Consider the following 122,407-nt stretch of genomic DNA (forward strand, 5'->3'; position numbering starts at 1 on the left):
TGGAGAGTTTACCAATATCTTTAATCTCTCACTTCAGCAGACTGAGGAACCTACCTGCTTCAAGCAGGCTTAAATTATACCAGTGCTGAAGAAGAACATCGTACCCTGCCTTAATGACCATATTCCAGAAGTACTTGCATCCACTGTGATAAAGTATTTTGAGAGGTTGATGATAAAACACATCAACTGAGAAGCAAATTGAATCTGCTCCAATTTGCCTACTGGCACAGCAGGTCCACAGCAGATGCTGTTTCATTGACTCTTCACTCAACCTTGGAACATCTGGACAGCAAAGATGGATACAAAAGGATGCTCTTTATTGACTACAGCTCAGCATTCAATACTATCATCCCCTTAAAGCTAATCAATATGCTTCAAGACCTTGGCATCAACACCCTGTGCAATTGGATTCTCAAATTCCTCACTTGCAGACCCCAGTCAGTTCAGATAGGCAACAATATCTCCTCAGTTTTCATCAGCACAAGTGCACCAGAGGGCTGTGCGATTAGTCCACTGCTCTACTCACTTTATAGTTATGACTGTGAGCCTAAGCACATCTCCAATGCCATATTTGTTGATAACACCACTGTTGTTGGCCAAAACAAAGATGATGATGAATCAGCACATAAGGAGAGAGATTGAAAATCTAGCTGAGTGGTGCCACAACAACATCTCACTCAATTTTACCAAGACCAAGCTGCTGATTATTGACTTTAGAAGGAATGAAGTTGGACTGCCAATCCTCATCAGGGGATTAGAGGTAGAGAGGATCAGCAACTTTAAATTCCTTGGTATTATCATTTCTGAGGATCTGTCCTGGGCCCAGCACGCAAGTGCCATTATGATGAAAGCACTGCAGCACCTCTACTTTCTTAGAAATTTGAGAAGATTCTGCATGACATCTAATTCTTTGACAAACTTCTTGAGATGGGTGGTGGAGAGAATATTGACTGGTTGCATCACAGCCTGGTATGGAAATACCAATGCCCTTGAATAGAAAATCCTACAAATAGTGGATACAGCTCAGACCGTCATGGGTAAAGCCCTCTGCACTATTGACATGGAGTATTCTCACAGGAAAGCAGCATCCATCATCAAGCACCCCACAACCCAAGGACATGCTCTCTTTTCACTGCTGTCATCAGGAAAAGGTACAGAACCCACACAACCAGGTTCGGGAACAGTATTTGCCACTCAGCCATCAGGCTCTTGAATCAAAGGTGATAACTTCACTCAACTTCACTTGCCCCATCACTGAACTGTTCCCACAACCTAAGGACTAACTTTCAAGGACTCTTCATCTCACATTCTTGATACTTACTGCTTATTTTATAATTGTTACTATTATTTATTTTTGTTCTTTAGTATTTGCACAGTTTGGAGTTTTTGTACATTTTTTGTCCATCTTGTTAGGTACAGTCTTTCACTGATTCTCTTATCATTGTCATAGAGAAGTACAGCACAAAAATAGGACCTTCAGCCCATCTAGTCCATGCTGGAACCATTTAAACTGCCTACTCCCATCGACCTGCACCAGGACCATAGCCTTCCATACCACTACTATCCATGTACCTATCCAAACTTCTCTTAAACTTTGAAATCAAGCTTGCTTGCACTACTTGTGCTGGCAGCACATTCCACACTCTCATGACCCTCTGAGTGATGAAGTTTCCCCTTGTGTTCCCCTTAAACTTCTCACTATTCACACTTAACCCATGATCTTTGGTTGTATTCCCACCCAACTTCAGTGTAAAGAGCCTGCCTGCATTTACTACTTATAATTTTGTATCCTGCTATCCAATCTGTTACATTCTGAAGAATACAGTCCAAACCTATTCAATCTTTTCTTACAGCACAGGTCCTTCAGACCCAACAACATCCTTGTAAATTTGCTCTGCACTCTTTCAATCTTGTTTACATTTTTCCTGTAGGAGGGTGACCAAAAGTGCACACATACTGCAAAGTAGGCTTCACCAACATCTTATACAACTTTAACACTCCATCTCCTGTACTCAATACATCGATTTGTGGAGACCTATGTGCCAAAAGCTTTTGTTTGTTTATGACCCTATCGACCTGTGATGCCACTTTCAACAAATTACGAACCTGTATTCACAGATCCCTTTGTTCTACCACACTCCTCACTGCTCTACCATTCACTTTATAAGACCTACCCTGGTTGGTCCTACCAAAATGCAAAACCTTGCACTTGTCTGTATTAAATTCCATCTGCCATTTTCAACCCATTTTTCCAGCTGATTCAGATCCCTCTGCACGACATGACAGCCTTCCTCATTATCCACTACACCCCCAATCTTGGTGTCATCCGCAAATTTGCTGATCCAGTTAACCACATCATCATCTAGATTATTGATATAGACGACAAATAACAATGGACTGAGCATCGACCCCTGCAGCACTTCACTAGTCACAGGCCTCTATTCAGAGAGGCAACCCTCTACTACCACTCCCCCGCCCCCCAGAGCCAATGTCTAATCCAATTTACCACCTCATCAAGCTACTGACCTTTTGTGACCAGCCCCCCATGCAGGACCTTGTCAAATGCCTTACTAAAGTCCATGTAGACAACATCCAATGCCTTGCCCTTTGTCTACTTTCCTGGTAACTTCCTCAAACAACTCTAAGATTGGTTAGACATGACCCACCATGCAGAAAGCCATGCTGACTATCCTCACAGTCCTTGTCTATCCAAATACTTATATATCCAGTTCTTAGAATACCTTCTAATAGCTTTCCCACAAATGATATCAGGCTCACCAGCCTCTAATTTCCTGCTTTTTGTTCAGAGCCTTTTTTTAAAAAAAACATTTGAATAATGTTGACTATTCTCCAGTCTCCCTATACCTCCTGTTGCTAAGAATGATTTAAATATCTCTACTAGGGCCCTGGTAGTTTCTGCACTTGACTCCCACAGGGTCCGAGGGAAGACCTTGTCAGGACCTAGAGATTTATCAGGGTAGCAAACACCTCCTCCTCTGTAAACTGAACAGGGTCCATGAAGTTGATGCTGCTTTACCTCACTTCTAGATTCTGTGTCCATCTCCAGAGAAAATACAGATGTAACGAATTCACAAAAAATCTCCCTCCATACATGGATTACCTTTATGGTCTTCCTGAGGACCATTTTTGTCCTTGCAATCCTTTTGACCTTAACATATCTGTAGAATTCCTTAGGATTCTCCTTCACCTTGTCTGCTGGAGCAACTTCATGCCTTCTTTTAGCCCTCCTGATTTCTTTCTTCAGTATTCACTGGCATTTCTTATATTCCATAAGCACCTCATTTGTTCCTGCTTGCCTATAGCTGATATGCACCTCCCTTTTTCTCTTAACCAGGGCCTTAGTATCTCTTGAAATGCAAGGTTCCCCATAAGTTATCTTTACCTTTTATTTTGACAGGCACATACAAGTTTCATACTCTCAAAATTTTGCTTATGAAGGCCTCCCATTTACCAAGTACACTTTTGCTAGAAAACAGCCTGTTCCAAACAACACTTGCCAGATCATTTCAGATACCATTGCGTTTCTTTGATTTTCCTGTATATAGCTACAAGCAAACAAATTTGAGCTGCATATGATGAGATATGTATTTTGATAATAAATTTATTTTGATCTTTACTTTGAACTTTGACTGAATGGCTTTTTTAATTTTGTAAATAATTCAGAATTAGATATTGGAAAATTGTAGTAGGCAGCCATTGATCCCAGGGGATCATGGGTTTGCGCCTCTAGTTGACCATGTCTTCTCCATGGCACAAACCTGGGTGGGAAGATTTGAAGAACTGGCTGTTGCCCATGTAGTGGGTTCCCCCTCCCCATGTCACTGATGTAGTCCAAGGGAAGGGCAAGCACCAATACAGCTTGGCACCAGTGTCATCGCAGAGGTTGCCAGAGTGAAGTTATAAACAATACCAAACTGTTTTAGAGACCCCAGCTCCAGATTTTTCCCCCCTCAGGGTTTACTCCTGAAGCCTTTCCCATGGGTGGGTATGGCCACAAGGCAGCGCAGGTTTGAAATCAGAGCTTTCCTCCTCTTAGGCAGGCTGCCATCCAAGGCTGACGACCCTCACCTGCCCAAAACAACTGGTTTTGAGGTACCAGCGGTCTGCCTTTGCCCTTTCTCTTGTCGGTAGAAACAGTTCCGCCGGGCCTAGTAGCTAAGCCACATGTGAAGGCCAAGAGTTGGACTTGGTTTTCAGAGGCCATTAGAATCGCATGCCATTTGGAGCACTTTATAGGTAGCAGGAGCTTACCCTGACTACCACCCACGGCTATGACAACCTTAGGAACGCCCCCCAAACACCCTTTCATTCCTGGAATCATTCTCATGAACCACCTCTGAACCCTTTCCAATGTCAGGCCATCCTTTCTTAAAGAAGGGATCCAAAACTGCTCACAATACTCCAAGTGAGACCTCACCAGTGCCTTAAAGTCTCAGCATTACACTCTTGCTTTTATTTTCTAGTCACCTCAAAATGAGTGCTAACATTGTATTTGCCTTCTTCACCACTGACACAACCTGCAATTTAACCTTTAGGGAATTCTGCATGTGGACTCCCAATTCCCTTTCTCCTCAGATTTTTAAATTTTCTGACCATTTATAAAACACTCTATGCTTTTATTCCTTCTACCAAAGTAGATGATCATACACTTCCCAATACTGTAAACCATCTGCCATTTCCTTAGACAGATTAGGAGACTGGACAAGTCCTTCTGCAGCCTCCCTGCTTCACCAATATTACCTGGCCCTCAACTTATATTCATATTGTCTGCAAACTGGGCCACAAAGCCATCAACTCCATCATTCAAATCATTGACATACAACATTAAAACCAGTCCCCTATAGAACACCATTAGTCACTGCCAGCCAATCAGAAAAGCTCCTTTTATTCCCACCCATTGCCTCCCATCAATCAACCAATCTTCTATCCATGCTAGAATCTTTCTTGCAATACCACGGGCTCCATGCTTGTTAATCAGCCTCATGTGTGGTACCTTGTCAAAGGCTTTCCAAAAATCCAAGTACACAGCATCTAGTGATTCTCCTTTGTTTTGTCTGATTGTTATTTCCTCAAAAAAAAAAATCTTAGATTTGTCAGGAAAGATTTTCCCCTCAAGGAAACAATGCTGACTTTGGCCTATTTTATCATGTGCCTCCAAGTACATTGAAACCACAGCCTTAACAATCAACTCCAATATTTTCCTGACCACCAAGATCAGATTTACTGGCCTATAATTTCCTTTCTTCTGCCTTCCTCCCTTCTTGAGTGGAGAGACATTTGCAATTTTCTAGTCCTCTGGAACCATTCCAGAATCTAATGATTCTAGAAAGACCATTACTAATGCTTCCACAATCTCTTCAGCTACCTCTTTCAGAACTCTGGGGTGCAGTCCATCTGCTCCAGATGCTTATCTACCTTCAGACTCTTCAGTTTCCCAAGCACCTGTCCCTAGTAATAGCAACGGCACTCACTTCTGCCCCTTGACACTCTCGAACTTTTGGCATACTGTTAAAGTCTTTCATAGTGAAGACTGATGCAAAATACTCGTTCAATTCATCCCCCACTTCCTTTTCCCCCATTACTCCCTCCCCAATGTCATTTTCCATGAGTCCAATATCTACTCTCATCTCTCTTTTACTCCATGTTTCTGAAAATACTTTTGATATCCTCTTAATATTGTTGGTTAGCTTACCTTCATATTTAATCCTCTCTCCTTCAGGCTTTTAAAAACCAACAGAAGGCAACTAAAAAAGCTTCCCAATTCTCTAACATCCAACTAATATTTGCACTATTATATGCCTGCTCTTTTGTTTTTAAGTTGGTTTTGACTTCCCTTGTCAGCCACAGTTCCATTATCATGCCTTTGGAATACTTCTTCTTAGGGATGAATCTATCTGCAACTTCTGAAATGTTCCCAAAACTCCAGCCATCGCTACTGTGCCATCATGCCTGCTAGTGTCCCCTTGCAATCAACTCTTCTCATTTCATCTCGTCATTTAACCCAGACATCTACAGTATATGTACATTACTGCAGAATACTAACTTGTAGAAATATACAGTAAGAATATAAACCAATCTTTTTCAAACCCCAACCTTTCACCCCAGTTTTTTGACATTTAGTGAAATGCAAAGGAGATTTACTAATATCTTACAAACGTACAAATAATAGAAAACCAAAACTGATATAATCAACTAAGATGAAAGTTTTCTTTAGGGTAGCACATTGGCCCAGTTGTTTGTACTACTGCTTCTGAACTATAAATAATAAATTACTTATGTATGCTGCACACTACTCTTGTTATTCACATTTCAAGATCTGGACATCACTGGGAAGTCTAACATTTACAAATACTGACTACTTCATTAGATACTTCCTGTACCTAATAAAGTGACCACTGAGTGTATGTTTGTAGCCCATTCACTTCAATGTTTCACATGTAATGCATTCAGAGATGCTCTTCTGCACACCACTGTTGTAACATGTGGTTATTTGAGTTCTGTCTTCTTTCTGTCAGCTTGAACCAGTCTGGTGATTCTCCTCTGACCTCTCTCAATAACAAGGCATTTTTGTTGACTGGTGAGACCTGGTTAGGGCAGTTTTAAAAGTTACCAGGAGAATCCAGTAGTTTTTGCAGTCAATATTATCACACTGAATCATTTCCCCCAAATTTCACATTAACCAAATTTAAATTCTGCACTGAGCATTATGGATTTGAACCCAGAATTCTAAATTGTTGGATCCAAGCTTCTACATAAAGTATCTGATAATTTACCTGCAGCACCATCGACATAACTGATGTATCTTGCGTAAAATTCTATGCAATAAAACCCATTGTCAGCTTACTCTTAAATGCCTTGTGACTGAAATAATCTTGACAGGAGTTCATAATGTTCTCTTCTTCTATAGCATCTTACGTTGTTAAATCAAGGGATTTGAATGTTATCAGTTCAAAACAATTTGATCTTATAAGTATGCCGTCCATTGCTATTTGCTATGCCACTTCTGTGCTGAAAGTTCGGCCCCACAATTCATTCTGACATTCTGTGCTACCAACATTCCTCAGATCAAATTTACTGAGAGACTGCTCCTCATCAGAGTTTCCTGTTACAATCCATCATTATTTATAAAATCATGTATATAAATGCTCATTGCCACCTGATATACCTACAGCCTTGTAGTCTTTACATACATTTCTCAAGATCATAGAAACTTAGAAAAACTACGGCACAATACAGGCCCTTCAGCCCACAATGCTGTGCCGAACATATACTTACTTTAGAAATTACCTAGGGTTACCCATAGCCCTCTATTTTTCTAAGCTCCATGTACCTATCCAGGAGTCTCTTAAAAGACCCTATCATATCTGCTCCACCACCATCAATGGCAGCCCATTCCATGCACTCACCACTCCCTGCGTAAAAAGCTTACCCCTGACATCGGCCCTGTACCTACTTCAAAGCACCTTTAAACCTGTGTCCTCTTGTGGCAACCATTTCAGCCCTGGGAAAAAGCCTCTGACTACAACACAATCAATGCCTCTCAGCATCTTATACACCTATCAGGTCACCTCTCATCCTCCGACACTCCAAAGAGAAAAGGCCAGGTTCACTCAACCTATTCTCGCAAGGCATGCTCCCCAATCTGGGCAACATTCTTGAAAATCTCCTCTGCACCCTTTCTATAGTCTCCACATCCTTCCTGTAGTGAGATGACCAGAACTGAGCACAGTACTCCAAGTGGGGTCTGACCAGAGTCTGGATTAGCTGTAACATTACCTCTCAGCTCTTAAACTCAATCCCCAAGATGATGAAGGCCAATGCATCATAAGCCTTCATAACCACAGAGTCAACCTGTGCAGCAGCTTTGAGTGTCCTGTGGACTCGGACCCCAAGATCCCTCTGATCCTCCACACTGCCAAGTGTCTTACTATTAATACTATATTCTGCCATCATATTTCATCTACCAAAATGAACCACTTCACACTTATCTGAGTTGAGCTCCATCTGACACTTCTCAGCCCAGTTTTGCATCCTATGGATATCCCACTGTGAGCTCCGACAGCCCTCCACACTATCCACAACAACCCCAACCTTTGTGTTATCAGCGAATTTACTAACCCATCCCACCACTTCCACATCCAGGTCATTTAAAAAAATGATGAAGGGCAGGGGTACCAGAACAGATCCCTGAGGCACACCACTGGTCACCGACCTCCATGCAGAATATGAACCAGCTACAACCACTCTTTACCTTCTGTGGGCAAGCCAATCCTGGATCCACAAAGCGAGGTCCCCTTGGATCCTATGCCTCCTTACTTTCTCAATAAGCCTTGTATGAGGTACCTTATCAAATATCTTGCTGAAACCCATATACACTACATCTACTGCTCTACCTTCAATGTGTTTAGTCACATTCTCAAAAAAATTCAATCAGGCTTGTAAGGCATGACCGGCCTTTGATAAAGCCATGCTGATTATTCCTAATCATATTATGCCTCTCCAAATGTTCATAAATCCTGCCTCTTGGGATCTTTTCCATCAACTTACCAACCACTGAAGTAAGACTCACTGGTCTATGATTTCCTGGGCTATCTCTACTCCCTTTCTTGAATAAGGGAACAACATCTGCAACCCTCCAATCCTCCGGAACCTCTCCCGTCCCCATTGATGATGCAAAGATCATCGGCAGAGGCTCAGTAATCTCCTCCCTTGCTTCCCACAGTAGCCTGGGGTACATCTCATCAGGTCCCAGAGACTTATCCAACTTTATGCTTGCCAAAGCTCCAGCACATCCTCTTTCTTAATGTCTATATGCTCAATCTTTTCACTCTGCTGTAAATCATCACTACAATTGCCAAGCTCCATTTCCATAGTGAATACTGAAGCAAAGTATTCATTAGGTACCTCTACTATCTCCTCCAGTTCCATACACACTTTTCCACTGTCCCACTTGATTAATCCTATTCTCTCATATCTTATCCTCCTGCTCTTCATATACTTGTAGAATGCTTTGGGATTTTCCATAATCCTGCTCACCAAGGCCTTCTCATGGCCCCTTCTAACCATCCTAATTTTATTCTTAAGCTCCTTCCTGCTAATCTTATAATCTTCTAGATCTATCATTACCTAGGTTTTTTTTTGAACCATTCGTAAGCTTTTCTTTCCTTCTTGACTAGATTTTCAACAGCCTTTGTACACCACAGTTCCTGTACCCTACCATCCCTTCCTGTCTCATTGCAGAACACCACGTAAATATCCCCTGAACATTTGCCACATTTTTGCCATACTTTCCTGAGAACATCTGTTCCCAATTTATGCTTCCAAGTTCCTGCCTGATAGCTTCATATTTCCCCTTACTCCAATTAAATGCTTTCCTAACTTGTCTGTTCCTATCCCTCTCCAATGCTATGGTAAAGGAGGTAGAATTGTGATCACCATCTCCAAAATGCTCTCCCACTGAGAGACCCGACACCTGACCACGTTCATTTCCCCAATACCAGATCAACTACAGTCTCTCTTATGGGCTTATCTACATATTGTCAGGAAACCTTCCTGAACACACCTAACTCCACCCCATCTAAACCTCTTGCTCTAGGGAGATGCCAATCAATATTTGGGAAATTAAAATCTCCCACCACGACAACCCTGTTATTACAGCTTTCCAGAATCCATCTCCCTATCTGCTCCTCGATGTCCCTGTTACTATTGGGTGATCTATATTTTAAAAAAAAACATCCAGTAGAGTTATTGACCCTTTCCTGTTCCTGACTTCCATCCACAGAAACTCAGAAGACAATCCCTCCATGTCTTCCTTCTTTTCTGCAGCTGTGACACTATCTCTGGTCAGCAGTGCCATACTCCCACCTCTTTTGCTTCCCTCCCCGTCCTTTCTGAAACATCTAAAGCCTTGCAGTTGAAGTAGCCATTTCTGCCCCTGAGCCATCCAAGTCTCCACAACATCATAGCTCCAAATACTGATTTATGCTCCAAGTTCATTCGCTTTGTTCATAATACTCCTTGGATTAAAACAGACACATTTCAAACCATCAGTCTGAGCACATCCCTTCTCTATCACCTGCCTATCCTCCCTCTCGCACTATCCTTCCTTCGTCTCTCCAGTTCAGTTCCCACCCCTCCAGCAATTCTAGTTTAAACTCTCCCCAATAGCCTTAGCAAACCTCCCTACCAAGATATTGGTGCCCCTCCGATTCAAGTGCAACCAGTCCTTTTTGTACAGGTCACTCTTGCCCCAGAAGTGGTCCCAATGATCCAGAAATCTGAATCCCTGCCCCCTGCTCCAATCCCTCAGCCATGCATTTATCTTCCACCTCACTCTATTCCTATACTCACTGTTGTGTGGCACAGGCAGTAATCCTGAGATTACTACCTTTGAGGTCCTGCTTCTCAATTTCCTTCCTAACTCCCTGTAGTCTGATTTCAGGACACCCTCCCTTTTCCTACCCATGTCGTTGGTACCAATATGTATCACAACCTCTGGCTGTTCACCTTCCCACTTCAGGATATCGTGGACACGATCAGAAACATCCCAGACCCTGGCACCTGTTTCTTTCCATCCACGTTTCTTTCCTGCATCCACAGAATCACTTGTCTGACCCCCTAACTATAGAGTCCCCTATTACTGCTGCCTTCTTCCTTTCCCTACCCTCCAGCATACTTTATAATAATGCATTTATTATAATGCATGAATAAATAAAATGCAAAGATTTTACTATATGGTCAGCAGCTCTCTGGTGTTTAGCGAAAGCCTCAACAGACCACTCATTTTATTTCAAAGGAAACAGCATGTTGAACAAGCATCAGAGCAGCAAGGAAGCACCAAATGGGAATTGCATATGGGAATAATGAATACAAAAGCAAGGAGCAGATGATAAATCTGTAAAATATATTAAAAATTGTGGTTTTTGGCATCCTTAATAGAAAGAATATTACAGCCATAGAAACCATGCAGTATACAATGCCTTGAGAAAGTATTCATCCCCTTTGTAATTACTACATTAACTTTCCTCAGCTTCAATACTGTATATTACCTCACCAACCCACCCATTTTGTTGATATAGAAAATTGAAGAATCACCTGAATAAATAGGCCTTCTCCAAGGTCCAATGGTATGGTAGATTTTCAATAGATCAAACCAAAATGAAGACAAAAGAGCAATTCAAGGCAAGTTAGAGCAATGATAATAGAGACGCACACATCTAGGGAAGGGCACAAGACCATGGCAAAGGCACTGAACATACCCATGTCATGAAAAAGTGGGTAAAATATGAAATAGCAGCCACACTGCCTAGATCAGGCCACTCATTTAAACTTAGTCATCGGAGAAGAATGGCGCTCATAAGAGAGGCAACTGTGACACTAACAGTCACTGAGTGAGCTGCAGAAGTCAGAGACTGTAAATGAAGTGCGTGGCTCCACAATTTCTAACGCCTTCCACAAAAAGGATTATGGAAGAGTAGAAAGGAAGAAACCTAGGCTAAAAAAAATCCTTGCCCATGAAGACTTTGCAAAGTGTCACTAGAAGACACTGTAAAGCTGTAAAAGATTATGGTCAGATGAGACTAAAATGGAACTGCACATCAGCCAGGTAACAATATCGCTACTATAAAGTATGCTGGAGGATCATGCTGTGGGGATGCTTTTCATGAGCAGGGACTGGAAATCTGGTCTGGATTTATGAAAAGATAGAAGCTGCTAAATACAGAGAGATCCTAGATAAAAACTAAAGAGCCTCTACCAGAAAGCTTAAACTGGGAAGGAAGTTCTTCTGTCAGAAGGACAACAACCCAAAGCACACTGCCAGAGCAACCATGAGTGGCTTTAAATAAAAAAAAAATTCCTTGAGTGGCCCAGTCTGAGTCCTGACCTTAACCTGATCAAGCACCTCAGGTGTGAACTCAAGGTTGCTGTCCACTGCCTCTCCCCAACTAACCTGACACAGCTTTAGCAATTTTGCAAGAGGAATGGGTAGATCTTGCTCCATCACACTGTGCAAAGCTAATAGATACTTATCCAAGAAGACAACTGGCTGTAATAGCTGCAAGAGGTAGTTCAACTAAGCACTGAGTGGGGGATGAATACTTTTGACATTTCAGTTTTTGAATTTAGTTTTTCATGCTTTACAATTTTTCATTTTTTTCAGTTCTACTGTGAAAAAGGAGCATGTGATTTAAAAATAAAAATTCTCAGATAAATTGATCAAAATCGCTGGTTGTAATACTCATTTATGTGAAAAAAGGTTTGGGGGCTGAATAATTTTACAAGGCACTCTAATTCCACTAAAATATTACAAAAGATAAAAAACATATTGAATCACTAAAAGAGGAAAGTTTACGTGGAAAATCTAATGCAGATATTCAAAGTTTTGAAGCAACAGCTTAACTGGTTAAGTGCAGATTTCACAATTAATATTTTAAAAACCAACAACTGGAAAGATAAGAACATTTTTCATACATAATGTTGTTAGTTTTCAGGATTCATTATCAGAAACAATTACTTAGGTCAAGTTACCCAATACAGGGTACCACAAACACATTAAAAGAGAATTATTTTTTTAAGAAAGTGGGCACACAGTAAAAAGTGAGTTGAATGCAGTTAATTCCAACGCGCATGAGGATTCTTTAGAAATTGTTTTCAAGCAATTATCTCAGCTTGCAAAAATACATCCATCACAAAAACATAACAAAATTAGTTTCCAATACTCTGAAATTTGAAACCTATACATGTCAAATTTCGAAGCAAGAAAACTGCTGATGCTGAAAATCAAAACAAAGTGTCTGAAATAGTCAGACAGAATCTGTAGAGAAAGAAACAGTCACCTATAACCCTTCAAAAGGGTTCAGTCGACAGGAGAGATAAAGAGCACAGAGGATATATTTGTATTATAGTGAAAGCCAAGGATGTCTAGGCAACAATCGTATTTGATGCTGTCATTTCCAATTACCAATCTTTCCCATTTATGTTGGAGGGGGCCATCTCTGACATAACATCAGCATTTAAATTTTCTCTCCACATATACTGGCTGATCCATTGGATATTTCCAGTACTCTTTTGTTCGATGTTTCCAGCAATTGTTGTGCTCTATATCTGACAATTCAAATCTGTTTTTTTTTAAATATTTCTTTACTCTTTTTAACTGCTTGCATTGAAAGTAAAATTAATTGGACAGCCTTGCTCTCCACATTATGAAAGCAGTTTCCTCTGTTCCATTCATTCCTCCTGTTCTCTGCAACTTAAATAATATTCTCACTTCTCCAGGTCTGATGATTATTGACATGAAATATTGATCTTGTTTTTGTCTCCACAGGTGTTATTTATGTGTTTTGTTTATTTTCTGTTTTACTTCATCATACAATTTTGTGCCTTATAGCTTAAGTTATAAAATTCTGTTACATCCAGAATTAAAGAATTATTACAACACAGAATGAGGGCACTCAGCACATTAAATCTACAAAATCATTTTAAGACTAATTTAGTCAGTCCTATTCTAAGGCTCTAAAAATTGTTCTTGCATGATGCACTAGAATAAAATACATATTTTTAGAATGAGCTGGATACAGTGGGGTTGTTGCCAGGTAGAATTACATGAAAGGTATTAAAAATCAATATCTAAAAATACTACATCAGAATTATTTGAACCAGTTATATAAATATTATGGAGAAAAGATTTAGTCAGAGGTTATATACTCATGTTAAGTCAATCATCTCCTGATTTCCTAAAGCCTTTTTAACCTTTTAGAAGGTAAATGAGGTGTTATGCTGAGTGAACACACCTTCAACAAAATAAGATAAACATTGTCCAGAAGAAAGTAGTCACCAGATTGGTACCTTTCATCACCCTGAAAATTCATTTCCTCTATTACCAGTAACCTCTGGCTATATCAAGCCTAAAAACGTTAACTTGTTGATATTTATTCAAAGGAACCTCTCAGATCCTCAATATGCACTACAGAGAAATAGGACACAGGACACGAAAACCCACAAGTATCCCTCCAAGTGAAATCCCAGGCTGATTTAGAAACATTTGACCTTTCCCCTCACTGGAGTCAATCATATTCCTGGAAATCCCTGCCTAATTGCCCTGCAGAAGAAACATACACTGAATGACATACTTTACTTCAATATGGCAGCTCAGCAGAATGGGCTTACAGTGTAATGCAGAACTGCAAGGGTGCCCATATCTTATTTGGAGGAATAAAAAGAGCAGTGGCATAATCCCTTAACCTTAATTTACTTGTAAAGTAGACAGATAAGTAATAATTCTGAGTCCAGCTGCGCAGGTTGATAGGTTTGTTAAGAAGGCATACAGTGCATTGGCCTTCATCAACCATGGGACTGAGTTCAAGAGCCATGAGGTAATGTTACAGTGATACAAGAACTTGGTCAGACCCCACTTGGAGTACTGTGCTCAGTTCTGGTCACCTCACTACAGGAAGGATGTGGATACTATAGAAAGAATGTAGAGGAGATTCACAAGAATGTTGCCTGTTTTGGGGGGGCATACCTTATGAGAATAGGTTGAGTGAACTTGGCCTTTTCTCCTTACAGCAACAGTGGATGAGAGGTGAATTAATAGAGGTGTACAAGATGATAAGGGATATTGATCATGTTGATAGCCAGAGGCTTTCCCCGCCAGGACTGAAATGGCTAACACAAGGGGGCATAGTTTTAAAGTGCTTGGAAATAGGTACCAAGGGGATGTCAAGGGTAAGTTTCTCACACAGAGTGGTGGTGGTAGAGGTGGATACAATAGGGTCTTTTAAGAGCCTCTTAGATAGGTACATGGAGCTTAGAAAAATAGAGGGCAGTGCAGTAGGGAAATTCTGGGCAGTTTCAAGAGTAGGTTACATGGTCAGCACAACATTGTTGGCCAAAGAACCTGTAATATGCTGTAGATTTCTATGTTCTGTGTAAGACATATCACTTGGGGCAGGGCTGGGAAGTCCAGGAAATCTAGAGCTCAAGGCAGGTCTGAAAAAACACAAAGTGGACCTGGAGCTCAAAACATAACATATAACTTGGAAACATAACATGTAAGCACAGCATACAACTTGGAACCATAGCATTTGACTTGGAGGCATAGCAAGATCATATGGTTCAGAAACACTGCATTTCACTTGGAAGCATAGCATGATCACATAGCTCTGAAACATTGCATATGACTCAAACTGCATATAACTCAGAGAAAAAATGCATAACATGGGAGACCTTACAAATCCTGTTGACCCAGAGAACCTCAGAAAAAAAATCTTGAGCATAGACTGGAGAAGCTCAGAACCTCCACTGGGTCCACATGAGTGGGGTCATTCTATCACAGTGCACTCTTGGAGGATTGGACCCAGGTGCAGAGGAACAGAAAGATCCCCAGGAAAAGACAGAAACAAGAGCTCAAACATCAGAATCAGAACCTCAGATGAGTGACTGAGCAACACCACAAGCATTCATCATCTCAGATACAATAACCCCACTCAGGCTCCAACTGAGCATCCTCTTTAAATAATAATAGACTGCAGGAAACATGTGTCAGTTACAGTTAGCTTGACAAGATTAAACTGAAAACACAAGGGTTTAACAACTCTAGTTAAGATAACAATTAGTAAATACAGGTGCACCAAAACTCAAGAAGCTCATGACAAGGTCACTGAATTTAATACAAAAGTAGGGAGAAGGGAAGTTATACTTCAATTACAGTAGCCATTGGTGAGACTATATCTGGAGTATAGTACTGCTCTTCTTATTTAAAGGAGGAATGGTGATGCATTAGAAAGTTAATTGAAAGTTTACTAAGCTAATTCCTAGAATAGATCAGTAGTCTTATATGGAAAAATGAGACAAATTATTTTTAAGTTTGCTGGAGTTTAGATAAGGAAAAGGAAAGGAGGTTTGACAGGCTGATGAAAAAAGAATGTGTCTGGAATTATGCATCACTATTTAAAAATAAGTGGTTGTCGTAACACAACAAAGGTGAGGTAAAATAATTTCTCTCAGAAGTCTTTGGATCTCTCTTCCACAAAAATCCTTGGATCTCTCTTCCACAAAAATCTTTGGAAGCAGAGCCTATGAATATTTTTAGAGACAGAGATTATGGTTATTTGATATACAAGGGAGTAAGAGGTACCAATGGGAGTCAATGATGTAGAGTTGAGCTTACAATCAGTAGCCATGATCTTATTAAAGAGTGGAGCAAGCTTAAGAGGTCAATTTACCTAGCTTTGCTCCTCCTTTGAATGACAGAATTAATATTTAAAATTGAGGATATAAAAATTCAGTTATATAAAATCAGAATCAGTTTTATTATCACCGGCATATGACATGAAATTCGTTAACTTAGCAGCAGCAGTTCAATGCAATAGATAATCTAGCAGAGAGAGAAAAAATAATAATAAAATAAAATATAATAAATAAATAAACAAGCAAATCAATTACATATATTGAATTGATTTAAAAGAATGTGCAAAAACTGAAATACTGTATATTAAAAAAGAGAGGTAGTGTCCAATGCTTCAATGTCCATTTAGAAATCAGATGGCAGAGGGGAAGAGGCTGTCCCTGAATCACTGAGTGTGTGCCTTCAGGCTTCTGTATCTCCTACCTGATGGTAACAGTGAGAAAGGGGCATGCCCCGGATGCTGCCTTTCTGAGACACTGCTCCCTAAAGTTGTCCTGGCTACTTTGTAGACTAGTGCCCAAGATGGAGCAGAATAGATTTACAACCTTCTGCAGCTTCTTTCGGTCCTGTGCAGTAGCCCCTCCATACCAGACAGTGATGCAGCCTGTCAGAATGCTCTCCACAGTACACTCACCACAAGAAGTTCTTGAGTGTATTTGTTGACATGCCAAATCTCTTCAAACTCCTAATAAAGTATAGCCACTGTCTTGCCTTTTTTATAACTACATTGATATGTTGGGACCAGGTTAGATCCTCAGAGATCTTGACACCCAGGAACTTGAAGCTGCTCACTCTCTCCACTTCTTATCCCTCTATGAGGATTGGTATGTGCTCCTTCATCTTACCTTTCCAGAAGTCCACAATCAGCTCTTTCGTCTTACTGACATTGAGTGCCAGGTTGTTGCTGTGGCACCATTCCACTAGTTGGCATATCTCACTCCTGTAAGCCCTCTCATCACCACCTGAGATTCTACCAACAATGGTTGTATCATCAACAAATTTATAGATGGTATTTGAGCTATGCCTAGCCACACGATCATGTGTATACAGAGAGCAGAGCAGTGAGCTAAGCAGACACCCCTGAGGTGCGCCAGTGTAGATCGTCAACAAGGAGGAGATGTTATCACCAATCTGCACAGACTGGGGTCTTCCAGTTAGGAATTCGAGGATCCAATTGCAGAGGGAGGTACGGAGGCCCAGATTCTGCAACTTCTCAATCAGGATTGTGGGAATGATGGTATTAGATGCTGAGCTACAGTCAATGAACAGCATCCTGATGTAGGTGATTGTGTTGTCTAAAGCCGTGTGGAGAACCATTGAGATTGCGTCTGCCATTGACCTATTCTGGCAGTAGGCAAATTGCAATGGGTCCGGGTCCTTGCTAAGGCAGGAGTTCAGTCTAGTCATAACCAACCCCTCAAAGAATTTCATCACTGTTGATGTGAGCGCTACCGGGCAATAGTCATTAAGGCAGCCCACATTATTGTTCTTAGGCACTGGTAAGATTGTTGCCTTTTTGAAGCAAGTGGGAACTTCTGCCCGTAGCAGTGAGAGGTTGAAAATGTCCTTGAATACTCCCGTTAGTTGATAGGCACAGATTTTCAAAGCCTTACCAGGTACTCCATCGAGACCTTCTGCCTTGCGAGGGTTCACTCTCTTTAAAGACAGCCTAACATCGGCCTCTGAGACAGAGATCTCAGGATCCTCAGGTGCAGCAGGGATCTTCACAGCTGTAGTTGTGTTCTCCCTTTCAAAGCATGCATAGAAGGCGTTTTAATTTCAATTAGAATTAATCGGGTTTAGTTTAGCTTTAGAAACAAAACCAAAGGACGGTTGCACAAATTTATTTTGTATTCTTTTCTGTTTAGATGATTATTAGGTTATCTGATCAACCTGCCTAAAATGAGGAAGGGACTTGGTAAGTTTAATTCTCAAGATACAATTTGCTCTTGTACATAAAGGATGTAATGAGCCCAATATTGAAAGCAAGGAAAGTCCACCGAGAGTTAAGTCAGAAATTACATTTGCTAAAATAAAGGTTTGGACAAATCTGGAACTCTTTCTCAAAAACATTCTTTGAAACAAAGCAAATTTAAACTTCAAACTGGGATTGATACTTCTTATAGATTGGGGTTTCAGCTATTATAGAATAAAGAAGGATAAATGGTGTCGATGTATAGATCAGCAAAGATCAATCTGAATAGTGAAACTGGCTCAAAAGCAAGATGACCAATAGCTGTTTCTATCAGGCCAGCTTTGCTTTACAGGCTATTTGCTGTGCCATGTTACAGCAAAAGAATAACACAATATTTTACATTAAGTTAATCTTGTGCTAAATCACATAACAGAAAATCTCAATCCACCCGCCACTTTCTTTCTCCCAGTTACTTTGGCAGGCATAAACAAAAAGATTGGATGATAACATGAATTTAACCATAGAAATACAAAAATATCATAATAATCCAATAATCAAATAATTCAATGGTTTCATTCTTGTTATTAGCCAAGAAGATGAAAAAAGAAATACCATGAACTATACTATCATGCTTTACCACAGTTTATTAATTCTTGGTTATTTTTCAATTATTCAAAATCAGTTTTGAAAAATTTATTAGTAAGCAATAGTCTTCAATGGGTAATCTAAAATTAAGCTCAATGTTCCAGTTTTATATATAGAGAAACACAGAATAATAGCAAAATCTGTAGAATTTACATCTTACCACATAACAGGTCTTTGGAATTTAAAGCACATTTTTCAAGAAAAGCACATTAAAAATAACCCAAGAATAACTGAAAAATTACTTTAATACCTCAATAAAAATAACACAATTCAAAATGTTCTCAGGGAACAGGGTTTTTAGCTCTAGGCAATTGGATAATGGCTAAAGAAAGTATATAGGTTGTCACTTCAGATTAGAGACCTGTGCCTCTGTGTTTCACTTAATGAAAGACTTGTCTGGTAATATCAGGTACAAAACGAAGTTAATAAAAATATAGAATAAGGCATGTGCACATTATATATAATATACTCTGTATATATTCTGAATAAAGCACAAATAGTAATACAGAACAAAAAAAAACATGGCTCAGTTACCACCGTTGTTATTTATTTATTTAGAGACCTGGCATAGAGTAGTGTCTTCTGGCCCTTCAAACTGCACCACCTCACAACCCCAGACAACCCTGATATAATCACCTATATTTTATATTTTAATCATATTCCTGAAGGACTCCTGTACAAAGCAAACCTCTAGGGTATGCAATAATTCCAGTGTAAGAAGCCTGACCATTTGTGCTTTATTTTACATCAAGACAAATTAGCAGTAAAATAAAACTGAAGCACAGCACTCATTTTCCTTTTTCAGTTTTGGATTCTTCATTAAACAAAATTGAAAGTTTTTGTATTCCTTCCTTGCTTTTAATGGCTTCAGTCTTAATGAGTCACCATTAAATTGACTAGTTCCACAATTTCATTGTGAATGCTTTCATAGATTGACAATACTCATTCAAATTGCTCAATAAAATAGTGCAGATCTCATTCTTCACATACCTTAGCTCCTTTTGGAGCCTTGGTAGCATCCATATGACCCCAGTAATGGATTTTAAAGCAATCATTTGAGCTCTATTCAACATGTAAAAATTACAAAAAGTTCTTCTTAGTCAATTTGTTTTCCCCACCCTTCCAATATTTTGAATTTTTGCAGATGACATTATTTTTCCAATAAAAATAAATGATTTCAAAATGCTGCTCTGAACAAAACACCATAAACTGTTTATGACTAACTGTCATGTTCTTAATTAAAACAATAAATCCAGAACACAATATTTGTACAGCTTCTCATTTGATCTTTGCCACTTGCTATCCTCTACGTAAGTTGCTATGTTACCACTGAAAACGAACAGGCACTCAGCAAAATAAGGGCTTCAGTAGCACTCTCAGATTTTAAAGCTTTTGGAATAGCACTTTAAAAATTACAAAAATATGGCACTATCTTTTTTGGTCATGATTAATTCAGTTTAAATGTTAACATTTGTGAAATAATGTTGATCTAAACAACTGCCTCAGTTATATTTCAATTAAAGAATTTAACACAGATTAATTCGCCTCTGCCAATGGAACATAATTGATAAAATGTCACCTAGAATGAATTGACAACTTATAGCCACAGCATAATTATATGTGATACAAACACATTTATCCAAATGACTGCTATGGGGCTATTCTACAACATGCTAGCTGATAAACAAAGCATTTAAAGGCATTTGTTTGATTTTTTTTTAACTATTAGGAAGAAAATAGGCATAATTCCTGGCCATAAGCATTACATCAAACTAAATTAAATGAGATTATTTTACACTTTGGATATATATTGCCATTTTTTGTTAAGTGCAACAATTGCCATATATTATCTTTTGTACTGGAGTTCACTAGATAGTAATATGTAACATGGACAAACCATATCTGTCCAGAAATTCAACTAGATAAAACTGCTATTTCAGTGTTATGCAGTGAAAATTACTTTATGCCCACCACCTGTCCCTCAACTCACTCTCCACAGTAAAATGAATTAGTGACTTCTGGTCATTCTCATCACTCCAGAAATTTCACAGCTAAAGAGTTGTCTTTGTGCCTATGCTCTGCACTGGAAACGCATGGGATGACAACACTTCACGTGCATTTTTCTATGATAGCCCAACATCATGCAGTCCTGGGACAACATTGCCTTCCTAGCACAGCCTAAACTTGACAAAGATCATAGAACAGTCAGCACAGGAACAGGTCCTCAGCCACTTCTACCTGAATGTGGTCCATACCGCTCGCTCCTTTCTCTGTACAGATATGTGCTTATCTAAGAACTTTTTAAATGCCTCTATCTTATCTGCCTCCACCACCACACATGGTAGCACATTCCAGGCACTCCTCATCATCTCTCCTTAAATGCAGACCCTTTATTATTAGATATTACAACTCTAGGAAACAGAAACTAGTTGTCTACGCTATCTAAGCCTTTCATTATTTTATAAACTTCTAAAAGGTTTCTCCTCAGTATCTGTCACTCCAGAGAAAGCAACCCCAGTTTACTGAACCTCTCCTAATAGCATATTCCCTTTCATTTAGGCAGCATCCTAGTAAACCTCTTTTGAACACTTCTTCACAGCCTCCAAGTCCTTCATATATAATGTGTCACAGCAGTGTAGTGGTTAGCACAATGCTTTACAGTACCAGCAACCTGGGTTCAATTCCTGCTGCTGCCTGTAAGGAGTTTGTACATTCTCCCTGTGACAGTATGGGTTTCCTCCGGGTGCTCCAGTTTCCTCCCACAGTCCAAAGATGTACCTCTTGGTCATTGTAAATTGTCCCGTGATTAGGCTAGGATTAAATCGGGGGACTGCTGGGCAGTGTGGCTCACAGGGCCGGAAGGACCTACTCCACACTGTATCTCAATAAATAAATAACTGACTGCAATACTCTAGATACAGCATAACCAGAGTTCTACAAAGCTGCAACATACCTTGCTGACTCTTGAATTCAGTGCCTTGACAAATAAAGGCAAGCATACCACATCCCTTTTCTACCACCCTAGCAATTTGTGTGGCCACTTTCAGGGAGATATGGACTTGGATCCCAAGATCCTTCCATATATCAATGCTTTTAAAGGTCTTGCCATTAACTGTGGACTTTCCCTGTACATTTGTCCTCCAAAAGTTCAATACCTCACACTTTCCTGATCTAAACTGTACTTTGTGCTCCCATTCTGCACTGCACCAATCCTCGTGCAAGTGCTGATTCTGAAGCTGGCTACCCAATGTCCACAGCCCCTGACCCTCTAACTGCCAACACTGACATGCCAGAAAGCACAGTTTTAGTTCCAAGAACACGTATCCGCTTTGGATACAGTTGGGGGCGGGTGACCTGATAGGGAAAGCCACAGCAACTATGTCTCTGGCAATGTCTGGCTCTGTTCCTCAGAAGAGATCTGGGGTAGAGGGGAGAAGAAGACAGTGATAGTGATAAGGGATTCAATAGTTTGGGGAGCTAACAGAAGATTCTATGGACCGGAAAGGAACTCAGATGATTTATTGCTTCGCAGGTGCCAGAGTCAGGAATGTTTCAGATCAGGTCCACAGCATTCTTAAGTGGGATGGTGAGCAGCCAGACAGCGTGGTACACGTTGGTACCAACAGCATAGGTAGGAAAAGGGAAGAGGTCCTTAAGATTGAATATAGGGACTTAGACAGGAAGCTAAAATGCAAGACCTCCAAGGTAATAATCTCTGGACTGCTCCCTGTGCCATGCGCCAGTGAGGGTAAGAATAGGATGGGCATTGTGAACAGTTTTGGGCTCCTCATGTAAGAAAAGATGTGCTGGCATTGGAGAGGTTTCAGAGGAGGTTCACGAGGATGATTCCAGGAATGAAAGGGTTATCATACGAGGAACCTTTGACGGCGCTGGGTCTGTATTTGCTGGAATTCAGAAGGATGAGGGGGAAATCTCATTGAAACCTTTTGAATGTTGAAAGGCCTAGACAGAGTAGATGTGGAAAGGATGTTTCCCCTGGTGGGGGAGTCTAAGACAAGAGGGGCATTCATTTAAAACAGTAAAGCAGAGAAATTTCTTTAGCCAGAGGGTGGTGAATTGGTGGAATTTATTACCAAAGGCAGCTATGGGGGCAGGTCGTTGGGCATATTTAAGGTAGAGCTTGATCGGTTCTCGATTGGACACGGCATCAAAGGTTATGGGGAGAAGGCCTGGGAGTGGGGCAGAGGAGGGGAGAAAAGGATCAGCCATGATTGAATGGTGGAGCAGACTCGATGGGCAAAGGGACTTGGGAGTCCTTGTGCAAGATACCCTAAAGGTTAACCTCCAGGTCGAGTCAGTTGTGAAGAAGGCGAATGCAATGTTGGCATTCATTTCTAGAAGTGTAGAATATAAGAGCAGAGATGTGATGTTGAGGTACTATAAGGAACTTGTGAGACCACACTTGGAGAATATTGTGTGCAGTTTTGGGCTCCTTATTTTAGAAAGGATATACTGACATTGGAGAGGGTTCAGAGAAGATTCACAAGAATGATTCCAGGAATGAAAGGGTTACCGTATGAGGAACGTCTGACAGCTATTGGGCTGTATTCCCCGGAGTTCGGAAGAATGAGGAGGGATCTTATAGAAACATACCGAATGTTAAAAGGCCTGGACAGATTTGATATGGCAAAGTTATTTCCCATAGTAGGGGATTCTAGGACAAGAGGGCGTGACTTCAGGATTGAAGGACGTCCATTTAGAACAGAGATGAGGAGAAATTACTTTGGTCAGAGGGTGGTAAATCTGTGGAATTTGTTACCACAAGCAGCTATGGAGGCCAAGTCATCGGGTGTATTTAAAGCAGAGATAGATAGGTTCTTGATTAGCCAGGGCATCGAAAGGTATGGGTTGGAGGCAGGGGAGTGGGGATGACTGGAAGAATTAGATCAGCCCATGACTGAATAGGGGAGCAGACTCAATGGGCCAAATGGCCTACTTCTGCTCCTATATCTTATGGTCTTATGGTCTAACATGTCGACATTAAGAAAGAGGATGTGCTGAGACTTTTGAAAAAATGTTAGGATAGATAAGTCACTGGGGCCAGGAACAAAATTCTTCCTCGTATCATCTCTAAATTACTTATTCCTTACCTTAAAACAGGGGCCAATGGACCAATACCATTAAGTAAGGGGACCATGACCCCAGGTTGGGAACCCCTGCTTTAACCCTATGGTCATAAATGCCTCTATTAAGAGGAAAGTTTTCTTACTATCTACTCTACCTATGCCCCTCATAATTTTGTATCTATCAGGTTCACTTCTCAGCAACTTCCATTCAAAGCAAAACAAAGATAGGCTATCAATTCACTCCTCTTAACTGTGATGCACCATCCCTGGCCATAGCCTAATAAAGCTCATCTTGTCTCCTCTCCTATTGAATTTTATTTTTCCTAGAGCGTGGTGACCAGAAATGCACATAATTTTCCAGCTGTAGCCTTATTGATGTTTTGTATAGTCACATCAAAGCTCCCTGCTCTTATACTCTTTGACCAAGCCAATGAAAGCAAGTATACCACATGCCTTCTTAACTACTTACATGACAGCACTTAATGTTGTTGCTGAACAGCTCCAATGACCTAGGTTTAATCCAGTCACACGGAACTGTCAACGTGAAGCTTGCACGTTCTCCCTGATACCTACATGGGTTTCCTTTGGATTTTCCCACTTCCTCAGACATCCCAATGACAAGTGATTATTTATTTCATGACTGTAAATTACCCCCTGTATAGACATGTGGCGGGATAATTGGGAGGAATTGACGGGCATATGTGAGAGAATATATCACAGGGAAATAAATGGGGGGACAGAACTGATGGAAGTGCTTTGACAACTGGCATAGACTCGTTAGCTTCCCTTTGCATTAAAAGAAAATATCTAAATTCACATTATCTATCTGTATGGCAACTTTCAGGGACCTTTAAACTTGTATACCATGATCTATCTGGTCCTCAACACTCCACAGGGCACTACCATCATTAACTCTTTCAAAGTGCATCACTTCATATTAATCAGGATTAAATTCCATTTGCTATTGCTCTACGTATTTTAACAATTCATCAATATTGCCTAAAGCCTAAGACTATCCTTTTCACTATTAACAGCACAACTATTTTCAAGTCATCTGTGAACTTAATAATTGTGGTACACCACACTGGTCACAGACTTCCACTCATATGACCCAGCACCATCACACTCTGCTTCATATTTCTAAGCCAATTTTGAATCCAATTAGACATCTTTCCCTAAATCCTATTGCCTCTGACCTTTTAATTTCTCTTTGCTATACCAATCTAGCCCACTTTTTGGTGTGCCCTAGTAATTCTAGGTAATTCCATATTCAGTAAAACTATTGGCTTCTTTTCAATTGATGAACCGACACTACCATCTTCCATTTGGTTGATAATTTAAGATATTCATGTGATGTTGCTCAAGTCATTTGTATACATTGACATAAAATGTTTCTCCTAGATATAAAGGCATTTGACAGGATGAGATTCAGCAGGATAGAGAGATAAGTCCATGATATGTGAAGTTATTTGACATATTCCACCCATGCTAAGATTTCATCTTCAATAAACTGAAAGTGTTAATTATAAGAAATATGCATCTTTCCATCTTTCTAACTCTACTGACAGCTCCAGAAAATTCTTCAACTCATTTCATCTTGTATTACTGGCATTAGTCTCAAGAATCAACATTTTCCCATATCTCAGCTGAACATCAGAAAATGGACAGTAAAAGCTTAACAGATAAAGCGTGATCCAGATGCTTTCCACTGCCAATATTAAATTCTGTATTTGAAAATTTTAGTGAGCTATTAAATCATTTCAGTGTTGAAAATTTAAAAGGTAAGAAATGGTCAATTGACCATGTTAAGTAGTAGCTTGGTGTAAAAATATATATATATTTTCTTTCCACCATACTCTGTGGTTTGGAGATGAACTACTTCTTTTAAATAAATTATATTAAAATGAATGGTACTTCATATTTTAATGCTTTGATCATAAAATAGCCAAATTAAGGTACAATTTATTTCAAAAATTATTATTATAACTATGCCCCTTTCTAAGTTACGAGTTCGAATCCGGCCGGCTCCCTTGCACGCTCTCCATCCGTGCCTGGGTTGAGTGTCGAGCTAGCAACTCGGTCTCGTTAAAAAAAAACCTGGAGGGGGTGGGCTCCGCCAGGTTTCAGATGCCCAAGACGATGAGCAATCACCAAAAAGATCAGTGCAAAAAGCTTATGACGGTGCCCCAGCAACTCCACCACACACACACACACACACACACACACACACACACACACACACACACACACACACACACACACACACACACACACACACACACACACACACACACACACACACACTCTCTCTCTCTCTCTCTCTCTCTCCACCCGCCTCCCCCCCCCCCCACTTACTAAGCTCCAGATTTACTTGAATTGCTGAACAAGTACTAGTAACTTGACCTACCCCATTTCATTTTGGAAAGCAATCCTTCCATTTATTTTCTTCAAGTACCGGTATTTATATCACTTTAACTTCAGGGCCTCATTTCCATGATTCTTATTCATTTGCCTTGCTGAAAATGTAGATGGCTTTGTATTCAATATTTACAAAAGCCCAGACCCCATTTGTTTATGTTATACCTGTACCATGTATCTATCTGCATACTGTATTGGAAGTGTTAATTGAACTTTTTCGATGAAATAGTTAATGTTTCTTTTATTCATCGATAGGTGCACTGAAAGTATCACGTGTAGCATTCTCATTCTGAACTGAAATTGTTCCATTGAATAACTGCAAGATCTTCAATTCTATTTGCATTTCCTCAGTACATGAAGCTGACTATGCCTAAATGCAACAATTTTAGATAATATTCAGGCATGGATTGATGAAGTAACAAGACAGATGGACTAAGACCTCTTTCCAATTCGAAACAAGGTGATGACAAATAACCAGAGCCAACAGGTCCTTTCGTGCAATTCCGAAACCACACAGATCATGATATAAGAATGAAAATAAACACATACAAAGTAGGGAGTACTCCCAGTTTCTGGGAATAATTTGTGAAGTACAGGATCAGCTCTCCTCAAAGAAGAAGAAGCATTCTAACGGGAGGCTGAGGCAACCGTGGCTGACAAGGGAAGTCAAAGACAGCATAAAAGTCAAAGAAAATGCAATCAATATAGCAAAAATTAGTGGGAAGCTTTTAATAAGTAAAAGAGAGGTAAAAGTGAATATCAGAGTCAAGGAGCAGAAACGAGTGTAGTTGCTATTACTAAGGAAAGCTGATAGCTGTAAGTTTGAAAGTAGATATGTCACTTGGACCAGATGGATTAAACTCCAGCATTCTGAAAGAATAGCTGAAGAGATTGTGCAGGCATTAATAGTGATCTTACAAGAATCACTTGATTCTAGAATGGTTCAAAAAGACCAGAAATTTGCAAATATCACTCCAGTCTTTAAGAAGGGAGGGAGGCAAAAGCCAGGAAATAAAAGTCCACTTAGCCTGGCTTCAGTAGTTGGCAAGATGTTTGAGTCCGTTATTAAGGATGAGATTTCGGGGTACTTAAAGGCACATGATTAAACAGCATGGTCTCCTCAAGGGGAAATCTTGCCTGACAAATATGTTGGAATTCTGTAAGGAGATAATAGTCAAGATGGACAAAAGAGAGTCAGTGGATGTTGTTTACTTGGATTTTCAGAAGGCCTTTGACAAGGTGTAACACGAGGCTAACAGGATAAGAACCCATGGTATTACAGGAAAAATACTAGTATGGACAGAAGATTGACAGGAGGCAAAACTTGGGAAAAAGGGGACCTTTTCTAGTTAGCTCTCGGTGACCAGTAGTACTCCGCAGGAGTCGATGTTAAGACCGCTTCTTTTCATGTTATATGTCAATGATCAAGATAACGGAATTAATGGCTTTGTGGCCAGTTTTTCAGACGATACAAAGATAGGTGGAGAGGCAGACACTGTGGAGGAAGTGGGGAGTCTAAAAAAGATTTGAACATTTTAGGAGAATGGCAAAGAAGTGGCTGATAGAAACAGTGTAGGGAAGAGTAGGTCAGCACTTTGGTAAATAGAATAAAGGTGAAGACTATTCTCTAAACAGAGCAAATTCAGAGCAATAGACACAAAATGCTGGAGGAACCAAGGAGGTCAGACAGCATCTATAGAAATGAATAAACAGTTGACATTTTGGGTCGAAACCCTTCATCGGGACTGGAAAGGAAGGGGGAATACACCAGAATAAAAAGGTGGGGAGAGGGAAAGAAGCACAAGCTAGAAGATGATAGATGAAGCTAGGTGGGTTGGAAATGCAAAGGGCTGGAGACGATGGAATGTGATAGGAGAGGAGAGTGGACCATGGGAGAAAAGGAAGAAGAAGGAGATAAGCAAGTGAAGAGAAGAAGTAAGAGGTCAGAGAGGGAAATAAAAGAAGAGAGAATGGGGTTGGGAAAAGAAAATAAGAAAATATACTGGAAGGAGAAATCAATATTTATGCCTTCATATTGAAGGCTACCTAGAAGGAATATAAGGTGTTGCTCCTACCCCTTCATAATGGCAAAAGAGGAACCCATGGACTGACATGTTGGAACGGGAATGGGGATAGGAACAAAATGATTGACCACCAGAAAATTCCACTTTTGGCAGATGAAGTGGAAGTGCTCAATAAAGTGACAAAGTAAATTCAGAAATCAGACGTTCAAAAGGACTTGGGAGTCCTTGTGCAGGATTCCCTAAAGGTTAACTTGCAGGTTTCATCAATATAAGGAAGGCAAATGCAATGTTAGCATTCATTTTGAGAGGACTAGAATATAAAAGCAAGGATGTAATGTGGAGGCTTTATATTTAGAGTATCGTGAGCAGTTTTGGGCCCCCTTATCTAAGAAAGAATGTGCTGGCATTGGAGAGTTCCAGAGGAGTTTTAAGGAGGTTCTGGGAATGAAAGGGTTAACCTAGGAGGAACATTTGATGGCTCTGGCTCTGAATTCGCTGACGTTTAAAAGATTGAGGGGGATCTCATTGAAATCTATCGAACCTTTAAAGGCCTAGACACAGTGAACATGAAAAGGATGTTACCAATAGTGGAAGGTCTAGGGTCAGACGGTACAGCCTCAGAACATAAGGATATCCCTTTAGAACAGAGATGAAGAAGAATTTCTTTAGGTGGGTATGAGTTGAACAACCAAAGATGAGGTTATATGGTTTGTACTTACCCAATTTCTAACATATTTATTCACTTCCAAAACATCAAGTGAAGTGGAAAGTTTGGCATTTTGAGTAAACTACCAGCTTTGTGTAAAGTTATAAATTCTGTAATTAGTAAGGGTAGTACTGACAATTCATCCTTTGACATCATATATAATGACTAATAATCAAATCTCTTTGTTGCATCTTCAATATTTCCAGTCTTGTTTTCATACGATAAAAAACAAATTCTTTAAACCCATTTTTGCCCAAAATGCTCTTTCTCTTTTTTACCTGCAAATATCAGTTTCTGACCTAAAGGGGTGAAAATATCAAACTTTGGCCTAGTAAAGGTAATAGGATGCTTAAATACTCTAAATTTAAAATCCCATTTTGTGTTTCCATTACATTATTGCATAATGTGATAATAATAGAACATATGTCTACTGGAGGCCTCTGGCATTCGATCTGTCATAACCAAACCCTAAATACAATTTACCCTGCTGTCACAATCCCTCAATTTTGCTGAGTTTGCAGAATTAACAAACCGGGAACAGGATCACCACAAGGAAGGAAGAGGACAAAGCTTCCCCATGGAATTGTTATTTGAACTAATGATCTGCAGGGTTGGGGGGAAGGGTGTGTGGTCAGCTGAATACTTGCAGGAGGAGAGAATCTATAGCGCATTTGCAAAGAAAAAAATTCATAAACAATCTATTTAAAATCATTATAATCCCTCAACAGTACCAGTGAGCAAAAGGGCTGATGCTCAGAAAATCCCAAGAGGCACTATGCAAACTTGCCTCCCTTTAAATGGTGAATTAACTAAACCCTAGGGAACTCTTGCTTTGGAGACACAATGCAAATCCCTGTATGGTTCAAAATCAACCCATAATAATATTCTAATTAAGTAATTGACTGTACTAATTACCAAGACAACCACCCCAATAGTCATATGCCTTCCTGTAAGCAGATTACTCAAAAACTGCTGGGGAAGGTAACAGCTTAAGGGCAGCTTACTATTATTTTTCAAACTTCTCTGGCTTTTACTCCTCACCTGTCCCAAAATCATGTGCTCCTGGGGTTGAAATTATTGTTATTGTTTCCATGTATTTTACATAAAAAGCAAATGATTCCCTTGTCTTTAAACAGAATGTGTTCATCATACACCCCATTTAAATCTGTATCATTTAGTTACATTGTCTCTCTTCATTTATTCTACCAATATAAATAAATTCACATGATAAATGTCCACAAATAGTCCACAATCCATCTAAAAGTTAACAAAATTGTTTTGAAAATAATCAAAACCTTTCTCAGATTGGAAGTTTCATCTATAGCTTTATTACAATGTCAAAACAGCTAATTTACAGATCAGCTAATTATTTTTAATTTTCTCGAATGCAGTGACAGTATGACCATAGTCCTGCCTTTCAGAAATTTACCCCCTTCTTCAAACTGAGGACACTATACATTATGATATGTAGCAGTACTGCCATGCTAAACAATGTAGATTCGGAACTGATCAAGTATTTTAAAACTGGGCATCTCTAAGTGCTCTAGGCCATTGGCAACAACAAAATTGTATTCTAACATAATCTGTAAATTCACAGCACAACTCTTGCTCCAACAAAACCACAAGGCGAGTCCATCAATTCTGCTCCAACAGGAAGTATAGAATACACACCAGGAGAAGCACCTTAAAAAGGAATGCTAACTTTGTGAAACTACAATGTTCAAAGTAAATTTATTAACAAAGTACATATTATATGTCATCATATTATATATCACTGATTCATTTTCTTGCAGGCATACTCAACAAATCCAAGAACCATAATAGAATCAGTGAAAGACTGCACCCAACAGGGCAGACAAATAACCAATGTACAAATGACAAAAAAGTATGCAGATACAAAAGAGAAATAAATAAATAAACAAACAAACAATAAATATCAAGAACGTGAGATGAATAATCCTTGAAAGTGAGTCCATAGTTTATGGAAAGAGTTCAGTAATGGGGTGAGTGAAGTTATCCCTACTGGTTCAAGAGCCCGATGGTTAAGGGATAATAACTGTTCCTGAACCTGGTGGTGTGAGTACTGAGGCTCCTGTACCACCTTCCTGATGGCAACAGCAAGAAGACAGCATGACCTGGGTGGTGGGGGCCCCTGATGATGAATGTTGCTTTCCTGCCTCAGCACTATAAATGGAGAAATATATATATATATCATCATTTACTAACCTGAAATTCATGCTATATTTTCATGCTATAGGCAGAGGATATAGGCAAAGATAAGTGATCTCACAATTGCTTGTGGTGTAGGTTTACACAGGTCAGCTACAACATTGCGGCCCTGTTACAACACTGTTAGCAGAATCTAACAGACCTATTCTCCAACCAGTGTTGGAGATGGAGGCATACAGCATGGAAACAGGCCGTTTAGCACATCACATCCAGGACAACTACTGGGCGCCTATCCATGTTAATCCTGCCCTCCGCCACCCGGCACTTGACACATGGCCTCAATGCTCAGGCAGTTCAAGTGCTCATCTAGACAGCTTTTAAATATGATTACTGACTCTGCTCTCTCCATTCTCTCCAGCAGGTACTATCAAATGTCTAGTGGAAAAATTCTCCCTCAGATCCCCTATAATATTTTTATCCCCTACACTTAACCTATGTCCTTTAGTTTTATTTAATTCTGAATAAAACTATCTATACCCCTCATGATTTTATATTCCTTAACTATATTCCCTCTTAACCTCCTCCACTCAGGGAAAATCTACCTGGCCTCCCCAGTTTCTCCCCATAAAGGCACTGCCCTCTCCAGTTTCTCTTCACTTCTTTCCTATAGTGTGGTGACCAGAAGTGCATGCAGTTACTCCAGCTCAGGTCTGGCCAATACTGTATAAATTGGAACATAATCTCCCTGATTGTGTATTAATTGCCTGGATTAATATAGTCCAGCATCACATTGCCACCTTCATCCATATACAAATAATTCACGGATCTTACAAGCAGCAAGGCTTCCAGCACTGACCCCTGAGCAATACCACTAATCATAGAATCCAAGTCAAGTCACTTTTTATTGTCATTTCGGCCATAACTGCTGGCACAGTACACAGTAATAATGAGACATTTTTTCAGGACCATGGTGCTACATGAACAATACAAAAGCTACACTGAACTACATAAACCAACACAAAAACTACACTAGACTACAGTACACTAAACTAAAGTACACTACACTAGACTACACTAAAGTACAGTACACTAGACTAAAGTACACAGAACAGTGCAGGCATTACAATAAATAATAAACAAGACAATAGGCACAGCACAGGGCAGTAGGTTGGTAGTCCGATGGCTTGGGGGAAAATCTGTTAAATAAATAAACAGCTGAATGGCGGCATCTGGGATTCCGTCCATTTCTGTACTCCCGCCGAGTATTTCGTTGCCACAGATGTAGTCCAATCTACTGTCCATTGGAGAGCAGAATGGACGGGAGAGCCGACCAGCTAGGGCTTACTTTTTTCCTGGCACGAACTCGTGCCCGCTCACCTCGCTTCCACTTCCTCACACACCGCTTACAACATCCCCACCTCCGGCCACCGGCATCAGGCAACTCCGAGGACTGCAGGCCCAATTCCCTCAGCAAGCAGACATTGGAGAGCAGAATGGACGGGAGAGCCGACCAGCTAGGGCTTACTTTTTTCCTGACACAGACTCTTGCCCGCTCGCCTCACTTCCACTTCCTCACACACCACTTACAACGTCCCCAACTCCGGCCACCGGGCTCAGGTGACTCCGAGGACTCCAGGCCCGATTCCCTCAGCAAGCCGAGGTCACACAATCTAACCAGCAGATTTTCATGAAGGTTTGTTTTTGGGCGATCTCTTTATTGTAGCAGTATCTGGCGATGGTAGATAGTTGCTCTGTTATCCATTGCCCTAAACCCTAATTGTGCCTTAAAATTAAATTTAAAAACTAAATTAAAGTAGCACCAGATCCGAAATAATCCAATCAATAAAATGAGTCTCTACCACCATCCTTTGCCTCCTCTTATCAAGCCAGTTTGGCCTGGATCTCTGGGCCTTAACCTTTTAGACCTGTTAGATGGCAAGCGTGAAGAAATTTTTAAAACAGTAATATCAGACAAACAGTGCAGAAGGTAATACTGCAGCCTTACAGCACCAACCGTCCAGATTTGAAGCTAATCTTCAATACAGTCAATTTGCACATTCTCCCTGTGAATGCTGGGGCTGCCCCAGTCTTCTGCTTTCTTTCCACACTCCTGTCATGTTGGATATCAAGTTAGTTGGCTCCTGCAAATTACCCCACTGTAGGTGAGTGTTAGAACAATCATGGTGGCGTTGCTGGGTGATGCACCATCAATAACTCTCGGAGATGGGAGGCGAATGATAGGGTTTTATTAGCTTCAAGAGACCATGATTAGCAGCAAGAGACCACCACACAACATCCTGGAGACTGAGGGAGGAGCAGTGCCTCCAATCGCCTTTATACAGGGGGCTGTAGGAGGAGCCACAGGAGCAGTCAGCAGAGGGGCGTGTCCAGACAGGTATATGTAGTTCACCACATTCACCCCCCCCCCCCTTTGTTTTAAAAGAGAGTCCCCATGGGGCAAAGTTTCTTACAAGTATATTTACAGGTTAAGTCTATCAGGTGGTCGAATCTGTCGCTGTGATCTACGTAGCACCGGCTGTGATTGCACCAGTGCCGGTGGTGATTGCACCGGTGACGGTGGTTGTGCTGGCTCCAGCCTGACTTGAGGTGCCAGCCCACTAGGCATCAGTGATCCCTCATGCGTGATCGAGGCGCCCGGTATGGGAGTGTCGTGAGGAGTCTGTGTAGGGCTTGGTGTCCGCGGTGTCTCGTGGGTATACACCTCGGTGGGTATGGGGTTCATAGTCACCGTGGAATGTTCGGGGTAGGGGTCTGGTGCTCCTGCAGGCGCCAGGTCATGGTCAGAGACTGTGTCCTCCCGTCCATCACGTAGGCATACTGGGGGTTCGCATGAAGTAGGTGAACCCTCTCGACCATTGGGGAGTATTTATTGCTCCTCGCATGTTTCCGGAGCAGCACTGGCCCTGGGGACGTCAGCCAAGCCGGTAGGGTGGTCCCAGTGGCAGACTTCCTGGGAAAAGAAAAGAGTCACTCATGAGGGGTGGCATTGGTGGACGTACATAACAGGGAGTGGATGGAGTGGAGCGCCTCGGGGAGGACCTCCTGCCAGCGAGAGACCGGCAATCCCTTTGACTTAAGGGCTAAGAGTGTGGCATTCTCCCTCTCCACCTGTCCATTTCCCCGGAGATTATAGCTCGTGGTCCTACTAGTAGCAATACCCCTAGCCAGCAGGTACTGGCGCAGCTCATCGCTCATAAAGGAGGACCCTCTATCACTGTGGATATAGCAGGGATATCCGAACAGAGTGAAGAGCTGGCGCAGGGCTTTTATGACGGACGTGGCAGTGGTATCGGGGCAGGGGATGGCAAAGGGGAAACGCGAGTACTCGTTGATTATGTTGAGAAAGTAGACATTGCGGTCGGTGGAGGGAAGGGGGCCCTTAAAGTCGACACTCAGTTGCTCAAAGGGGCAGGTGGCCTTGATAAGTTGTGCCTTTTCAGGACGGTAGAAGTGTGGTTTGCACTCAGCACAGACTTGGCAGTCCCTGGTCATCGTCCTGATGTCCTCAAGGGAGTAAGGCAGGTTCCGGGCTTTCACGAAATGGTAAAATCGGGTGACCCCCAGGTGGCAAAGATCTGCATGGAGTGCGTATAGCCGGTCGAGCTGCGCGCTGGCACACGCTCCCCAGGATAGGGCATCAGGGGGCTCATTGAGCCTTCCAGGCCGGTACAGGATATCATAGTTGTAGGTGGAGAATTCCATTCTCCACCGCAAAATTTTATCATTTTTGATTTTGCTCCGCTGTTGGTTGCTAAACATGAATGCAACTGAGCGCTGGTCGGTCAGCAAGGTGAACCTTTTGCCGGCGAGATAGTGCCTCCAGTGCCTAATAGCTTCCACTATGGCCTGGGCTTCTTTCTCCACCGCGGAGTGATGAATTTCAGGGCCTTGAAAGGTACGAGAGAAGAATGCTACCGGCCTTCCTGCCTGATTGAGGGTAGCAGCCAGCGCGAAGTTGGAGGCATCACTCTCTACTTGGAAGGGAATGGTCTCCTCCACCGCATGCATCGTTGCTTTAGCAATGTCCCCTTTAATGCGGCTGAAGGCCGCGCAGGCCTCGGCAGAGAGGGGAAATGCAGTGGACTTGACCAGGGGGCGGGCCTTGTCTGCGTAGTGAGGGACCCATTGGGCGTAATAGGAAAAGAAGCCCAGGCAGCGTTTGAGGGCTCTGAGGTTGGTGGGAAGAGGGAGTTCCAACAGGGGGTGCATACGGTCGGGGTCAGGACCAATGACCCCGTTCTCCACGACATACCCAAGAATAGCAAGTCGGGTGGTTCCCAACACACACTTGTCCCTGTTATAGGTAAGGTTAAGAGCTTTGGCCGCTTGGAAAAATCATTGGAGTTTGGTGTCGTGATCCTGCCAGTCGTGACCGCAGATGGTGATGTTATCCAGAAATGGGAATGTGGCCTTCAGTTGGCACTGGTCCACCATCTGGTCCATTTCCCTCTGGAAGACAGAGAAACCATTCGTGACACCGAAGGGGACACACAGGAAGTGATAGAGCCTGCCGCCCGCCTCAAAGGCGGTGTAAGGGCGGTCCTCCAGGCGGATGGGGAGCGGATGGGGAGCTGATGGTAAGCGAATTTCAGGTCTATGGTCGAGTACACTTTGTACTGAGCTATCTGATTGACCATATCCGCAATGTGGGGTAGGGGGTATGCGTCAAGCTGCGTGAACCTATTGATGGTCTGGCTATAGTCCACGACCATCCTATTTTTCTGCCCTGTCCGAACAACGACCACCTGGGCCCTCCAAGGACTTGTGCTTGGCTCAATGATCCCCTCCCTGAGCAGCCGCTGCACCTCCAACTTAATGAAGGCCCTGTCCCCCACGCTGTACCTCCTGCTTTTAGTTGCCATAGGTTTACAGTCGGGGGTCAGGTTGGCAAAGAGCGGTGGGGGAGGGATCTTGTGGGTGGAGAGGCTGCAAGTGGTGTCAGTAGCGCGGCTGTTGGCATGGTGCTAGGTGGGATGTGCGGGTCGGTGTGTGTGTGTGGTCAGTAGCGGGGTATATGACGAAGCCCCACAAAACTGAGGATTTCTGACAGTGATTGGTGGGAGGGGCCCGTCATACTCCATTGTCACACTTTTCAGGTGGCTCTGGAAGTCCAGCCCCAATAGCACAGGTGCGCACAGTTGAGGCATGACCAGTAACGCAAGGTTCCGATATTCTGTGCCCTGCATCACCAATGTCGCTACACAACCCCCCCCCCCCCCAGATGTCTGTGGAAAGCAATCCAGAAGCCATGGTGACCCTCTGGCTTACCGGCTGTCCACAGCTTTGCACCATGTCCGGGTGAATAAAACTTTCAGTGCTGCCCGTGTCAAACAGGCAGCTAGTCCTGTGCCCCTCCACCAGGATGTCCATCATTGACCTTGCAAGCTGGTGTGGAGCGCTTTGGTCGAGGGTTACGGAGGCCAGAGTTGAATTGCCGTCTTGGTGCCAGGTAAGCACCCGTGGGTCGGAGGCGGGACGAGGTGGCGCCGACAAAGATGGCCGCCCCCATGCCTCGCACGTGGCGCTGCTCGACCCCGCTCGTGGTTTAGACTTACAGACCTTGGCGAAGTGGCCCCTCCTTCCGCAGCTGGAGCAGGTAGCTTCTCGGGCCAGGCAGCGTTTTCAGGGGTGCTTTTCGAGTCCGCAGAAGTAACACTGCACAGACTTACAACTGGCAGCAGCCGTGGTCGATTCGCTGGTGGGTTGCGGGGAGTTCACGGACTCGCAAGTGGCAGCAGCTGTGGTCGATTTGCCGGTGGATGGCGGGGTCTGCAGCGTCCATGGGACCGGCGGGAGATCGCGCGACTGGACAGCGTCAGCATTGTGCAGAGCAGCCTCCAGCGTGTTGGCCAGCTCAATCGCCGACTGTAAGGTAAGATCGGCGTTTTCCAGCAGTCACTGGCGCACACACACTGACCTGATCCCCGTAACGAAGGCGTCTCGTACCAGGAGCTCCGCATGCTGATCCAATGTCAGTCCCCTGCAGTCGCAGGCCCGCACGAGTGTCTGTAGGGCTCAGAGAAACTCCCCACTCGACTCTCCAGCCCACTGCCGCCGCGTCGCTAAGCGATGTTTTGCATAGACGGTGTTCACCGGCCACAGGTACTGTCTTTTGAGGGCATCCAGTGCCCCTTGGTAGGTCGGCAGGTCCCTGATTAGGGAGTATACCCACGGACTGACTCTGGAGAGGAGAACTCTGTGCATGATAGCAGGCTCAGTCACGTGAATCTCTTCCAGGTACGATTAGAAGCATGTAAGACAAAGTTCAAAGGGAATGGCTGCTTCGGGAGATTGAGGATCAATGTCCAATTTATCTGGTCGTAAAATGCTCTCCATGTTTTAAAATTGCATCTAATAAAATTGATGCACCATCAATAACTCTCGGAGATGGGAGGCGAACGATAGGCTTTTATTAGCTGCAACAGACCACCACACAACATCCTGGAGACTGAGGGAGGAGCAGTGCCTCCAATCGCCTTTATACAGGGGTCTGTGGGAGGAGCCACAGGAGCAGTCAGCAGAGGGGCATGTCCAGACAGGTATATGTAGTTCACCACACTGGGCATATGAAAAAATAAATTACTGGAAAGTAAGTGAGGAAAGGGACAAATGGGATAGCTCTCAGAGCTAGCTTATGCTCAATAGACCAAAGACCTTTCTAAGGAAGAAAAAATGTACTGTATGGCAACAAAGAGTGTTAATACATTATGCTGACTCAATATTTTTAAAAGGTTGGCTGTTCTTGAGCCATTAAATGCTTGCATGTGTCCTAACCTTTATATTTTCTCTAATGTATTTTGAATGTTAACGACGGTCCATGATGGCAGATGCTGCTTTCCTGCAACACCGTTCAATGTAGATGTGTTCAGTGGAGGGGAGGGCTTTACCCACCATGGACTGGGCTATATCCAGTACCCTTTCCATACAAGGGCATTGGTGCTTCTATACCAGGCAGTGATGCAACCAGTCAATATAATCTCCACCACACACCTATAGAAGTTTGTCAAAGTATTAGATGTCATGCCAAATCTTTGCAAACTTCTAAGCTAACGAAGTAGATGCACTGCCATGCTTTCTTCATAATTGCACTTATGTGCTGGGCCCAGAACAGGTTCTCTAAAATGATAACAGTGAGGAATTTAAAGTTACTGACCCTCTCCACCTTTGATCCCCCAATGAGGACTGACTCAAGGACTTCCGGTTTCCTCCTCCTGAAGTCAATAACTAGCTCCTACCACTACCCAGCACCCAGGTCATGATCTCTTCTCTGCTGCCATCGGGAAGAAGATTCAGGAGCCTCAGGACTCACACTACCAGGTTCAGGAACAGTTCTCCTTCTCAAACATTAGGCTCTTGAACCAGTGGGGATAACTTCATTCAACTTCACACACCTCATCACTGAACTGTTCCCACAATCTGTGGACTCATTTTCAAGGACTCTTCATTTCATGTTTTGATATTTCCTGTTTATTTATTTATTATTATAATCAATTTTTTTCTCTTTTGTATTGGCACAGTTTATTGTCTTTTGCACATTTGTTGTTTGTGCACCCTGTTAGATGTGGTCTTTTAGTGATTCTATTATGTATTTACTGAGTATAACCACAAGAAAACAAATCAGACGGTTGAATATGGTGACATATACATGTACTTTGATAATAAACTCACTTTAAACTTTGAACTTTAATTGTCCTTTTAAATTCCTGGTCAGTTATCTCGCCAGCCAGTTAAAAGACATCACCTCTTACAACTGATGCTTAACATTAATCATGTCAGAAAAGAGGAAGACAAGTCACTGATCTATAAGGTGTGGTTTCTTGAATGACAGAAGCGAGCTTGGTTACTTCACAGCTAACCATGAAATCCAAGCCTTCATTCTTTCCTGAGGTCAATATATTTAAAAGAAATATACTGTAGTATCAGGTTCATTTCTGAAATGCATTTTAAGTTGTACAGAAGGGGAAAATGGTTTCCACATTGGAAAAAAAAACCTCAGAAATTTATAGACGGAAGCCAATTCATCTATCCTAATTCTTCACTGTATCTCCACTGCATTGTCAACTTCCTGAAACCCTATTTCAAATCCATGTCCATTTTCCTTGTTAAAGATGCTGTGGACTTCTACCTCAAATATTCCCTTTGGCAAAGGATTCCAGTATCTAATAATTTCTATTTAATAAAATACTTCTCCTTTAGGTATGTGGTGTATTATATCTCATCACTGATGCCTTAACTTTTCAAGCACAGTCTTCCTACTGTGTAGGAATGTATGGATTACAAAATTTACCTTATATAATACATGGGAATGTATGGATTACAAAATTTGCCTTATATAATTGTCCTGAATTATTTTGCAAAATGTGTCAAACATAGAATTCTGGGCCATTCTAAAAAGTATTTATTGAAGACTTTTCAACGGCAGTCCAATTCCTCATGAAATTCAGCAGTGTAGCACCTAATTCCTGCAGATCCCCAGCAATTACACATGGTTGTCTCTCTATTGAATGTGTTGTAAGCTAAACCTGGCATAGAATCAGCAATTCTTTAATTTCATTGGGGAATTCTGGCTGTGAGAAAGATGGGTAAATTTCAGATAATTTACATTTACTTGAATTAATTGAGTTTACTTAAATCCATACAATGATTTTAAGAATTTGTTTATTTGTTTAAGAATCAGTGACATTAAATTTTAAATTTTTAAATACTTGCGAATGTAGGAGACATTCATGAACACTCAAACTAGCAAAACCTGGAAGCATGATTAGTTGGCTTTCAAAGTTTTTTAAAACATTTTTTTGAAAATGGCTTGTGACATTGGTAATGATGCTAGAAGGTCCTCAGCTAGTTTGTGAAGGAAACTGTCAGTCAAAGATCTGATGAAGGAAAGGATGGACTAAACAGACAAATGGGCAACAAACCAGGATGGCTATTGCCACTAGGAAATTCTCAGCCATTTCTGAACTGCCAAAATAATTCAAAGAATATCTTATTCTTCATCACCCCTATTGAGGCATAGTCCGCCAACAGCAGCTCACCAGAGTTCTCTGTCCTGGGCTAATTTTCAAGTTATCTCCAGGTGTAGCCAATCTTCGAAGATCCTTCCTCTCCCAAGGTTGAGATATTTGGAGCTTCCGTTGGCTTTTCAGTAGGACTAAGTTTTTACAGGATGGGGTTGCAAGCCTCATGCCCAACCCTCCTTCTTTCACAGCTGGGCTTGGGACCATCTATGGAAGAGTTCAAAGAATATTCAAAAGATTCGTAATGTTATCCATCATGTGGAGTACAAAAACTCAGAAAAATGTGAAAAACAGGGCAAAATGAAGATACTGCAAACTTATAAAATATAAAATGCAAGGAATACAAAACTGTTAGAAATTAAGATATTTCATAAAAAGACAATGAGTTAGTTCATACAAACTCTCTCAAACTATGGATATTTTCCTTTTTTTGTTTACTTCCAGACTTTTCCATTTTTTGGTTCAAGCACCAAAAGGTAAATAGCAGGTGACAACAAAAGAGACACTATAATGTATTTGAGATATGTGACACAAAATGAACATAACTTATGGGAGAGATCTGGTGACATTCCAGCTGATATCAAAGCAATCTTTCCAAGAACATAAATTTTATCAGTTCTCCACTCAACAGTAACAACTTTTCCCATGATAATGGCTGTTCGGTGAAATATCTTGTGGTCACTTTCACTAAGAAAGTGTTTCTTAATGGGGATAAAAATAAACATAATGAACTCTACACGAGCTCTTTTATACACATCTTTGCGTTCGGCTCTGAATAATAGAATATTTGCTTTAGAAAAAAATGTTGGGAAGAATACAGCATTATCTCCTACACTCCTGCAAACTGCAATTTTTTTATGAAATAAGAGCAAGGTAATTTAGTGTTGCAAGATGTTTTATTGTTTATGTTGGATAGCATTATAGTTAAATAACATATTTCTATATATTACTGACAATTGCATTGAGAACAACAAACACATAAGCTTCATTTTTTTTCCAGGAATGTGTTTTACTGGTGCATTATCGGGTATTGAAAGCAATTGGACATGCTGACATTTGCAATCTGAAGAAGAACTCTCATGGATTTAATCAGAATAATTAATTATAGGTAATACAGGGATTTCTCAATTCCATTATTTATATATAATTTATTCAAAGTGTAATGTGAGAAAACATATTGTTCACTGAACAAAAGCCTGAAGTTTGGATTTCACTGCCTCTAATCCCAAAAGATTAGGCATTTTAGATTTTGAGTCCTGTTCAATGTCTTCAGAATTGTGGCAACCCCTTCTATCATTCCAGCAGCTGCACACGTAACTACTTAGACTATAAATAACTATTTCACGTAGAAGTTCGTGAACATTTAGAAAATGCAATTTGACATCACAATAACCTGTACACTACTTTTTGCATTACATAATTCAATTCTTTTTAAGTAAAGTTTATATATTGTAGAAAAGACAGCACTAATTAATGTAAAATGTAATTATTGTATGTCATGTTTTAGTGATTTAAAAAATAGATAGCAGGTTTATGAGATGACAATTAAACCTTAATGTTATGGTGATGTTAAAGTTAACAGACTTATTTCTGGGCAATTGATAATTTCATCAGCGTAGCCTTTTTTGTGTATGGCTGACATCCATTAAGATATGACCCAGATGAACATTTCTACTAAACCTTCCTTACCTCGATGACAAACTGAAAGCTACAAAATACTGTGAAAGATTTTTTTTAGTTTATATACCTGCTTTGCCACTAGATGGAGACTGTGAATCAAACTGCCTGCAGACTGAGATTTTGAGCAACACACGCAAAATACTGGAGGAACTCAGTAGGTCAGGCGGCATCTATGGAAATGAATAAACTTTCGATGTTCCGGGCCAAGACCTTTCTTCAGGACTAGAAAGGAGGGGGGAAAATACCAGAATTAAAAGGGTGGAGTGAAGAAGGAGGACCAGAAGGTGATAAATAAAGAGGGCTGCAGAGGCCTCAGAGGGGGAGCAGTGAAGAAGTGTCTCATTGAACTCCCGATGAAGAGAAGATTTAAACTTCCTCAGGGTAGGCATCCCTCAAAGAGACTTCGCAGTGGAGCAGCAAATCATCAACATAACAGATTCTGCAGTTGCTAGAAACCCAGAGCAGCATTGAGATGTTGCTTTTTTTTTACAACACATCCCCCAATCCCTGCACTGTGCTATTCCTGTATAACTACTGTATGCCGTCAGAGTTCTAGTCATTGTACTTCAAGGGAATCACTCAGGTTGAGGGAAGGCAAGGATGGAGGGGATTGGCCAGACTACTCTCAATTAAATAGCATATTTGACTGCTGATGCACCATCAATAACTCACTCTGAGACGTAAAGGCGAGATATCAGCTTTTATTGACTGGAAGAAGGAACAAGCAGTGAGTGACCACTATACTACATCCCGGAGACTGAGAGGCCGGGCTCAGACCTCCATCACCTTTATACAGAGGTCTGTGGGAGGAGCCACAAGAGCAGTCATCAGGGGGTGTGTCCAGACAGGTATATGTAGTTCACCACAACTGCAGACATTTTTGCTCCAAAGCATTGATTAACTGGCACAGGTCTGATAGCAGAGTTTTTAATGTACACAGCACTATTCCAGATGGTTACATCTTCCTTGACTTTCCTTAAAACATCAACCTCGCACCCCTCCAATTTTCTACACTGCATTTATCACTGCACCTGTGGTGCCTTATCAATCATTCTATCTCAGGGTAGATTATTGAATTTCCACCCTTAATCCCATGAGCTCTCAGCCCCTTTAATTCTTTAAAAATATTCCCATTCACTACTTTCATTATACTAAAAGATTCCAAGGTTTTGGGTTAACACTCTCAATCTCTGTTATTGGTTCCCAGCCCACTATTTTCTTGCAGCTCTGATTGTTTCTCTGTATACTGTACATGACTGTGTTTATGTTTAAAATGATGCAATGTGTCTGCATTTTAGTTGATGCAATTTATACATTATTCAAGAGACTATAAATTTATACATTCCAAAATAATTATGCAAAAGGAAAAGGATGGGTCTGATAATAAGATTCTGGACTGGGGAAGGCCTTTTCAAGAACTCCAGACACAACCCCCATAAAGCTGTCAGGGATGCTAAAAGACAGTACCAGTCCAAAATCGTCCCAGACCAGCCATCAGTTGTGGCATTGCTGACAGCACAGCTGTCTCTGCCCCATGCTCTGATATCTATGATTATATGGTGAAGTACAGCTCCAATGCTATATTTAAGTTTGCTGAAGACACCACTGTTGTTTGCCAAATACAAGGTGGTGACGAATCAGCATTTAGGAGGGAGATTGAAAATCTGGTTGAATACCCAGTTCATCACAGGCAATGCCCTTCCCCCTTTTGAGCATATTTACATGGAGCACTTCGACAAGAAAGCATCAACAAGGACCCCCATCATCCAGGCCATGTTCTCTTGTCTCTACTACCATCACACAGGAAGTACAGCAGTAGAGAACTTTAGATCCCATACCACCAGGCTCAGGAACAGTTATTACCCTACAACCATCAGCCTCCTGAACCGGCATGGATAACTTCACTCATCATAACTCTGAACTAATTCCACAACCAACAGATTCATTTTCAAGGGCTCTACAATTCATGCTGTCAGTTTTTTTTATCTACACAGTCTTCTTTTGTACATTGTTTATGTATATGCATATGTATATTGTATAGTTTTTCATAATATTTATTTTTCTATAAATGCCTGCAAGAATATAATCTCAAGTTAGTATATGATGACATTATTCATGTTTTGATAACAAATTAACTGACTTTGACAAAAGCACATCTTATTCTGATGATCTCAGTTTATCTCCTTATCTGCTCATCATCTTCCTCTAGTGCTCCTCCTCATTTACTTTTTTCCATGGCCTTCGGTCCTCTCCTACCATATACCTTTCTCCAGCCCTGTATCACTTTCACCAATCAAATTCCCAGCTCTTTACTTCACCCCTCCTGCCCCCCCCCCAAAGTTTCACCTATCACCTTGTGTTTCTTCCTCCCCTAACCCCACCTTCTTACTCTGGTTTTTCTTTTCTCCAGTCTTGATGAAGGGTCTTGGCCCGAAACATCAACTGTACTCTTTCCATAAATGCTGCCTAGCTTGCTGACTTCCCCCAGCAGTTTGTGTGTGTTGTTTAACACATTTCATGCACATTCTGAACAAAACAGAATTGGTATGTCACCACACCTCTTGACAGCCTTCCAGTTACTGAACCCATTGTTACCGTTGCGGACTTAAGATCAGTTCTCTGAGACAAAACCTAGAGAAAGCATCTAGCCTGAAAGGTACCCTGACAGATCAGCTTGTGGGAGTATTTGCAGACATTTTTAGCCTCTTCCTGCTTCAATCTGTGCTACCCTCCTGCTTTAAAAAGACCACTATCATCCCAGTACCAAAGGAAGATAAGATAATGTGCCTTAACAACTACTGCCCAGTGGCTCTGACATTTACCATCATGAAGTGCTACAAGAGGCTGATCATAATATGCAGCAACTCCAACCTTGACCCACTGCAATTCACCTACCATTGAAACAGGTCAGTGGCAGATGCCATCTCTCTGGTCCTACACTCATCTCTGGAGCATAAAGACGGTAGTTTATTGACTACAACTCTGGCTCCAATACAATTATTCTGAACATCTCATCACCAAAGTCGGGACCATGTGAGTCAATGCCTCCCTCTACAAATGGATCCTTGGCTTCCTAACCAACAGACTGCAATCAGTAAATTATAGACAGCAGCAGCTCCACCACAATTATTCTAAACACTGGAGCTCCACAAGGTTGCATTCTCACACTCCTACTCCATTTATGTCTGTACGGCCAGATTCTATTCTAACTCCTTCTACAAGTTTGCAGGTGATACCACCAAAGTGAGTGCTATCAAGTAACAATGAGTTGAAGTACAGGAAGGAGACAGAGAACTCAGTAACATGGGTTCATGACAACAGTCTTTCCCTCAATGTTAGCAATGACTTTGCTGATCATTGACTTCAGGAAGCACATGCTCCTGTCTACGTCAACAGTGTTGAGGTTGAGAGCTTCAAGTTTTCCTAGGAGTGAACATCATCAATAGCTGGTCCTGGTCCAATCATGTGGTCACCAAGGCCAAATTTAACTATCACCTCTACTTCCTCAGGAAGCTAAAGAAATTTGGCCTGCCTACTCTTCTTGCTGCCTCAGTAAAACCTCAGTAAAACAATCAACATAATCAAACACTCCTCCCCTCCCTCCCCCCCACACCCCTGGACATTCTCTCATCTTTCTCTTCCATTGGACAGAAGATACAAAAGCCTGAAAATACATACCACTAGGCTCAAGAACTGCTTTTACTCCATTGTTACTAGACTATTAAATGGTTCCCTAGTACGATAAGGTAGACCATTGCTCTCACAGTCTACCTCATTATGATCTTGCAGCTTACTGTTTACCTGCACTGCACTTTATCTGTAACTGCTGCACTTCATTCTGCATTGTTATTGTTTCACTCTGTTCTACTTCAATGCATTGAGTAATGAATTAGCTAAGAGCCACTGCTCTTACACATCTGGAGAAGAAGGATGCTTATGTGGGAATGCTGTTCTTGGACTACAGTTCAGCATTCAACACCATAATTCCATCCAGGCTTGACAGGAAGCTCAGAGACCTCAGCCTTGACCCTGCCTTGTGCTGCTGGATCCTGGACTTCCTGTCAGATTGCCTGTAGGTGGTAAGAGTGGGCTCCCTCACCTCCACCCCTCTCTCAACATAGGAGCCCCTCAGGGCTGTGTACTAAGTTTCCTCCTTTACTCCCTGTATACCCAAGACTGTGTCGCCACCCACAACTCTAATCTGCTAGTTAAATTTGCCAACACATTTCACTGTTTGGCCTAATCTAAATCAATAACGAGGTGGCCTATAGAGAAGAAGTTATCTTTCTGACACAATGGTGTCAAGAAAACAACCTCTTCCTCAATGTCGCAAAAACAAAGGAGCTGGTTGTGGATTACAGGGGGAATAGAGATGGGCTAACCCTTATTTACATCAATGGATCTGGGGTTGAGAGGGTAAACAGTTTTAAGTTCCTCGGCATCCACATCACCGAGGACCTCACATGGTCTGTGCACACCAGCTGTGTGGTGAAAAAGGCACAACAGTGTCTATTCCACCTCAGACAGTTGAGGAAGTTTAGTATGGGCCCCCAAATCCTAAAAACTTTCTAAAGGAGCACAATTGAGAGCGTCTTGACTGGATACATCACTGCCTGGTATGGAAACAGAACCTCCCTTAATCGCAGGATTGTACACACAGTGGAGCAGACAGCCCAGCGCATCTGTAGTTGTGAATTTCCCATGACTCAGGACATTTACAAAGACAAGTGTGAAAAAAGGGTCCAAAAGATCTTTGGGGACCCAAGTCACCCCAACCACAATCTATTCCAGCTGCTACCATCTGGGAAATGGTACCACAGCATAAAAGCCAGGACCAACAGACTCTGGGACAGCTTCTTCCACCAGGCCATCAAACTGATAAACTCATGCTGATTTGAGTGTATTTCTATGTTACATTGACTGTTCTATTTATTATAAATTACTATGATCGCACAATGCACATTTAGATGGAGACGTAACGTAAAGATTTTTACTCCTCATGTACATGAAGGATTTAAGAAATAAAGTCAATTCAATTCAATTGATCTGCATGAACAGTTCAAGTTCAAGTTGAAGCTTAATTTAACCATATATGAATATAGCTAAACAAACAGTGTTCTTCCACTGCCAAGCTGCAAAACACATTTCCAACAGCACACAGCACACCTCACATAGTACAAATAGCACATATGGTTATGATTTCAGAAAAATATAGTCACAAAGAAAGCAAATAGAGCCCAAGCCCATGAGTAGCATGACTGTAGAATTGATGGTAAATTGTCCTGGTCCAGGTTGTTCTTCCACCAAATGAACACAGGACAGCAGCACTGACAGGAGGCGCCAGCCCCCAATCCAAGTATGAACTCCAGACCACCTTGCAGGGGCTCTCCCACACCTCCTCAGAGTCACCTCTGCTGGTCGGCTGCAACAGGTGACCCCACAGACTCAGCCTAGTTTTTGCCACAACTGAGGGAATGCTACCCCCACCATCAGTCTCACCAATGAACCAGTGAACTGAACTTGCAGTTTCTACATTACCAATGTCCAGCAGGGTCTTGCGATCACAATAAAAAGATAATCATTCACACTGCACACTGTCCAAAGGTACATGACAAGTCCAGGCGACCATACAACTATAGTACACATAGGTCTAGCTCCATCACTATTGAGCAACTCGTTGATGGGATCGTCCTGCAGAAATTTGTGTTTTTAGTATCTGGTGACTTGTGATCATAAAAAAGAAATATAGTACAACAGGATGAACAAATACACCTTTGATAGAACCTAGAGTGGCCGCTGCATCTGAGCATTCCATCGTCTTACCATCTTGTATACAAGACAAGCTTTTTGCTATATCGTAGTATATGTGACCATAATAAGCCAATAGTAAATCAACTCCGTTTCCAACTTCAGTATCACTAGATATGTCCTAGCTGCCTACATGTATAACTGACGTGTGGGAGCCTTTTACATGTGAAATAGTGAGAGTTTAGTGCCAACAAAATCCACAAGACTAAAAAGTGAAGGGTGAAACAGTAAATTCAGAGAACCCTGGATGTCAAGGGATCAAGAGTTTCATTAAGAAAGGATAGAATGCACATGGCAGATTTTGAGTACAGAAAACAGTTCAAGAACTTAGAAAATGTAAAGGAGTCCTTAAGAAAAAAATTAAGAAGACAAACAGAAGCCATGAAATGTCATTCATATATAAAATTAAAGAAAATCCTAAAGCAAAAGAAAGAAGGTAGCCAGCAAAGAGTGGGGCTTATTAGGGACAAGGGTGCAGTCATATGAGTGGGAAAGGCCTGAAATGAATACTTCTTACTTCTACTTGCTTAGGAGAAAGATATTGTATCTGGAGATTTCAGGTAGGGAGATGATGATATTCTAGAGTATATTATTTCAATAGAGGTGAAATTAGGTATCTTAGCACACAGAGGTGAATAAATGCCCTGATGAGATGTATCCTAGGATGCTACAGATGCAAGGGTTGAGTTTTGCTGGGGTTACAACAGTGATCTTTAAAATCTTCATTGATCACTAATAAGATTTCAATGGGAAGGAGGGCAGCAATTCTGTTTCCTTTATTCAAGAAGGGTACTAGGGATAAGTCAAGAAATTAAAGCTTGTGAATCTTACATCAGCGATAAGAAAATAAATTGTGAGGGACGGGATCAATTCACACTTAGAAAGCTAGAGACTAATCAGCATAGCTTTTTGCTGGAAGATCTTCTCTGACTATTTTTTGATTGAGTTTTTCAATGATGTAACAAGTTATATTTGATTATGATTGTTCTGGAGAACTTTTAGAGGAGCTACAAGATGTTGGCTGGGATGGAGTATTGCAATTATGAGAAAAACAATTACTCCAATTGTTTTTCTTGGAGTATAGAAAGCGGAGGAAAACCTGATAAAGATATATAAAATTATGAGGGAAACAGATAAGGAATATAATAATAAACTTTTTCTCTGTAGGGGAGATTTCTGTATTCAGAGAGGATAAGTTTAAGATGAGGTTTAGAAGGAATATAAGAAAGACTTTTTCCACCCAAAAGGTTGTTGGAATTTGAAATACACTGACTGAGTAGGTAGTAGAGGTGGTCTCACAAAATTTAATGAAATATCAAGAAGAGTACATGAACTACCCAAGGCATAGAAGGTATAAATCAGATGCTTGTCAATAGGATTTAGTATGGATCAGCATTTAGTACAAGGGTTCCTAATCATCTTTATGTCATGACCAATGCCATTAAGCAAGGGGTCCATGGACCCAGGTGGAGAACCCCTGATTTAGTGGCTGGCATGGACACATTGAACTGAAAGGCTTGTTTCTGTGCTATATAATTCTAAAAGTTTTGCTTAAATTAAGATACTATTGAATACTCCATCTGCTTCTTTTTAACAGCAACTGTGCTCTCTAGATGTCAAAGAGAGGAATCAATGGTCATGCACAGTATTAAAGAAAGTCAACCAACATGGTATTGATATCAGGCTCAGTCGGGTCATGTGTAAAGATTTAAGACAAAGTATACAGAAATTTAATATTATAAAGCTAAAAAGAAACAATACTGGTTAGAATAGTTATATAGCATCATAAAATCTCTCCGGCAGCTGCAATCTCTCTGTGTTTTGTGGTGTTTTTGTCCTACTCATATGATGAACTAAGATGGCTAATACGAGAAGGCTTGGGTCTACTCTGGCTGCTCCAGGGAGTGGATCTAAGGACTCAATCTGATGCAGAATGCTGTCGCTTGCTTCTATTAATTGCACAATGTGTGGTTATTTTTCCTCTTTTTTTTAAATTGGGTTCTTCAAGTTTCTTGCTTAGTGGATGCCTGTAAACAAACAAATCGCAAGGTGTATAATTTATACATTCTTTGATAATAAATGTACTTGAATCTTGAATACAGCAATTTAATATTATAAATCTAAAAAGAAAAAATTGTTAGAATTGTTATATGGCATCATAAAATATGCAAAATTAAATAAAAATTCATTCAACTTGCTACTGTAACTTTACTATAAATTCTGATGTTTGATTGATGATGTTATGCTGAATCTGATATTAATACTGAACAGTATAGTATATAGTTGCTTAAAGTATAAATCAATATTTTAGTCATAACTAACCAGACTATCTTGCAGTATATTTCACTCCTTTGAACTCATAATGCAGATCCTAGACACGATAGTTCTGCAGTATTGCAGAAAACAAAGTCCACTTTTGGGAATTATGATTAAATTATAGAGAGCAATCGGCTTTACAAAAACTTATACTTGAAACACATCACGCAAACTAAATAAGGAATGAAACACAGTTTAAATTGTGAATAGGCTCATGGCTTTGGATACTTTATCAAGCCTTCACACTGTAGTAAGTCAACAGATTTTAATGCTGAAAGTCAGGTGGTAAGAGAATATAATTGGCAACAAGTTCTAACAAATTCTCTAACAGCTGCCTCATTCCCTTCTTCAGTTACATTCCAATTTATTAACTGTCATATTTCAGTTTGTCAGAGCAAGTCAATATCTTTTTTTAGTTTACTCCTCTTCTCCTTTCAGAGACATTGCTTTTAGTCATCTCACATATTACAGTGAACAGAAAGGTAGATTAAATCCTAGTGAAAACTTGAAAAGGAAAATAAAGTTACAGTTTAATTTATATCTCCAATAAATAAAGAAAAATTTACTTAAATTGCTATGGACAACTATGGTTTGAGCTGCTGTATGTTTGCTTGTAGCAGCCAAAGCCATGGGTAATTTTGGCTTTTGGGGTACTTTTTAGAGTTTTTGGTGATCAGTTTAAGCTATGAGATTGAAAAGTTCAATATGTTTCCAAATATTATTTAACATCTAAATATACTTGTTAGTAAGTGTTCTAAAACACATACACATTTAAAGAATTACAAAATAATGACAGTATAATTGTTGAAATTTTCTATCAACATATTTACATCAAATCAATTTTGTACAATATTGTTCTGGCCTTAAGCTGAAGTATATAGACCAAAGCATGTAAATGTTGAAAAATTGCCAAACCATAAATTCCAGTCCCAAAAATCTGGGAAATGCAAATTCAATAGTTAATTCGGGATCACATTCATGACTGCATTCCAGCACTAGCCAAACAAACTCTGTGTAGTCAATTCCATGGTAACCCATTGCATAGAATAAGCATCTGAGAAGATGCTAATTTCAGCGCAAGTACCCCTCCCTTTACCACAGTCATTTTCATCTTCTTTTTTGAAGATATTTACTTTACCAGAACTCATTAAGTGGAGTTGCAAAGAAGCAGTATGTCTCTCAACATACTGATCTACAGTGACATCAAATGTCCCTTCTAAACTAAATTACCTGAAACATTAACTTTATTCAACACCCCACCAATGCTGCTATAACTTATAAATGCTTCCAGCATTTTCCACTTTATTTCAGATTTCCAGAATCCATTATGTCATTATTTGCAAAGAGGGAACACCCAGCAGAAGGCAAGCACTTCTAGTGGCTTTCTTCCATTGGTAAAGTGACATTGACAATTAGATATGGCCATGTTATCAAATGAGGCACATCAGTCAGTGATTTCACAAAACACTGATATTACTGTCATTTTGCTTGCTAAGAATTAGTGCTGTATACATAAACAATACCTAAAATAACAAGCAAATCATCCATCAAGTTTGACCAAGGAAGCTATGTTTTGAGTTCTACACTGTCATTTAACTTGCACACATGGAAACTCAGCTTTAACTTTTCAATTTTTTTAAAAAAAATAAGGAGTATTTACACTTCAAATAACACAGAAAATTATAGCTCATACTTTTAAAAAGTACCTTTGTGATGATGACAGAGCTTATGCAAAACAAATTTGCTTACCTTGGTCCAAAGAGGACCACAAATGAGGTATTTTATTTCTGCTTTCTTGGAGATTAAAAAAAAATGAAGTTAAAAATTATTTCCTTTCTGTTGCCATCACAACTTGAATTTAAAAAGCTCCCTTAAATACAGCAACATGGCCAAAAGTGCTTTGCAAGAGCATGTAAATCAAATTTAATAGCAAACTAAGTTATAAAAGAGGTAGTGTAGGTTTTAAGAGCAAGTGGTTTAATGAGAAAATTCTAGAGCTTACACCATGGCAACTGACACCACAGCCACTTATGGTAAAGTGGTTAAAAGGGATGTTAAATACATGAGGGTTAGAAGAACAGAGCTATCTATTTAGAAGCAGAATTGCAATCTGAAGAGGCAAAACACAGAAAGATGCCTCTTCCATATTTTAATTTACACTTGGAGAAAAAGAGAAATAATTTTCTGATATCAAGCAGAAGAACACTATCTCATTTAATAATGAATCCAATAGTTTCTTTATGAAAAAGAGCCTTCCATTTAGTGTCCTTCACAGACTCAAATCTCGCACATAGGAGAGAAATTGAAAATCTGGTTGAATGGTGCCACAACAACAACCTCTCACTCAACATCAGAAAAACCAAAGAGCAAATTATTAGCTACAAGTGGAGGAAGCTAGAGGTCCGTGAGCCAATTTCATTAGGGAATTTGAGGTAGTGAGGGTCAGTAATTTTAAATTTCTGGCCGTGATCATTTCAAAGGATCTGTCCTAGGACCGGCAGATAAGTGCCCTTACAAAGAAGGCATAGCAGTGTCTCAAATTTCTCAGGAGTTAGTGCAGATTCAGGATGTCATGGAAAATTTTGACAGATTTCTATAGGTGCACAGTGGAGAGCATCCTGATGAGTTGTATCTTGCCCTGGTATGGAAACACCAATTCCCAAGAACAAAAAAGGCTACAAAAAGTCATGAATACTGCCCAGTCCATCACAGGAATCACACTTCCCACCATTGAATGCATCTACAAGAAGCGCTGCTACAGGAAAGCAGTATCCATTATCAAGGACTCCCACCATCCAGGGCATGCCTTCTTCTCACTGCTGCAATCAGAAAGGAGGAGCCTTAGGTACCACACCATAATGGTCAGGAACCAGTGTGGATAACTTCACTCTCCTTAACACTGAACTGATTTAGACTATAAGACCATAAGATATAAGAGCAAAATTAGGCTATTTGCCCATCAAGTTTGCTCCGCCAGTCAATCATGGCTGATCCTTTTTTCCCCTCCTCAACCACATTCGCCAACCTTCTCCCAGCAATCTTTGATGCCGTGTCCAATCAAGAACCTAACAAGCTCTGCGTAAATACTCCCACAACCTGGCCTCTACAGCTGCCTGTGGTAACAAATTCACCACCTTCTGGCTAAAGAAATTTCTCCACATCTCTGTTTTAAATGGACTCTCTCTGTCCTGAGGCTGTGCCTTCTTGTTCTAGACTCCCTCCCCACAGAAAACATCCTTTCCACATCTACTCTGTCTAGGTCTTTCAACATTTGAAAGGTTTCAATGAGACCCCCCCTCATCCTTCTAAATTCCAGTGAGTACAAACCGAGAGCTATCAAACATTCCTCATATGATAACCCTTTCATTCCCAGAATCATCATTGTGACCACCTCTGGACCCTCTCCAATGCCAGCACATCTTTTCATAGATGAGAAGCCCAAAACTGCCTCACCATAAAGCTTCTGCATCGTATCACTGCTCTTGTAATTAAGACCTCTTGAAATGAATGCTAACATTGCATTTACCTTCCTCATCACCAATTTAACCTGCAAGTTAACCCTTTAGGGTGTTCTGCACAAGGTCTCCCAAGTCCCATTGCATCACCGATTTTTGGATTTTCTTCCATTTAGAAAATAGTCTGCACATTTATTTCTACTACCAAAGTGCATGACCATGTATTTTCCAACATTGTATTTCATTTGCCACTTTCTTGCCCATTCTCCTAATCTGTCTAAACCAATACTGGGTGTCAGACTTGTTGATGCCAAGAGCAAGACATTATCCAGATAGGCATCAGTCAATCTTGTTCTCAAATGGTTCTTGGTGTGCTTCATTTTTGAAAATAATTGCTCACACAGATAAGTGCTGCCAAACAATGATGCCATCTTTTTTGCATGGTCCACTAAGTTAGGATACTTCCCACTTGAATGAATATATTTTCTATAGAAGTCAAGCACTGACACATCTTCAGAATGAAATTTCGATCTCAATATGTCGTCACACTGCATCTCAATCAATTCCATTTGAAAAATTTCTGATGCAGTGTCCACTTCCACATCAAATGGAGTAGCAAACAGCTTAAACTCATTTGTATGCAAGCGAAAATCAGCAAAATGAGATGAAAACTCTTTTCCAATTCTTGTACCATATTCACAAAAATGCCTGGATCTTGTGTTTTACTTTTTTGAAAAGTGGGAAAATGTGCACAATTTCCTTTTTGAAGCTGGTACTCCCACAATTGCAGCTTTCTCTCAAAGGCCACAATATGACCATACATCTCATGTATCAGCTGATTTTTTTCCCCTGAAGTTGTAAATTCAAATTATTTAAATGAGATGTAATGTCCACAAGAAATGCCAAGATTGCAAGCCAATCAGGATCACAAAAGTGTGAAGCATCCTCATTTTTGCTTTCAAGGAATATTGCCACCTCTTCATGCAATGCAAATACTCTTTCCAGCATTGACCCTCGGCTAAGCCAGCGTACATTGCAGAAATAAGCCAGGTCCCCATATTCTGCCTCCGTATCCAACAAAAACTGCTGAAACTGGCGATGATTCAATCCACAAGATAGGATCAGATTCACTGCCTTCACAACAATGTCCATAACATCCTTTAATTTCAAAGACTTGGCACAAAATGCCTCTTGATGGATAATGCAATGAATTTGAACCAGTTTCTGTGCAATTCCAAGGTTTTCCATTTGTCATTGCGGAAATACAATGATGCCTTTTTTCTGTCCCACCATTGCTGGTGCCCCATCAGTTGTGATGCAAATTGGCTTCGACACATTAAGTTTCATTTCTGACATCATTTTCAAAAAAGCTTCAAAAATGTCTGCTCCAGTAACCGCGTCCTTCATAGGAATTAATTGAATAAGCTCTTCAAAAATTTGAAAAGTTGAGGTCACTCCTTGCATAAACACTGCAAGTTGAGCAGTGTCTCTCAAGTCTGTGCTCTCATCAAGCGCAATTGAAAAAAATTGCAATTCATTGCAGGCATCCCTTAAACAACTTTTAACATCTGCTGACATTACTTCAACTCGCCGTGTGATCGTTCTTGCTGACAGGGTAATAGATGCAAGTAAAGACTTCTTTTCAGGACAAACAATATCCACCACTGCCAGTAAACATACTTTGACAAACTCCCCATCTGGAAAAGGCTTCATCTTTTCTGCAATATGTTTTGAGACTTTGTAGCTGGCATGGATATTTCCTTCATTTTCACTGTTTTTCTTGGCAAAAAATGACGTTTGTTTTCCGAAACTAGCCTTCATTCACTCAACTTCATCTTCCTTGCTTGCCCTGTAAACTGTTAAAATTTCCACTATGGCAGATCTCATAATGTCGCCTGATATTTGCCACCTTCTTCACAGCAACATTTCGGCACTCAGTGTCTACCTTCCTGTGTTTTGCATTCATTGCCATCAGAAGTTTTTTCTTCGATTTTATTTCAAAGTGCGAGTTATTCAACAAGTATCATGGCACATGTAAGTATCTGGATATTTAGTGTGGATTTCTTGTTAAAACACAGTGACACTGTTTCTGTATACAAATTTGAACGATCCCATCTGAAAACCTGCGCGTGCACGGAGAGAATCTAATATATATTAATAAGTTAGTCTGCCTTCCTGTCATTCATATATACCAGTGTTTGGTTTGGAACAAAACAGAACCTGGGACCAGTGCAACAAGATACCATGCATGTCCACCAGTGTGGTTGCGTGAAACACTCAGAATAAGGAAAAATCACTCGTGGCCCCGATAAGCATAGTGTCCCAATATTTGCTCGTGGGCCGGTCAAAATACCTTTGCGGGCCGGATCGGGCCCGCAGGCCATAGGTCACCTACCCCTGATCTAAATCATTGCTATACAGCCGAAAAAGAAGCGGGTCAAGACACCGAACCCTGCAGAACACCAATAAATACTGGCAACCGGACAAGGATCCTTTTATTCCCACTTGCTGCCTCCTACCAATCAGCCAGTACTCTAACCATGCTAACAACTTTCCTATAATACTATGGGCTCTTAACTTGGTAAGCAGCGTCATGTCTGGCACGTGTCAAAGGTCGTCTGAAAGTCCAAATATACAACATCCACTGCATCCCATTTATCTATCCTACTTGGAATCTCCTCAAAGAATTCCAAAAAGTTTGTCAGGCAACATTTTCCCTTAAGGAAAGCATGCTGACTTTTTCCTATCTTGTCCTGTTTCACCAAGTACCCCATAATCTCTTCCTTAACAATTTACTTGAACATCTCGAACACTGTGGTCAGGCTAACTGGTCTATAATTTCCTTTCTGCTACCTTCCTCCTTTCTGAAAAAGTGGAGTGACATTTGCAATTTCACAACCTATGGACTCACTTTCAAGAACTCTACAACTCATGTTCTCAATATTCTTTATTTATTTATTATTTGGGTCTTTTTGTACTTACACAGTTTGTCTTCTTTTGCACATTAGTTGTTTGTCAGTCTTTGTGTGTAACTTTTCACTGATTCTATTGTATATCTTTGCTCGACTGTGATAGCCCATAAGAAAATGAATCTTGGGGTATTTTATGGTGACATATACATACATGAATAATAAATTTACTTTGAATTTTGGAGTCTCTTTGAAGTGAGGTCATTGCTGTAAAGTAAGAAATACAACAGCAAATTGTACACACATAGTTCTTATAATCAATAATTAAGAAATGACTGGATTATGTTTCACTGACATAGGTAGTCATAGTACAAGATAGAATAGTAGTAGGAAATACTGTATACGATGCACCATCAATAACTCTGAGACATGGGTTAAGGTAGGCTTTTATTGGCTGGAAGAAAGCACAAGCAGCAAGAGACCATCACACAACATCCTGGAGACTGAGGAAGGGTCTGTGTCTCCAATCGCCTTTATACCGGGGTCTGTGGGAGGAGCCACAGGAGCAGTCAGCGGGGGGCGTGTCCAGACAGGTATATGTAGTTCACCACAATACTAACACTTAACACACACTAAATGCTGGTGGGTAGCCTCCAACCTGATGGCATGAACATTCACTTCTCGAACTTCCGTTAATGCCCGTCCTCCCCTTCTTACCCCATCCCTGACATATTTAGTTGTTTGTTTTTTTTCTCTCTCTCTGCCCATCACCCTGCCTGTTCTCCATCTCCCTCTGGTGCTCCCCCCCCTTTCTTTCTCCCGAGGCCTCCCGTCCCATGATCCTTTCCCTTCTCCAGCTCTGTATCACTTTTGCCAATCATCTTTCCAGCTCTTAGCTTCATCCCACCCCCTCTGGTCTTCTCCTATCATTTCGCAATTCCCCCTCCCCCCACTACTTTCAAATCTCTTAGTATCTCTCCTTTCAGTTAGTCCTGACGAAGGGTCTCGGCCCGAAACGTCGACAGTGCTTCTCCTTATAGATGCTGCCTGGCCTGCTGTGTTCCACCAGCATGTTGTGTGTGTTGTTTGAATTTCCAGCATCTGCAGATTTCCTCGTGTTTACTAACACTTAAAAAAGTTTTATCATCACGGGCCTCCATCACAGCATCAACCCTCCCCACCTTCGAAGACACCTTCAAATGGCCGTGGCTCAAGATGGTGACATCTATCTTCAGGGCCCTCACCATCCAGGACATTCTACTTTCCCATTACTACCATCAGGGAGAATGTGCTGTAGCCTGAAGATCCACACTCAATGTTTTAAGTACAGCTTCTTTCCCTTCACCATCAGATTTCTGAATGACCCATGAACCTTTGAACACTAGTCTTTTGCTGTCATGTAGTCATTTTTATGTCTTATACTGTACTGCTGACACAAAACAACAAATTTCATGACATATGTCAGTGATAATAAACCCAATTCTGATTCTGGAAGGAATCTAATCATATTTATATAAAAATTAAATGTTGTTTAATCAAAAGCAAAATATCACAAAGTTACTGTAAATCCAGAATAAAAATTGAAAATGCTGGGAATAGTCTGGTCAGGCAACATCTCTGGTAAGAGTATCAGGCTTAAGTTTTAACACTCATTAACCTATAACATTAATTGTTTCCCTCGTCACAGCTCCTCCTAAGCTGCTAAGTATTCTTGGCACCTTCTATTTCTCTTCAGGAATTAATCAATAGTATTTATGAAAGGCAGTACATTTTCAATTGAACAACATTAATAAAATAAAATCTCCCAGCCATTAAAAATAGTTGAATTATTCAAATCATTCAGTGCTGTAGCATTGGTTGTATAAGTACAAAAGAAGCAGATGTGAAAGAATAATTGTGGGTTTAAGATTGATACCTCTAATTACAGTGTAAGGTAGTCAAGGGCTCTTTATGTTACAACATTACTTGTGAAAGCTTCTGAAATCAGCCTGGAGGAGCCATTGGAATAAAGTGATGTATCTTTGAGCTTCTAAGTCCTGCTAAGTTTATTCAATGCTTAAAATGATAGTCAGAAAACATACCACATACAAAATTGAGATAGAAAACAGCCAGTAAACAAGTACATTTGCAGTAGAACAAGCTGGAAATCAAATTCACAGATCAGACCACAACCTTTATGGAATTTTCTAGCCTGCTTGTATTGCTTACACAGCGTAGCTTAATGGCTGTGATACACTTCTGATGATTAACACTTTCTTTAATAAGAACAAAATCGCTTCAGAAGCCAGGCAGTATCCGGGCAGGAACATTGGGCTGTGATACGAGGCAAAAGCTAACTGTGGTTATTTTCATATCATTGCTTAATTTATGTTTTGAATCTTCTCAGAGAAACAACAGAATAAAAGAACTCTAATTAGGCAGGGAGGCAACAACTGTAACTTGACTTTTATTACAAACACAAGAAGATCTGCAGAGGCCAGAAATCCAAAGTAACACACTCAAAATGCTGGAGGGACTCAGTAGGTCGGGTGGCATCTATGGAAAAGAGTAAGTAATCGACATTTCAGGCCTCTTTCTTTCCAGACCTGGAAAATGACTTTTCAGAAGTGACTTTTATTATGTGCCATAATACTCAATAATGCTCTTTCTAACAATCTAGGACATCACCTCTAAATGTAAAGATATCAACTAAGTCACATTCTGTTTGTTCTGGTCCTGTAGTTTCAAGGTAGCCACTGATGAACAAACTCCATCAAAGGCATCAGGATAGCAGAGGTGGAAAGAGCCAGTAATTTCAATTATTCGGCACTATTATTTCAGAGGATCTGTCCTGGGTTCAGCACATAAGTGCTATTAATAAGAAGGCATAGCAGTGCCTCTACTTTCTTAGAAGTTTGCGAAGATTCAACATGTCACCTAAAACTTTGACAAACTTCTATAGATGCACAGTGGAGAGTATACTGAATGGTTGTATCACAGCCTGGTATGGAAACATCAATGGCCTTGAATTGAAAAGTCTACAGAAGGTAGTGAACTCAGCCCAGTCTATCACAGGTAAAGCCCTCCCCACCACTGAGTACATCTACAAGCAGCACTGCCACAGGAAAGCAGCATCCATCATCAAGATCCCCCCCATCATTGAGGCTATGCTCTCTTCCCACTGTTGCCATCAGAAAGGAAGTACAGGAGCCTTAGATCCCATACCACCAGGTTCAGGAATAGTTATTACCCTTCAACCATCAGGCTCTTGAACCAGTGAGGATAACTTCACTCACTCTAACACTGAACTAATTCGACAACCTATGGGCTCTACAACCTATATTCTCATTATTGATTGCTTATTTATTACTATTCTGTTTTTCTACCATTTTGTAATTGAACAATCCATTGTCTTTTGCACATTAATTGTTTGTCCATCTTTGTTGTGTGCAGTTTTTCATTGACATCCTTTTGTGTATTTTTTTAATTTACTGTGAATGCCTGAAAAAAATTGAACCTCAAGGTAGTAATAGGTGATATATATCTACTTTGATAATAAACTTCCTTTGAACAACAAAAAAATTGTGCACCCATGAAACAAAGGGATTTTTATTAAGATTCCTAGAACACAGAACTAGACTTCACCGTGATAGGGTAGGATTTTATATCACTGGAAAACTTGTCTAAGTGGGGCTATCTTTCTAACAAAGCAACACAGCCGGTAGAACTGCTGCTTCACAACTCCAGTAACTTGGCTTCAACCCTGACTGCTAGTGCTGTCTGTGTCGAGTTTGCATATTCTCCCTCTGACAGCTGACTTCTTCTCACATCACAAAGGCGTGCAGGTGAGTTATAGAAAGTAGGAGAGATTTGAGTAGAATATAAGAACAATAGAAATGGGTTCGGGTTAGGTAAATTTTAAGCCTAACCCTTTGACGGCATTATTTGGTATTTTTGGAGGAAAAGACTTTATTTTGGAGACACCTGATTTGCATATTTTGGCTTTTACTTCTCTTATAGCTAGGAGGGTGCTTTTGCTTAAATGGAAGGATGCTGTTCCGCTTATTCACGCTCAACGGTTACAGGATGTTATGTCATGCTTAAATTTAGAGAAGATCCGATGTTCAGTTTTTGAATCTAGACAAGACTTTTATACATTGTGGAGACCATTTTTGAGTCACTTATTTGTTGTAAAAGTACAGATGGTGGCTAATATTTTATTATATGATAAGGGTTTTTCCCCTCTTTTCTTGCTTTTCCTAATAGCTCTGACTTTGGTAATGGGTTTAGATTTTCTTTCTGTATAACAAAATTATTATACTTCAATATTATTATTTTATTTAATTTTTATGGATACAGGGTTTTGTGATTGTAACTGTATTTTAATACGATGTATTTGGTACTATTTTATTTTTCTTTTGACTTACAACACATCTTCTTGTACTCTGTATTCCTCTATGCAGAAACTAACAAAAATATTGAAAGAGGGAATAATCAATATAATTATTGGTGCTTGGGACTATTTGGACAGAAGGGTCTGTTTCTGTGTCAAGTTTGTGTGATTCCATCTCTAACTACATAGAAATCTCAGGAAAAATTGGGAAGCCCAGCAGGTGCGGCAAGACCTTTCACTTAAGAGAGCGGGCACTTGAACCAACTGCGAAAAACGTTACGTTAAGTAGAACTTGTTTCATGGGTCAAATACCTGGACCAGGTGGGAGCCTAGCATCCCGGAAGCCGCAGTCGGTCCGAGATGATGGATAACTGACCAACCCCATCCTCCCACACGACGCCCCGCCACCGATGCGTTACCAAGACAACTTCCCCACCTACTCCGCGCTCCGTGACGTGTGCCGGGGCACGTGCCGAACGCGATATCGCGAGATTCGAGGCTGGTGCATGCGCGCATGAGACAAGTGGTGGCATTTTGTTGAAAAGTGACGCGAGCGTGGAGTTGGAGATAGGGATTTTCAGGTAAAGGAAAAGATCACCTTCTGTCTTAGGCATTGTGACAGTAGGGCATCACCCTTAGAGTGCATGAGAGGATAACCCCCGCAATCCCCTCGCCCACCCTGCACGGGGCACAGGGACCCTCGTACCACTGATCGTGACCGCGGCCTTTGGGTGTAGAAAGTGATTGACGTGCAGTGTGTGGGGGTGGGAGAGTGGCAGGGTCGGCAGTGCACAGGACGCTTACATGCCACCGTATCAACAGCAAACTTTAAAGAAATTATAAATGAGTAGCAATGTGAATGTGGTCGGATCCTTGTACTACACGATTTTCCTTTTGAAGTTTACTTTTAATGGGGTTGGTTTACCTCAAGTTTGATAGAAGCGTGATTTTAGCGTGCTGGTAGCCAGGAAACATTGATTGAGCGCATATCCTGTAAGAGGTGGAAATCATAAATTTACGGATGCTAGCTCAGTGCATTTACTTTTGAAAAGAAAACTAAGTCCAGTGTTCCTGTTGGGAGGAAACAGTTTAGGGGATCATTTTTGGCTTACTCTTGCCTTTGAGTAGGAAGATTAAAGTCAAACTCTCGAAACCCGAGCACCGGGTCGGCTTATCCTTTGATGTAGTGCTACGCGTTATGGATGTCAAAATTCATATTAAACTTTCAACATAAGACCCATCTGTTTTCTGAGTCTTTGTAAAAGGATCAATGATAACATGCTTTTTCAGAAAAATAGAGAAACAAAACGGTCATTTGTTTTGAGAGAATATTGGAAATTATTATTAAAGATGTAGGAATAACAACATAGAATATCTTATGGTAGAGCTGAAAAATATTATGCATGTAAGAAATCATGTTCGACATAAGAAATAGGAGTTAATAGCGTTCGGTCTGATATTTAATCATAGCTGATCGTCTATCTTAAATTCAGTTTTATTGCTTTATTAGCATATCTTTATCTAGAAATATAGCACGGTTTTGAATGCAGTTTAGACAATTACAAAGATTCATCACTTTCTGGGAGAATAAATTTATCCTTAATTCAATCCTAAATTGACTACCTTTACTTTCAAACTGTGACCTCTGAAATATTTCTAATGCCAGGCCTTGGAGCCCACTCAATACAGATGGGTAATGGTGTGTCACTTGGAGTATTAGTGGGCACAAGTATGCCATGCCATACTGGTGGGTATCAATCTGATGAGGTGCATAGGAATACTGGAGATATGGGGAGGAATCGGTAGGGTACAGTAACTGTTGCAGCAAGGTGGCAGCAAAGCTGTATGGAGCATCAGTAAGTAATCTAGATTGTTAATCTGGTCTGCTTCACAGTATTGTGCATTACTAAAATAAAAGCACGAGTTTGTTCATTGTTTTGCTATCTGAAACAATGAACAGGTGGAAGAGAATCTGTAAAGGAACAAACCATGTTAAGTGAGTGGGCTAGAAGTAACAGCTGGAGCAAACTGTGAGAGATGTGTGCTTATTTTGGAAGGTGGAAAAGAAGTCTGTTTTGATGTGGTGAGAATGGTGAACAGTGAAATCAGCATGCTGTTGCACAAAGCATGAAGTTAGCATGCAAGCTCAGCAAGTCATTACTGGGCAAATAATAATGGGCCTCTTAAAAAATATTAAGGTGAAATGTACTCAGGACCTGATGAGATAGACCCCAGGTTATTGAGAAAGGCAAGAGATGAGATCACTGGGGCCTTCACCAATAACAGCATATTTTCTAGCCATGCACAAGATCCTAGAGAGCTGGCAAATAGCTAATGTTCTTCCAGTTTTCAAGAAGGGAAATGGGGATAATTCTGGAAACTCTAGACCAATGTTACTGGAGAGGGATTTTAGGGATATGATTTATAAGCAATTGAAAAACCATGGCCTAATCATGGCTTTGTGCTGGGCAAGTCATGTCTTTCTAACTTGATTGAATTTTTCAAGGAAGTGATAAAGGTAATTGAGGAAGATAGAACAGTGAATTTTATCTACATAGATTTTAGTAAAGCATTTGGCTGGGTCCCTCATGGGAGGCTCATCAAGAAAATTAAGATGTATCGGATCTACAGTGAATTGGCCTTTAGATTCAGAATTGGGTTGCCCATAGAAAATAGGGGGCCAAAGACACTTAATCCAGCTGGAGGTCTCTTACTAATGGTGTTCTGCAAGGAATTGTACTGGCACCTGTGCTGTTTATGATACATAACCACATATATATCATAAATATGATATATAATTTTTATCAAAGGATTCAGCAGAATATGGATCAGTTGCAGATATTGGCAGGGAGATGTCAGGTGGAGTTTAACCCAGCTAAATGTGAAGTGTTGCACCTTGGGAGATCAAATCAATAAAAACAATGCACGATTAATGGCAAGATCCTTAAGTGTTGATGCACAGATGGATCTTGGGTTCCAAGTCGATAGTTTCCTGAAACTAGCTACATGGGTTGATAGGGTGGTAAAGAAGGGCATATGGCATCCTTCCCTTTATTGGCCGAGGAACTGAGTTCAACAGTCAGGAAATTATGTTGTCACATTGGAGAACTCTAGTTAGGCTGCATCTGGAATATTGCATTCATTTTTGATTGGTGCATGAAAAGGATGTGGAGGCAGAAACTTCAACCAGGAGCATAAGATTTCATTGATGCTGGAAATCTTGATCAACGTGCAAAAAATGCTGCAGGAACTCTGCAGGCCAGGCAACATCCATGGAGGGAAATAAACAGTCGATGTTTTGGGCCGAGATGTTTCATCAGGACTGCAAAGTAAGAGGGCAGAAGCCAGAATAAGAAGGTGAAGGGGAAGGAGAACAAAGTGAGACCTGGTGAGGGGAAAGGTAGGTGGGTGGGGGGGGTGGGGGGGTGACGTAAGAAACTGAAAGAGGATGGTGCAAGAGGTAAAGAGCCAAAAAAGAAGAAATCTAATAGAAGAGGACAGTGGACAATGGAAGACTGGGGGGAGTGAGAGCCAGAGGAAGTAGATGAGGAGAAGAGAAGAGGTGGAAGGGTAACCAGAATTGATAAATAGTAAAAGAGAGGGGTGGGGAGGTGGGGAAAAATTACCAGAAGTTAGAGAAATCAATGTTTATGCTATCAGGCTGGAGGCTTTTCCTTCTCCTGTCTTTGAGTTTGGCCTCATCATGGCAGTAAGGGAAACCATATACAGACATGTCAGAATATGAATGAGAAGTCAAATTGAAATGGGTAGGCACGGGGCGATCCTACCTTTAGCGATGAACAGAGCAAAAATGCCCAATCTGAATCAAGTGAGTGATGGTGCTCCAAGTCTGAGTTGGGTCTCGCCGATGTAGAGGAAGCCGCACTAGGAACATCAGATACATTGGATGAACCTGACAGACTGGCATGTGAAGCGTCACCTCACCTGGAAGAACTGTTTGGGGCTCTGAATGATGGTGAGGGAGGAGGTATGGGTGCAGGTGAAGCAGCTGTCCAGTTTGCTGTTCATTTCTTGTGTCTCTACCACATTAGTGCTCAGCATGAGGCTTTCCATTTTGGAACATCTGAGATGTCCTCTTTTTTGCAGAGAATGGGGTTTCCCTTCCACCACCATCAATGCTGTACTCACACATATCCCCTCCATATTCTGCACATCTGCCCTCATCCCATCCTCCTGATGACATTTACCGGAATAGGGTTCCCTTTGTCCTTAACTACCATCTCATGTGCCTCTGTATCCAGCACATCAAACACCATAACTTCTGCCATCTCCAGTAGGATTCCACCACAAAGTACATCTTCCTCTTCCCCCTCCACTTTTCTTAATCTAACTTCTTCCCCCTTTTATTCCCCCCCCCCCCCCCCCCCACTATTTAATAAGATGTGGGCATTATTGAGGACAGGAAGGCCTGTTTCTCTGCTGTATTGTTCTGTTTTATAATACTTTGGCTTTATTGCATGGTAATTGGTATATAAGAGTAAGAATGGTTTAATGAATTCCTGACAAAGGGTCTCGGCCCAAAACATCGACTGCACTTCTTCCTATAGATGCCAGCTGGCTTGCTGTGTTCCAGCAGCATTTTGTGTGTGTTGTAAGAATGGTTTGCTACTTTTGTATCAGTTTGATGGGACTAGACCTGAAATGGAGTATAGTTGTAATTTAAGTATTTTAGTAAAGGTGTATAGTGGATTCTGGTTAATGGGGACACATCAGGACCAGTACATTTCATCCAATGAAGCGGCTGTCCCAATTAACCAAAGTTTCATGGAAATAATTTAAAAGGTATTAAAAAAAGACAATCTACTCTTTAACTGAGTAACATTATGTATTTAAATAAAATACAGAACAAATTGGAACACTACCAATGTTATGACAATATAAAATTGTGCATTAGTTCCTAATAGTAATCGATAAGAGGATTTCATCCAGTGTACCCTGCTATGTATGGGGTGCCCATGGAGGGTAACACCTCTATTAAAGTGGCTTGTTTGGTCCATTCTGGGGCAGCTCACTCACCTTTGGTTCCCACCGGATACTCAGCTGTCAGCTGTGTGTGGCTCCAAGTAGCTGTTTGCATGCGACACCAGCCATACCCTGGTACATTACTTCGACAGTGGGCTAAACCAGATAAGGGTAGCCGATGGGCCTCATGCCATGGTGAAGTAGGGGCATACGTATGTGAAGTCAGATCCGGCGGATTGGGCAATAAGATCTAACGGTCAAGAAGTCAGTACAGCAACACTTAATGGAGAGTGAAGAGCATTACAAGGCACAGAAGTCGTGGTTATCCACTACATTCAAGCAAGTCACCAGTTTATGACAACTACTCGTACCACTGTACCTGGACTTTAGAGGTCAAAAAAGTGGAACTATCTCAATGCAATGGATTTTCCACTTTAAAAGCTCTCTCACACAGGTTTCACTGTCATTGTCGGATATGATGAACACCAACACACTGCTGTGTTCTTTTGATTGACAGTAAATAAACAATTAGCACAGACACCGAGTGTAGATAATGGACTGCTTTCATGCTTACAATGATTTCTTCCTCCAAGTCTTTATTTTCATTGTAACATTTAAGATGATTGTCAATGTCTTCAAATTCTTTATAGATCCTAACTTGCTGAAGTAGTGAAATCATTTCATTTTCACTACCGTTAGTTTCTGGTATCCCCAAGACTCAATGCTTGAAACAACAGTGAGCAAAACAATTCTAAATTGTCTTACCTCTTATTTGTCACCAACTATCAATGACAAAAATCACTGCTTTTCAAAGACAAACACACACAACTGATACTATTTAAAAATTTCACTCTAAGCATGCTGTAATGTCCAATGGACAGACAAATTCACGCAGCCGGCACTAGTTAGGAACTGTCTGGCAACAGTCTCCTGTCCAAATTAAGTGGCATAGTGTTCCAAATAAACAAAGAACATCCCAACTATTTTCTCAATCTTTGGTAGCTGTCCCAAATAAGCAGCTGCCAAATTAGCCTCAATTAACCGGAATCCACTGTATTTAATTTGGAGGCATGGTGTAGATTCCCCAAATTGCTGCCCAAGGCTTGAGTTGCTGGATGACATTTCCAATAACTGGAGAGAGCAGAAGTACAGCACATAGTGTTGGGAAGAAAAGTTGGCCATTTCACATGGAGGAATGATTTATTTTATATGATTGTGAAATCAGTGAAATCTTAAGTGGCTACAAGATTGGAAAAGGTAGAGTTGTTCTTGGAGAAGGGAGAGTTTGAAAAGATTGAAACTAGTTCTGCTGAATTGTCACCAGGTTTGGCTAGAAAGGGAAACTTTATTGACGGATGGTTCAAGGATGTAAAGTGATAGGCAAAAATAATGTACAAGAGATGAAAGGAACATCTTCTTTTGTCCAAAGAGTGGTTATCATCTGCAAATCAACACATGAATGGATGGTGAAAATAAATGCAGAACTTCCAAAATCCTGATGAGCGCCCAAAAGGAAAATAATTCTCAACTCTTTGGGAAAAGAGCAAGGGAATGCTGGATTTCTCTCAAGGAGTTTTTGAATATTTATTGGACCAAATGGCCATCATCTTTCCTGTGGTAGTCTGTGTTTGAAGCTAACATCAATAGATTTTTGGACACATGGGAACCTACATGTAGTAAATAAAGGAATCTGACAGCTGCTGGAGAATGATGTGGGAGTACAGCTGATATGCAAAGAAGGTGATAGTCGGAACCATGAAGGAAGGATAGCATGGATTATAATGTAGGTTCATTATAATCTGGAACTTCATGTATCTGACCACCTCTGAATGGAGGGACTGCTGAGAGTTACCATTGGGCCTAATGCTCTTCCTAATTCTTAAGTTGTAAAGATTCCACAGTAGTATTTTGAAGGTCACTAAGGGAGTTGCCTCCTGGTTAATATTTATAGCTCTGTTAATATTAAGAGGATAAATGATTAGTCACTTATCAGTTTGCTGTTTGTGGAAGCTAGCTGTGAATTGGCTGTTGCTTTTCACAATTGCACAACACAATTACAATCCAAAAGTACTTAATTGGCTATAAAGTACTTCAGCATTTCCTGAGAGGCACTACAAGTGCAAGTCATTTTTTTTAAATTTTCCTGCAGCAGTCCCAAGCTTGACTACCTCCAGATAAACTTACAGGTTCTTTTGCATCTGTTGAGTATCTCACATGGAGCTCAGAGAAAAATTCCAACCAGCTAACTAGTCTTGTTACATTTCTACTGTCTGTTGGAAGTTAATCCTGCTAATTTGTTTCAGTTTAACTGACCCAGTCAATTAGCCGTCACAACTCCTCTCTGTGACCCTCAAAAATATTGCATCTGGGTCAATATAGTCTTTTGTACGGTGGAATTATGATGAAGAAACTTAGTATTAGACATTGCATTCCAACAAAACTAATTCTTGTGTCTGGTGGGCCATGCATTTTTGTCAGTGGTAGTTTTAGATTTCTAGTATCTATAGTGTTTTGATTTTGGATTTTTGCATTTGTTTTTTTTTAACATTCCCAGAGTATGGACATCAGTAGTGTCCTGATGACTATCCATCATCACCCTGAACAGCTTGAACAGCTGCTATCCTTCCTTCATGGTTCCCACTATCACCTTCTTTGCATATCAGCTGTATTCCAGTATCATCCAGCAGCTGTCGGATTCCTTTATTTATTGCATGTAGGTTGAAACATGCAGTGAAATACATAATTTGCTTTAACAAACAACACACCCAAGGATGTGCTTGGGGCAGCTTGCAAGTGTCCACACATTCTGGCGCCAACAATGCTCAGAACAATACAAGTAACTACAGCACAACAGCAGAACAATAGCATCAAAACAGCAATAGCAAACCAAGCCCCTTTCCTCTCTCTCCCACACATTTTCTGTGTGTGCAAATGGGTAGTCCTCTAAACTCAGGGCAAGCTACCTACACCCTCCCCTCTGCCCACCTAATGTCAATTACATTATTTTTCTCTCCTCCTACCTATCATTGACTGCCCCTGTCTCCAACCTTATCCCTCCTTTCTATTCCCAACCCTTAACCTGGCTCCATCTGCCTGTTGTCTTTCACCCCTTCTCAGTCCACCTATTACCCAATAGCCCTTCTCTCATTCTGACTATCTTCTCTCTCCATTATGGGTACTGGTGTAGGGTCTTGATCTGAAACCTCAGCAGTCCTCTCCCACCACTATTGGTGCTGTTTGACCCATTGAGTTTCTCCAGCAGTCTTGATTTGTGCTCTGCTAGACTGGCAACAGGGATGATAAAGAGGAAGGCCTTACCACAAAAGTTTCAAATTATCTGTTTGGCCACAAATGAGAAAATCTGATCATGCTAGAAATCCAAGCAACACGCAGAATACTGGAAGAACTCAGCAGGCCTGGCAGCATCTATGGAAAAGAATAAATAGTCAACATTTCAGGCCGAGACCTTTCATCAGTTCTGATGCTGCCTGGCCTGCTGATTTCCTCCACCATTTTGTGTGTGTTACACAGATACTTGTTTGGATTTTCTTGAGGTCAGCAGTAAAAGTGAGAGAAGTATACAAAATTATGAGGGGTATAGATAGGGAAAATGCCTGCAGGCTTTTCCCACTGAGGTTGGGTGGAACTACAATTAGAGGTCATTGATTAAGAGTGAACGGTGAAAAGTTTAAGGGAACATGAAGGGAAGCTTCTTCACTCAATGTGTCATGAGAGTGTGGAACAAGCTGCCAGCGTAAGTAGTGCATGTGAGCTCAGTTTCAAAGTTGAAGAGAATTTTGGATAGTAGGTGTTGGGAGGGCTATGCTCCTGATACAGGGCGATTGAAGTATGTAGTTCAGTAGTTCAGCGTGGGCTAGATAGGCCAAATGACCTGTTTCTGTGCTGTACTTTTTGATGACTAACTTACTGATTATTTTGTCTCTTGCAGCCCTTCCTCTCCAGTAAAATTGATATTGGTGTAGATTCTGCGGCTGAATTTCCCAGTAAAATTGCAGGTATATATTACTTCTTTTGGATTCCGTAGGAGCCCAACAGAGTTGGGTAACCAGAATGACAAAGGTACATGCCTGTATGGAAATCTTCAACTTGCCAGCTATTCCATTAAAATTAGGGCAAAATGTTGTTATTGTAGACCTCTTTCTCCCAAAACCTATTTCTCCCCTTAACATGAAAAGTAATTGTGAGGGGCTTATGTTGTTAAGCAGACCATTTGTTCACCTTGCCTGTACAATTAACCCATCATTTCCCGTCCCAATAGACTTCCCATTGTTTCTGTTGCCTTTCTCCTGTTTACTCCAAGACCCTTTTTGATTTCATCTTCCCCATGAGATTACCCTCTTGCTCTTTTAAACCTAATCCTACTACATTGTTGATCACCAGTTTTGACTCACAAGCTAAGTGACCATGTAATTTGTTCTCCTTGTACGTTCTTCCTGTTTCAAAACTGTCATCACATCTTCCCCTCTCTCCAATATCAGCACATCCTTTCTAAAATAAGGAGCCCAAAACTACACACAATACTCCAAGTGTGGTGTCACAAGTGCCTTATAGAGCTTCAACATCACATCCCTGCTCTTGTATTCTGTACCTCTAGAAATGAATGCCAACATTGCATTCACTTTCACCACCACCAGCTCAACTTGAAGGTTAATCTTTAGGGTATCCTACACAAGGAATCCCAAGTCACTTTGCATCTCTGCATTTTGAATTCTTTCCCCATCTAAATAATAGTCTGCCCATTTATTTTTTCCACAAAAGTGCATGACCATATACTTTACAACATTGTATTTCATTTGGCACTTCTTTGCCCATTCCCCTCAACCATCTAAGTTTCTCCACAGGCTCTCTGTTTCCTCAATACTACCCACTCCTCCAGCTATCTTTGTATCATCGGTAAATTTAGCCACAGATCCATTAATCCCATAGTCTAAATCCTTGACATACATCATAAAAAGCAGTGGTCCCAACACTGACCCCTGTGGAACTCCACTGGTAACTGGCAGTCAGCCAGAATAGGATCTCTTTATTCCCACTCTCTCTTTTCTGCCAATCAGCCGATGTTCCACCCACGCTAGTAATTCCCCTGTAATTCCATGGGCTCTTAGCTTGCTAAGCAGCCTCATGTGCAGCATCTTGTCAAAGGCCATCTGAAAATCCAAGTACACCATATCCACTGCATCAGCTTTGTCTACCCTGCTTGTAATTTCCTCAAAAAAATTGCAGTATGTTAGTCAGGCAGGATTTTCCTTACAGGGAAACCATGCTGGCTTTGGCCTATCTTGTCATGTGCCTCCAGGTAGTCCATAATCTCATCCCTAACAATCAATTCCAACATCTTCCAAAGCACTGATGTCAGGCTAACAGGTTTATAGTTTCTTTTCTGCTGCCACCCACCCTTCTTAAATAGCGCAAATGAAATCATCTGCAATAAGCCTGGAACTTCACCATACTTTGCCTCTTTTTCCATATCTTCTGTATAGCCACTGTCCTAACAAATGCTCCTAACTGATTGTTAGTTGAGCTTGCTTTCTTCTGTCCATGGTCTATAATACATGTATTTTGATTTTGTATTAGTTTCATATATTCTATAATAATTGAGTAAATAATAGCAATTACAATTTTATATCTTGATAGACTCTGATATAGTTAGAGTATTTTAGATCATAGCTGCTGTCTGTTTATAACTTTTTCTTTGCATCTTCGTGTATATTATGTACAAAACTTTGAATCTCTGTCCTGTGTTGCTTGAGCTATGGATTGTTTAGCTTCTGTTTATCCAATATGATTTTGTTATATCTCCTCTTGACATTTAGATGTAAAAATCCAGTGCTACCAACACCTTAACTCATCGAAGAAAAATGGACTAAAGGGGTCAAGAGGAAAAAGAATGACATAGTCTATTGTATAAGTAAAAATATTTCAAAATATTTTCTACAAATTTTTTTCAGAAGTAACTCATGTTTTCTGTCCTCTCAGTAGAAGGCTCTTAAAAGAATTGGCTAAAACAACCTATTAATTGGAAACTTGAAAATAAAAATAAAAGGTACTATTTCAGTTTTAGGGACACATTGTAGTGCAATTATAGTTTCTCCCAATATTTTAGTTTTTCAGTGGAATTTCAGAAGCGAAGATTATGTTATAAATAGAAAATGCGGGAAATACTCAACATGTCAGACACAACACGTGGAGAGACAATCAACTAACATTTTAGTTTGACAATTCTTGAACATCACATTAAGCATTTCCTGAATGTTCCCTTTTTTTGGATTTCCTTATGCAGTATTTTAAAATTGGTCTGTATTTGCTGTCTACCATTGCTGCATGACCTGTTTCCAGCATTTTCAAAGTAGCTTTAGCTTTCTAGTATCTATAGTGTTTTGATTTCAGATTTTTGCATTTGTTATTTTTTTAAAACATTCCCAGAGTATGGACATCAGTAGTGTCCTGATGACTATCCATCATCACCCTGAACAGCTTGAACAGCTGCTATCCTTCCTTCATGGTTCCCACTATCACCTTCTTTGCATATCAGCTGTACTCCAGTATCATCCAGCAGCTGTCAGATTCCTTTTATTTATTACATGTGCATTGAAGCATACAGTGAAAGACGTCATTTGCGTTAACCTACCAAGCATGTGCTTGGGGGAGTTTGCAAGTTTTGCCATATGTTCTGGTGCCAATATAGCATACCCACAATGTCCAGAACAACAGAAACAACTACAACAGCAACAACAAAACTATTCCCTTTCCTCCCTCTCTCCCATACATTACCCACTTGCACACACAAATAGTCCTCTAAGCCCAGGACAAGCCACCTTCAGCCCTCCAGTAGACTTGCAGACTCGCAGACATTGGGCCTCCACCTACACCCTCCCCTCTGTCCACATAGTATTAGCTACGTTCTTTTTCTCTCCTTCCACTCATTATTAACCTGCACCTGTCTCCAACCTCATTCCTCCTGTCTATTCCCAACCCCTAACCTGGCTCTATCTGCCTGTTATCTTTCACCCCTTCTCAGTCTACCTGTGACCCATTAGCCCATGTCTCACTCCTCACCCACTCTTTATACTGGCTACCTTCTATCTCCATTCTGAGTACTGATGCAGGGTCTTGATCTGAAACCTTAGCAGATCTCTGCCTGCCTCTTCTCTCTCCGCACCCCCCCCCCCCCCCCCGCCCCACCACTACCACCATTGGTGTTGCTTGGCTCATTGAGTTTCTCCAGCAGTTTGATTTTTGCTCTGCGAAACTAACATCTGATGGCAACAGAGATGATAAAGAGGAAGTCCTTGTCACAAAAGTTACAAGATAGTTGGGTTTTCCTGAGGTCAGCAGCAAGATTCCACATTGACCACAAATACAATGTACTATTTCTGTCTTCTAGGCATATTTAAAATCTTGGTCAGAAAGGAATCTGTGGCGTACAAATATTTGCACAGGAAAGTCACCCGTTACCAATGCAATTTATGCAAATTCAATTCATTGACAGTGCAAGCCTGTATTCTTGCCTGTAGAGTTTTGGACTTGATGAAATGGTAATTTTTTTTTAACCTGCCAGCAGTTTAAAAACTGTTTTTAATGATAGGTTATGTTATTAAGAATGTTAAGTGATTTTTGTATGAACTTTTAAACATGGATTTTTTTCGACTTTGTAGGTATAATGAAAAAACACAATAATACTGCACTGGACTGGACAATATGATATCAGATGCCATAACAGAAACTGAGGCCCAAAGCCATGGCTATACAACAAATCATAAGTGTGATGAGCATCTCTTGAAGCAGATAGCAATTCATTCATTTGTGGACACTAAAATTGTTTCGAAAATGGAAAAACCAGGTTCATTGATTCAAGTTATTGAAAAATTGAGCAAGATAGTGGAGAAGGGAGGATCAAAGCAGTGTTCCTTGACTGGTCAAAAGAGGTCTTATATTAGTACTTCTGGTACAAACAGTGCAATAATTGAGCAGACAGACAGCTATGAGAGCACAGCCAAAAAAGTTATTAATTTAAACCAGGAAAAGGATAACATCTCAATTAGGCAAACTTATTTTAAAACAGAAGATCTGCCTCAGAGTTGTAATGGCCTTGATCTGAGCACCCTTGATTCTGCAGGTAAATCAAAAGCTTCAAAGAGCTTCTGTTGTACCCTGTGTAACTTTGTAACTGTTGTGCCATCTGTATATTATATACATATACGTAGCCATAACAACATTGAAAGCTACACATGTGATCAGTGCAACTTTGCAACTACGGATTCTAAAGACTTTGTGGCGCACAAATATTTGCACAGGAAACTCACCCGTTACCAATGCAATTTATGCAAATTCAATTCATTGACTTTTTCACAGTTAAAAGAGCACTTTGAACTACATGGAAAATCAGGTGAAGTGGTATTGATGTGCTCTGTGTGTTGTTTTGTTTCCAAACAACAAGAGGAACTTGAAGCTCATATGTGGATGCACCTTGAGGATGCCCAGATACAAAGAAAACAGCAATTAGGGCCAAATGCCATAGATAGTGTGGACAGCAACAATGCAAAATCAAGAAATATTGGTTTTGACACTGAACCAGGCCCAAGAAAGTGGTACACTTATGACCAGTATGGCATGTATAGATGTTTGATTTGCAGTTATGCTTGTGACCGTCAGAGGATGTTAAAAACCCATGCATGGAAACATGCTGGTGAAGTAGATTGTTCTTATCCAATTTTTGAGGAATGTGAGACAGCTACCTCAGTAGTTCCTTCCACAGGTCTCACAACTCCTGAGGATGAATCAATAATTGTTTTCTCACCAGCTATCAAATCAGAAAGTGTGCACTGTGTTGGATCAAATCCACTGCAGTTTTGTACTCCTCCCTCAATCACTCTAATGGACACAGTGGACTGCAAAGCTTCACTGTCTGACACTGCTGTGAAAAATTCAGGCCTTACCCAGTCAAAGGCACCTGCTGATACTGTAGTAGAAATTGTTGAGGAGGGACCTCTGATGCTTGATTGTGAACAAGAAAGTATAGTCTCTGATAGCCTTCTTTCCTCTGCACAGAAGATCATCAATTGCAGTTCTAACAAGGCAGGACATGTCAATGTCATAGTAGAGCGTGTCCCAGGAGCTGGGGAGAGTGTTCCAGAAAAGCACTTTCTGATTACACCAGATATTGAAGCTGAAAAGAGGCTTATCTCTGAAAAATCTCACATGATCTATTGTGAGGATTCTTCAGATTTATATCAACAAGCTACCAATGCAGCTGAACTGGAAACAGCTGTCTTAAGATGGAATCCAGAAGAAAGTAATAATACTTTAAAATCTACTGAACCTGCAGCAGTTGATGAAAATGTACCCCCATCTAGAAGGAGAACTAATTCTGAATCTTTGAGGCTTCATTCATTGGCCGCTGAAGCTCTTGTTGCAATGCCAATGAGAGCACCAGAATTTACTCGAGCAAGTGTCAAAAATCCTGAGTCTGATGCAGAACAAAGAAGCATGGAAGTCAATTCTTCAGTTCCTCAACCTCACAATTACTCTAATGATCATACTAGTAATAACTTGCAACTTGATGAGACTAAGTCGGGTTTTTCTGAAGTACCAATCAGAATGGGCATCAGCATGTCACTACTCACTGTGATTGAAAAACTGAGAGAAAGAACAGACCAAAATGCTTCTGATGAAGATATCCTAAAAGAGTTGCAGGATAATGCACAATGCCAACCTTCAAGTGACCTGAGTTCACCAGGCAACTTAGTGGAGTATATACCAAACACAGAACGGCCTTACCGTTGTCGCTTGTGTCATTACAGCAGTGGCAATAAGGGTTACATCAAACAGCATTTAAGAGTTCATCGGCAAAGGCAGCCTTACCAGTGTCCAATCTGTGATCACATAGCCACTGATAGTAATAATCTGGAGAGTCATATGATAAACCATTGCAAGACTCGGATGTATCACTGCAAAAGATGCAGTGCAGCATTTTATTATAAGGTAAACATTCAGTGCAAAATTACTACTGTTTAAACATAATGTACTTCTGTACAGAAACTAAAATAAAAAAACACTTGTTAAAATAGCTTTGCACATTATATTACTGCAATATAATATGTTCTCAAATATATAAATCTGTAAAGTTCAGTTTATATTCTAATCATTTGTAAATTTGGGAGAAAATTTAAAGGTCACTATTGTTTGAAGAATGACCATAATAAGCAGAATTTAGGATATTTTTGAATTAACTGGCTTAATCAAGCTTTCTGAAAGCAATCTTGTTGACTGTTATGTAGAGAATTGTGGATTTAATCAGCACTGTAAAGTTGCTACAAGGTTTTTTGAACTTAAGTCTTTAAGGTTTGCTGACTAAGAATTTTAGTTTTCATTTGAACTAAAAATTTTAAGCACCTTGCTGATGATTCCTTACATTCTGGCCAAATGCATGCATTTCAAGACATTTTCTGTGTCTTCTGATAATAAACCATTGTAATACCTTCAGAGTTACTAAAATGCTTGAGTGTAGTGATGGATTACCACTTTTAGTTTTGTTGCCTTGTCAGATATTGTTGGATTTCTCTTACACATATACTTCATTGTAATTTTTCCATTCTGATCAACTTCCTAACAGAGTCAATTGCGGAATCACGAACGTGAACAACATAGTCTTTCTGACATTTCCTCAACAAATGATGAAAACGCTGACTTTAGTAGAGAACAAAAAACAGGAAACACACAAGACGGTAATGTGAATATTTGCATTCTTCTCTTTAATTTGAAAAATATAATGAACTTAATCATGATTAAGTTAATCACGCTTAAAAAGGTTACTCTGTGTATACCATAGAGTCAGTATGTTGAAACAGATTTTATTTTGAAATTAGATTTGTATTTTAGAGTCTAGACCAGAAAGTTATTTTTAATAAACAACTTACATAGAATGAATATCAAATTGGTATAGCAGTACACTGTTCCTGTCTCAAAGTGTTCCACACAGAGGTGCAAATTAGCATAGGTGATTTTGTTTCGCTTGAACCAGACAGTGAATTAACAGGCTTTATTTTGGAAGACAACAGGCCTAATTTCAAATCCTTTCTGTGAACATGAGTACTTAAAAGCTACAAATATTTGAAATGGAAGATACAGGTTATGAGTGCAAATTTCTTAGAACCATAGAACATTACAGCACAGAAACAGGCCTTTTGGCCCTTCTTGGCTGTGCTGAACCATTTTTCAGCCTAGTCCCACTGACCTGCATCTGGACCATATCTCTCCATACACCTCTCATCCATGTACCTCTGGCCAAGTTTTTCTTAAATGTTATAAGTGAGCCTGCATTCACCACTTCATCTGGCAGCTCATTCCACACTCCCACCACCCTCTGTGTGAAGAAGCCCCCCCCTCCCATGTTCCCTTTAAACATTCCCTCCTTAACCCATGTCCTCTGTTTTTTTTTTCTCCCCTAGCCTCAGTGGAAAAAGCCTGCTTGCATTCACTCTATCTATACCCATCATAATTTTATATACCTCTATCAAATCTCCCCTCATTCTTCTACGCTCCAGGGAATAAGTCATAACCTATTCAACCTTTCTCTGTAACTCAGTTTCTGAAGTCCTGGCAACATACTTGTAAACCTTCTCTGCACTCTTTCAACCTCCTTAGTATCCTCCCTATAATTCGGGGACCAAAACTGCACACAGTACTCCAAATTCGGCCTCACCATAACATTCCAATTCTTCTACTCAATACTTTGATTTATAAAGGCCAATGTACCAAAAGCTCTCTTTACGATCCATTCTACCTGTGATGCCACTTTCAGGGAATTTTGTATCTGTATTCCCAGATCCCTCTGTTCTACTGCACTTCTCAGTGCCCAACCATTTACCTTGTATGTTCTACCTTGGTTTGACCTTCCAAAGTGCAATACCTCACACTTATCTGCATTAAACTCCATCTGCCATTTTTCAGCCCGATTTTCCAGCTGATTCAAATCCCTCTGCAAGCTTTGAAAACTTTTCTCACTGTCCACTACACCTCCAATCTTTGTATTATTAGCAAATTTGCTGATCCAATTTACCACATTATCATCCAGATCATTGATATAGATGACAAATAACAATGGACCCAGCACTGATCCCTGTGGCACACCACTAGTCACAGGCCTCCACTCAGAGAAGCAATCCTCCACTACCCTTCTCTGGCTTCTCCCATTAAGCCAATGTCCAATCCAATTTATTACCTCACCATGTATACCTAGCAACTGAATCTTCCTAACTAACGTCCCATGTGGGACCTTGTCAAAGGCCTTACTGAAGTCTATGTAGACAACATCCACTGCCTTCCCTTCATCCACTTTCCTGGTAACCTCCTCGAAAAACTCTTAATAGATTTGTTAAACATGACCTACCCTGCACAAAGCCATGTAGACTCTCCCTAATAAGTCCCTGTCTATCCAAATACTTGGAGATCCTATCTCTTAGTACTCCTTCCAATAATTTGCCTACTACCAACACCAAACTTACCGACCTATAATTTCCCAGCTTACTTTTAGGCCTTTTTTAAACAACGGAACAACATGAGCTATCCTCCAATCCTCCGGCACCTCACCTGTAGATACCGACATTTTAAATAAATCTGCCAGGGCCCCTGCAATTTCAACACTAGTCTCCTTCAAGTTCCTGGGGATTTATCTATTCTGATTTGCCTCAAGATAGCAAGCACCTCATCTTCAATCTGTATAGGTTCCACGACCTCACTACTTGTTTGCCTTATTTCCATTGACTCCATGCCAGTTTCCTTAGTAAACACAGACGCAAAAAACCCATTTAAGATCTCCTCCATTTCTTTTAGTTTCATACATAGCCGACCACTCTGATCTTCAAGAGGACCAATTTTATCCCTTACTGTCCTTTTGCGCTTAATATACCTGTAGAAGCTCTTTGGATTATCTTTCACCTTGACTGCCAAAGCAACCTCATGTCTTCTTTTAGCCCTCCTGATTTCTTTCTTAAGTATTTTTTGCACTTTTTATACTCCTCAAGCACCTTATTTGCTCCCTGTTTCCTATACATGTCATACATCTCTCTCTTCTTCTTTAACAGAGTTCCAATATCTCTTGAGAACCAAGGTTCCTTATTCTTATTCACTGTGCCTTTAATCCTGACAAGAACATACAAACTCTGCACTCTCAAAATTTCTCCTTTGAAGGCCTCCCACTTATTAATCACATCCTTGCCAGAGAACAACCTGTCCCAATCCATGGTTTTTAGATCCTTTCTCGTTTCTTCAAATTTGGCCTTCTTCCAGTTTAGAACCTCAACCCAAGGACTAGATCTATCTTTATCCATGATCAAGTTGAAACTAATGGTGTTATGATCATTGGAACCAAAGTGTTCTCCTACACACATTTCCGTCACCTGTCCTAACTCGTTTCCTAATAGAAGATCTTATCTGATTGTGTTTAAAATATTGTCAGACTTCTATAATTTTTTTCAACCTGCTCTTTCCCTTTTGCAGTTAACTTTCATCAGGATGTATTGTCCAGATATCTGTCTACCAAAACCAGTGGGGGATATTTTAACACTTGGACATTGGTTGGAGGGGTGAACTTTCATCAGGGTTGTCAATGCAGGAAAAACTGACAGCTGGCCAAGCAGGGAGCTGCCACAACTAATGATAAAACACCTTAATAGCATTCCTTATGATTCAGAAGAATCAAAGTGTTTACCCAACTCATCCCCTCAAATAAGGCTTTAACACGTTTCTGTTTTCATCCCATGCATTTGACTAGTGCCCTCTAAGCTTCCCTGCCCAAGTACAATGGAACAATTAGTGGACCATCTCTCCAGCTTTGCAGTCAGCACTCTCGCCATCAACCAACTGCCCCCAATAAGGTCTCCAGTTTTTAATCCATAACCTCCAAGTTCCAGATGCAATTTCAGATTCTGACAATTGTCATTTGTAGCATTAAAGACAAAGAAAGTTTGCTACAATAATTTCTGTACTCTAGTGTTCATTATCTTCTGAATAATTGACTAGTTGCCAACTAATATTAAATTCTCTTTTCATTTCATGCACTGTTGAGTACATTTAAAAATTATCAAATTCCATATTGACTACACTTGGTGGTATAGTATTGAGCTCAACTTTTCAAAACATAAGAATTTTTTAACGTTAGCATATTTGAGAGAGCAAAGTGCCTTCCTATTCTTGTAAGATACAGGAAGCAGGGTGGACTACATGCCCCTTTTGATATTAATGGTGCTGAGGTTTTGATGGCTAAGATCTTCAAGTGCCTAGGTGTAAATATCACAAACAATTTGTCCTGGTCCTGCCAGGTTGACATGATGGCCAAAAAAAACACCAGTGCCTCTATCTCCTCAGAAAGCTAAGGAAGTACAACATGTCCCCAATGACTCTTACCAGTTGTTTTACAGGTACGCTATACCCCCCCCAGCTTGGTGTAGTAACAAGTCTGCCCAAAGACATCAAGATACTGCAGTGTGTGTGAATGCTCCCTCAATTACCTCTGTTTAGACTTTGTGCTGCCTTAGTAAAACAGCAATTGTATACAAGGAACCCTCCCACCTTTGCTCTTCTCCTTACTCCATCTGTCAGAAGATATAAAAGCTTGAGAATGTGTGCCATCAAGCTCAAAGATGGCTTCTATCTCGCTGTTATAGACTCATTAACAGACTTCATATACAATGAAGGTGAATTCTTGATCTCAGTCAGAATCAGAAGTTTAATATCACCAGAATATGTCGTGAAATTTGTTAACCCAGCAGCAACAATACAATGCAATACATGATAAATATAAGGACATTTTAAAATAAATAAATTGTAAATATATATGTATATTAAATAAATTTAAAATAATGCAAAAGCAAAAAAAAAGTGAGCTAGTGTTCATGGGTTCAATGTCCATTTAGAAATCAGATGGCGGAGAGAAGAAGCTGTTCCTAAATCACTCAGTGTGAGCCTTCAGGCTTTTGTACCTCCTTCCTGAGAGTAAAGAGAAGAGGTCATGTCCTGCGTGATGGGGGTCCTTAATTATTGGACGCTACCTTTCTGCGGCACCGCTCCTTGAAGATGCCTGGAATACTACGGAGGCTAGTACCCATGATGGAGCTAATTAATTTTACAACTTTCTGTAGATTCCTGATGCAACCTGTCAGAATTCTCTCCACGGTACATCTGTAGAAGTTTTTGAGTGTTTTAGGTGACAAACCAAATCTCCTCAAACTCCTAATGAAATATAGCCGCAGACTTGTCACCTTTATGTTGGGAACCAGTTAGATCCTCAAAGATATTGACATTCAGGAGATTGAAATTTTTCACTCTCTCCACTTCTGATTGGTTCATGATCCCTCTTTTTACCCTTCCTGGTCTACAATCAGCTCTTTCATCTTACTGACGTAGAGTGCAAGGTTGTTGCTGTGACACCCTCAACTAGGTGGTATATCTCGCTCCTGTACGCCCTTTCATCTCCATCTGAGATTCTGCCAACAATGGTTGTATCATCAGCAAATTTATAGATGGCCTTTGAGCTGTGCCTAGTTACACAGTCATGAGTATAGAGAGAGAGTAAGCACACATCCCTGAGGTGCGCCAGTGTTGATCATCAGTGAGGAGGAGATGTTCTTACCAATCTGCATAGATTGTGACCTCCTACCTGTCACAGCCTGATTTTATTTGTCTACTTGTACTGCACTTCCTCTGCAACTGTACCATTATGTTCTGCATTCTGTTTTTTTTTGTTTTTTCCCCTTTTGTGCTTTGATGTGGTTGCATATCGAATGATCTGTCTGGATTGCATGCAGGCAAACACTTTTTCCATTGTATCTTGGTACATATGACAACAATAAACCAATTACCAATTAAGTATCCTTTGAAATGAGCACCCAGTTCAAGGACAGATGAGGATGAGCTACCTTTGCCAGTTGTAATCATGTTCTGAAAATAAAGTGAATGAGTAATCAGAAGCAATGAAGAATGCTTTAAAATGAATGTCTGCTTTGCATATCAGAATGCTATATCAATACTGTTCCAGACAAATAGGTAACAGTGAATTACAGCCACAGAGGGAGCAGTCACTTCAGTATTTTGACAATCTAACGATAAACCCATCTCTATTTACATAAATAGAATTAGAACCCTGTTCAGGTAATTTGAAAGGGCGTTGGTTTAATGGGATTCTGCAATATATTTGGCTTTTATTGACTCATGTGTTTAAAGGTTTCACTGAGATTGTTCAGTGTATGAATCATTTAAAGTTTTGTCTTGTGTTGATTGTTTTCTGTATTTCCTCCATGTAGTTTGTCTAAATGTTGGAAAATACACCATGCATTTGATTTTATGACAAAGGGTTGAGATATTTTATACCAACAATTAAAGTTCACAAAATCAACAAGCATATGCAGTTTAATTTTGTTTTCTACTGCTTGCCAATGAGTCCCTACCATTGAAGATGTGAAGGTAGATATGCTTGCTGCCATGAACACAAAGTTGTAACACAAATGTACTTTGCCATTGAGAAGCACTAATGGTTCACAGCTACTTTTATGGAGGGGGCTAGATAATTACCCAAAATAGCTTCTCATTGCCAGTAATACGAACACAGAAGTCTCAAACTTGCTGCAAAGTCTGTTGTCATTGTTTGGAATAAAGTCCATCATTGGATTCTTCATGGAATCCAAAAGTGGTACAATTTCCAAGGGTCTCTTAGGAGTTACATTGAGACATCTCTGGCTGAACCCACGCCAAGTTAAGCTTGCACAGTTTCAACTACTGCAATCATTTCAATGGAAAGTAAAGGCTCTATAAGTAGAAAAAAATTATATTTTTACCAGATGAGGCGGTATAAATTTATTTGATTTTAAATGTTGTTGTATTTTAAAAAAATTTTGGCAGTATAATTACTACATAATGGGCTTTGAATGTTTGTGAGTAGCAGAATTCATAGCTTGTGATTTTAACAGTTTTAACTGATTAACTACAGGCAGGTTCTTTTTTTAGTATGAATATAGTAATCATAAGCTGACTTCAAGGACTGAGTTACCATCCAGACTGAAGCAGGTCGGACAGAACTACAGAGATAGGCTAACTCTTATGTACCCAATGCAGCTTTGTATTAGCACCTAGTTCTCCATAAAATGGTGCACAGGCAATAACTGTGTCTCATTTGTAATTTCTGTTGTATTTATAATGGATAACTAAAATACCTACATCAAGTTCTAGCAAATGTGAGGTAATATCCTTAATAATTACTGATACTAATGTTCTCTAACTCCTTCTGCCTAGAATTACATTCACCTCAGAAATTGTATAAGTGCGATGTGTGTGACTACACAAGTTCAACGTATGTTGGTGTGCGAAACCACAGAAGAATCCACAACACAGATAAGCCCTACAGGTGTGTGTACTCTGGAAATCTACATATGAATTTTTTAAAATTGTAAACATTAATCAGACTCTTTTCAAGCTAAATTTTCAAAAAATGTTGCAACATGTTAAGGAGAACTTACAGTTCACTGAATCTGTACAAGCTGTTTGGTAGAGCAAGCTAATAATTTCACTCAACTCCTCCTCTTTACAGCCCAATTTTCTTCCTTTCAAGTTGTTATTTAATTCTTTTTAGAAGCTCATCGTTGTATTCCCATTCACTTTATGCACCATTTTGAGGATCTCAGCAAATCTGCTATGTAAAGATAAAAGCTTAGTCATCTTATCTGTAGTTCTTCCATCTGTGTCCTCTAATTACTGACCATTCTCCTACTTGGAAAGGTAAACCTGTTTCTCTCTAATATAGTAGTTCATGATTCAAATCTCTGAATCCTTTCTGCTGTAGGGTGCGCCAATAACCAGATTACAGGAAGGATGTGATAGCCCTGAAGGGGTTCAGGGGAGATTCAAAGTTCTACAAAGCTGGGGAATTTTGTTTTCTAGGTTCTAGGCCTGTACTTGCTGGAGTTTAGGAGAATTGTTTGGGCAACAAAGATTCAGGCCCAATGTAGATATAGGAAATAAACTCACAAGTACACAGAAAGAAAACTCAAAAGCGGAATTGTACCTAATGATGTATTAAGCCAGAATCTTTCATAAAAAGATTTAAGAGAAGGCAAAAATTGCTGATAAATATGTATTGATATCAGATACCTTCCTACTCCTTCATGCTTACTCTCAATTTCAGCCAACTTCATCTGGGTAAAATCAGGAATGAAGTATACCCTGATAAGGATGAACACTTTCACTTAGTTACTGTATTGGTCTGCTGTTAAAGAAGATACTAAAATAGTTTTTATAGATATTTAACTATTGTCTGTTGATATATATCAAGCTTAGTAAACTTTGTCATGTGCTTCACAAACATAAATGCAGTGACCATCGTAAATACATATATTTTATAGTATAGAAACAATGCATTATAGGAGGGAAGAGTTTGCTAAAGGATCCATGAAATAATATTTTTTGGACTGCCAATCAGCTTGCCACTGGTTCAGATCACAAAACTTAAGAATATGTCTATAAGTATTTCAATAATAAGAGAATTTAGATGAAATTCGTGTCAGACTTTCTTAGTAAATTATTGATCTGTCAACTTAGATATGTTTTCTTTCTAAATTGTGATTAACTAGAAAACAAAAAAATCAACTTGTCCTTTACTGATAAAATATGAAAATCAGATAACTTAATTATCATGTATCCACAGAGTCCATTGACAAGAATAATGAACTTTTTAATAGAGTATTTGATGTCAGGATGCTTGTATGCTGAAAACTCTGAGATTTCTGAGTGTAAAATAAATTGTCTATCATGGAGTAAGACCAATATGCTATTTACTTATTGCACCTACATCCTAACTTCTTGTGCTTCATGCACAAAAATATTTTAATCTCTAACTCTAGTCATTTGCAATCTCTCTCCATTTAGATAATTTTATGCTTTTTGATTCCTCCTTGTAAAGTGCACAATGACATTTTTTCAACATCTGCATGATCATCAAATACCTATCTATTCTAATCCCAGTTATCAGCCCATGGCTTGAATCTTTCCATGCCTTGAATATTCATGTGCTTATCTAGGTACTTGAATTTTGTGAGAGTGCCCGCCCCTATCTCTGCCTCCCCCTTGGGTAGTGCACTTCAGGTTCTAACCAATTGGTGAAAAAGTTCATCCTTCGATCTTCTCAAAACTTCCTATTCTTTACCTTAAACATGTGTCCTCTGGATGTAGACGCCTTTTCAAAGTTTCCCACTATCTATCCTATCTGTGGCATTTGTGACTGTTAGGTCTCCCCTTAGCTTTTGCTCCAAGGGAAAGAAACCAGTTCTATCCAATCTCTCCTTATAAATGAAATGCACCAATCCAGGCGACATCCTGGTAAATTTCCTCTTCATGCTGTCCAATATAATTACATTATTCTAGCAGTGTGATGACTAGAACACCACACAGTATTTCAGTTGTAGCCAAACCATGTTTTACAATTTTTTTAATATAAAAATCTCCTCATTGTGAAAATCATATACTGGTTGATGAAGGTAATTATCTATATGGCTTCTTCAATGCAGTATCTACCCGTGTTGATACCTTAAGATATCTTTGACCTCTAAAAACCCCCTGTCCTCAATATTCACGACTGTGATTTTGCTGTTTATTGGGCATATCCTAGCCTTATTAGTTCTCCCAGAATCTAAGCCTGTCAGGAATAAGTTCCATTTGCAATTTCTCTGCTGCCCTAACAATACATCAGTGTCACCCTGTATCCTAAGATCACCCTTCTCAGTGTCACTACTGAGAAGTATAGCACAGAAACAGGCCCTTTGGCCCATCTAGTCCATGCCAAAACGATTTAAACGGCCTACTCCCAACAACCTGTAGCAGGATCATAGCCCTCCATACTTCTATGATCCATGTACCTATCCAAACTCCTCTTAAACATTGAAATTCAGCTCACATAGACCACTTGTGCTGGCTGCTCATTCTGCACTCTCACGAACCTCTGAGTAAAGAAGTATACCTCATGTGTCCCTGAAATTTCTTACCTTTTGCCCTTAATCCATGACCACTGGTTGTAGTCCCACCCAAACCCAGCGGGAAAATACCTGCTTGCATTTACCCTTCCTATACTCCTCCACCAATTGCCATCAATTTTCATGCTACTTTGAAGCTTAAGACCACAAGACATGGGAGCAGAACTAGGCCATTTGGCCCATCTAGTCTGCTCTGCTATTCAATCATGGCTGATCCCTTTTTTCCTTCCTCAGCCCTTTCCCTGGGCTTCTCCCCATAATCTTTGATGCCATGGGCAATCAAGAACCTATCAATTTCTGCCTTAAATACACACAACGATCTGGCCTCCATGGCTGCCTGTGGTAACAAATTCTACAAATTCACCACACTCTGGCTAAAGTATTTTCTCGGCATCTCTGTTTTAAATGGGCATCCCTCTATCATGAGGCTGTGCCCTCTTGTCCTAGACTCCCCCACCATGGGAAACATCTTTTCCACATCTACTCTGTCTAGGCCTTTCAGCATTTGAGAGGTTTAATGAGATTCCCCCTCATCCTTCTAAATTCCAACGAGTACAGGTCCAGAGCTATCAAAAGTGTCTCATATGATAACTCTTTCATTCACAGAATCATCCTTGTGAACCGCCACTGGACCCTCTCCAATGCCAGCGCATTCTTTTCTTAGATGAGGAGCCCAAAACTACCTCACCAGTGCCTTATAAAGCCTCAGTATCATATCCTTGCTCTTGTATTCAAGACCTCTTGAAATGAATGCTAACATTGCATTTGCCTTCCTCACTGCCAACTCAACCTGCAAGTTACCCTTTAGAGTGTTCTGCACAAGGACTCCCAAATCCCTTTGTATCTCCGATTTTTGGATTTTCTCCCCATTTAGAAAATAGTCTGCACATTTATTTCTACTACTAAAGTGCATGACCATGCATTTTCCAACATTGTATTTTATTTGCCATTCTCTTGCCCATCCTCCTAATCTGTCAAAGTCCTTCTCGGCCTTCTTGTTTTCTCAACACTCCCTGCCCCTCCACCAATCTTTGATATAAGCATAAATAGAAGCGGTCCCAGCACCAACTCCTGCAGAACACCACTTGTCACTGGCAGCCAATCAGAAAAGGATTGTTTTATTCCCACTTGCTACCTCCTACCAATCAGCCAAACTCTATCCATGCTAGTAACTTTCCTCTAAAACCATGGGCTCTTATCTTGATAAGCAACCTCAAGCAACCTCTTGTCAAAGGCCCTCTGAAAATCCAAATATTAGACATTTGCTGCATCCCCTTTATCTGTTCTACTTCCAACCAGTTCATCAGGCAAGATTTCCCTTAAGGAAAGCCATGCTGCCTTTGTCCTATCTTGTCCTGTGTCACCATGTACTCCATAACTTCATCCTTAACAATTGACTCCAACATCTTCCCGATCACTGAGGTCAGACTAACTGGTCTATGGTTTCATTTCTGCTGCCTCCCTCCTTTCTTAAAGAGTGGAGTGACATTTGCAATTTTCCAGTCCACTGGAACCATTCCAAGTCCAATGATTTTTGAAAGATCATTACTGATGCATCAACAATCTCTACTGCTACCTCTTTCAGAACCATAGGGTGTAGTTCATCTGGACCAGGTGACTTTCAGCTTCTTGAGCACCTTCTCCCTTATAATAGCAACTGCACTCACTTCTGTTCCTTCACTCCCGTCAACACCTGGCACACTGCTGGTGTCTTCCACAGTGAAGACTGATGCAAAATACACTTTTAGTTCATCTGCCATCTCCTTGTCCCCTGTTATTATTTCTCCGGCCTCATTTTCTAGCGGTCCTATATCCACTTTCATCTCTTATTTTTTATATACTTGAAAAAACTTTTACTATTCACCTTAATATTGTCTGCTAGCTTGCTTTCATATTTCATCTTTTCCCTCCTAATGATTCCTTTAGTTGCCTTCTGTTGGTTTTTAAAAGCTTCCCAATCCTCTAACTTGCTAGCTCCTACACTCATATCAATATGTAACAAACAGTATGAGTCCCAGTGCAATCACTGCACATTACTATCTATCTCCTATTACAAGCCAATTTTGGATCCAGTCATACAGCATAGAAACAGGACATTCAGCTCACCATGCTCAGGCTAACCAGTTAGAGCACATCTGTATTAATACCAACTTCCAGCACCTTCATAGCCTACACAATTCAAATGCTCACCTAGGCTCTTGAATTGTGTAAGCTGTATTCACTACTCTCTCCGGCAGTGTCTTCAGGTACTTACTGCTCTGGGTAAAATATGTCTCTCATAGAAGAAAGAAAGAGAAATCTCTTACCCCATACCCTAAATCTCCTATAGTTTTCCCTCATCAGAGATGAGTTATTCCTACCCTGTCTATATTCCTAATATTTATTTTTATATATCTCAGTCATGTCTCCTTATAACCACCTCCTCCCAGAGAAAACAGACCTGGCTTCTACAGTCTGTCCTCTTAACTGAAACATTTGAACATTGGCTTGGCAATAGCAGACAAAGGACGATAATAGGCAGTTGCTTGTGTGATTGTAAGCCTGAATATTCTGGTCCCTGCTAGGTCCCTTATTATTTGTGATATATATCAGACAGCATTCTTGTAAATTTTCCTGTACCCTTTACAGTACTATCTTGTCTTTCCTCTATTGTGGAAACCAGAACTGCATGCAGTCCTTCAGCTGATGTCTGAGCAACATTTTATAAATGGAGACACAAGATACTGCAGATTCTTGGATCTGGATCAACAAACAAATCTGCAAAAAACATCTCCTGACAGATGATGCTGGACCCACTGAATTCGTATAGCAGATTATTTGCTGCTCCAATATTTTACACCCCTGTTCTTGTATTCAGTGCCACTACTAATGAAAGCCAGCATGCCATATGCATTCTTCCACCATCATCTACCTGCACTGCCACCTTTCATAGCAGGTCGTTCTTACCAGATCTTACCATACATGTTGTATGCCACAAATTCATTGGTACTCCCAAAATGTATTTCCTCAAATGTACTTAGATTGATCTCCATCTGCCATTTCTCAGCCCATTTTGCTCTAACTACCCTCTACACTGTCACCAACCTTCACATCATCTGTGATCAATCTAATCGTTCCTCCTACATCCACATCCAAATCGTTCATCTATAATCAGAAACAGCAAGGGATCCAGCACCAATCCCTGGCTCATCACGAGTCACAGGCATACAATGACAAAAGCAACTTTATACTATCATCTTCTGTCTTCTATTGCAGAGCCAGTTTGCCAATTTATCCTGTATCGCATGGGCTCTGACCTTTGGACCAGTATCCCATGTAGGACCTTTTGACAGCCTTCCTGAAGGCTAACCTTGTCAATAAATTTGTTACCTCCTCAAAATTTTAATTTGGGTTGGTCAGACAAGATTGCTTTTGATAAAGCAATGCTGCCATCTCTGATTAGTTGCTGTCTTTCCAGGTAATTATTGATACTATCCTTTAGGTATTTTTCCAGTAACTTCCCTGTTATTGATATTAAGTCATCTGGTACTTCATTTGTGGCCAGCAAAGATATAAAAATCTCAGCCAGATCTCCAGCTGTGATTTCCTTTGCCTTGAATTTAAATCTCACTTGGGCCTGGGGATTTATCCACCTTTAAGGCATTGCATATATCTTTTTTGTATTCATGAAGATTTGCACTAGTAGCTCACCTGCCCTTTACTAAGTTCTCTAACTATAGGGACTGTGAATATTGATGAAAAGGATTTGCTTAAGACCTCGCCTATACCTCCTAGCTCTACTCTCAGATTGCTCCTATTATCTCTTATGAGTCCTGCTCTTTCCCTGGTTATTTGTTCCTTGATTTATGTGTTTGGATTTACATCAATCTCTGTCTGCTGGTGGTATTTTGCAACATTCATTGCCATCCTAATTTCCTTTTTAAGCATCCTGGTACACTTTTGATGTGTCTTCCTTGTCATTAGTTCCCCACTTCTACAAGTGTACTTTTTCTCTTCAGAATCAGATATTATTGTCACTAACATAAGTCATGATTTTTTTTTGTGGCAACAGTACAGTCAAAACAAACAGATTACTATCTGTACTAATAAATAAATAGTGCAAAAGAGGAATAGGGAGCTAGTGTTCATAACTTCATGGACTGTTCAGAAATCTGATAGCAGATGGGAAGAAACTGTTCCTTAACCATTGAGTCTTCTGAATCTCCTCCCTGTTAGTTGTGATGAGAAGAGAGTGTGCCCTGGATAGTGAGGATCCTTCATGATGAACGCTGCGTTCCTGAGGCATTGCCTTTTGAAGATTTCCTCAGTGGTAGAGAGGCTTGTTCCCAAGATGAAGTTGGCGGAGACTACAGCCTTCTGAAACCTTTTACTACCCTGTGCAATGGTGCCTCCATACCAGACAGTGATGCAACCAGTCAGAATGCTCACCATGGTACGTCTGTAGAAATTAGCTGGAGTCTTTAGTGACATAACACATCTCCTCAAACTCTAATGGCATACCTTCACCATGATTGCATCAATATGTTGGGCCAAGTCAGATCTTCTGAGACTTTGGTGCCAGGAACATGAAACTGCTCACCTTTTTCATAGCTGAGCCCTCAAGAACTGATGGATGTTCTCCCAACTTCCTCTTCCCAAAGTCTACAATCAGTTCTTTGGTCTTGCTGATGTTGAGTGCAAGCATTTATCCAAACTTCAATCTAACCCTCAATATCTCTTCACAGAACATTACAGCACAGTACACCACAATGTTGTGCTTTCCTTTTTGGCTACTCTAAGATCAATCCAACCCTTTCCTCCCACATAGCACTCCATGTACTTGTTACCTTTTCGCTTTCACTCTTCCAGGAACATAGTGGTTCCTTTGAACACTTCTCCCTGTACAGATGTACACTTATCTGTGAGGAGATTACCTGAGTCTGTCATTGCCAGCTACTGTTGTGTTTCAATAAAATTTGCCTTCCTCCAATGTAAGACCTTTAATCCTGTTACAACCAACTCTTTTTCCATAACCATTTTCTAATATACTACCTGACAGCTACATTCCCCTAGATTGGCACCTCCAGTGCTCCGTCCATCTTTGGTCTATTTACCGTACATATTCTGAAAGCTCTCATGAGCACACCTTAAAGGTTCTGCCTCCCTGAGCCTTTTACACTAAAGCAATCCTGTCAACATTTGGGAACCTAAAGTTCCCTAGTATTATAACCCTGCTGATTGTTGTGATATCTGTTCCCCTATCTCCTGTAACTGTTAGGTTTTTAATACACCATCTATTAAGTGAAGACATTCCTTTAATTCCTAATCACTAGCCGTGTGAAGAAGGATCTAGTGCTTTCCTAGCATGTATGATGAATAAACTCTTCTCAGGCTTCCAGCCAGGTACAGGTTTCAACTTTAACCAACATTTCGATGACAAACTCTGCCATCTTCATCAGGGATGATGCATAGGCATGTCTACACAGTGGTATATGAACTCCCATCGTCCGTCCACGTTTCTGCTGTCCCACCTTGTTTATAATCGCATTCTGGTTCCTACTTAGAAAGACCTTCATCTTTGTTAAAATTATTTTTCTCTAGGTTTATTTCAATAGCTTCCTTCATCAAGCAGTCCCAAAAACCATTGGCGCAGCACAGTAGTTTTGTGTTGTCAAAGTCAATCCTATGGCCATTGCAAATGCAGTGTTCTGCTAACACTAATTTCTCCAGGTAACCCAAGTGGATACACCTCCTATGCTTCTTAATGCGGATTTCCACTGCGTGCCCCGTCTAGCCGATATGTGTTGCGCCACATCCACAGGGAATCCCGTAAACCTCAGGCATCCTGAGTCCCAGGTCATCTTCGACTTGTATAAACTGGGATTTGAGCTTCCTGACGGGTTTGTGGATGGTATTAATCCAATATTCAAGATCCTGGCACATTAAGCCTGCATTGAGGAGGAAAAAAGAGAAAGAATTTTAACAAAGATGAAGGTCTCGCTCTAATTTAGAACTGGAATTCGATTGTAAACAAGGTGGGACAGCGGAAGCCTAATTGTTTGAGGACTAACCAATCAGGAGGGACAGATGACAGAGGTATATTTACCACTGGGCTAGACATGCCAAGGCATCAACCATGATGAAGATGGCAGAATTTGTCATTGAAACATCGGTTAAGATTGGTACCTGTATCCAGCTGGAACTCGAAAAGAGTTTATTCCTCTACCCATATGGCCTCATTCGAGGAGCCCTCTAGGATATCCTCCCTCAATAGTGAACTAAAGTCATCTTTGACTAATAATGCAATGCTAGTGCTTCCTTTACACTCCCTTCCTCTTACATGAAAATTCTGTACCCCAGGGTATAAGTTGCCAGTCTCTGTCTGTCTTTAAGCAGTGCTTCAGTGATGGTAGTCCAACATGTTAATTTAAGCTTTCAGTTCATCTCCTAACTAGTTAAGAGTCTTTGAATTAAACTACAGTATATGCAATTTAGTTTTGTTTTCCCCTTACGTTTATTTACTCTCCTGCTTTGCCTACTGTCCTTGTGAATTTTTCTCCTATAGGTGACTGTATTTCTTCACTGGAAGACCTACTCTGAGCCCCATTCCCCTGCCAATTCAGTTTGAACTTTACCCAGTAGTACTAGCATATCTCAAGATGAGGACCTTTCTGGTTTCTGTGCAACCTGTCGCTCTTGTAAAGGTTCCGCTTTCCCCTGAAACAGTTCCAGTGATCCAACAACACTGATTTACTCTTTATGTGTCCTGCTAGTTACATCTTCAAAACACAAGTATGCTTTTGATGCCTCCTGAATCAGCATATGGGAGGGAGATTGAAAATCTGGCTGAGTGGCACCACATCTACAACCTCTCACTCAACGACAGCAAAACCAAAGAGCTGATTACTGACTACAGGAGGAGGAAACAGGAGATCCATGAGCTAATCCTCGTCAGAGGTGGAGAGGGTCAGTAACTTTAAATTCCTCGGCATTATCATTTCAGAGCTTATGTCCCTGGTCCAGCACATAAGTGTCATTAACAAAAAAGGCACAGCAGCGTCTCAACTTTCTTAAAAGTTTGTGAAGATTTGGCATGTCATCTAAAACTTTAACAAGCCTCTGTAGATGCACAGTGGAGAGTATACTGACTTTTACATCATGGCCTGGTATGGAAACACCAATGCCCTTGATTGGAAAAGCCTATAAGAAATAGAGGATACAGCCCAGTCCATCACAGTTAAAGCCCACCACACCATTAAGCACACTTAGGAGTGCTGTCACAGGAAAGCAATATCCATCATCAAAAACCCCAGCATCCAGGTCATGCTCTATTCTTGCTGCTGCTGCTGCTGTCAAAAATGAGGGTACAGGAGCCTTGGGTCCCAAACCACCAAGTTCAGAAACAGTTATTACCCTTTAACCATCAAACTTCTGAATTACAATGTATAATTTCACTCACCCCAATACTGAACTGATTTCATGACCTATGGACTTACTTTCAAGAACTTTACAACTTGTGTTGTCAATATTATTTATTTATTTTTATTTGTGTACTTGCACAATTTGTCATTTTTTGCTCTTTGGTTGTTTGTCCATCTTTGCCTGTAGTTTTTCATTGATTCTATTGTTTTTTCTGCAAGAAAATGAATCTCAGGATAGCATATGGTAACATATATGTACTTTGATAATAAGTTTACTTTGAACTTTGATGTCTCCACAGTGATGTTTTAAGAACTTCAAGCTGAAGGCTGTCTAATTCAGAGAATCTATTGAATTTTAGTTCCCATAGGTTCTCCAGAATTTTATTTGTTAGTTCAGTAAAATTGCTTCAATAAAATTAGACCCTTGGTTCTCCTCCATTTTTGGCTACATTTATTGCATCTTCTTAATAGAAACAATCAAAGAAGTGGATGCCTATATAAGGGTATTGAAAATCATGAGGGGCACAGATGAGGTGAATGGTCACATTTTTCCAGGGTTGGTGAAGCTAAAACTGCAGGGCATAAGTTTAAGGTGCAAGAGGAAAAAAATTAAAGCTCTGAGGGAGCAAGTTTTTCACACATAGGTTAGAGGGTATATGGAATGAATTGCCAGAAGAAATGATAGAGCTGGCTACAGTTAAATCATTTAAAATGCATTAACACAGGTACATGGATGAGAAAGGTTCAGCGTGAAATGGCCAAATACAGTCAAATAGTACTAGCTCAGGCAAATCATTTGGTTGAATTGACGAGTTGGTCTGAAGGATCTGTTTTTGTCCTGTATAACTCAACGACTAAAATATTGTTTAATATCTCAGCCATTTTTAACTCTTAGGATTTCTGCTGTTTTTGTCTCCAGAGTATCCACATTATTGATGCTGTCTTTTGTAGAATTGTACAATCACTTACACTTCTCAAAAATATTTTGATAGTTTACTTAAATTATTGACCTTTTTCTTTCTGTATCAAACTTTGATTATTCATTACTGCTTATTAAAACTTTCATATTCTTCAAATATACTGCATCTTTTTGGTAAGATTGCAAGTCTTTTCTATTAATCTTAATTCATTTTACTACGTTAATTATGTACCTTTCTGCTGAATCTCATAGTTTTTAAAGGAAGTGTATTTATATTTTTGAAAATACTTAAATGATTGCCATGTCCATATTCTAATAAACACTTTAACTTAATTTATCCAATTCACACTTTGTACCAATATGATTGCATTTATTTTTTTCAGCATTCTAGTTTATAATTTATATATCCATCAATCTACAAAAAATCGTATTTCATTATCCTTTACTGTGTAATTAAAGATTAGCACTGTTTCATCCACAGAAGACAAGGTATAAAATAGGATAGTTCCCTTCCTGATTCCATGATGCATTGTTTCAGCAAAGTACTGTGAGTGGATTTTGAGATTGGTCTCCAAACTACTTTTACTTAACAAGATTGCCAGATCTACATATAGGCATCCGTTCATCTCATGAGACCATAGATTTGCGCCTTGGAAGGTTTCCAGGGCGCAGGCCTGGACAGGGTTGTATGGGAGATCGGCAGTTGTCCAAGCTGCAAGCCTTCCCCTCTCCATGCCACCAATGTTGTCCAAGGGAAAGGCACTAGGACCCAAGCATCTTGGCACTGGTGTCGTCGCAGAGCAATGTGTTGTTAAGTGCCTTGCTTAAGGACACAACGCGCTGCCTTAGCTGAGGCTCGAACCAGTGACCTTCAGATCACTAGACCAATGCCTTATCCACTAGTTGTCCACGCGCCAACACCAAATCTATATAAGTATATATAGTCCTCTTGCAACACTTGTTTCTTGATTAATTCTTGTCTAGTGATGTTGTTAGGAAGTCAGTGATAAAAACTAAAACATGTTTTTGATCTTACTGTCACCCAAACTGATTTGTGTTCTTCCAGACATGGTTGTTATTGCCTTTATCTCATTTGTCATTATCAGGACCCCATCTTTTTCCATTTGTGTGTACTTTCTGAGCATCAAAAACCATGGAATATTTAATTCAAAACTTAGATTAACAATGACACTATGGTAGTTAGAGGTAACTCATTTGCCCCTTTTTTATGTCATCAATTTTGTTTAATCCAAGCATACCCTTTTAATTTTCTTGAATTTACCTTGTTTACTGATATAGATCTACTTTTAAAGTTCCTTGATTATCCTTCTTTATCATTTGATCAGACACTTCGCTAATCTTTAACTAAATTACTGTCCAATCTTTTCCTCACCTGAATCTTTATAAATAACTCTTTAATACCTACCCCCCCCCCCCCCACCACCACTGTTTGTTGTAGTCCTTGCTGTCCCATTTGTCAGCCCATTCTCAGTACAAATAGAATAACACTCTTCCATGATGTTGGTCATTGTCTACCTGAAATTCTCACCATCTGCAACACTTTTTAAAACAATAACTTAATTCTGTTAACTACTCAAACTGTGCCAATTTGTACATGGCTCTGTTAACAATCCCAAGATTAAATTCCTGGAGATCTGCAATTAATTTAGCTGTTCAAAGACCCAGAACCTCTTTCTAAGTTAGTATCCTCTTGAGTTATGACTGAATCATTCCTCTTCCACTCCAGGTTCATCTCCTGCATTTATTTCTGGTACTGGGCATGTAACATAACCTTTGGGATTCACACTCACAGCTATAGAAAACATTGTTTAATCTGTAAATAACCTCTCCCTTACTTTTAGCTTCCTTATCTGCATCTCCTCCATTTCCTGTAGATCTGCACTCATTCCATCTTCCCACTGCCTTAACAGTGATAGAGTTCCTCTTGTCCTTACCTACCACTCCATCAGCCTCCACATCCAACACATTATCCTTTGCAACTTCCACCATCTCCAAAGGGACCCTACAACTAAACATATCTTTACCTCCCCATCTTCTGCTTTCCACTGGGCTCACTCCCTCTGTGATTCCCTTGTCCCTCCCCATTAATTTCCTTCACCTATATTCAGGACCACAGGCAGTCCTTCCAGGTGAGGCATCACCTCACCTATGAATGTGCTGGGATCATCTATTGTGTCTGGTGTGCCAGATGCAGCTCCCCTACACTGGTGAGACCTAGCGTAAATTGGGGGACCACTTCATCGAGCTCTTCCACTCCACCTCCCACGAGCAGCACATCCCAGTGACCAAGCATTTTAATTCCAATTCCCATTCCCATTCCCCAGGTTTCCCTCCTCCTTACCTTTCTCCTGTACTCCACTCTACTCTCCTGTAGGATTCATTCTTCTCCAGCCCTTGATCTTTCTCATCTACTTGCCTTCACCTATCGTCTTCCAGTTAACTTCCTTTCCATTCCCCCCACCTTTTTGTTCTGGGATCTTTCCCCTTCCTTCCCATTCCTCAAGAATGGTCTCAGCCTGATATGTCTACTATCTTATTCATTTCCATAAATGCTTCCTGACATGCTGAGTTTCTCCAGTTGTTAGTGTGTGTTGCTTTGAATTTCCAGCATCTGCAGACTTTCTCATGTTTAAGTTTATTGTCTTATGCATAAGTACAGTGTGGTACAGTTACAGTGAGATCTTGGCTTGTAGCAGCATCACAAGTTTGTAGGTACAGACACACACAGAATATAAATTATACATAAATTCTGCAAGACATTGCGGAGAGAAAAAATATTGCAAAACAAGACATTCATACAAAAGAAAACAGAAGTCCATAATAGTGCAAGAGGTGGTGCATAGAGTTCCTTTGCTAGGGTTAGCATTATGCAAGCCATTTCAAGAACCTGGTTGGTGCAGGAAAGAGCTATTCCTGATCCTGGTGGTATGGAACTGTATGTACCTCTTGTCTGACAGTTTAAGTGAGAAGAGTGCATCATCCAGATGGTGGGGATCCTTGACAGGTTCTGTGTTCTGGAGGCAGCACCTTCTGTAGATGCTGTCAAAAGTGGGAAGTGTTATGCCTCATAATGGACTAGGCCATGATTCAACCACCTTAAGGGCAGTTGGGGGTTGACAGTAAATACCAGCTTACTATTAAGACACAGACCTCTGACATAAATAAAAATTAAAGGGTATCTACATTCTGGATCTCCATACATGTGATTCTTCTGCCACTCACCTGTGCCAAATCCAGACTATTAGTACATCTTAGGGGTTTGACTATCTCCAGGATCAAACTAGCCCGGTGCAACTCATTCTTCAACTCTTCAGGCTCTAGCAATCTGCCAGGTCTCCTACATGGTGCCTCTGTATTACATTAAATCACTTCCTGCCACCTTTAACATTTTACTACTCGATTTAATAATGCTTAGCCTCCTATTTTTTAAAGGAGCTCCTATTTTTCTGCCGTTTCTAAGGAAACATACTGTAAAAAGGACAAGCAGGTAGGCAGAGGGGTTAGGGAGGCTCAGTTGGTTAAAAAAATGAAATCAAATCCTTAGAAAGAGGTGACATAGGATCAGAAGATGTAGAATCCTTGTGAGTAAAGTTAAGAAATTGCAAGTGTATAACGAAATGGGAATTATTTACAGCACTGAACAATTGTTATGTCTCAATATGTATGTAGATTGGGGAAAATCAGGTTGGTACTGGATCCCAAGTGAGGGGGTTTGTAGAATGCCTTTTTATGGGTTTTTAGAGCAGCTTGTGATTGAGACCACTAGGAAAAAGGTATTTCAGGATTGGGTGTTTTGTAATGAACCTGATTTGATTAGGGTGCCTAGGGTAAGGAAACCATTAGGAGGTAATGATCATAATATGATAATAATGCAATTTGAGAAGGAGAAGCTGAAGTCAAATGTATCAGTGTTACAGCTATTAAAGGGAATTACATAGGCATGAGAAAGGAGCTGGCCAAAGCTGATTGGAAGAGGACACTAGCAGAGGTGATGGCAGTGGCTGAAGTTTCTGGGAGCAATTCAGAAGATGCAAGATAGATATGACCCAAGGATGATGAAATCTAAAATGAGAATGACACATCCTTGGCTGATGAGAGAGATCAAAGAAAGCATAAAAGCAAAAGAGAAGGCATGCAATAGATCAAAAATTAGAGGATTGGGAAACTTCTAATAAAACCAATGGAAAGTGAAACGTTGACTGCTTCTTTCAACGGATGCTGCCCGACCTGCTGAGTTTATCCAGCTTTAAGTCATAAGGAGAGAAAAAATGAAATATGAAGGTAAACTAACCAGTGTTACAAACCCTGTAACTGGGTCACTTACCAGCAAAGATAGAGAGGTCCGTTGAAGTCTGATGATACTATTTTTAACAGTATTTATTAGTAAAAACACACAAAAATAATATCAATGCAAATATACAGATAATATACGTCATCAATACTAAATCTAAAAGTGCGGGTATAATAATAATCAATAAGAAATAAGCTCTATCATTGTCTAGGGGATAATGTATTGTCCGATGGAAATATAGAGTTCACTGCAGTTCATGCAGGCTGCAGCCTTTGGGGACCGCTGGGTTTGCAATGGTTGGAGAGAGAGAGAGATTTTTTTGGGAGAAAAACTTGCCGGCTTTCCTTTTATGATTTCGATCCGTCGGAGTCTCGTTGGTGTGGCCGTTCACTTGTGGCCTCTTCTTTAGCTAAGCCGTTCTTCCGTAGTGAGCCCGCCAATCCCAGGTAAGGGACGGACGCACACGAGCCCCCACCGGCTGTCGCTATTAAACGCTGTCACGGGATTTCTAGCGTTTCTCCTGGTGCATCTAAAGGGGTTGTTCCCCAGACCCTCTTTTATCCTTACTCTCGGAAGTCTCAGATGTCAATCAGGTTGGGATGATGCAATCCTCAACCAGCCCACTCTGGTCGTCCCCTGAGGGGCTTCAATGAATTGTACAGTACTCAATACACAATTCCGTCTCCAAGAGACAATAGCCGTTATCAGTGGTTTTGTTTCTCTGAGGCCAGGACACATTCCAAACCTTGTGGATTCTCTCTCATTTCCTGGGTCCCAAACCCGAATTAATAGCGATCTTGCGATTCTCAAAAAGGAGGGGGCGACTTTGTACCCTTCGGCCCCTCAGAGTTGCTGCACATTCGTAACACCAGTCATGTAAAAGAGTACACCAAAAGATTTTCCAGATATGTAAAGAGTAAAAGAGAGGCTAAAGCAGATATCATAAAATTGAAATTGATGCTGGAGAGGTAGTAATGGGGTACACAGACTTGAGTATTTTGCATCAGTCTTCACTGTGGAAGACATTAGCAGAATGCCAGAAGTTCAAGAGTGTGAGGGACTGAAGTAAGTGTAGTTGATGTTACTAAGGAGAAAGTGTTTGGGAAGCTGAAAGGTCTGACGGTAGATAAATCACCTGGACCTGATAGACTACACCAAAGAATTCCGAAGGAGGAAGGGATTGTGGAGGCATTAGTAGTGATCTTTCAAGAATCACTAGATTCTGGAATGGTTCCAGAAGACTGGAAATGCTACTCCACTTTAAGAAGGATTAGAATAAAAAGAAAGGAAATTGTTAGCCTGACTTCAGTGGTTGGGAAGATGTTGGAGTCCATTAATAAGGATGAGGTTTCTGTGTACTTGGAGGCACGTAACAAAATAGGTCAAAGTCAGCATGGTTTCCTTGAGATAAAATGTTGCCTGACAAATTTGTTGGAATTCATTTGAAGAAATAACAAGCAGTATGGACACAGAATTGGTGGATTTGTTCACTTGGATTTTGTGTGGCATCTTGTGACAAGGTGCCACACATGAGACTGCTAAACAAGAGCCCATGGTATTACAGACAAGATACTAACATGGATTGAAGACAAGCAAGAGAGATGCTGGAAATCCAAGCAGCACACACAAAATGCTGGAAGAGCTCAGCAAGCCAGGCTGCTGAAGGGTCTCGGCCCAAAACATCGGCTGTACTCTTCCGTAGATGCTGCCTGGCCTGCTGAGTTCCTCCAGCATTTTGTGTGTGCAGCTTGGATTGAGTTTTTGAGGCCAAGTCATTGGAGGTATATTTAAAGCAGAGGTTGATAGGTTTTTAATTAGTCAAAGTATCAAAGGTTACTTTTGAGTGGGTGGAGGTTAGGAACAGGAAGGGGTCAATAACTTTACTGGGTGTTTTCTATAGGCCACCCAATAGTAACAGGGATATTGAGGAGCAGATAGGGAAACAGATCCTGGAAGGTGAATAATAACAGGGTTGTCGTGATGGGAGATTTTAACTTCCGAAATATCGATTGGCATCTCCCTAAAGCAAGGGGTTCAGATGGGGTTGAGGTTGTTAGGTGTGTTCAGGAAGGTTTCTTGACACAATGTGTAGATAAGCCGACAAGAGGAGAGGCTGTGCTTGATTTGGTATTGGGAAATGAACCTGCTCAGGTGTCAGATCTCAGTGGGAGAGCATTTTGGAGATAGTGATCATAATTCTGCCTCCTTTACAATAGCATTGGAGAGAGATAGGAATAGACAAGTTAGAAAAGTTTTTAATTGGAGAAAAGGGAATTATGAGGCTATCAGGCAGGAAATTGGAAGCTTAAATTGGAAACAGATGTTCTCAGGGAAAAGTACATAAGAAATTTGGCAAATATTCAGGGGATATTTGTGCAGAGTTCCGTACAGGTACATTCCAATGAGACGGAAGTTATGATAGGGTACAGGAACCATGGTGTAGAAAGGCTATAATAAATCTAGTCAAGAGGAAAAGAAAAGCTTACAAAAGGTTCAGAGAGCTAGGTAATGTTAGAGATCTAGAAGATTATAAGGCTAATAGGAAGGAGCTTAAGGAAATTAGGAGAGCGAGAAGGGGCCATGAGAAGGCCTTGGCAGGCAGGATTAAGAAAAACCCCCAAAGCATTCTACAAGTATAAGAGCAAGAGGATAAGACGTGAAAGAACAGAACCTTTCATTTGTGAGTGGGAAAGTGTGTATGGAAATAGAGGTACTTATTGAATACTTTACTTCATTATTCACTATGGAAAAGGATCTTGGTGATTGTAGTGATGACTTGCAGCAGACTGAAAAGCTTGAGCATGTAGATATTAAGAAAGAGGATGTGCTGGAGCTTTTGGAAAGCATCAAGTTGGATAAGTCACCAGGACCGAATGAGATGTACCCCAAGCTACTGTGGGAGGCGAGGGAGCAAATTGCTGAGCCTCTGGCGATGATCTTTGCATCATCAATGGAAATGGGAGAAGTTCTGGAGGATTGGAAGGTTGCAGATGTTGTTCCTTTATTCAAGAAAGGGAGTAGAGATAGCCCAGGAAATTATAGACCGGTGAGTCTTACCTCAGTGGTTGGTAAGTTGATGGAGAAGATCCTGAGAGGCAGGATTTATGAACATTTGGAGAGGTATAATATGATTAGGAGTAGTCAGCATGGCTTTATCAAGGGCAGGTTGTGCCTTACGGGCATGATTGAATTTTTTGAGGATGTGACTAAACACATTGATGAAGGAAGAGCAGTAGATGTAGTGTATGTGGATTTCAGCTAGGCATTTGATAAGGTACCCCATGCAAGGCTTATTGAGAAAGTAAGGAGGACATTGCTTTGCAGATCCAGAACTGGCTTGCCCACAGAAGGTGAAGAGTGGTTGTAGACGGTTCATATTCTGCATGGAGGTCAGTCACCAGTGGGGTGCCTCAGAGATCTGTTCTGCGACCCTTACTCTTCGTGATTTTTATAAATAACCTGGATGAAAAAGTGGAAGGATGGGTTAGTAAGTTTGCTGTTGACACAAAGGTTGGAGGTGTTGTGGATAGTGTGGAGGGCTTTTGGAGATTACAGTGGGACATTGATAGGATGCAAAACTAGGCTGAGAAGTGGCAGATGGAGTTCAACCCAGGTAAGTGTGAAGTGGTTCAGTTTGGTAGGTCAAATATAATGGCAGAATATAGTATTAATGGTAAGACTCTTGACAGTGTGGAGGATCAGAGGGATCTTGGGGTCCGAGTCTATAGGACACTCAAAGCAGTTGCACAGGTTAACTCTGTAGTTAAGAAGGTATATGGTGTATTGGCCTTCATCGATTGTGGAATTGAATTCCTCTAGGAGCCGAGAGGTAATGATGCAGCTATATAGGACCCTGATCAGACCCCACTTGGAGTACTGTGCTCAGTTCTGGTCAGATGTGGAAAGGAAGGATGTGGAAGCCATAGAAAGGGTGTGGAGGAGATTTACAAGGATGTTGCCTGGATTGGGGAGCATGCCTTAAGAGAATAGGTTGAGTGAACTCAGCCTTTTCACCTTGGAGCGACGGAGGATGAGAGGTGACCTGACAGAGGTGTATAAGGTGATGAGAAGCATTGATCGTGTGGATAGTCAGAGTCTTTTTCCCAGGGCTGAAATGGTTGCCACAAGAGGACACAGGTTTAAGGTGCTGGAGAGTAGGTACAGAGGAGAGGTCAGGGGTAAGTTTTTTGCTCAGTCGAGAGTAGTGAGTACGTGGAATGGGCTGCCCGCAATGGTGGTGGAGGCGGTTACAACAGGGTCTTTTAAGAAACTTTTGGATAGGTACATGGAGCTTAGTAAAATAGAGGGCTATAGGTAAGCCTAGTAATTTCTACGGTAGGGACTTGTTCGGCACAACTTCGTGGACTGAAGGGCCTGTATTGTGCTGTAGATTTTCTATGTTCGATGTTACAAGGAGCAGGAAAATGGAGTTGAAAGGGGTAATTAATCAGCTATGATGTAATGGTAGAGCAGACTCGTTGAGCTGAATGGCCTATGTCTACTCTTATATCTCATGGTCTTAAATAACCGATTTTTGCATTTATTTGAATTAGCGCTACGATGCTTGTTTAGCTTGGACAGGCTCAGTGGGAATGTTTCCAGCTGGAGAAGTGGGAAGCCTGCAGAGGAACAAGCTGCTCCATTAAACAGCATAGGCAGCAGCAGCTGATGACAACAGGTTGAGTACTCCCCTACAAAATTAGGCCAATGCTACAGTTGGAAAGAGTGAGCTCCTGCGAGATGCCTGTGTTGGTCACTGGTTGAGGAAGAGTTAAAGATCTACCCACAATGTGACAATGCAGAATGAAGGATGTTAAATTTAAAATGGTATTTGCAGATAATTGCATCCATCATTTACTCTGTAGGTTTTCATCCCTTGTAGTCATGCCCTGAGGTCAAACTGACATTGTCCAAATAGGATAAAGCAAGGCTGGATTTGCAGAGCAGCATAACATAGAATTCCTTTATAGAATTATTAAGATTATTATTCATGGGGTGTCCAGACCTGAAACATTTGCTCTGTTTCCCTTTCCACAAATGCTACTTGTCCTACTGAGTTTCAAGCACTTATGTTTTCATTTTGGATTTCTAGCATCTATACTTTAAAAATAAATTACTTAAATTATTTTCTGTTTGCTGTTGATCTGTGAAAATAGTATCCCTTTATTCCTGCATGAATTAGACTGTTGTCCTCTCGAGAATGTCATCCTCTTTGATATTTTGACCTTTATCAAACCAAGGTACTTTTTTGGGAATATCAGCTGATGACTGGTTTCACTTCGGCAACATTTTGATCATTAACACTTCCAAAGACTTTGATGTTGAATGCAGATTTGCTGGTAGACCAGTGATAGACAATTCCTAAGGATTTGGAAGTCTTGTAGACAGAGCGTGATCACAAGGATTCAGAGAAGGAAATAGGCAGTTAATTTCCTTCATCTAATAGCCTGTTTAAAAAGTTTGTCAGCCCCTTGATTCTCACAGCATGCCGATCAACATGTTAGTCACTGTTGATTTATCATAAAGTTGAATATGTTCTTACACCAGTTTGACTGCAGCACATGGATGCAGTTTATACTGGACAAAATGAACAAACTAAGAACAACTTTGTACCAGCTGTTGTTCTTTGTCTTCTTTATCTTACTTAAGCCTAACTTCCGTGGTAGGTAAGTTACTAGGGGAGATTCTGAGAGATAAGATATACAAGCACAGATGTTTATGTTATTTACCTTCCACGGATGAATATGTTACTTTGATTGCTTTTACATATTGTTGTCTACAGCACAATCCTAACATGACTTCCTTTTACGATAATGATCAGATAAGCTCTTCACAATTTTTTCCATCGGTTGAGTAAAACCACTGAGAGTTACGTGGACTTCTTTTATAATGGAATTCCAATTCATGTGCATGAAATGTATTAAGGTTTGGACTCCTGTTGCTATTGCAGTAATTTATCAGTGGTTCTGCCTGTCTCTTATTTTTAAGCTGAATTGAACACCTAGTATAATGTCAGAGTTTTTTGAAATGTCAACAGAAGAGGATAAAATATTGTCAAGTTCCAAATTGAAAAAAGAATCAGGAGGGAGATTATTCAAATATAACTAAAGTTTGGAGTTCTAGCTGCCTAACATTCAAAAAAGTTGTTCTGAAACAGCAATGGATGCTGCATATGCTCATGGAATCATAAAACACAAAAACATCTCAGCTCAACTGGTCCGTACTGAGCAAGATTTTCATTTGTCTGCATTTAGCCCATATCTCTCTCAACCATTTACCTGAACAAATACCTTTTGAAATGTTGCTATTGTACCTGCTTCAATCTCATCATCTGGTAGCTCATTCCATATACTGTACTGACCGTCCTTCAGCCCATTTACCCAGCTGATTAAATCCTGATTACCATCTTCATTGATAATCCCAAATGGGCAGCATAACAGTTAGCACAACACTTTACAACGCCAGCGGACAGCGATTGGGGTTAATTTCCCGCGGCTGACTATAAGCAGTGTGCATGTTCTCCCTGTAGTCGCTTGGGTTTCCTCCCAAATTCCAAAGACGTATGAGTTAGGGTTAGTAAATTGTGGGTATGCTAGAAGGATTGTGACACTTGTGGGCTGCCCCAAGCACATTGTCAGACTGTGGTGGTCACTTCTCTGTAAATTTCAGAGTACATGTGAGAAAACCAGCTAAATTAATCTAATCTAACTCTATCTTTCCAAATGCTTGTATATCTTGCCCTTCAGAATCTCCCCTAGTAACTTAACTACCACAAATGTTAGGTTTATGGCTCTGTAGTTCTCGGGTCTTTCTTTGCAATCCTTTTTAAATAAAGGCACAACATTTGCCACCCTTCAGTTCTGTAGAGCATGGAGGTAACTTTGCAATAATGAGCTGCTGCTGTTAGAAGAGCGGAGGGTGGATTTTTGGAGCACTGAATATTATAGAGATTTTATAAAGTGTGAATCTAAGCTAGAATCAATTTAAGTTAACGAGGTGGGTGCTAAAATGAAAACATCTTAGTAAGGATGCGATGAAGATCAGACAGAAAAAATATTTAGATGAATTAGACGAAAAAGACATTGATTCAGAGAGAAATTGACCTTTAGGAATGTTTGTGGTAAGGATTAAGCAGTATAAAGAGAAGGTTAAGAATGTAGATCCTGAAATAGGGAACTCATACAGACATTGGGAGCTAAAAACGAAAATTGAAGGAAACACTGAGCAGATCAGAGAGCATTTGTGGAGATAAGGTCAACATTTTTAAATTAGGACCTTTGATTCAGAGAGTTATACAGCACAGAACTAATCTTTCATGCCTAACTTATCCATGCTGATAATATGCTTATCTTCACTAATCACTTTTGGCAACATTTGGCCCTTACCCTTCCGAGCCTTTCCTATCAATCTGCCTGTTCAAATATCCTTTAAGTGTTGTCATTTTACCTACCTCTATAATGTCACCCCACATCCTTCTTCACTCCAGCAAAAACAGTCCCAGTTGATCTGATCTGGCCTTATAACTCAAACCTGCCGGTCCAGGCAACATATGGTTGTCTAGAAAGGTTCTGTAAACCTTTTCTACACCCCTTCTAGTTCAGTCACATTTTCCTGCAATGTGGCAACCATAACTCCACATGATACTGCAAGTGCACACTGATCAGTAATTTGTGCCATTAATATGATAGCCCAATTCCAATAAAGGCAAGCATACCATATACCTTCTTCATTGCTCTGTCTGCTTTTAGCAAATTATATATTTATACCCAATATCTCACTTCCAGTAACATTCCTCACTTTCAATTACGCAGTATACATCCTAGTTTGGTTTAACTTAACAAATTCATCACTTAACACTGTTAAATTCCATCTGTTATTCCCTTACCCACTTTCCAAGTTGATCAAGGTCCCATTGTAACCTTGTTAAACTTTCTTCACCATCTACTATACAACCAATTTTGGTATCATCAGTAAACTTACTAGTCATGCCATCTACATCCTTCATCAATATAAATGAGAAACAGTGAAGGACCAAGCATGGATCCCTGCAGTGCATCAATGATTACAGGATTCCAACTGAAAAGCAAGCCTTTGCCTCCTACCATCTGAGCAGGCTAAACTCATCGTAAACCTTTCTTCATGAAACACAATTTAACAGAATGTTTAGAAGTACTGTTCAGGTTTTTCCTCTGGAGTAGAATATAATCACATGTACAATGTTATAAGTAGATATTTTCCTGCACAAATTAAGAATTCTTATCAAGCATTTACTTTTTGAAAGTTGTGTATAGAGTCATACAAAAGTACAGGCCATACAACTCATCTAGTCTGCACCAAACCATTTAAACTACCTACTTCCATCAACCTGTGCCCTATCATCCATATATCTATCCAAATTTCTATTAAATGTTGAAATCTAGCTCACATGCACCACTTGCTCTGGCAGCTCATTCCACACTCACTATCCCCCTCAGTGGAGTATTTATTTATTATGCTTAAGAACATGAAGGTAATGAGTAATTCAAATTATTTTGTTTAATTGAGATCCTATGCCTTGTAAAAATTGGAATATCTTTCCCTCAATTCTGACTTCCTCACCTTGATGAATGCAGATTATATGTGCTCCCAATACATTATACAGACTAATTACATTCCTGAGAGAACTGTTATGGAGGTTTAGTAAATCTCATTTCTTTAGTTTGTAAAATATTACAATGAGGGTCAGTATTACAATTACATTACGAATTTAAAAATGCCTGCTTACATTCAGTCCTTCATCAATCTACAGATGCAGCAGCTGTGATTTTGCAACAACCAATATAAACAGTTTGAAGTGTCATATGAAGCGTCATCCACAGGAGCAGCAGACCATTCAGTTGCTGGAACAGTACAAGTAAGTAAATGGCAGACCACCTGTTTAGTAGTTGCTCGTGATTGAATTACAATGAAATAATTAGTTATTTTCTCTATGAAGAGAAAGTATGTTTATATGAGAAGTTAGTTAAATTTACTATATTGAATATAATTAAAATGTATTCATTCACTTAGGCAGCCTAGTAACAGCACGAGAGTTTTGTTTTAATATGTTTTCTCATGGAGCAGACCTGCTCTACAGGTTGAGGGAGGGGAAATTCCTAGCATCATTTCTTCACCTATTTTTGTATCAGGATTCAGAATCTATCTCAAAATTTCAGCTGTTTGCAGATTTAATGATGATATCCATTCATGATACTAATCTGCTGATACTCATTTCAGCTTTTGAACTGAGGCAAAGAATCAGAGCAATAATAAACAGTACTACCATTGGCATGGATAGATCTAAAAGGTTGAAGTACTTTTTTATGTGTACTTCATACAGTTCAAATTTAATCTAAACCAGTGCCTTAATATTATTCTGTGATTTTTCATTTCAATACAAGTCTAAAGAATATTGTTACCTTACAGAATGAGTTTAAACCCCTCTCCCCTCCTCCCCCCCGTCACTTATTTCATTTTCATTATTGCTTTTGCGTCTTTGATGAATAGCTGTCCATCCTGCCCAAAAACATGAAATTTAACTAGTTGCTGAGGAGCTCAGCAGGTCAGGCAACATCGGTGGAGGGGAATAAATGAAGGTCTTGGCCTTTCTCCATAGATGCTGCCTGACTTGCTGAGTTCCTCCAGAATTTTGTGTGCATTGCTCAAGATTTCTAGCATCTGCAGAATCTCTTGTGCTTATGAAATGCAGGTAGATTCTACACTCCTGCCTAATTTTTAAACAAGATTGTAATTCAGAGTTTTATCTCATAATTAAATGTGTTGTTGTTTTAACTCTATTTTTAAGAATTTTTACCAAGATAAAAATAAAGTGTGAACTGGTTTGTATGATTTTGTGTCTTCATAGGTGTTCTCTCTGTGGCTATGAGTGTAGCCATCCACCCTCATTGAAGTCACATATGTGGAAACATGCAAGTGACCAAAATTATAACTATGAGCAAGTGAATAAGGCCATTAATGAAGCTATTTCTCAAAGCAGCAGGTGAGATACAATGCATGTGGTAGTTCAGTTTCTCATGGACACTTTATGGTGAGAATCATTTTTATTCACTCAAGGGATGTGGGCATTGTAGGCTGAGCCAGCAGTTAATTGCCCTTCTCTAAGGGTGATGGAGAGCTGCTGCCTTGAACCCCTGCAGTCCTGATGTGGGGTATACCCACAATACTATTATTGAGGAGATTCCACAATTTTGACCCAGTGACAGTGAAAGAATGGAAATATATTTCAAAGTCAGAATGCTTGGAGAGCAACTTTCAGATGGCAGTGTTCCCCTCATCCATCTACCTAGTAGAAGTCTTGGGTTTGCAAGGTGTATCAAAGAAATGTCAGTGAGTTACTGCCTTGTATCCTGTAGATGGTATATACTATTTCTATGGTGTTTCAGTGGCTGTGGATGAGATGTCTGTCAAGCTGGCTACTATGTCTTGTGTGTTACTGAAGCTGCACTCAACTGGACAAGTAGAGGGTATTCCATCACACTCCTAACTTTAGGATTGTAGATGACGCAAAGACTTGAGGGAGTTAAGAGATGAGTTACTCACCATGGGATTCTGAGCCTCTGACGTAGTCTTGTAGCCATACTGTATACAGTGGCATGCAAAATTTTGGGCATCTCTGGTAAAAATTTCTGTTACTGTAAATAGCTAAGCAAGTAAAAGATGAACTGATCTCCAGAAGTCATAAAGTTAAAGATGAAATATTCTTTTCAACATTTTAAGCAAGATTAGTATTATTTTTGTTTTGTACTATCTTAGAATGAAAGAAAGGAGAGGAGCACCATGCAAAAATTTGGGCACCCCAAGAGATTTGAACTCTCAGACAACTTTTACCAAGGTCTCAGACCTTAATTAGCTTGTTAGGGGTATGGCTTGTTCACAGCCATCGTTAGGAAAGGCCAGGTGATGCAAATTTCAAAGCTTTATAAATAACCTGACTCCTCAAACCTTGTCCCAACAATCAGCAGCCATGGGTTCCTCTAAGCAGCTGCCTAGCACTCTGAAAATTAAAATAAATGATGCCCACAAAGCAGGAGAAGGCTATAAGAAGATAGCAAAGCGTTTTCAGGTCGCCGTTTCCTCAGTTTGTAATGTAATTAAGAAATGGTAGTTAACAGGAATGGTGGAGGTCAAGTTGAGGTCTGGAAGACCAAGAAAACTTTCCAAGAGAACTGCTCGTAGGATTGCTAGAAAGGCAAATCAAAACCCCTGTTTTACTACAAAAGACCTTCAGGAAGATTTAGCAGATTCTGGAGTGGTGGTGCACTGTTCTACTGTGCTGCGACAGCTGCACAAATATGACCTTCGTGGAAGAGTCATCAGAAGAAGACCTTTCCTGTGTCCTCACCACAAAATTCCGTGTCAGAAGTTTGCAAAGGAACATCTAAACAAGCCTGACGCATTTTGGAAACAAGTCCTGTGGACTGATGAAGTTAAAATAGAACTTTTTGGCCGCAATGAGCAAAGGTATGTTTGGAGAAAAAAGGGTGCAGAATTTCATGAAAAAAACACCTCTCCAACTGTTAAGCACAGGGGTGGATCGATCATGGTTTGGGCTTGTGTTGCAGCCAGTGGCACGGCAAACATTTCACTAGTAGAGGGAAGAATGATTCAATTAAATACCAGCAAATTCTGGAAGCAAACATCACACCATCTGTAAAGAAAAAGCTGAAGATGAAAAGAGGATGGCTTCTACAACAAGATAATGATCCTAAACACACCTCAAAATCCGCAATGGACTACCTCAAGAGGTGCAAGCTGAAGTTTTTGCCATCGCCCTCAACCTAAAACATCATCGAAAATCTATGGATAGACCTCAAAAGAGCAGTGCATGCAAGACGGCACAAGAATCTCAGAGAACTAGAAGCCTTTTGCAAGGAAGAATGAGCGAAAATATCCCAAACAAGAATTGAAAGACTCTTCGCTGGCTACAGAAAACGTTTACAAGCTGTGATACTTGCCAAAGAGGGTGTTACTAAGTACTGACCATGCAGAGTGCCCAAACGGGCCCTTTTCCTTTTTTGTTATTTTGAAACTGTGAAAGATAGAAATAAAAAAAGTACCGGTAATCTTGCTTAAATTATTAAAGAAATGTGTCACCGATAACTATGCCTTTTTGAAATCAGGTCATTTTTTAGTCGCTTAGCTATTCATAGTAACAGAAATTTTGACCAGGGGTGATTAAACTTTTGCATGCCACTGTATATAGCTACACCTGTTCAGTTTCTGGTCACTGCTATCCCTTGGATAGTAATTGTGGTAGATTCAGTGACAGTAATGCCATTGAATTTCAGAGGATGATTGCTGGATTTTGTCTTCTTGGGTATCAGCATTGCCTTGGACTGGCTACCTCAGTCCAGGCCTGGATATTGTCCAGGTCTCACTGTATTTGGTTGCAGACTGCCTCAATAACTGAGAAGCCACAAGTAGCACTGAACTTTGTCCAGTCATCAGCAGACATCCCTACTTCTGATTTTATGATGAAGGAAGGTAATTTATGAAGCAGCTGAAGATGATTGGGCCTACGATGCTATCCTGAGGAACTTCTGCAGATGTGTTCTGTGGCTATGATGATTGTCCCTCTATCACAGCAACAATTTTTTGTGCTGGGTATGATTTCAACTAGTTGAGTGCTTCTTCTTAATCATCATTGACTTCAGATTAGCCAATTTTCCTTGATGCCATATAATCAAATGCTATTCCAAGGACTTTATGCTCTCTTTTTGCCTCTTGAGTTCGGCTCTTTTGTTCATGTTTGGACTAGGGGGTATAATGAGATCAGAGCAGTGTGACTGTGGCAGAAGCCAAACTGAGCTTCTTGAATCAGGTTATGGCAAAACAAGTGCCACTTGATAGCACTATCGATTATGCCTTGCCTTCACCACTTTTCTGATGATCAAGAAAGAAGAAGATGGTGCCAGTGAACAGTGCAACCAAAGGTGACATCCTTCAGATGGTTCACGAAGTAAAGAAGTAGTTTCTTCTTCCAAATATGATTCTGCTACCAGGCTTTTAGCTGCAATTGGAACCTGTGATTGACATTTTGGTGGTGTCCTTTCAGGCCAATTGGGCAATCTGGCACTTTGCTGTCTCTGAGGAGGTTTGGTGAGGTTTCAAGCAGATTGCGCAGCCTAGAGGCCAAGAAGCCTGGAGACGGGCATGAGCCCATGATCGACTCCATTTCTTGCCGACCTCACCATTAACATGAAGAGCAAGAATGAAATCAACAAGGACGAAGTCAGAAGACGAATGCATGTTCAGCACTGTCTGCGTGCACTTGACCAGTCTCTCTCTCTCTCTCTCTCTCTCTCTCTCTCTCTCTCTCTCTCTCTCTCTCTCTCTCTCTCTCTCTCTCTCTCTCTCTCTCTCTCTCTCTTCTCTCCCTCCTCCACCTCCTCCCCCTCCCCGTCCCTCTCACACACACACACGGTGTTCCCAGACGAAGCTGCCTGCATTGATCAGTCCCCCTCCCCCCAACTTCTCCTTCCTCCTTCCCCACTTTTCCATCCCCCCCCCCCCCAATTGGAGGATGATGTCAGAGTCTTGTTTCTTGAGAAAGGTTTAATTGATGCGGTTTGTCGATTGCACTCTGCTGTTCATGTTATATGTGTTTCTGGTTACCCACTTTTTACTACTGTTTTGATCAGGACAGACTGGCTGTGCAGCCTGCAGCCAACAAACAACACAGGGCTAAATAGAACTAAACTGAATATTCCTAGACTGTTTCAATGACTGTGGTATGATGGGGTCTCTTTTGCTCGTTTTTTTACCGTTTACATGATTTATAACCATAAAACAATTACAGCACGGAAACAGGCCATCTCGGCCCTTCTAGTCCATGCCGAACGCTTACTCTCACCTAATCCCACTGACCCGCACTGCTGGTTTGGTAACCCGGTCACGGGGTACCCTTCATTCCTTTCCTGTCTATATACCTATCCAATTTTGCTTTAAATGACAATACCGAACCTGCCTCTACCACCTGCTGGAAGCTCATTCCACACAGCTACCACTCTCTGAGTAAAGAAATTCCCCCTCATGTTACCCTTAAACTTTTGCCCTCCTAAGTCTCAACTCATGTCCTCTTGTTTGAATCTCCCCTACTCTCAATGGAAAAAGCCTAACCACGTCAACTCAATCTATCCCCCTCAGAATTTTAAATATCTCTATCAAGTCCCCCCCCCCCCCCCGCCCCAACCTTCTATGTTCCAAAGAATAAAGACCTAACATGTTCAATCTTTCCCTGTAACTTAGGTGCTGAAACCCAGGTAACATTCTAGTAAATCTTCTCTGTACTCTTTATTTTGTTGACATCTTTCCTATAATTCGGTGACCAGAACTGTACACAATACTCCAAATTTGGCTTTACCAATGCCTTGTACAATTTTAACATTACATCCAAACTCCTATACTCAATGCTCTGATTTATAAAGGCCAACATACAAAAAGCTTTCTTCACCACCCTATCCACATGAGATTCCACCTTCAGGGAACTATGCACCATTATTCCTAGATCACTATGTTCTACTGCATTCTTCAATGCCCTACCATTTACCATGTATGTCCTATTTGGATTATTCCTACCAAAATGGAACACCTCACATTTATCAGCATTAAACTCCATCTGCCATTGCTCAGCCCACTCTTCTAACTGGCCTAAATCTACAAACTTTGAAAACCTATTTCATTATCCACAACGCCACCTACCTTAGTATCATCTGCATACTTACTAACCCAATTTACCATCCCATCATCCAGATCATTAATGTATATGACAAACGATATTGGACCCAATACAGATCCCTGAGGCACACCACTAGTCACCGGCCTCCAACCTGACAAACAGTTATCCACCACTACTCTCTGGCATCTCCCATCCAGCCACTGTTGAATCCATTTTACTACTTCAATATTAATACCTAACGATTGAACCTTCCTAACCTTCCTAACCTTCCATTCAGAACCTTGTCAAAGGCCTTACTGAAGTCCATATAGACAACATCCACTGCTTTACCCTCGTCAACTTTCCTCGTAACTTCTTCAAAAAATTTAATAAGATTTGTCAAACATGACCTTCCACGCACAAATCCATGTTGACTATTCCTAATCAGACCCTGTCTATCCAGATAATTATATATACCATCTCTAAGAATATTTTCCATTAATTTACCCACCACTGACGTCAAACTGACAGGCCTATAATTGCTAGGCTTACTCTTAGAACCCTTTTTAAACAACGGAACCACATGAGCAATACGCCAATCCTCTAGCACCATCCCCATTTCTAATGACATTTGAAATATTTCTGTCAGAGCCCCTGCTATTTCTACACTAACCTCCCTCAAGGTCCTAGGGAATATCCTTTCAGGACCCGGAGATTTATCCACTTTTCTATTCCTTAAAAGTGCCAGTACTTCCTCCTCTTTAATCGTCATAGTTTCCATAACTTCCCTACTTGTTTCCCTTACACAATTCAATATCCTTCTCCTTAGTGAATACCGAAGAAAAGAAATTTGTTCCTTTATTTGTGCATTAGGGCGCTTGGGACTTTCTTTGAATGGGTCCATTGTTTTCTTTGTTCCATGGCTGTCTGTGGGAAGACAAATTTCAGTGTTGCATTCTGCATACACACTTTGATAATAAATGTACTTTGAACCTTTGAAGAGTATACCAATTAAGTAATATGACCATGTTGGATTTGTCCTGCTTGTTGTGAACTGGATATTATCGTGTAGATGCTAATGATGTAGCTGTACTGGATCAGCTTGACCAAGTGCACAGTAAGGTCTGGGGCAAAATACTTGAGTACTATTGTCAGAATGTTGTCAGGGCCCATTAACCCTGCTGAATGCAGTACCTTTGGCTGCTTCTTAATATCACATGGCTGAAGATTGGCATCTATTGACCTTGAGACCACTGGAGCAGGCTGAGATAGATCAACCACTTGGCAATTCTGACCGGAGATTGTTCAGCTTTCTCTTTTGCACTGGTGCACCAGGCTGCAGCTTCAATGAGAATGGAGATATTTGTGCAGCCTCCTTCTCCAGTCAGTTGTTTTACTGTCCACCTTTTTAACTGGATGTGGCAGGGCTGCAGGGCTTAGATCTGATCTGCTTGTACTGAGATTGCTCCTGCCATATTCTATGCCTTTGCCACTCTCAATGCTTCCCCCAAGTGGTGTTCGATATAGAACATTACTGATGCATCGGCCAAAGGGAAATGATACATGGTAACCAGCAGATGGTTTCCCTGCCTCCGTTTAACCTGATATCATGAGATTGATAGGTCAGTAATTATTTTAAATCTTCATAGTGCTTGGTTATAGTATATTTGTACAAGGAGCCAATTTTGATTATAAAACTAAGATATTATTTCTGAGGGATGTGCCATATTTTTTTTGTTGGTTAGATTATAATTCAACTTTATAATCTCAGCTTTTTAATTATGGGTAGGTACAGTAAAGCTCTAATAAAGCATTACCTAACTATTCAGAAATTTAATAGTTTAGATAGTCTCACAGTGTCATAAGGCAGTCATATTCAGAAATGGACATGACACGCGATTTCTGGTACAAATAATGTGGAACAAAGTTATGAGTGAATTGGTGTGGCGAAGTACTATTTTAGTAAACTTATTTACTCTCTGTTTTTTGTAACAAATACTTAAACTGTTTTAGGTCTCAGGAGCCCCAAAGAAAACTTTCAGATGAAGAAGTTGAAGAAATATCACCACCACCATCCATTCATCCTCCTATCAATTCTGATAAACTTGTGACAGCTCCAGAAACTGGTGAAACCAGGAGCCCTGAAAAATATCAGAAGTTAAATTCAGATGTAAATGTGAACAATTCAGCAGGGAAAAGTGAAAGTCAGACTCGTTCTGGCACAGAGTACTGTGTCTTACTGTTCTGTTGCTGTATCTGTGGATTTGAATCCACCAGTAAAGAGCTGTTGATGGATCATATGAAGGAACACGAAGGCGAGATTATCAACATCATCCTTAACAAGGACCACTGTTCTCAGTCGGAATAGGGCAGATTGAACTAAAAAAACTTGGAAGATCTACATTTTATTCTTTGTAGATGAAGGCATAAAATAAGCTTGTTTTAGTGTGAACAGAAAGTGAACGTTAACATTTCAAAGAATGATTTTTGTCATTTTTAAACTGTTGTCAGCATTGCAGTTTTCACACTCATAAAAGTAGTGCAAGTAATTATTAATAACCTGAAAACAAGCAAAATACTCAAGGATCATTTTAATGTTTCAGTTTCTCTCCACTTCTCCACCTCATGTTCTTAATACTGACATTTTTGATACAGATTGTATTTCTGTATTTATTTAACTTTTTTTAAATATTTATGCATGTAGTTTTAGCTGTAGCGAAGCGTGAGTTGTTATAAGGCAGTCAAGTTGTATTTACAATGCACTTTGGTCATGGTGCTATTTTATAATTGTATCATTGAACAGATCTTTTAAGAGCAACAGTAGGGGAGGGAGATGTTGATGAAATCTTTCTCCTTGTTAGTAGCAATATAAATATAGATGGAATAAAGGTTTTATTTAAAGATTTGCTTATTTACGTCTACCCAGGGAACTATTCTTGTCTAAGTCAATACAGGTTTTACTACCAGATTACAGCATACAGCTCATAGACTTCACAGTTCACTGTGAATAGAAGGGTGGCGGGATAAAATTTTCATCTGTGTAATTTGTCTCTTAATATCGTTTTTGTACATCTTTGAAATGGAAGTCATGCTTTCATCTACTTGGTTTTTTCTCTCAAATACATTTTACTGCAGACAAATTACCTTTGAAATTCCATACTGACTTATTTCAAAGGGATTGAAAGATCATCTTTGGTTCAGCCATAAAATACACATGACATTTTAAAAGAAGCTGTTTTAGGAATGGGTATTTGCTAACTTATTGTATTTAGTTCAGAGCAGTATTTAATGTTTGGTTACGTTCATGAAGCTTAAGTGCTTCAAACTGAAAATATTGAGATCTATATTAAAAGTGAGTTTCAGGGTCTGCATATTGGTATGTTTTTTATCATGAGTAAAAGTTAAAAGTAATCTTAAAATGATTAATATTTATAGAACCATTACCTCCTCAGAAATTTGTCCTAGGCTTCTGTTGTCACAATAGTTTCTGGCAACAAGGAATTTCCATTAATATTATAAAGAAAATTAACATTTGATTTGTAATGAGTCCGTGAGAAGTTGCAATGTTTGATTTTACTGTTTAAAGTAATGATAGCCTTCATTTTGTAAGAAATATTGCACTGAATCCTAAGAGCTGTTATTCAACTTAAGGCTAATGAAATAGTCCATTTGAGACAGGAATGCACCTAAAATTTGGAACTGCAAGTATAACAACTTGAAATTTATGATGGATTTACATTTAACAGTTAAAAGAAAAATTTGCTGTTAATTTATAAGCTATGTTTTTCTTTACATGCAGTTACTGTGATTGAATAATCATTATGTTCTGATGGTTTTACCTTTTGAATTGTTCATTTATGAAATATATTGTTCAGTTTTGAAAACATTGAAATTTCAGATATTCGGTTTGGGCAGATCTTATGAAAATAAATTAAATGTTCACAATCTATGTAAATTCCTAATAATTATCAAGATGTAGACCCAATAATAGCCAGTGTAAAGATATGGTTTATGACAAATATGAAAACAGTTTTGGCTTCAGCAAATATTGGGATTAAAGTAACAGCAAAACAGACGATGAATCATTTCAATTCATGCTCTTATCATGCTACTTGTTTTTCAACAGATGAGTTGAGATTTGCCGAACATTTTCACTTGAATTTGGTGTCTCTTTAAAATGTGAAGATTGTGTTTGAGCGAGAACATCCTTGCCCATTGCAAGGTAAATTTGTACTGTATACTTAGCGGCAAATGCATTTACTCATGCCAGAGAAACTTGCTCCAAGTGTTGAACATGGATCACTTTGTTTTTTTAAAACGAAATGCAACATTTCTTGTGTTGAACTTTGACTGCCTTTTCATCTTTTCATAGCATTGAGTATTAACCACTGCTTTTCCCCCATGGATTGTGGAAGTATGCGAGTCACTTAGTAAATATGAGCTTGTGCCAATTTCCATTGCTTAAAATGGGTAAAAGCAAGGCTTGGGTTATAATAACCATATAAGTTAACATTCTGTAAAGGAGTATGATTGGAACCTATTTAGGCCGGTTTGAATGTTCACTTGAAAGTCAGCTGTTCAATCTAATCTTTTAAAAGTTTGAAGTAATCAAGCAGTTAGTTGAAAAGCGCAAGAATTCAGCATGTGATTCTCTTCAAATAGACTCTTGAAAGTTACCTCTCCTATGATACCATGTATTGTCCTTAAATTTACCAAGTATTTACATTAGCATTCTGGATCTGTGGCTGTTGGAAATACGAAAAAATAAGGCTTTTACAGACCTAGAGTGTTAACTCAAAAGTTAACCATTATTTTACCTTGCTGGTTACATACATAAATTTTATCATAAATTTTCTGGCAGTCATTTGTTAGATATATATAACAAATTAAAAAAAACTCAGCATCTGATTTTAGGGGTTTCATAGAAAATGTTAAAGCTCTTAAAGCTAAAATTGCCAATTCAAAATACTATCTTCAGTAAAGTATTTGCCATGACATACATCTGGACTTGCAACAAAGACAATTGTACATTTTATTCAAAGCAATGTTTTTAGAGAGCAGAGTAAACGGAAGTTATAAAATGAATTGCTCCCTATAAAAGTTATTTCTGTTGAAATAACTGCAGTAAGTGGGTCATTATTGTACACAGATTATGTGCATAAAATCAGTCTCAGTCACTCACAGCAGTATAGTAATTGGACATGATTGCCATTGTGGGAAAAAAATCACCCAATAACCTGCACACTAGCTGAAAATAGAATTGCTCTCAGCCAGAGTGATAAAACAGCTTCTTCCCCTCATATTAATGGCAGAAGTAAAACATTAAAAATAAAATTATATTTGTTATTGTCATTTGTTAATAACCATCAGGAGCAGACCATTTGGCCCATTGAGTCTGCTCCACCGTTCAATCATGTCTGATTTGTCATCCCTCTCAAACCTGCTCTCTACCTTCTCCCCATAACTTTTGATGCCTTTACTAATCAAGAACCTACCAAGCCACACTTTAAATATATCCAGTGACTTGGATAAGGTGGTGAAAACTGATTCTTTGAATATTTCTAAGGCAGAGATAGGTGGATACTTGATACATAAGTGGGATGAAAGGTTATCACAAATAGAAGGCAATGTATGTTGTGGTTAAGATCTGTGATGTTATAAAATGACATAGCAAGTTTGAGGAGCCAGGTAACCTACTTCTACTCTTTAGTTTTTGGGGGATCTCAAACACCATTGAATACCATGCAAGTCCTCCAACATGGAAATGAAGCTGGTAAAAGGGTCAGTAAGGTTGCATACACAGATGCAAACAATGAAGTCCCAAAATTTTGCTGTCACTTTCCAGGGAAATATTGAGAGTTTCAGATGGAACTGCTTGCATTTTCCTGCAAATTATGACCCCTCACTTGTTGAAAACTAATCTTTTCAATTGCAATTAACCAAAGTGACAGGAGTTTGTTCTTCTGCCAATCAATTTTATAAAGTCAATAAACCATAGAAGCCTTTTTTTTTAAATGGTTCTCAACTTATTTATAAAACTTTTACACAATAACAAAATTACATGCATCATTAATACTACTTTCTTAACTTCCACCAACCCCTATTTGCCACTGGCCAAATGTGGCACTTCTATTTCCTGCTGTATTTGTCAAAGCACAATGTTTGTTGCAGTGTGAACTGTATTTATTTACACAGTCTTGAAGGTCTTCTGAAGGTTTTGTATGGCTTTAATTAATTTTTCTGGTTGGTTTATGGTTTTATGGTTTAATTAACTAAATTATCAAAACCAAACCTTGACATAGTTCAAATTAGTTGCTTCTTGCCACTTTGCAGTTCCATAACTGAATTTCTCGGGACGAATCAGGATGGTGAACTTCAATATGGGGAAACACCACTCGTTCAGTTTGCATCTGTAGAAGACTTGTCAGATTAAGTCCTCTAAGATAGGAGCCTAGCAGATGGTAAGGAGCAAAGATAGACACAAATCAGCAGATGTTAATGAGGAGATACTGTATTACAAATACTCAATAAGTTAATCCAATGATATTGATCTCACTGAAAATATATCAAGCACAAATGGGTTGAGTAAAATGCACCTTTATTTTTGTGGACAGCTTCTTTTGTTGTATTATATTTATTTACAGTACAAACAATTTATAAAGACTATTTCCCAGTGTGCAAGATACTGTACCTGTATGAAAAGCCCCTCTCTTGGGAATGAATTAATTCAGTTTATGATAATTCAAATAAGTATAAGGGAACAGTTTAGTCACTGTAACCCTTATATATCTCCTAAAATTTAGCAATAGTTGGAAAATCAATGTGATGTCTTAATGGGCTAGCTGGTATTTGAAAGGTACTAGAAAGAAATATCAATATAAATGAAAAGATTTGCTTGAGTAGGCTGCTAACATACCAACTGCTGGTACTTGGCAGCTCATAACTGCCTGTTCAAGCTGTTTTAAGAGGTGAGTCACAGTGTCATATAGCACAGAAACAGGCCCTTCAGCCCACCAGATCCATGCTAGCCATGAAGTAAACCCATTTACCAGCGCTGGTTCAATAGCCCTCTGTGTCATGGTGGTTCAAGTGGTCCTCTCAATGCTTTTAAATATTGTTAGAGTACCTGTATCCAGGCAACATTTTCCAGATTTCAATCACTCCCTGGAGTACCTTTTCCTAAAACTAAGTTCAGACAGTTTGTCCATCCGGAAAAAATGTGTTTCTAACCATCCTACCTATGCCTGTCATCATTTTGTATGCTTCTATTTTGTACAGCTCAGCCTACTCTACTCTGAAAATACCCTACCTTTACCTAAATCTGTCAGCTGTGTAAATTAATATCAACAGTTAAATGTCTAATTCAATGAATCACAAGGAAGGGTGCATGCATGCTTATTTGCAATTCAAATCAACATTGATTTGTTTTAAATTGAAATATAAATGGGACTAAGATTTTGTGAAATTAATTCCTGCTTTATAGTGCACTTACATGGAAGAAAATTTCCTATTCATTAAAATTGCATTCAGTGTGGTAGAGTCTCAAATTCTTGCAGTTTCTACACCAGACAAAATAATCAAAGTCCATTGTAAGCCAACATTAACCTGCTTTACAATCAACCATCAACAATAAGTCTGATGCTAAGGTGGGGGACATTCTGTGATGAGGGTATTTTTTTTTTAATTGTTATAGTCTGTTTTAAAATCGTTATTGGCAGTGAAAGGATAGCTGTAATTGATGGATGTCAATGTTTGAAGGAATTTTCTTTATGCTACATTTAAGTTAGTTTGTGTGATCTTACAAGTTCACTGAATCCAGAATCATGAAGTAGACAATAATATATTGGATTAACTATGTGTACACTGCATCACTAGTAGAGAGAAGCTGTGAACCTACACAAATGTGATATGGATCAACATTCCTCACCAACATGATTTGTGCCAATTTGGTTTACAGGACATCATTGGAAGATTTAACCTGAAGCCTTCAGATCCTACATGCTTTATTTAATGACCTGTTCACAGCAGAGCCTACATTTCATATTTTATTGTTACATGCTTGCACTTTCAGTAATGGCAATATTAAATAAATTCAATTCATGAAAATATTAAAGAAAAGCCTAATCAAATATCCCATCTATATTCTAAGGTATTTTGAAAGCACTTAGTCAATAATATACCTTTGTTAATGAGCTGTAATTGTACAGTAAAAAGTTAAACTTTGATATAAGGTGAATATTGTAACTTTATAAGTAATGTAACATAGAAGTTATTTGATATTGAAGAATTATTTTGGATACATATAATTTTCTTCACAAATATCACAACACTAAAACATATTGTTCACCAAAGCACAGCTTTCAGAAAAGCTGACGTGGGAGTGTGTGTGTGTGGTTTTTTCCAGTGTGGAAATGTATGTTTAAATTCAGTCCATGTATTGAGCTCCATGCCTTAGTGCCAAAACCTCTGGATTATTTATGTGTATGGATCATCAAGTTTTTATGTAAATTAAAATAGACTTGTAGTACTCTTGTAATTATTGTATGTCTCATTGAAATGTCTTGTAACACAATAACTTATTTGTAATATTTGGCTTCTGTTATATTTTATTCAGTATACCAGTTGAAAGTTGGAATAAACTTTTGTCTTTTAAAAAAAAGCAAGGCACATTTGATGTAATAGATAACCTTTTTTTTTTCATTTTAGCCTTTCCTCAAATGTAATTTTACTTTCAGTCAAGGAACAATACTGTGCTCTAAGTTTTTGACTTGTGCCAAAATGATATATAGCGTCACAGTAAAAGGGCATATGTTCAGGTCTCATCAACCCACGTTAATGTTTATTTTGGATGAATAATGTTCCTAATCTCATTTGCCTGCTCAATTTTCATATTTCTTTATATAATCTCCTTTAACCACCAAACTAGCCTAGTCCAAAATGTTGACATGTGAGGTAAACTTCTTTATAACACTTTATAGTTTTGTTGTGCAAAGATATGGTCCTTGCTCTTAATAAGTTTGAGATTTCCTTTTCAGCTTACAGTGAAGGGAGGAATTGCAACCATGTTTGAATATTTTACTGTTATCAACATTAGCAAGTGTAGAATGTGAATCTTAAAATTTTCATTGATAAAAATGGAAGTTAATATTTACTGCAATTTCTGAACAATGTTTGTCAATGCTTAACCCCTTAACTCTTTCCACTGAAGACTTCTTTAATGGATGTAGTGCTGTTAAAAGTTTATGACTTCAAGCTTTATTATAAGTCTTCAAGTGACATGTACCACCCAAAATTTTCTTTCCTACTGCCAGTTTCA

General features: G+C 40.0%; 1 protein-coding gene across 8 annotated transcripts; it reads left to right on the plus strand.

The window, feature by feature from the left end:
* Positions 1-61,244: 61,244 nt before the first annotated feature.
* znf507 (zinc finger protein 507) lies at positions 61,245-117,166 on the plus strand. Of its 8 annotated transcripts, XM_073070131.1 has the most exons (10): positions 61,245-61,330; positions 69,682-69,748; positions 71,567-71,661; positions 73,138-73,288; positions 73,409-75,734; positions 76,366-76,477; positions 83,037-83,148; positions 107,185-107,289; positions 108,280-108,414; positions 115,105-117,166. In XM_073070131.1, the coding sequence occupies exons 5-10, from the start codon at positions 73,452-73,454 to the stop codon at positions 115,457-115,459; spliced, it is 3,102 nt and encodes a 1,033-aa protein (XP_072926232.1). In that variant the 5' UTR covers positions 61,245-61,330; positions 69,682-69,748; positions 71,567-71,661; positions 73,138-73,288; positions 73,409-73,451; the 3' UTR covers positions 115,460-117,166. The 8 variants fall into 8 exon arrangements, with proteins under 8 accessions (XP_072926232.1, XP_072926230.1, XP_072926233.1 ...); XM_073070129.1 differs by lacking the exon at positions 73,138-73,288 and having other exon boundaries at positions 69,682-69,812; positions 71,567-71,796; XM_073070132.1 differs by lacking the exons at positions 71,567-71,661; positions 73,138-73,288 and adding an exon at positions 71,733-71,796 and having other exon boundaries at positions 69,682-69,812.
* The last annotated feature ends 5,241 nt before the right edge of the window (positions 117,167-122,407 follow it).

This window comes from Hemitrygon akajei, chromosome 17 (assembly GCF_048418815.1).
Source record: "Hemitrygon akajei chromosome 17, sHemAka1.3, whole genome shotgun sequence".
NCBI lineage: Eukaryota > Metazoa > Chordata > Chondrichthyes > Myliobatiformes > Dasyatidae > Hemitrygon > Hemitrygon akajei.

Coding starts and splice junctions, on each gene's coding strand:
- znf507 (XM_073070129.1), top strand. CDS start 73,452: ATGATATCAGATGCCATAACAGAAACTGAGGCCCAAAGCCATGGCTAT. Junction 75,735..76,365: donor GTGCAGCATTTTATTATAAG/GTAAACATTCAG, acceptor ACTTCCTAACAG/AGTCAATTGCGGAATCACGA. Junction 107,290..108,279: donor CAGTTGCTGGAACAGTACAA/GTAAGTAAATGG, acceptor GTGTCTTCATAG/GTGTTCTCTCTGTGGCTATG.